The sequence below is a fragment of the Paroedura picta genome, chromosome 3 (assembly GCF_049243985.1).
Source record: "Paroedura picta isolate Pp20150507F chromosome 3, Ppicta_v3.0, whole genome shotgun sequence".
NCBI lineage: Eukaryota > Metazoa > Chordata > Lepidosauria > Squamata > Gekkonidae > Paroedura > Paroedura picta.
In genome coordinates this window covers 63,377,778-63,521,956 of record NC_135371.1, presented here as the reverse complement: position 1 = coordinate 63,521,956, position 144,179 = coordinate 63,377,778, and the positions used below count along the sequence as shown (strand labels likewise).

General features: G+C 46.0%; 2 long non-coding RNA genes across 4 annotated transcripts; one reads left to right on the top strand and one right to left on the bottom strand.

Annotated features, from left to right (window-relative positions):
* Positions 1–48,908: 48,908 nt before the first annotated feature.
* On the bottom strand, positions 48,909–140,649 carry LOC143832133 (uncharacterized). Of its 2 annotated transcripts, XR_013229108.1 has the most exons (4): positions 140,606–140,649; positions 72,243–72,404; positions 54,731–54,810; positions 48,909–51,499 (listed from the first exon to the last, which is right to left on the bottom strand). It is a non-coding gene; the product is annotated as an uncharacterized LOC143832133 (long non-coding RNA). The 2 variants fall into 2 exon arrangements; XR_013229109.1 differs by lacking the exon at positions 72,243–72,404 and having other exon boundaries at positions 140,606–140,640.
* Positions 54,919–96,936, top strand: LOC143832132 (uncharacterized). 2 transcript variants are annotated; one of them, XR_013229107.1, is made up of 6 exons: positions 54,919–55,561; positions 61,235–61,408; positions 70,434–70,567; positions 71,811–71,881; positions 95,747–95,897; positions 96,705–96,936. It is a non-coding gene; the product is annotated as an uncharacterized LOC143832132 (long non-coding RNA). The 2 variants fall into 2 exon arrangements; XR_013229106.1 differs by having other exon boundaries at positions 70,431–70,567.
* Positions 140,650–144,179: the final 3,530 nt, after the last annotated feature.

The window sequence follows — 144,179 nt, the reverse complement described above, 5'->3', positions numbered from 1 at the left end:
ACTTCAAGGGGATAATATTCCTAGCTGATGATAGACAGTGATCTGAAAACAACCTATTTGGTCACCACATTTTGGAGTGTGTTTCCCTTTAGTAAATAATGTCTTATTCTTTTAGTCATTGCTCAAGATCACTGATCACGGGAGCTCTGGAAAGGAAAATAAGTAAGTAAGAAGGGTTTGTCTCTGTCTAGGGTAACAGTGCTGATCTTGTCAGTACTTTGCTCCCATATGGTTTCAAAACGTGCTTTTCTCTGCGATGGTGTCCAGGGCCACAGATGCAAGAAGAATACCGGTGAAATGGGAAGTGGCAGAACTCAGAGGGAATTCACACTCAAAGTTGGACTGGATTAAAAGCGCTAAATACAGAGCCCCTGTCCCTTGATATGGCAGCACATGACAGTGGTGAGTATTTTAACTTCTTGTGTATATAATTCTGTGGTTGAATCCATGATTTCTCCCCCCTCCCACAGACATCATTTCTTGCAGAAGTATAGATGTCAAAGCTGTCTGAAGACCTGCAAAAAAAAATCTATTACTCTCCACTCTATAGGGCCAGGGTTCACATGGCACTGGCAGTTCAAAACAAGTAATATTGATGCTGTTGGAGGTGGAGTGGGGAGGGGGGTTGCCAAAGGGGCTGGAGTGGAGAGCTTTGATGGACCTGGAAGTTCTTCTCACTTGCCCTTTTGTACTTGCTTTTTCACATTGTGAGATTGCAAGAAGACAATCAATGCAGATCTAAAAGACATTTCTGGCCTTTCCTTAGCAAAGTGATTTTGCAGTAATTGAACTGAACAGATATTGTGGTTTGTAGAAATTGATGCCGTGGTTCTTCGGAAGGTGGATTCCACCCCATTAAACTTTCCCATGGAGCGGGCTGCAACTGCCTCAGCCTGCACAATGTAATGGCCACATTACCAGCAGCCCCTTGGCCCTGAATCATTAATTGAGCATGTATATACAATGAGGAATGTGGAGGAGATGAACCAGAAATGGCTACTTATAATTGTGCAGGGAAGTTCAGAGGCAAGGCTGCCGCCCGTCCCAGATTCCGCGCTAATGAGCTGGCCCTGTTGTCACCAGGGTCCTTTGTCACTGTGCAGGGGGAGGGCAAGGAAGAGGCCGCGCTCCCTTGGTTAGCATCCAGATCTTAATTGGTTCATTGTCTGTCAAAGGAGAGAACTTTAAAAGGATGGGTTGAATGTGCAGGTCGCTTATCAGGGCCATCAGAATTGGAATTATAATGAACCATGCCACAGATAAGCAAGTGGTTCTACTGTTGATGTCAGAAGTGACAGAAAGCAGCTTGGAGAGAGAATTGTCTCGAGAGGGTATTATGAAATCTGTTAAAAGCCCACATTGTCTTCTATGAAACCTTTCGAGAAGGCCCCAGACTAACCTCAGACTGTTAACAGAGTTTAAATATGCAAAGTGGAGTAAAGGACCAAAATACTTAAAAGAATAAAATACTTTAACTTAGAAGAGAAACAACTTTGTATAAAAAGAGAGGAGAGAGAGAGAGTCCTAGTAATCCTAACTGCTATGTTCTGTTGTTCATTGAATCTATTCTGCTAAGAGGCAAGCTGGGAGGAAGGTGTTCAAAGGAGCAGGAAGTCTCCCATGAGCCAATAAAAGCACAGGAGTAGACTGAAAAATATCAGGAAGTTCCTAATCTAACGATGCTAAATACATGTCTCCTTCAATGCCCCTATAGTAGCGGTCCCCAACCTTTCTCAGGTCAGGGACCGCCTCCGGGGTGAGGGGAGAGCCGATGGCCCGGGTGCTGCACAAACGCGCATGCGCAATTGCGCACATGCATGTTTTTGCCACCAGGGGGCACTAACGCGCATGTACGTTTGCGTCACCGGCGTGCCGGCGGCTGCGCCTGCCTCTTCCCTTCTTCTCACTATGGGCAGGGGGGAGGCAGGCACGGCTGCCGGCGGCCCGGCACCGGGCCAGAGCCCGGGGGTTGGTGACCCCTGCCCTATAGGATATTCCTCATATACTCTTGAATCATGAACACTACAGATCTTGCATATTACAAGACCATTTCTGCACAAAGAATCTGGACATCTTTTCAACGATGGTGAGTTTTAGAGTCCCCTCCACATAACATCGCCTGCATCCGATCTTCAAAAAAGGGAGGAAGGATGACCTGGGAAACTACTGAACAGTGAGTCTGACCTCTGTTGTGGGTAAGATAATGGAGCAGATATTAAAGGGAGTGATCTGCAAACATCTGGAGGACAATTTGGAGTTGTTGTCAATGGTCAGTTGTGTTTCATCAGACTGGAGGGAGGTGAGTAGCGGGGTAGCTCAGGGCTCAGGGCTCGGTCCAGTACTTTTTAACATATTTATTAATGATCTAGATGAGGGGATGGAAGGACTACTCATCAAGTTTGCAGATGACACCAAATTGGGAGGACTGGCAAATACTAGAGAAGATAGAGACGGAGTTCAGTGAGATCTGAACACAATGGAAAAATGGGCAAGATGCAATTTAATAAAGATAAGTGTAAAGTTCTGCATCTGGGTCAGAAAAATGAAAAGCATGCCTACTGGGTGGGGGATATGCTTCTAGGTAACACTGTGTGTGAACGAGACCTTGCGGTACTTGTGGATTGTAAACTAAACATGAGCAGGCAGTGTGATGCAGCGGTAAAAAAGGGGAATGCCATTTTGGGCTGTATCAACAGGGGCATCACATCAAAATCACTAGATGTCATAGTCCCATTGTATACGGCACTGGTCAGACCTCACCTGGAGTACTGTGTGCAGTTCTGGAGGCCTCACTTCAAGAAGGACGTAGATAAAATTGAAAGGATACAGAGGAGAGCGACGAGGATGATCTGGGGCCAAGGGACCAAGCCCTATGTAGGTTGAGGGACTTGGGAATGTTCAGCCTGGAGAAAAGGAGGCTGAGAGGGGACATGGTAGCCCTCTTTAAGTATTTGAAAGGTTGTCATTTGGAGGACGGCAGGATGCTGTTTCTGTTGGCTGCAGAGGAAAGGACACGCAGTAATGGGTTTAAACTACAAGTATAATGATACAGGTTAGATATCAGGAAAAAATATTTCACAGTCAGAGTAGTTCAGCAGTGGAATAGGCTGCCTAAGGAGGTGGTGAGCTCCCCCTCACTGGCAGTCTTCAAGCAAAGGTTGGATGCACACTTTTCTTGGATGCTTTAGGATGCTTAGGACTGATCCTGCGTTGAGCAGGGGGTTGGACTAGATGGCCTGTATGGCCCCTTCCAACTCTATGATTTCTATGATTCTATGATTCTATCCTGAGGCTGTCAAGGAGCTGGGTTGAGTTTTGGCCATTTTTAACTCGCAGTTTCGAGAATCACTAAAACGGAATTTACTTCCCTAAAGTGTGCATCCCATTGGTGAGCAACCTGGGATGAGCCCATATGGAGGGAGAAATGCACGATTGTCTTGGCAGCTTTGTCCCACCCTCACACCTGCCCTCCCTTCTCCATTTCCTGCTCTGAGTTTTTTTTTTTTAATGGCACGGGTCGCAAAGCTATATTGTCAAAGGTGAAATAAGCACCATGTTTTTAAGCCAGCCATTAACACAACATGTCTTTTTGGGTTTCAGTTACCATGTGCAACAGTCTCACAACTTGGGCAGGCATAAGCAGCCTGGGTTCTGTTTTCTGGAGCTGGGAAATGAGCTGGGAAAGGGGAGTGGGTGGGTGATCCAGCAGCCTTCTCCCAGTCATACAGAGCAGCTTGTTTTAAAGCCAACCATTAACACAAAATGTATTTTTGGGCTCCAGGGACCATGTTCAGCATCTCAGAAATCCACCAGACAGAAATAAAGTCCAAAAAATACGAATCCCCAAAAGGGAGGAGGGATGCTCTATCATTCTGGTGTTTTTCCATAGCAACATGGCAGTGCTAATTTTTATTTAGAAATGCATCTGTGTTGTGGCATTACCACATAGCAATGTAGAAGTGCCTTAAAAAAAAAGATTTGAGGCTGGGGTGGGGGGAGAGAAAGTTTCAGTCCATGAGAGAACTGCTGTGCTATGATTGGTGGCTTGCTGTGATTGACAAGCCAAGGAATGGAGGGAGATTGGTTTGTTTTCCCTTGCAGCCTTGTCTGGAGACAAACAGCTGCTGTGGGGCAGAGGGAAAACTTGGGAGGAGGGCTGCAAATGCGAGACCACCCTGTATTTGCAAGCAGGAAGCCACTCACATTTTGCCCCTCCATGCGGAAATAGTCCAACACAGACTCACTCTCTAATGACTGGCTTAATGTTGTCATTCTGAATTCCAAAGGGAATTTTATGCAGTCATTCCTGAAAATTCTTAATAATGGACCAGGGTCTTTTAGCCCTAATGGGTCTTTTAGCCCTAGGTTCCTAGTCTCCAATACAGGATTATACTAAACCAACCTTTCAGGATTGTTGTAAGGAATATCATGATAATGGGTCAAATGGCTCTGGTTGATAGGATGCCTGCCTGCTGGAGAGAGATCTTTTTCTTCTTATGCAACACAGTGTGGAGGTTTGCTTCGCAGACTGATGGAGAAGACAGGGTGGCACAGATACTGAAAGAGAAGTTCCTTCAAGCAGCTGCAATCAAAGTGGTGGATATATCAGGTGGCTGTGGAGCAATGTATGAAATTCATATAGACTCTGAAGAGTAAGGAAAAGAGAACAATTCAACAGCACCAGATGGTGAATCAGGCTTTAAATGAAGAGTTTAAAGCAATACATGGGCTACGGATATTCAGGGGCTTTTTGCACGGCTTCAAAATCGCACAATGGTTGCCAATTGGAAACGCTATTGATTTGCCATAACGCACGACGTCGTAGACAATCTGCAACACTCCTGAAACCGATCAGCAAAAAGTGCTTCGTTGTAGCGCTTTCAGGGGAATCCCAAAAAGTGGATTCACCCTCCGGAAAGCGCTACACTCTTGCAAACAATCTGCAACACTAGCGATAAAGACCTGTGCGTTAACATTGTTGCGGTTTCTTCAAAGTCCCTCCTCCTGAGCCTGTCCTCCAAACTTCCGGCGAAGCGATCGCCATTTTTTTTTCTCCGAGCGAGCGGGGATAAACGCACCAGCGAGCCTCTTTCTGTTTAGAGGCTTCCCTGGCTTCAGTCCTTCACCTTTAGTCACTAAGCACAAATCACATAAAAGCCCGTTTGCTGAAATAAAGTCCCTTTATTTTTTACACATTAATTCAGCCGAAAATCGGGCCCGTGAGAGGGGGGGGATTTTTTTTTTATCACTCGAGGCAGCGTGGCAACGATCATACGATCAAACGACAGCTCACATTAGGCAGCTGGATGGGTCTCTCCGTTGCAACGAATCTACCCAGATTCGTTGCTATGGGTCTGGTTTTTTTTTTAAAAAAACCTTTCTTAAAGGGAAAGGGGCTGTTTGGAAGCATGCTAACGGCTGCCCATTGGCTGCTTGACGGCCAGGGGCGGGACAAGCTTGGCAATAGCGCTTCCTTTTCTGCCGAGACCGGAAGCTGTGGGAAACGCTACAAAACGCAACTGGATTCCACTACAAAGGCAGGTATGCATAACGACGAATTCCACTATTTTAAATGGCGATTTTTTATTCAGTGACCAATTTGCAACAAAGATCCCGGTGCGTAAAGCCCCTCACTTCTGTTCCCCAGCGCAGAGACTAAAGCAGGAAAATGGTGAGGTTCTGGCCTCAGTTCATCACAATGTTTAACCCAGGGGTTTCCTCTCTAATTTGTAAATGTTTATGACATTGCCCAACCAATCTGGAAAATGTTCATGTACATTCTGTGTCCATTAGTTACAATTTCAGACAATAACCCAGATCATCCACTAGTATCTATTGTAGGTATCCTTTAATTACATGGAGCGCTATCAAATTACAGTAGTTAATTACTGTCTTTCCAGTATGGAAAAAGTATAGTAGAGTTGGGAAACCTGGGTGTAAACTGCACTGAGCTTTTATTCCAATCCCAGATCGATTCAGTCCCTGCCCTCTGCACAGAATGTGATTTCCGTTTGGATTTGGGGCAATTTAAAATTTCCTTCTGCAGCAAGAAGGATCGATCCAGAGTGACCCTACCTTTATTGTGCGATATCTCAGAGTGCTGTTAATCCTGAATAAAGAAAGCTCCGTGGTAGAGAACCTCTGATAGGCTACAGCTGGTCATGTGACACACTTGCCTTAAAGGAGAAGCCCCTAATTTCTCTCAACTTCTGTCGGTCCTGGATTTTTCCTCCCTCCTCTGCCTTTTTCGATCCTCTCCCCCTCCCCTCCAAGAAAAGAAAGAGGCTCCCTGCTTGGCTTCTCCCCCCCCCCTTCAAGAAAAGAATGAAAAAAGCTTCAAGAAAAGAAAGAGCCCCTCCCCCACCTTCTGAGCCTCCCTAATCACGTGCTTTCCTGATTCAATGGGGAGGAGGGGGGAGAGGAAGACCCGAGTTCAAAGCGATCTGAATTCAACAGGATTGACAATGGAATAAACAAGGTAAGTGCAGACTCTGCCCAGGGTTCAAGTTCCCACAGAAGCCTTAAAACTCACTAGATGCCCTTGAACACTGTCAGGATTCACAAGTTTGGTTTTGTGATTTTGGACTTGTACCCAAATTACCATCACATGATGTATTGTCATCTCTCTAAGATGAATGTGGATGTTTATTTCTGGACAAGACTTGAAGGCTTTTTGAAGATATATATTATGATATTTTACATTTATTTGTTGTAATGAAGACCCCCCCCCGACCAAAAAAACAACAATTCTGAATAATTCTAGATATTTAGACCATTGTTTCACTTAAGAGCCAATGCCATCAGAACATTAAAAAAAAGCCATGTCAGACCACACCAATGACCCATCCAGTCCAATACTTTGTGTCACACAGTGACCAAAACCCAAGTGTCATCAAGTGGTCTATCACTAGGGCAAGAACTCCAGAAGGCCTCTCGGTGTGCCCCCCCCCAACACTGTTCCAGACATATTGTTCCATCTAGAATTCTGTGACATAGAGCATTCTTTCTGATCCTTCAGATACCAGTTGTAGATGCTGGGAATTTTGCACAGTGTTAATTTATAAGTGATCATTAATTGTGTTGAAAGGAAAATGTTTACATAAGGAAAATGTTTTAGTTTTTTCTAAATATTTCTGTTGGGCAGAAAAAAATAATTTAAATAAAATTTTAATGGTTATAAAGCACTTTTCTCCTGATTTCATTTTTGGCTTCTAATTGTGCTAAATAAGTTTTGGCTAATGTTTTTTAAAATTAATCCCTATTGACATAAGCCCACAGAAACAACAGTACTTTTCAGGGGGGGAAATATATATATGGGTATCATTTTGCAGGAAATTTGGACTGGATAAAATACTTGCCTTAGCTAAATTACAAAGATTACAAAATAATATCTTCATTTGTATTCAAAATTAAATGGAATGTATATTTGAAAAATGTGATTGTTAAATTGATCTAGGACAGAAATGAGGATTTTTTCTTCCTAGAATTAGAGACAGAACAAAAAAGAGAGTGTGTGGGAGGGAGTACAGGATAAGAATGGATGGAGGGGAATGGATTTCCTTACACGAAAGATGAGAGAATGGAGTTAGAACGATATAGGTAAATTTCACCCTAGTCATCCATCAACCCAAATTCTCAGAGCTGATAATTCATTCAGCTAAATTTATTATTACTATGATCTAGATGCCACCTTCTCAGACACTTGCTTGGGGTGGGGGGGATCAACCATAAAAACAATGAAAATTAACAACAATTTAAAAACAGCCATAAAATCCATAGAACCAAATAAAACCCCTGATTTCCAAGGATGCAAACTAGATTGAATGAATGGGCCAAGGAGTGAAATTGACTCAAATGGTATTAAGATAAGTTGGGGAAGGAGTGGCAGGGAAAGAAACCCCCCTCCGCAAACCAAGAGGAAAGGTGGGTACAAATGTTAAAATAAATGAATAAATATTGGGAAGTTCAATGGAACTGTCAGTCTTTACTGTGGTAGTTCACTTCAGAGGGATTTATAAAGGCATTGTAGAAGGTATCTAACACTGTACATATCCAGCAAGATGAAAGAGTTGAACTTTATACCCTACTTTTCACTATCTGAAGGAATCTCAAAGCAGCTTACAATTGTGTTCCCTTCCTCTTCCCACAACACACACCCTGTGAGATAGGTCAGGCTGAGAGAGATTTAAGAGAAACTGTTCTAACAGGACTGTGACTAGCTCAAGGTCACCCAGCTGGCTGCATGTGGAAGAATGGGGAATCAAACCCATCTGTCCAGAGTAGAAGCTGCTGTTACAGCAAGCTGGCTTAAGGAAGGTATGGTCATAGCATTGGAGGACTAGGATTGACTGGGGAATAGAGGGTATGGACTGATTGTTCTGCTGCAAAATATGAACAAATCAAGCTTGTCTTGGAAGATGCGTTGAAGTTCCCTATATATGGTGCAGCTAGCTTTTTAGAGGTGGATTACAATGTCAATAGCAACAGTCTTTCTATCTGAAATATCTATTCCCAGATATATGTCACATATATAAAAATCCCTATATATTTAATTACTTTGTACTAGCTTTGAACTCAGTTATATTATCTGTGATGTAAAAATCACACTATTGTCATTGTAGGATTATTACCTTCTAAAAGTGCTACATATCCCTGCCTTTGCTATTGTGGATCCCAAATGACTTTTTAGACTAACATTGACACAGTTTAGAGCAGCCAAAACCAATTTTCCTATAAAAGTTCCCTTAAAATTTTCTGAAAATTTTAATAGCAAATATTCTTTGGATTGGGGAAGGAACTGGCAAACCACACCATATTGAGTCTGCCATGAAAATGCCAGAGGGCGTCACCCCAAGGGTCAGACATGACTCGGTGCTTGCACAGGGGAAACCTTTACCTTTACCTTTATTCTTTGGAAGTGCAATTTTTCAGCAAACATTCAACATCAGCATTTTTGGACAGTGATCAATATTTGACAGTTTCTTACATGTAGCAATGAATATTTGACAGTATCTGTCAGTCGACATGCAGTAGAAGTCAAACTTTGTCATTCCTTAATCTATCAGGAAACATCGTCTTGAATAGATGAACACTGAGGTAACTACATCATCTGAAAGATCTCTATCAGGGCAAGTTATGGAGAAGCATGGCTGAGAGACAGACATTTATTGCACAGTTACCAAGTCAATTGACATAGGGTGGGGTTACGAAAGGTCAGTGACCGATCATATGACAGCTCTGAGAGATGGCGCTCTAGGGTGTCTGGTGATGTTCACGAGATAAGAAGGGGTGCTGTAGTGATATTTCCCATACCTTGTATGTACCTCTGAGCCCATGCCTCCCATCATCTCAGTACCAGAACCCAGAGATTCTGCTCCATCCGTTCCCCTGTAATCGAGAAGATCCATTCTTTCCTCAAAAGCACTTGTGGACAGGAGGAGCCCAGGAAGATTAATACAACCCAGCATTTGCCTTTGGTAATAAGAGGCTTAAATAAAAATGTACCCGCTGGTGCTGACCTCTGACCGCCAAGAGCGCTTTGCAGGAACTTTATTACCTTCTTATGAAATGAACACAAATGTGTCTTTAATTCCTTCCTGGAGCCCAGTGAACCACGCCGGCTCAGGCAAAGGTAGCCTGGGACTTGTTAGGGAAGAATTTATGTGACATCACATGGAGTTGGAAGGGGAGGATGGTTTAATCATTTTTAATTATGTCCCATTGGAGCTACGCTGGGCCTTTTGAACAGGATCCCTCCTCAGGCCTCCCCTGTCTCCCTGTCATTCATGCTCCTTCACTGGGGGCTCCGTTTGTGCTGGCCATGCAAAGGTGTCCATAAAGAAATTCATTACTGCCTCCTCTGTGCTAACGAGCTGAGGTGCAGGGGCAGAGCTGTGCTGATTTCTCTTTTATTGGCTCATGAAGCCTCATATCACTTAGTGAAGGTCTTAGAAAGCTCTGGATTTCTGTTTGCCAAGTTCTTTACCTAGTCAGTGTTTCCATGAGGCAATAGGGCTGCTGCTGTAGACTCCACCAGTAAAGTACAGCCTATCTGCCTGAGTTTGGGCCTACGCAAACTGTAGAACCAGCAGACTCTCTAGACAAAGAGCTAAACATGCAGAAAACTCTTTCTGGGTGGAACCACTGCAAGCTGGGATCTCATGAGTAGATTCTCCCACATATTCAAACAATTGTCCTGCAGGTTTAAAAAGTATACGTTAGGAATAACTCCTAAAGATTCCCAAAGCAGAGAGAATCTGTATATGCAGGGGTAAGGAACTGGAGTCCATCGGGCATGCCCTTTTCAGATGTTCACTTTATCTGGGAGTTTGCAATAAGATCATCGACCCCACAGATTCCCAGTGACTCTGAGAAAGTGACTCATTTCCAGAGGAAACAGCGAGGTTTCCAAACCAGTAGCCAAATATTGTGCCATAACTTTCAAATTACACCAAAAGCATGTTATTGGAAATCTGTCATGCCTTTGGTACAGTAGTAATCCTGACCTGTTTTTAGTGTGATTCTGTTTTAAATGTTTGATGTTAGGAAAAAGACTTTAGGATTTAGGATTAGAACAAAACAAAATCAGAGTCCAGTGGCACCTTTAAGACCAACAAAGATTTATTCAAGGCGTGAGCTTTCGAGTGCAAGCACTCTTCTTCAGACTAAGAACTACCATCATGACAGTGGGAATATAAAGTTAATTCTATTAAATTAATAAACTGTGTCACAACACGGCTACCCACTTGAATCTGAAGTAAGACAGTCCAGAAACAGTTTTGCACTATTACTAGTTAACCTGTCTCTCCCCCAGTGCTATCTGCATGGATATTGTTGGGTCATATACAATAATCAGGAAAACTTGTCAGCTACTTATGCCTGGAACATAGCTTGTGGCAACTGACACATTGCTCCTCTTTCTCATGTAATTTTTTTTTTTAATGGGTGGCTACAATGGTAAGCATTATTTTTACATGGAAAATTTCCAGACAGCCTGTAATAATACTGTATGTCCCCCTCCTTCATTTTTAAGCACATTTTTTTAAAAAGTTCACTTTAGTGGTAAAGCTGAGTAGGTCAGGAGGTACATGAGAATCGGCTCTAGTAATCAATTCACTACCTGTTTTGCTTTTATTGGTTTGAAGAAACTGCTGCAGGAAATAGGAAGAGCTGTAAACAGGATTCTCTCATTTCCATTCCCCTCTCCTGCCTCCATGTGATAGTTTTATGACTGTGTGAATGCTCATTCAGGTCTAGCGATATGGTAATGCAAAGGGAAAAACCACTCACCACTCTACAGAAAAGATAATCTGTGTCATCCTTGGATTATTTGGGAATATTATTCAATATTGTGCCTCAGTTTCAGTCTGCAAAAAGGGGCTAACAACATTGTGAGATTTATGAGGGTGGTCATTGTAGACTCACAAGTGGTGCTGTGAGGCAAGAGGTTGAAATAAGCAGAAAGTTTTAAAAATCTCCAGGATCCATTTGTTTTTTATGGTTGTCAGTTCCCTACGTAAAGAGATTTTTTAAAAAATCCAGTTAAAATAAAATAAGGAAACCCCCTCACTCAGATCTTTAAAGCATTGTTTATTCGGCTCTCTTAAAACAATTCTAGCAATGTGATCCTCATCCATTTAATGCTTATGATTTAAAGTGTGTTCATTTTGGTTTCTCTATAAAAGTCACATAAAATCATTCACTGCGGAGCAAGGTTTTCATGTGCCCATAAACATGAGGTTTATATTTTCTGGCAGTAAGGGAATGCCTGTTATCTCTTCAAATATCACTGTGTTTGAGAAAAAAACCTTTCTTTTGCACAGAAGAAACAAATGGATTGTAATTAATTTCATTCTCAAAATGCCTTTTAAAAAGTAACTGGTAATTTCCACCAGTTGTTTCAATTCAGGTTTTCAGAGCTGATATTCATGGGCTGGACCCTTTTGTTATTACTATCATGATGACTTGAGTATCGGTTAGGCCCCTTCTGGAAATTTATTATTCAGGATCTTTCAGTTCTTTGATGTCGTTTAGCTAAAAGCCTTCCCAGCAAATGGATGTCCTCAGTTGCCATGTCATGTCTACAGTACAAGTGTTAACATATTGTGTAGCCAGTTAAAGCATATTAGTCTGATTCCCTCTTACAGCACCAACCTCACATGGCCTTTAATGGCGATTTTTGATCTATTCAACTATTCCACCAGGCCACAATGATGGCAAAGGCATAATGCAGCACCAGCAGCTTACAGATGGTGCTGAAGGGCCACCACCATAATGATGTGCAGTCTCTACACTTTGCTTCAGAGGAACAACACACTGTGCTAATCACTTATTTTGGCAGGCAAAACAGAGAGAAGAGAATGTTCTCCCCAAGACAAGATCTCCCCAGAAAAACTTCTGAAGAGCCTGAACCTCCTTCAGATATTTGTATTGCCTCTGAATGCTGCCATGAGCCTGTGCAACGGCAGCACTGAGTGTCATGCAAAAGGCAGCCCCTTTGATTCCACTAGCCTCAGCACTCTTCTGAACACATGCGCAGCAGGGTTTATATACCAAGAACCATTGGAATTAGGATTACCAGGCTCCCTTTGGGTCACCCGTAAGCAATAAGGAGTGTAGTATTGCCATCTCCAAGGGAGAAGGGACCTCAGTGGGGTACATTGTCCTAGAGCCCACCCTCCAAAGCATCTATTTCCTCCAGGAGAACTCATCTCTGTAGTTGAACTGTAAATTCATGGGATCCCCAGGTCCCCCCTGGAGTATGACATCTCTAATAGGAACTGTATTTCTTGGAATTCCTCATGGGCACTGGTGCATCTTGACATGTTTGCAGCAGGATGTAGATATAATGAGGCACTACTACAAGCTTTCTGAATTGATATGCCCCTTACTGAAAAAGCCATCATTGGACCCGCGGAACCCCGCCAGTTACCGCCCAGTTTCGCACTTGGCGTTTCTGGGTAAGGTGATAGAGCGGGCCATGGCGGACCAACTCCTAGGTTTCTTGGATGAAACTTCGGCCCTCGACCCATACCAGTCTGGCTTCCGCCCAGGACCAGGAAGCACGCCTCCCATGCCTGAACAGGGTGCAATTAACACCTGCACCAGTTGCCAGGAATTTGGGAGTGACATTCGATGCCTCCCTCTCTATGGAGGCTCAGGTCACCAACGTAGCTTGGACGGCGTTTTTCCATCTTCGCCAAGCCCGGCTACTAGCGCTCTACCTGTCCTCGGAACACCTGGCCACAGTGATCCATGCAACGGTCACTTCCAGATTAGACTTCTGTAACTTGCTCTACGCGGGCCTTCCCTTGTCTTTGACTTGGAAGTTACAGCTGGTCCAAAATGCGGCTGCCAGGGTCCTCACTAGAACACGTTTGAGGGCCCACATTCAGCCGGTGCTTCGTCATCTGCACTGGTTACCAGTCTGTTTCCGAATCAGATTCAAGGTATTGGTATTGACATTTAAGGCTATACGCGGCCTGGGTCCCGTCTACCTGCGGGACTGCTTGGTTGCTTATGCCCCCCGCAGGGCACTCCACTCTGCGGGTATGAATTTACAGGTTGTCCCGGGCTCACGGGATTTTCGCCTGGCCTCGACCCGGGCCAGGGCCTTTTCAGTCCTGGCCCCAACCTGGTGGAATGAGCTCCCAGAAGAGCTAAGGGCCCTGCGGGATCTACCAGCTTTCTGCAGGGCCTGTAAGACGGAACTCTTCCACCAGGCATATGGTTGAGGCCAAGGCAGCTCTCCCACTAATCCATCAGAGGATCCCCTCCAATATTGAGATCTCTAACATCGAGATCATTGTTAGATCTATTGTATTGGTGCCACCCTCTTCTGAATATTATTCTCTCCACCAGGCTGAACTAAGATTAGAATTGTGACCACCACCGCTACATGTTATATGTAACTTTTGCTGATGTTAATTGGGGTTTTTATGGGGATTTTATTGTGTTTTAACTATTTATGTTGTAAACTGCCCTGAGACCTATTTGGAGAAGGGCGGTCTAAAAATTAAATAATTATAATTATAATTATAATAATAAGATATAAGAGGTTAATGGCATAATGGGGGTCACAGTATTATGGCAGGGTGCATATCTGTGTAGTAGGTGGGGAAAAATCTACTTTATGCCAAGCAAGGGGAAACAGGATATTTCAGTTTTTCTCAACCAGGGTTTCATGAAACCCTGGGTTTTTTTTGATGGCCCTGAAAGGGTTTCCTGAATGGATGGAAGTTAATTCATTGTAATATATTTTTAAAATTGGTTAAACATTTATTAGATGATATGACCATATATGGTCATGTTGACCTGCTCCCCCCTCCCCAAATGGCCAATGATAAGCCTAGAGGGGGTGTGGAGGGCAGGTGCCCTGGCTGGGCATGTATGCAGCTATGCTTCTCAACCATATTCTGCAAAATTGCACCATTTGTGGGGGTTATTAAAGTCTGAAGAATGTTTCAGTAAAAACGTTGAGAAAGGATGGAATACTGTCTGGATGTTTCAGTAGCATTTCCTAGGGGCATTTCCGCACCCTTTAAATGTAGTGTAATGCTTGCCTTATGTAATTATATTCCAGCCCCTCCATATGACATTGCTAACATCCAGCATCCAGGCAGCAAACTGCTCACTACATCCTCCATTTTAAAGCACTACTTGGAGAGTTGCATAAAGTGGATCTAGTGCTAGGTAAGGGAGATCAAGAGCCTCTTGTGGCGCAGAGTGGTAAGGCAGCCGTCTGGAAGCTTTGCCCATAAGGCTGGGAGTTCAATCCCAGCAGCCGGCTCAAGGTTGACTCAGCCTTCCATCCTTCCGAGGTCGGTAAAATGAGTACCCAGCTTGCTGGGGGGTAAACGGTCATGACTGGGGAAGGCCATGAAAACGCTAGAGGGCGTCACCCCAAGGGTCAGACATGACTCGGTGCTTGCACAGGGGATACCTTTACCTTTACCTTTAAGGGAGATCAAGCAGCAGACAACCAGCAGAAGGTATGGAGGTTCAAACGTGCTTAAGGCATCTCTGCCTTGTTCCGCCCTCGCACCTACCTCCTTCTCCCTTGTTCCCGGGGATGGGAATGTCTTTTTTAAAACGGCAAACATCCCAGAGCAACACATAGGTGAACAAGCATGCAGGTGATGCCCAAAATAAGTTTTTCCCAAAGTTGTGACACAATGCATGTCTCTCTAAATTCCCCCTCCCATCAGAAACGAGATTAATTTTTTTAAGTTTTTTTTTTTTTTTGGATTTATATACTGCCGCACTCCATTTGGACTCGCAGCAGTTTACAATAAAACAATAAAAAACAGTCCAATCCCCTAAAACCCCTTAAAATATAAAAATAAACATTAAACATTAAAAGATGGTGATACAGCGTTCTAACCCCCCAACCTCTCCCCCATCTGACTGGGGCCAAGAACTCTCTTTCATTGGGAGCGCAGGTCTTCATCTAACTGATGTTAAGGGATCCACTAATAGTAATTCCGGAACCCCACCATGGCCTCAACCATATGCCTGGTGGAAGAGCTCCAGCCCTGCAGGAAGCTGACAAGTCTGACAGGGCCCATAGCTGTTCGGGGAGTTCATTCCACCAGGTTGAGTTCAGGGCCGAAAAAACCCTGGCCCTGGTCAAGGCCAGGTGAACATCCCGGAGGGGGGTGGGCGTGGAACAACCAGCAAATTCATACCCACAAAACAAAATGCCCTATGGGGGGCATAAGGAGATAGGCGATCCTGCAGATAAGCAGGGCCCAAGCTGCATACAGCCTTAGAGGTTAAAACCAATACCTTGAATTTGGTCCAGAAACAGACTGGTAACCAATGAAGATGACAAAGCTGAATATGGGCCCTCCAAGATGTCCCAGTGAGGACGCTTGCACCCGTATCTTGTACCAGCTGTAATTTCTGGGCCAATGCCAAGGGTAGGCCTATGTAGAGTGAGTTAAAGAAGTCTAACCTGGAAGTGACCATTGCATGGATCATTGTGGCCAAGTGTTCGGAGGACAGGTAGGGTGCTAGTAGCCGTGCTTGGCATAGATGGGGAAAAAAAACCACTCAGGCTATCTTTGTGACCTGAGCCTCCATTGAAAGGGAGACATCAAAGGTCACACCCAAATTCCTAGCAGTCAGTGCAGGTGTTAGTTGCACCCCATTTAGGCATGGGAGGCATGATTCCTGATCCTGCCCTCATCTGTCCAGTCACAGGACCTCCATCTTGGAGGGGCTGAGTTTCAGGTGGTTCTGCCTGAGCCATCCAGCTACTGCTTCCAAACAACCAGAAAATGTATCCGGGGGGGGGGGGCGGGGAGTCCGTATGTCTGTCCATCAGGAGAAAGAGCTGGGTGTCATCCACTTATTGATAGATGCTTTGGAGGAGCTGGGAGGAGAGCATTTCTCAGGAGCTGAATCTGGAGCTGACTTCTAGCTCCGCCCTCTGCTGAGTAGGCCTTTGTGCTATAAAAGGCTCTTGCTTGCCAGAGGCGTGCACCTTTGCCAGAGGTGTGCACCCAAAAGACTCTGGGGGTCTGAATTAAACCATAATACTCTGTAAGAAGCCAAGAGCTAAAGGACTCTTGGCTGTTGGCTTTTTGCCTGAGGAGCAAGCCGAAGGTTTCAGTGAAGTGTAGGACTGTTTGTGGAGCAGTTCAGATGGATCAAAGTGGCATGAAGACTGAAGAAGGTTGCGTAGTGACATGTACCATCTGCGGAATGTTTGTCTTTTTACCTCAGGGGGACAATTTTTACAAATGCAGCAAGTGCAAATTAGTGGCTCTGCTGCAGGAGAAGGTCCGGAGATTAGAGAAATTATTACACTATCTATCTTTTTAAAATCTATCAATATATAACCAGGAACACCTTATACAGGAGGGTAATAATTGGAAGAATGTTACACATAGGAGTAGAAGAATAAGGAGAAGGTCTGACCCACTGATGCTCAGCAATCGGTTCCAAGGGCTGCCTGAAGAGGTTGATTCAGGAACCCACAAGCATGTGCAATTCCCCATCATCATCATCATCATCATCATCATCATCATCATCATCATCATCATCATCATCATCTGTTTGTTTGTTTGTTTGTTTGTTTGTTTGTTTGTTTGTTTGTTTGTTTATTTATTTATTCCGATCTTCAAAAAAGGGAGGAAGGATGACCTGGGAAACTACAGACCAGTGAGTCTGAAGGACAATTTGGTGATCCAAGGAAGTCAGCATGGATTTGTCTCCAACAGGTCCTGTCAGACCAACCTGGTTTCCTTTTTTGACCAAGTGACAGGTTTGCTGGATCGTGGAAATTCGGTTGATGTCGTTTACTTGGATTTTAGTAAAGCTTTTGATAAGGTTCCCCATGATGTTCTGATGGATAAATTGAAGGACTGCAATCTGGATTTTCAGATAGTTAGGTGGATAGGGAATTGGTTAGAGAACCACACTCAAAGAGTTGTTGTCAATGGTGTTTCATCAGACTGGAGGGAGGTGAGTAGCGGGGTACCTCAGGGCTTGGTTCTCGGTCTGGTACTTTTTAACATATTTATTAATGATCTAGATGAGGGGGTGGAAGGACTGCTCATCAAGTTTGCAGATGACACCAAATTGGGAGGACTGGCAAATACTCCAGAAGATAGAGACAGAATTCAACGAGATCTGAACACAATGGAAAAATGGGCAAGATGCAATTTAATAAAGATAAGTGTAAAGTTCTGCATCTGGGTCAGAAAAATGAAAAGCATGCCTACTGGATGGGGGATACGCTTCTAGGTAACACTGTGTGTGAACGAGACCTTGGGGTACTTGTGGATTGTAAACTAAACATGAGCAGGCAGTGTGATGCAGCGGTAAAAAAAGCGAATGCCATTTTGGGCTGTATCAACAGGGGCGTCACATCATAATCACAAGATGTCATAGTCCCGTTGTATACGGCACTGGTCAGACCTCACCTGGAGTACTGTGTGCAGTTCTGGAGGCCTCACTTCAAGAAGGACGTAGATAAAATTGAAAGGGTATAGAGGAGAGCGACGATGATGAGCTGGGGCCAAGGGACCAAGCACTATGTAGATAGGTTGAGGGACTTGGGAATGTTCAGCCTGGAGAAAAGGAGGTTGAGAGGGGACATGATAGCCCTCTTTAAGTATTTGAAAGGTTGTCATTTGGAGGAGGGCAGGATGCTGTTTCTGTTGGCTGCAGAGGAAAGGACACGCAATAATGGGTTTAAACTACAAGTACAACGATATAGGCTAGATATCAGGAAAAAAAATTCACAGTTAGAGTAGTTCAGCAGTGGAATAGGCTGCCTAAGGAGGTGGTGAGCTCCCCCTCACTGGCAGTCTTCAAGCAAAGGTTGGATACACACTTTTCTTGGGTGCTTTAGGATGCTTTGGGCTGATCCTGCATTGAGCAGGGGGTTGGACTAGATGGCCTGTGTGGCCCCTTCCAACTCTATGATTCTATGATTCTATTTAATTTATATCCCGCCTCCCCCCGGAGGCTCTAGGTGGGTCACATAAAAACCAATCCCCTAAAATAATAAAAGCACAATAAAACATAATACAATTAATATAAAAGTTAAGACAATTATGGCTGCAAAATCAATATAACTAACCCAATTCCACACCCACTAAGAATGGAAAGGGAGAGGGCAGATGACAGACGCAACCATCACATTTGTGAGGAGGGCTAGATCTTCTCGCTGCCCGGCCTCAACCAAAAGCCTGGCAGAAGAGCTCCATCTTGCAGGCCCTGCGGAATGATGACAATTCCCGCAGGGCCCGCAGCTCTTCCGGGAGCTCATTCCACCAGCTAGGGGCCACGGCTGAAAATGCCCTGGCCCTGGCCGAGGCCAGACAAGCTTCCTGGGGACCTGGAATGACCAATGGGTTAGCCCCCACAGAGCGTAAGGCCCTGCGGGGGGCATAGGGTGATAGGCAGTCCCTCATATACACTGGGCCCAGACCATGGATGGCCTTGAAGGTCAAAACCAAAACCTTGAACCTGATCCGGTAGATAACCGCTAGCCAATGCAGCTGCCTCAGCACTGGCTGGATATGGGCCCTCTAAGGTGTAGCTGTGAGGACCCTAGCAGCCGCATTTTGGACCAATTGCAGTTTCCGGATCAAGCCCAAAGGCAGGCCAGTGTAGAGTGAGTTACAGAAATCTAATCTGGAGGTGACTGTCGCATGGATCACTGTGGCCAAGTGGTCAGAGGACAGATAGGGCGCTAGTAGCCGAGCCTGGCGGAGATGGAAAAATGTTTGGCCAGCTACCTGTTTGACCTGTGCCTCGAGTGTTAGTGAGGCATCCATAGTCACCTCCAGGTTTCTGGCCTGAGACATGATCTTAAGTATACACCTCACAAGGGATGGGAAAAGTATTTTTGGGAGAACCCTTGCACACCTGATGAAGAGGGCTTTAAACTAGACACAAAGGGGGAGTGAGACGTAAATTCAGAACTTGGTGTGATGGCAAGATCTGAACATGAGAAGATCTCAAATCTACATGGAATGTTACATAAGCAGGGAACTACTATCTTACAAGGAAGTTCCAAAACCAAAACCATGAGGCACACAAAGGATGGATTACAATGTCTCTACACCAATGCACAGAGTATGGGAAACAAGCAGGAGGAACTAGTAGTCATAATAGAGGAAGAGGGCTATGACCTAACAGGAATCACAGAAACTTGGTGGGATAATACTCACAATTGGAATACTAAAATTGAGGGGTACAATCTATTCAGAAGGGACAGACAAGAAAAGAAGGGGGAAGGTGTAGCAATATATGTTAAGAATCTTTATACTTGTGAAGAAATACAGGTACCCGAGCATGAAAGTTCAGTTAAGTGTATTGGGGTAAATATAAAAGGACTAGGAAATGAGAGTGGTATTATTGTGGGTGTCTGCTATAGACCACCAAGCCAGTCAGAGGACTTCAATGAGATACTGCTAGACCAAATTACACAATTTTCAAAAAAGGGGGAAACAGTGGTCATGGGTGACTTCAATTACCCAGATATCTGTTGGAAGACCAACTCTGCTAAAAATGCAAACTCCGTTAAATTCTTAACTTGTCTTGCCGACAGCTTCATTTCCCAGAAAGTAGAGAGGGGAACCAGAGGCTCTGCTATTTTAGACTTGATTCTCATCAGTAGGGAAGAACTGGTAGAGGAAGTAGAAGTAGTGGGCACACTTGGTAGCAGTGACCATGTGCTTTTGCAGTTTTCAATTGTGGGAAAGAGAAAACCTTTACGTAGGATGGAGGATGGAGCAGAATTGTTCTCTCTTGTCCCAGAGGGACAGACCAGAATGAATGGGATGAAATTAATTCAAAAGAAATTCCATCTATACATCCGGAAGAAGTTCCTGACAGTTAGAGCGGTTTCTCAGTGGAACAGGCTTCCTCAGGAGGTGGTGGGTTCTCCATCTTTGGAAATTTTTAAACAGAGGATAGATAGCCATCTGATGGAGAGACTGATTCTGTGAAGGCAAAGGGGTGGCAAGTTACAGTAGATGAGCGATTGGGATGTGCAGGGGGTTGGACTAGATGACCCATGAGGTCATCATTCTATGATTCTATGATGACATCCCAGCCTATAACTCTGGATCATTTGGGCTTGAGGGTGCACATACATGTTAAACAATGTGGGGGAGAGAATCGCCCCCTGAGGTACTTCACACGAGAGCCCAAGAGGGTCTGAAAACTCATCCCCCACAGCGGCCCTCTGCATCCAGTTCCAGAGAAAGGAGACCAGTCTTTGTAGCACAGTCCCCCTAATCCCGGCTCCAGCAAGACAGTAAGTCAACAACATGTGGTCAACCACATCAAATGCGGCCAACAGGTCTAAAAGCATGAGGATTCATGATTCCATCAGGGGTGGTGTTCAAATGCACTATGCATCTATGATTAGATGCATATGCATTTAATTGTAGAAGTATTAATGTAAAAAAAATTAGCAGGCATCATAGGACCTTTAAAAAATGGAGATAGGGGACTAGCTGCCTGGATTGATTGACAGGCAGAAGAAAGTCGTGTGTAAAGCGCGTTGCTCTCTTCCGCCATCTCCAGAAGCAGTTGTGGAGAGTGAGAAGTGCGAAAAGGCGGCAGACAAGAGCAAGACAGCAAAAATGTGAGAAGGGGCTGGGAGGTACGATAATATTTAGTGCTACACCATTCAGCTGGCATAGATATTTTTAGTCATGTATGGAAATGTCCCAGTTGTATTCTCTTGATTTCATTCGACTCATATGCATGCTATGGCACAAGGCACAGAGTCTCACTCAGATGCAGAGCCATACAGGTGAATGAAAAGGAGGAAAAGGTGTGGGGGGGAGGCACCTCCCTGAGACAAAACATTTGTTCTAACAGAACTGGCTGTGCTCTTTGTTCCAGCTGCTCCTGCTGCTCCCATAGACTTTGGGTTGCTTCAGAGAATGCACTGTGCCCTCCCTGTTAGAAGCTGTATCCGTGCATCAAGGGATATTGCACTGTTGTTGCATTATACACCAACCCGTCAAAACTGAGGGCCATTCTGCACAACTTAAATGTAGCAGAAGTCTGACCTTTGGTAAATGCTACAAATTCAACGTTCCGCATGACGTCGCACACAATCTGCAACACTGCTGCAGCACTCCCACAAAAAGCGCTTCATTGTAGTGCTTTTCGGGAAATCGGGAATAGTGGATTCCCCCTGAAAAAGCTGTTACACTTCTGCGCACAAGCTGCAACAAACCAGCGAAAGACATGTGCGTTCTCAATGTAGCGGTAGAAAGAAAGTCCCTCCCCAGCTCTTGCCCCGAACTTCCGGAGAAGCGATCGCCATTTTTTCCCCTTAGACCTGCGAAAGCAACGAACGAGTGAGGCTTCTCTGGCTAAAGTCCCTCCACAGAAGTGATTTAAAGTAAAACAAAGCTCCCTAAGTTCCCAAGTACAACACAGCCCCCTGTTCGGCACTGCCCATAATTTCGACCACAAATCGCGGGGGGGGGGATTTTTGAGGAGCGGGTAAACGATTAATTGCCAGCTCCTACGCCAGCAAAAAGGTCTTTCTGATGCAACGATTGAACACAGATTCGTTGCAACGGGTGTGTTTGTTTTTTTAAAAAACAGTTCTTAAAGGGAAAGGGGCTTTCCCCCCTTTTTTGAACACAATAGCCCATTGGCTGTTCCATTTGATTGACGGCCAGGGGCAGGAAGAAGCGCAGAAAAAAATTGCTTCCTTTGTTGCGATTCCAGAGAGACCGGAAACCTGTGGGGAATGAATGAAACGCTACTGGGACTTCTATATTCCACTAAAAATAAAGGTTTGCGGAATGACGAAATTCCACTATTTAATATAACGTTTCTACATTCTGTGAACATTTGGCAACATTGGTCCTTGTGCGGAATGCCCCCCTATGTTCCTGTGTGGATAATCCAATTCTACATGAAACTTTTGGCAACTCTAGTTATGCACCTGTTTTTGTTTCCAGGTGATGTTATCATCCATTCCTGCATAATTTGTGAACAGCCTAGGTTTTTTAAACTCCCTTTTAAACAAAAAACCGGAGGGTGGGGGGAGGTCTTTCCCTGAGTATTGTTGCTGGGACAGTCTTTGTCTTGGATCCAAAAGCAAGGTCCTCCTTGTGCTTCAGATAAAGGAAATGCTCTGTCCTCAGCCCATTCTCAATAAACTTCCTGGGTATCTTTGCTAACATTGGGTGAGGGCAGGGTAATTAATACTGTTAATACTGTTACTACAGAAAACATAAAGAGCAAGTGTTGTCTTCTGATATCTTGATTAACATTTGAGAAGTACTTGAAGTGTGCTCTCCCATATCTGAAGAAGTGACTCACAAAGCTCTGCCACAATTTTGTTTGACTGCTGGACTTTTGCTCTTTTCTGCTGCTACATTGTCTGGAAACTACTTTAGGCAGTATAAAAATGTTTTAAATAACTACATTAAAATGTTCTGCCACCTACATAAATGGCATTTAGTTTGATAAATCAAACTAATTCATGAGACCCAATTTTGTTTCCATGGAACATGCTAGTGGAGGCTTTCTCAACCTGGGTCTTGTGAAATCCTGGGGTTTCTTGACAGCCCTGGAAGGACCAGTGGCCCCTGCACAGCCTCCCAGTAGTGTTGCTTCTTCATGATGTCGGCAGCAACCCGCAGCTCTCCAGTGGGTTTGCATCCAGTTTTCTCTGCGATGAGGGCATTTGTAAAATCCTGCTTCCCCTTCCTTGTTGCACTGCAAATCAGGGCGCAAACAGGGGCAAGCAAGTCTGAAGGGAGAAATGTGCAACAGTCTCGGTAGCATTGTGCTTGCCCTTGCATTTGCCTTCCCCTCCCTGTTTCCAAATAAAAAAAAATTTAAAGAAAAAAAATGTTGCGGTCCATGTAGCTACAGTACCACAAACGACCTGCCCTCAGTTTTAAAAAAATGTTCTCTTCAATGTGCACAGTAATATTGGGATTGGGCAGCAATCTAATCTAAAACACATTGTGTTGTGTTTTCTTGCCAGAGGGTAGGAATAGGGAAGGGGTGTGTGTGTGATGCAGCAGCCCTCTCCCTATTAGCTTGGCATCCATGCTATTTGTTTTAAACCTTTATTGTGAACACACAATCATTGGGGTCCAGTTACCATGGCCAGCCTATCACAAATCTACCCAAACATAAAGACAGGCCATTATACAAAGAATCCCAAAAAGAGATGTAAATGAATGTTTTTTTTTTTGTTGTGATGTGATCTTGTAACAACGTGGAAATGTAAGGGTTTTTTTTTTAAGTGTTGCTGTTGTGGCGTGTCTCCAGGGCAATGTGGAAGTGTTTTTTGTTTTTTTAAGTTAGCTTCAGGACTCAAGGGGGATGGAAGTTTGAGTCCCCCAAACCACTACTGTGAATAGATTGGTGGCTTGCATTGACTGACAACCTAGGGAGCTGGGGGGAAACTTCAGGTTGTCCACGCTTCCAGATTCTCCGCCACTTCATCAGGAGGCAAGAATCTGCGATGAGAGGATAATGTGAGAGGGGTCTTCTGGCGGTTTACTATCGCACGTTTGGAAACAGGACGCAGCGCATGTTTTACACCTCAGAATCAGTCTTGGCTAATCATCCTGATTTGTTATCTCCCTAAGCATAGGAGGGCAATTCATCTCACTGTAGATTACAATAATGGGACATCTGGTGGCTTCCAGCAATTACCACTACTAAAAGATTTAGTACTGAAGTTGCATTATTCTTAAGCAGCACTAAGAATGCAACAAATTTTGTTACAACTAGGAGTCTACCTCATGGAGCACATTATGCCTTTCTGCTCCCTAGTTTTTGGCCCTGGGCTAGTTTCCCGGATTCTTCCCACCACCACATTAGAAAACCTCTTCCCCGTTTGCCCCCATGAGTTGTGTATACGTGGGAGAGCCAAAGAATGGGAAGCCAAAACTTCCCGCTGTTTGTTTTACATGTCAATTATTGTGGTGAAAACTACCAATCACCTTCCAGCATCATTTTTTCACATTTGAGCACCTCCCCTTCCCCCACTCCAAGGCTGAAATCATTGTGTTTTTTTAAAGGCTGGAATTGTGTAACAACGTGATTGCAGTGTTACGAAATTTTACCCCCTTCAGAGATTTGTATTTTTAAACCCAAAGTTCCCCCCATCCCATTCTCACAGGTGTGTGTGTTTGTGTGTGACTGGAATCTTGTGCCAACGGGACTTCTCTGACTGGGGCTACAACCTTGAAGCCCTCCCTGCTGGGAGTCACCCCCCCCCCCAACCCAGCTGCGGATTTCCCTAGCTGTCTTTAGCACCATGGGCCTCCTCACTGACCCAAGGCTGCACTGTGTACCTTCACAGCCTTGCCTCATGCTGGGCCTTCCTGGCACTTCCTGCCTGTCCTCCAGGCCCCAGTCAGTGTCACCTTTCTCCTCATGAGGCAGCTTTCCCGGCCAGGCCAGTCTGCTCCTGTCTTCACCCGCTGTAAAATAAGTGGGAAGGCAGCCTTCGGTGGACTTACTTGGGAGTAAGGCTATCTGAGAAGTCTATGAGGAATCAGCCCTAATTCTGAACATTTGCTATAGTGCAATGATAGCACAATATCCTTTTTTGTCCTGAAATTTCAGCCTTGGCTTTCATTAATGTAAAATTGTACTGAATTCTTGAAATTGGACTTGTGCACCCATATTTCCATAGAACCTCCTACAAATTAGGCACACTATACCTAAAGAAAGGAGGAACCCTAAGGATACATGGTTGATTTCCAAAGTTGCTTAGTAGCCAGTTAGAGAAATTGTTATTGTTGTCAACCTTTCAGTCATGTTCAACTCTTGGTGATCCCATGGCACAGCTGTCACCATGATCCCCAACCCCGCACCACCTCCCTCAGCCATGCAATGTTCTGGACGGAGTCCACCCCAGTCGCATTCAACCACTGTGGTCTGTCAGCCTGTTTTCCTTTTTTTCACTGACCAATCCTAGTATAATTGCTTTCTCCATTGAGTTGGATCACATGATATGGCGATATCATCTTTAAACCGCCCGTGGCGCCGCGGGCGCCACGGACTAAATAAATGGTTAAGGGGCCTTGAGGTGGGATTTGTCCGTGATGAGGAAGGGTCCGGATTGGACCCTTCCTCACGACAGACAATCGGAGGGACCAATCGGCAGGCGCTTTGCGCCTGCCGATTGGTCCCTCCGATTCCCAGCCCCAGCAACTGCGAGCCGCGCGCAGCGCGGCTCGCAGTTGCTCCCGGCCTGACGCGGCGAGAGGCGTAAAGCGCCTCTCGCCGCGTCAGGCCGCTGCCCAAGGGAGCCCCTGGCAGTCACGCGAAGCGCGGCTGCCGGGGGTTCCCTGCCTGGCGGCCTGACGCGGCCGAGAGAACGCGACCAAGCCAGCCACAGCCCATCGGACCGCCGACGCAGAAACACAGACACCGAAGAAACAGCCACCCACAGTAAGTGCCTAGCGCCCGCTGCATTTAGCTGCAGCGGGCTTGATTACTAGTATGATATGAAATTAGAACTTAGCAATGTACATTTCCCCTGACCTGGATGGCCTAGGCTACTCCCAAGATCTCAGAAGCAAAGCAGTTGGTAGCTGGGCCCTGACAAAGCCTGTAAAATGGCACTCTGCCCCCAAATCTGCTTGTGGGGAGAAGCAGTATAAAAGCCAAAATATAAATTAAAAAATAAAATAACATAGCTTTGAAGAGGGACCCCAAATCCACTTTTGTTAGGACTTAAGAAAAGACTCTGCTCAGAGCAATGATTAGAAGATGTGTAGCGCGTGGATGAGAAACAAGCTTCCACAGTCAAAGGAAGAAATGAGGCATTCAACTGGATCCATGGGAGTGGACAGATCATGGGATGTGCCAAGTTGTTGCAGGATAATTGGTAGCAGATTGCAAACAAAAATGCTAGTCCAGAAGGATGGAGAAGAGGGGCTATATGCAATTTTTTTCTGAGAGAACAACAGAAACCTAGTGTGTTTTCAAGGTGTGGTGATTCTGGAAGCATCCCCCCCCCCCAAGGGGTGTTTGTGGAATAGATTAAATGCAGTCACACAACAATCAATATAAAGAGTAAGAAAACTTTACTTGTGACTATTACATGAACTGAGACGTTAGGCAAGCAAAAAAGGGAAGGGAGCGGAAGGTGGGCTCATACGCCTTCATACTTTTTCTTACCATTTCCCCTGCTTGGTTCTTTAGAAAGCCTTATGAGGATGACCCCCTTTGGAGTTTCACTAAATAACAAAGCTAAGATTTCATTCTTTCCTGACAACAAATTTCCACCCTAACAAAGAAAGCCAGCAAGAAAAAAAACCTTGTCATTTCAGATGACTAAGCTCTCTTTTTATTGGCAAGTGATGTGCACCATAATGTTACAGTGATTAATAGCTTCTCAGTCTTGTCTTCTATGATGGTACTGGACAATCTGAAAGCCAGATAAGGGAGAGGTCCCAAATTGGGTGGCCAGTTCCTTTTCTGCATGAACAGAAGCAATAAAGGCCTTTATGTCAGTGGTCCCCAACCTTTTTTAGGCTGGGGACCGGCAGGGCATTGGGCCGCGCCCGCAGGGACCGCGCCCGCGCGGGCCGCGCCCACGCTTTGGGCCGCGCCCGCGGATCGGGCCGCGCCCGGCCGCGCCCGCCGGCCTCACCCGCGAGCCGCGCCCGCCGGCCGCGCCCGCCGGCCGCACCCGCGAGCCGCGCCCGGCCGCGCCCGCCGGCCGCACCCGCGAGCCGCGCCCGGCCGCGCCCGCCGGCCGCACCCGCGGGCCGCGCCCGTGTCTCGGGCCGCGCCGGCGCGGCCTGCACAGGCGCGGCCCGGCCCTGTTTCCTTCTCCCCGCCCTCCCGCAGTAAGTAGCTTCCCGGGCCGCAAACTTGCGGCCTGGGAAGTTTTTTACTGCGGGGGTGGGGGGGGGCGGGGAGAGGGAGCCGCGGCCCGGCACCATGGCCTTCGCGGCCCGGCGCCGGGCCGCGGCCCGCAGGTTGGGGACCACTGCTTTATGTGGAGGGCACCTGGGACAAAACAGAAGGCTATCCCTGATTCAGCCAAACAAATGTGAGTCTGGAAAAACACAGTAATAGAATGCCTTGGATGGATAAACTCAGAGGCTGAGAACAGAATCTATTGCCAAAGATGGTGAAACTGGATGGAGTGATGGTTTTTTTTCTTTCATTCACTGGAATGTGATTTTTTTTTCCTGAGAAGGATAGATTCCTAAACTGCCCTCTTAAACTTCCCACCAGCAAGGCAAACAGACTGATAGAGTAGCATAGATTCTGTATAGACTCATTGATACCTAGCCAGTTAAAAGCTGGACAAAGAAAGAAAGAGAAATAGTCCATTGGAAAGAATCATATTTCAATTTGGATGAAGTTCCCAATGACTGTTGTCTGTAGAAAGCGACCTACCACACTCCTTTCCTTCACTTGCCCCAGTAGCAGAATTCATGGGTATGCAAAACAAAAAAAATCTTTACAAGAATAATTGCAAAACAGAACTTACCTGCATGTCTGACTGGCTGGATAAGATTGGAGAATTGTGTAAGGTGGCAAAATTTACTAATTGGGTAAACCAAATATCTGCTGAAGAATTTCAAGAAGATTGGCATCTTTACATGGATTACATAAATATGCAGTGCTCTTTGACATGTATTAGATAAAAGAAAATTCTGGATTGCAAAAGGGTGAAGTCTATTAAGACTGTTTGTATGTTTATTTATTCTCTTTCTTCTTTTCTTTTCTCTCCTCCTTTTCTTTGTCCCTTGCAATAGAAATAACAATAATAAATAAAAATGAATAATTGCAGAAATATTTTTATTCTTTCACACAATTTTCACATACTTTTAAATATTGTTATCTATGTTTATTTGTATGTTTCCAAAAATTATATCCCTTGCTCTTTGTTTAAAAGACCCAAAGCAGCTTTAGGCTACAGAATATTTACCATTTGCAATGGGTCCATCCAAAATGCATAGTTTGGCTTATGGAGTGATGTCCATAGAAAAGCTCTATTTTTGGTGGAAACTTGCCTAAAAACTGATAGTGGTGGCCCTACAGTAGTATTGCAGTGTTGGTAAGTGTGGAAATATTATCTCTGGTATCCCTGATCCAGGCTGTTTAAGGGTTTCAGGGTCAAATCCTGCCCCTTGAATTTATACTGAAAACAAACCGACAATCAGTCTTGATCATAAAGAATTGGTGTCATATATGATGTCTCCATGTAATATGTCTCCAAGTTAATAAAGTCGGCAAAAAGAGCACATAGCGCCAGCCCCTCTAGGTCACTTCAGGCAGTGGGTAAAAGATTGCATGTTTAATTGCATGCACACAGAACTTCAACTTCCTGCTTTCCATTGGATGCTGAGGCTGGAAAACATTGCCATGCTCAGCTCTCTGAAAGTCCTAAACAACAGCAACATGGAGAATACGTTTAACTTGACGATTTCATCGCTCAGTGTATTTGTATTTCCACTGCTCAGAGAGTTGTACCATCCCACCTGCTCCTTGCCTTATCCTAGTTTCCTCGAGCCAGCAAAGTAATGAATCTGTTTTGTGGCCTTTTTTCACTTTGTGGGTTTAGCAAGTCAAGCACTTTCCCCCTGTGGTTGGGCAGAGTTCTCAGGGAACAAAGCCACCCTGGGGTCCCTTGTTGGGGCACAGCTGGGACTCCCACGTGATTGGCAGGGGAAATTTACAGCTGAAAGTTATCAACATAGAGGTTCAGGTCTCTCCTCCTGTAAGAAAGAAGAAATTCAAAGAAACTGATGATGGCAAACAGTTTATTTCCTACTATCTCCTACTATCCTGTAAGAAAGGAAGAAGCTTTCTGGAGCTACATTGAAACATGCAGACTAAAGCAATGCAGAAGAATAGCATTCCCTACTGTATCACAGGCTGATTTCAGTGGATACCATCAGGTTTGACAACATGTTTAAAAGACCCAAGGCAGATGCTGTCCCCATCTTCAAGTAAGGGAAAAAAGAGGATCCGGGTAACTATCAACCCATCAGTCTAACATCTGTAGCTGGCAATATTTTGGAACAAATCATCAAACAGTCAGTCCTTGAGCAACTGGAACTGAGAGCTGTGATTCTAAGACTGAGCATGGGTTTCGCAAGAACAAATCACGTCAGGCCAACCTTCTCTCTTTTTTTGAGAAAGTGACTACCATGCTGGATCAGGGGAATGCTGTGGACATACTTTATCTGGATTTCAGTAAAGCGTTTGATAAGGTTCCACATGATATTCTTATTCACAAGTTGGTAAAATGCAGTGTGGGTCCTAATTCTGTCAGGTGGATTGATAACTGGTTGACAGATCGTACTCAAAGGGTACTTGTTAATGGTTCAGCATCCTCTTGGAGAACAGTGACAAGTGGAGTTCCCCAAGGATCTGTCACCCAGCAGGCTTCACAGCAAGAGTGGGAATTTGAACCTGGGTTTCCCAGAGCCTACTCTGACCACTACCACCCTGCTGGCTCTCATGATGGAATAGTCTGTTGGGAACTGATTCTTTTTCGCTGTCATTTTTATAGATAGAAAGTCGTAATTTTTAAAAACTTTCTGTGGCTCACTCTGCACATATTGGATAATGCACTTTCAATGTGCTTTTGCAGGAAACAGAAACATCTACTTGTAAAGTGCATTGCAAGTGCATTATCCAAAGTGTGCAGAAAGAGACTTTCTTTTCTTATTCTTTTTATTTCATGATTATTATGGAAAATAATTTTGTTGTATTGAGGAGGGGTCCTGACCTAGGCAGAGTGTGCACTTCCTTTTTTATTCCATTGTCAATCCTGTTGAATTCAGATCGCTTTGAACTCGGATCTTCCTCTCCCCCCCCCCCATTGAAACAGGAAAGTCTTCTGCACGTGGTTAGGGTAGTTTAGAAGGGGGTGGGGGCAAGCCTCTTTCTTTCTTTTCTTGAAGGGTGGGAGGAGAGGAGCCAGGCAGGGAGCCTCTTTCTTTTCTTGGAGGGGAGGGGGAGAAGATCAAAAAAGGCAGAGAAGGGAGAAAAAATCCAGGACCAACAGAAGTTGAGAGAAATTAGGGGCTTCTCCTTTAAGGCAAATTTATCAGATGACCACCTGTGGCCAATCACGGGTCCTCTACCATGGAGGAGAGCCCAGATTCAAAACAATGCAATTTTTATAATATATTCAGGATTAATAGCTAAGATATCACACAACAAAGGTAGGGTCACTCCGGATCAATCCTTCTTCCTGCAGAAGGAAAATTTAAATCGCCCCAAATCCAAACGGAAATCGCATTCTGTGTAGAGGGCAGGGACTGAATCGATCTGGGGTTGGAATAAAAGCTCCGTGCAGTTTACACCCTAGATAGCCGCAGCCTAGCCTGATCAGATCTTAGAAGCCAAGCAGGGCCAACATGGAGGCAGGCAATGATAAACCACCTCAGAATTTATCTTGCCTTGAAAACCCTATGGCAGGAGTGGCCAAACTGAGGCTCTCCATCAATTACAATTCCCATGAGCCCCTGCCAGCAGCATGGAAATTGTAATCCATGGACATCTGGAGAGCCACAGATGGGGTAAGCTGTGACTTGATGGCAAAAGAAAATAAAAGAATAAATAGTCAAGGGTGTGCTATATCCACCCGAGGTGCTAAATAGTCTAGGTATGCCACAGATTCCCCCACTGCCAAAGTAGCAGTTAATCAAGGGAACAATTAAGGGACAAATAAATTCCAGTGAGAGTCTGACTAAACAGGTTATGTGGAATACATACCTGCTCTGGGGCTCCTTGGTCCTGGCCCCCTCCCTCTGTGACAGAAACACACAGACTCCATTCCCCAATTCCCTCGGACCCTCCCCCTTACCTCACACTTCCTTGATGTCTTTTCAGGTCCCTCCCCCTCCCCTCCCTCAGCCAGAGGGACCCCTCCCCTCCTTCCCTTCCCCCCCCCTCCTTAGCTCTCGCAGCAGGAGAGCTGCCATGTCCCGCAGTCCTCTGCCGCCTCAGAAAGCCAGCCCATGGCTAGCAGCTTCGGGGTTCTCTGGAGGCAGAGCTCAGTGATGGGCCTCTCTGCTCCGGTGGTGCAGCTGCCATCTACTGATGCGCTACCTGAGGCAGGACAACGGATGTCACATCTGTTATCATTTCCGTTACAGGGGGCGCAGCTGTTCTACATCAAAAGGGCACAGAAAATTACAAGATCCAGGGATTACCATTCTCACACATATCCCAGCAGCAATTTACACAATGAAAATTGCACTTCACATAAATGTATCACATTAAGTCTTATGCTTAAAACATGTGCCCTGACCTGGATGGCCCAGACTAGCCCATTTATTTATTTTATTTATGTTTCTATTTACATATTGCCACTCATGACTGACCCATCGCATCAGATCTCAGAAATGAAGCAGAATTGAATCTGGTTATGGGAGATCTCCAAGGGTCATGATGCGAAAGCAAGCAACAGCAAACAAATTCTGAACAACTCTTGCCTAGAAAACTCTATAGGGTCACCATAAATTAGTTGTGACTTGACAGCACTTTGCACACAGAAAAAAAAACATAATTTGCCCATACCCACAAGCATCCACAAAGGCATTCATAGTTGAATGCAGGGATATGTATAATATTTAGGATGCTTTAGGATGCTTTAGGACAGTGGTCCCCAACCCCCGGTCCGGGGATCGATGCCGGTCCGTGGATCAATCGGTACTGGGCCTCGGCTTCTCCCCAGCTGCTGCTTCAGGGGCTGCCCTGTCACTCTGCCACCGGCTCACCTTTGGTGCTCTCCAGCAGTCACCATGGCTGGGGCTCCCCCTCGGTGTGACACTGAGCAGCAGCTGCTGGCTGTGCCCCCCAGTGGGCGGTGGGAAGTCAGGGGCACCGGCGGAAAAGCAAGTGGAGCAGGGGATCAGGCGGCAGCGGCAGAGTCCCTCAGCAAAAGACTACTCCCCCCCCCCCCGGGGCCTCAGTAAAATTGTCAAGCGTTGACCGGTCCCCGGTGATAAAAAGGTTGGGGACCACTGCTTTAGGATACTTTGGGCTGATCCTGCATTGAGCAGGGGGTTGGACTAGATGGCCTGTATGGCCCCTTCCAACTCTTACGATTCTATGATTCTATATTACTTTATGTTGTATTTTGCCCTTAGGCTTGTTCCTTTTGTACATGTTTGCACATTCAAACCATCCATTCTGCATAGCAAGCATTTATTTCATATTGTATCTTGCCCATGTAAGTAATTTAGATTATTTACTAACTGCTTCCCTTAATCTAACCTTTAAAGAGCTTTCTTGAGTTGCAGGAATGGGCACTAACATCTGCAAAAACATGTCTGACCAAAAGGGTCTTTGGTAAAGCTGGTCCCGAGGCTATGCTCTGTTCCTCCAGCTGCAGGATCCTAGAACGAGGTAACACTCTTTACTATCTGGATTAGCTTCTGATGGAAAGCCTTTGTTTGTTTGTTTGTTTATATATTGCCCTCTCAGTCCAGGGCTGAATCTGCACTTACTTTGCTTATTCTGGTGTGGATCCTGCTTAATCCAGATCGGTTTGATCTTGGGTCTTCCTATCCCCCCTCCCCATTGAAACAGAAAAGTGTTCTGCACATGGTTAGGGAAAATCAGAAGGGGAGGGGGAGGCAAGCACAGCAGGAGCCTCTTTCTTTCTTTTCTTGAAGGGGGGGGGGGTTGGAGACAGCAGAGGAGGGAGAAAAAAACCAAGAGGCAAATCTCTACTGAAAGAAGTTTAGGCTTCTGTAGCTACTTCTGAGAAAAGTTAGGGCTTCCCCTTTAAATCCTGGAAACCAGGAACTGGTGCCCTGGCCCATCAGGGTTTCTGTACCACGGAGTTCAGGAACAAATTCAAAACAGGCAGAGCTCTGCATGCTTTCTCAATCAAATTCTTCAAATATTTAGGGTTATATCCACTCCAGGATATTGCAGGATAAGGGTAGGGTCACTCCAGATCAATCATGCTTGTTGCAGAGGGACAAGACAAAATCAAAATGGAAAGTGCATTCAGTGGAAATGGCAGGGACTGAATCGACCTGGGATTGGAATAAAAGCTCTGTGCAGACTATACCCAGCTCAGGGTGGTGTACAATAATAATGGTAACAATAATAGCAGATTAATTAAACATTAATAAAACATTACTTAAACATTAAAAAACCTTTAAAACACCTCAATGTAAACATTGCAATTTCTTTCTGGTGTAGTCCTTTTAGGTATTCTCTGTGAGGATTTTCCCTTGGGGGGGGACTGTTTGATTTTATTGGATCATAGGCCCCAACTAAAAGAACCCTTGCACCTATCACAGTAAGAAAGCCATAACTTTCAGCTTCTAATGCTCCTGTGACATGGATAATCAAGTCCAGATTTTTTACATAAGAAGATGAATGAAAATTTGCTAGGAAAATTCCTGTGTGGTATGGCAGATCTTAGGCTATGCAAGAGACAGGTTGAAAGCTCTTAACCTCTAATTTTCTTGGGAAGGAGGCCAAGGATATTGTCGCCCCATGTGATTCTTGCAGAGGAAATAAACACTAGAGAGCATTGTAATCATATCAGGCTTTGTAGTGTGTACAATTTCTCCTAAGAGACTGAAAGGCAGGATTTTTCATTATACTTGTCTTTTGCTAGGTCAATTGTTATTTAGTCAGCAGCAACGGGAACAGAGGCTGTGGCTTATGTGGGCCACTTCATATGTTATTATTTTCCTACATGCAGATAATCTTTGTATAGAAAAGTACAAGTTTTACTTAATGTGTGAAATAGAATGATTTCCCCACACACACACACCATGTTGCAAATAAATAGATCAGGCTGCCATATAACTGTATGAAAAATCATTGCACTTAACTTTACACATTGCAATGTCCTCCAATAAAAAAGGCCTCCATAAAAGTAAACAGTAACTTGTGATGTAGTCCTAATATGCCTGACAGCTGCATATTAGGTCATACAAGTGGGGACCCACAAGGAAGTTCTTTCATTCTCTCTTGGTCTTTCTCTCCCCCATCCCCTTCTCTTGCTTTCTGTCTCTCTCTTTCTCCCTCTCACCATGCGTAATGTCACTCCTTGTCTCTCTTCATCTCGCTCCCCTTCTGCTTATTGTCATTTCTTCTCTCTCTGTCTTTCTTTCTCCATTCTCTTCATGCCTACTGTCACCCCTCCCTCCCTCCCTCTCCCTCCCTCCCTCCCTCCCTCTCCCTCTCCCTTGCTCCCATGCTTACTACCACCCCTTCTCTCTTTTTCTCTCCCTTTCTCACTTCTCTACATCTATCACACTCTTTCCCCCTCACTTACTAGGAGCTTTTTCTTCTTCTGGTGGAATGTTTCTTCCCCTGTGCCGTGCCACTGGCTGCTCCTCCCATGGTTACAGCATTGCCGTCTCAGAGGCAGGTAATGACAGGTGCTGATGGTGGGGCTCGCACCATCACTGTTCACTTCTCTGCCCATACTGCCACTTCTTCACTGGTTGCTAAGGAGAGGAGGGGCTGGTGGCAGCAGTTCTGCACAGGGGCAGAAAGATTAGTCAACCCCCCCCCCCCTGCAAACCATGTGTGTGTGTGTGTGTGTATGTGTGGGGTATTCCTCTAAGTTTATGTGGAAATCTTTCTTCTTTCCACTTGGCTCCAATTCGTGAATTTAAGTACTCACAGATGGAGGCAGGTTAAGAACCAGACATTGATTCTGGTCAGTTTCACCCATTCCCGCCCAATCCTCCTTCATTTCTCCATTCCATAGCACAGCATTCACCAACACATTGCCTTCAGCCACCTTTCCTGGTGTCCACCAAGAGTTCTTAGAAAATGGAAGTGGCCCTGGCAGCAGCCACAACACTAGGATCCATGACATTGTATCTAAGGGAGTGTGCGTGCACATGAAAGCTCATACATTGAATAAAACTTAATTGGCCTTAAAGTTGCTGGACTGAAAATTTGTTCAGCACTAGGATCTGTGCGGAATGATTAGGTAAACTGCTGCTAACCTTAGACAATGTCTCCCAGACAACTCCCTCTGTCTGTGCAAGCCAACTAGGTTGCTGTTGCTTGGCGATGGGCTCATTGCTGGCGATAGGACAAAATCCTCTCTCTCCCTCAGACTGCTCTGGTCCAGGGTGCAGCTTCTATGCAAAGTGACAGGAGAAAAACCCTCACACTGTGCAAGCCCACTGGCTTGTCTTGCCCCACAAACCATTTCTGTGTGTCCTCTCCTCTGCAGCCAACAGAAACAGCATCCTGCCCTCCTCCAAGTGACAACCTTTCAAATACTTAAAGAGTATTTGTCCCCTTATTTGTCCCCTTAAAGAGGGCTATCATGTCCCCTCTCAACCTCCTTTTCTCCAGGCTGAACATTCCCAAGTCCCTCAACCTATCTTCATAGGGCTTGGTCCCTTGGCCCCAGATCAACTTCGTCGCTCTCCTCTGTACCCTTTCAATTTTATCTACGTCCTTCTTGAAGTGAGGCCTCCAGAACTGCACACAGTACTCCAGGTGTGGTCTGACCAGTGCCGTATACAATGGGACTATGACATCTTGTGATTTTGATGTGATGCCCCTGTTGATACAGCCCAAAATCGCATTTGCCTTTTTTACTGCTGCATCACACTGCCTGCTCATGTTTAGTTTACAGTCCACAAGTACCCCAATGTCTCGTTCACACACAGTGTTACCTAGAAGTGTATCCCCCATCCAATATGGATGCTTTTCATTTTTCTGACCCAGATGCAGAACTTTACACTTATCTTTATTAAATTGCATCTTGTTCTCATTTGCCCATTTTTCCATTGTGTTCAGATCTCATTGAACTCTGTCTCTATCTTCTCTAGTATTTGCCAGTCCTCCCAATTTGGTGTCATCTGTAAACTTGATGAGTAGTTCCCCCCACCCCCTCATCTAGATCATTAATAAATATGTTTAAAAGTACCAGACCGAGCACCGAGCCCTGAGGTACCCTGCTACTCACCTCCCTCCAATCTGATATAACACCATTGACAACAACTCTTTGAGTGCGGTTCTCTAACCAATTCCCTATCCACCTAACTATCTGAAAATCCAGATTGCGGTCCTTCAATTGATCCATCAGAACAACATGGGGAACCTTATCAAAAGCTTTACTGAAATCCAAGTAAACGACATCGACCGAATTTCCATGATCCAGCAAACTTGTTACTTGGTCAAAAAAGGAAATCAGGTTGGTCTGACAGGACCTGTTGGAGACAAATCCATGCTGACTTCCTTGGATCACCAAATTGTCCTCCAGATGTTTGCAGATCGCTCCCTTTAATATCTGCTCCATTATCTTCCCCACAACAGAGGTCAGACTCACTGGTCTGTAGTTTCCCGGGTCATCCTTCCTCCCTTTTTTGAAGATCGGAATAACGTTTGCTCTCTTCCAATCCTTAGGGACATCACCAGTCCTTAAAGAGGTCCCAAAGCTGATGGACAAGGTTTGTGCAAATTATCCGGAAAGTTCCTTGAGCACTCTCGGGTGCATTTCATCCGGCCCAGGGGATTTGCACTCATCCAGTGCAGCTAAATGCCTCTCGACAACCTCTCTGTCCACCCAGACACTATCTCTTGGCTACTGCCATCTCTAGATGTGCTTAAACGCTTTGACCTGTGGGGAAAAACAGATGTAAAATAGGCGCTGAGTCTTTCTGCTTTCTCTGCATCCTCTATTAGAGTTTGTCCATCCGCACCCAACAGTGGGCCTATTGCCTCCTTTACTTTACGTTTGCTCCTCACATAACTGAAAAATATTTTCTTGTTACAGTGGGCTTCCCTGGCCAATCTTAGCTCACTCTCAGCTTTGGCCTTTCTGATGATTGATCCTCCAATGTTCCTATTTTTAATTTTATGTACATCATAACTCAAAATTCTTTAGTGGGGAAACTGAGGTTTCCGAGTTGTTTTAGATGCTGCCTGTCATGCTGCCAAGTGCTCTGTAACCCTGTTCAGAGCCCTCCCTGTTCTTTCTCTGCATTTACCAGTTTAAAAAAATGCTGTTGAAAGCGTTGCAATGCAATTAAGTGGCCACGTTGTAATCAGCATGTTTCTATTGTATTACAGCTTCATAACTCCAGTATCATTGTATAGGGCTGTTAGAAAATAAAATATTTGTGTGGGGCTATTGCTTGCCATTTGAAAATGCATTAAGCTCATTAAACAAAGCAGCAAAACAGCTGCTTGCAAATTTTAAATGACCACCATTTTGATGCTGTGTCGTGTGAATTATTCTGGTAAGCAACACTCTTAAAGGACCATACTTTTGCTCATTGGAGAGGGGATACTGGTCATCACACTTCCCTGCTGCAATTTCACACTTATTTTTCAAAAGAAATGTATCACATAACTTAGTGCAACACACTTGCTGTTCAGTTTGTCTGTCTTAGTGGGGCATTGCTGTACCTTGACTTTTTAACCACATCGATTTTCATGATGCCCTTTGGCACTGAACAAACCTACACACACAGATAACTCACCCCGCAAACTAGCCTGGCTGCTCACTCTGCAGATGCTGCTGCTGGTGATGAATGAAAACCCCTTCCCTCACCCATGCAGTCTGGCTGGGATGTTGTCCCCACCATGGGGGAGTGGGAAAAAAGCCTTTCATACAAACAGGACTGCCCTCTCCTCAGCCACTGCTGGGGATGAGAGAAGAGCTCTTCTGTCAAGTTGCTAAAGGAGGAAAGCAAGCTGGTGGCAGGGATGGTGGGCAAGGAAGGGAGCTAGGGGCTGGCAGAGGAAGCTGAACAGGCAGAGAAAACCTTTCTTTCCTCTTTTTTCCTTCTTCTTCCTTCACCATAGGAATTCCATCTCCCCCAGCCTTGGATTTCTATATGGGTTTACTCTCTCTTTCTCTCCTTTTAACATTCATTTTTGTCCCACCCATGTTTCTTCTGTGTATGAGAGTGAGAGAGATTCACTCAGTCTTCCCCTCAGTGTATTTTTAGATCCCTCAATTTCACATACCCAAGGCCTCCCCCCCCCTTCTGTGTGTGTCTATGTGTGTAGATTCAGCAGGTGAGTAGCCATGTTGGTCTGAAGTAGCAGAACAAAATTTGAGACCAGTGACACCTTTAAGACCAACAAAATTTTATTTAATGTATAAGCTTCTCTCTTTCTGTGAGTGAGTGAGTGAGATGGAGAGAGAGAGAGAGAGAGAGAGAGAGAGAGAGAGAGAGAGAATTCCCCTCTTGGGCTTCCCCTTTTATATGCCAATGTAAACTGCTGTGTGGAATATTACTGTAATATCTTCAATATATTATATTATGATGCTGATCTGGTTTGAGTTTTTTTAATGTTTCGGTATTATACTCATGAAATTCTTATATAATATATATAGTTTACTTGGCAAAACTGAAATGAGATACCAAAAAACCCACAGTGTGACTTGCTTTGACTAAACAGAATTGATCTACAGAACTGAAACCCTCAAAACACCTAACTGGAACTTCTGTTAAAATCATCATTTTGGAAAGCCTGTTGTACACAGGAAGGGCCTATAACTCACTAGGAATCCACTGGCTTGTCATCCTGTTAAAAACAGCACTTCACAAGACCTTTGTAGTATTTATTTACAAACTTCATTGATACCCCACTTTTCGCTCCTATCAGGACCCAGATTAGCTTACTACCTTATACCCTTCTCCAGGCTTTTCTGCATTTTTTTGGGGGGGGGGGAGTCTGGTCCCATGACGTAGCCTCAGGTTACAGTGGTACTCCAACTCTGGAAAGATTGAAGACCACTGTAGACAAGCATCTAGTCCACAGTTCTACTCAGTGAATTATTTTCAGCCCTGTGCATTTCCTGTAGGGATGCCAGTCCCCAGGAAGGACTTGGGGATCTCCTGCAATTATAGTTCATCTCCAGACTAAAGAGATCAGTTCCCCTGGAAAAAATGGCTGCTTTGGAGGGTGGACTCCATAGCATCCCATCTACTTCTAGCTCCACCCCCAAAATCTCCAGGTATTTCTCAACCCAGAACTGGCAGCCCTAATCTCCTGCTTTTGACCTATCAGTCAATTTTTAGGGCCATGTGTTCATTTGCTGCAGCTTTCTCTCTCACACTGTAGGCAGTGTTAGTATCTTTGCTTGTGTATCTATATAGAATCTACATATTTGTGTGTATATTGGGTTGCCAATCAAACTCTGGCAACCAGCAGGAATATTGTTGGGGGTGGGAACTTGGGAAGCCATATCACATGAAGTCACACAACATCACTTCTGGATGGAAGCAACATCATGAAACTGTAGGGATTTCTTAATTTCTATTGTAAAACCATAGATAATTGGGGAATTCTTAGGGCCGTTCCGCATTCGTCCAAAATAGCACAATAGTTACTAATTGAAATCGCTACAGTTTTGCCATTATGCACAATGTCGTTGACAATCTGCAACACTCCTGAAACCGATCTGCAAAAAGCGCTTCATTGTAGCGCTTTCAGGGAAATCCCCAAAAGTGGATTCACCCTCCGGAAAGCGCTACACTCCTGCAACCAATCTGCAACACTAGCGGGAAAGTTCTGTGCGTTACCATTGTTGCGGTTTCTGCAAAGTCCCTCCCCCTGGCTCTCTCCCCTGATCTTCCGGCGAAGCGATCGCCATTTTTTTTTTCTGAGCGAGCGGAGATCAACGCACCAGCGAGCCTTTGTTTACCCAGTGAGGCTTCCCTGGCTGCAGCCCCTCTGTTTAAAGTCACCAAGCACAAGCCCGTTTGCTGGTTTATTTTCACTTTATTTTCACACTGTTTTCAGCCGAAAATCGCGCCCGTGAGGGGGGGGATTTTTTTTTCCACTCGGGGGGAGCGTGGCAACGATGAAATGGCAGCTCAAACACCACCTGCTAGCTGGATGGGTCTCTCCGTTGCAACGAATCAATGCATATTCGTTGCAACAGGTGTGTGTTTTTTTAAAAAATAAAAAACCTTCCTTAAAGGGAAAGGGGCTGTTTGGGAGCATGATAACGGCCGCTCATTGGCTGCTTGACGGCCAGGGGCGGGACACAGCTTAGCAATAGCGCTTCCTGGCTAGCGATTTTTGCAGAGACCGGAATCCTGTGGGAAACGATAGAAACGCAACCGGATTCCACTACAAAGGCAGGTATGCGTTATGCTGAATTCCACTATTTAAAATGGCGATTTTTCGTTCAGCAAACAATTTGCTACATGGATCCCGGTGCGGAATGGCCCTTAGAGTGCTGTGGCATCATTTCTGTGTAAAACTGGAAGTAATATTGCAAAAATGTGAAATGTTGCTTCTTGACCCAATTTGGGCTATCACTGGAATGAAAAGTCCCAGGTTGGAGCCCAGGGGCAAGAGATTACCCACTGCCCTTATTAGGATGCCTAAAGCAATTAGGAGTCATGAAATTAAGTAGGCCCCATTCATGTTATGTCATTTCTATAGGCTGCTGTCTACATAAATATCTGGCTGTGGACTGGTAGAGGACCCTTTGGGTTCTGAGAGGCAACAAAAACAGAAGTAAAAATGTGGGTCACCCCGATGTCTGCAGAGTCTAAAAGGTGTGAGCCCATGATAAAAAGGAGAGGTTGGGGGAAAGTGGAGCATAAGAGTTCAATCATGTAAAGCTACCATTTTCTCCGGGGGGGGGGGATCTTTGTAATCTGGGGACCAGCTGTAATTCCAGGAGATCTCCAAGTGTCACCTAAGTAACCTAGTCTCATGCCCTGCAAATGAAATGTGACACTGAGCATTTTTACACTCTGAAAAAATATTGTGTGATGGTGCTTCAAAGTAATCCAAAGCTATCTTTAAATGTTAAGAAATGTGCCACTTTGTCATGGGGGGGGGGGGTTATGGTAAAGCCTTTATATGATACTGGATATTCCCAAAAAGAAGATAACCATGGCTTCTTAAATGGATAAGTTCTTTAGCACATAATTGTGTTGACAGTCTCTTCATTGTCTCTGTATTGATACCACACTCTATGCTTACTATGAGTTGTGTGAGACACAAAGATTTATTCATGTGGGCAAACAGGGGTGCACTTTGGAGTGATTCATGTTCTTGTATGAACTTACTAATGAGACCAGAACCCAGCAGTATCTGTCCACAGTATGTCAAGCAAACTTGTAAAGGTTATTCCTGAATAGCCTTCAGTTGAAAGGAGTCAAATGTTCTCAATTTCTCTGCTGGAGCATTAGCATTTATCATCCAGAAATAAACGGAACCCATGTTTTCAAGCAATGGACAATGTCTGTTTTTTTCTCTTGTGGCGTCAGGCCTCTGTTTCTTTCCTCCTCCATTATCTCCTTATCTGTTTTGTATACAGACAAACATACTCCAGAATTTACACAACGGGACTTCAATCAGGATCACATAACTATGCTGTCTGATACCCATCTGAACTCATGCTTTAACTCAGATCAGAGAGAAGTTAGGAGGACAGAGCTGCTGTATTGGAGCAGTTCATATCACTTTGGGCATGTTGACATTTTATGTGATAATTAGGGGCAAAGCTGAATGCAACGGGCACTGGATGTGTGTGGGGCCGGGAGAATTCTGTGGTGGCCTCTCCCTCCCCACAGGACCTGGAAAGGCTGCAGGCAGCTGTGAGGGGCAGCTCTCACACTCACCAGCAGGGGCAGCTCTCACACAGAAGGGACCTGCAGCCTCCAAGCATCAGAGAGAAGAGGTAGGAGGAGGGGTGGTCAGGCTTGGGGGATGGAAGGTGATTGGCTGGCTGCTGGACAGACAGGCAAGCTGGTTGGAGGAGGAGGCACTTGGGGCGGGACAGCTACCCTGAGTGGGTGTTGTGCTCCTCCTTGCAAGCTCTTACCAGAAATATATTATGTGGAACAGATAATTGGGATTCAAAATCAGAATCACACAGAGCTGGAAGATAACACAAATACCATCCAGTCCTGTCCCCAACTTCTTGGGGACTTAAAAATCACATAGTCCTGATAAGTGCTCATTGAATCTCCCCCTAAAAACTTCCAATGAAGGGAGACTCCAAGGCAGCCTATTCTGTCTATGAACAGCCTTCACTGTCAGAAAATGTTTTTGAATATTTAACTGAAACCTCCTTTCCCAAAATTTGAATCCATTGCTCCTAGTTCTTGTCTCTAAAGCTGCAGTAAACAAGTTAGTCCCCCTCTTCAATGTGTCTACTTTTTACATAAACACAGCTATCATATCACCCCCTTGCCCTCCTCTTCATGCTCTCTCAGCCTTTCCTCATAAGGCCTGGATTCCAACCCCTCAACCATCCTAGTCACCCTTCTCTGAACATGTTCCAACTTGTCAATATCCTTCTTGAACTGCAGCACCCAGACCTGGACACAGTATTCCAAATGAGGTCTAACCAAGGCAGAATAGAGTGGTCGTATAACTTCCCTTGCTCTAGGTTCTATGCTCCTAGCAATGCAGCCTAATATTGCATTAGCCTTCTTAGCTACCATAATGCACTACTGGCTCATATTCAACTTATTGTCTACTCGAACTCTCAAGCCCCTTTCACATTCTACTACGGTCAAGCCAGGTATCCCCCATCTTATATTTAGGAATCACATTATTATTACCCAGATGTAATACTTTACACTTCTCCTTATTAAAATTCAGGATTGTATCCTGTCATTACATTCAACTCTGGATGAAGCCTTCCTCCAGCTTGGGGAGCCTTCACTGCTCTTCGCTTAGTGGAGTGGCAGGATCTAAGCCAGGGGACAGGAAAGGCTCAAATCCAAAACATCTATTATCTAGATAATCAGTGATTGTCAAACTTTTCACTCTTTTTCTGTTTCTATTCTCCTGAGAAATCCCTGCATGCCACTTTTCCACATTAAATTTCCCCCACCTTATATGTATTTGGCTTGCAGGTTTGGCACTTTTGGGCTCAAGACTGACACAGAGATGTATATGGCTTCAAAACCGGCCACAGCTTTATTAGCATAACATGGGAGTGTTGCCCTAGCAACGAGAGGAAGCCAACCTGACCCGTGGTCAGCCGACCACTCTACCTTTACTCATCAGCTCAGGAAGCTGCATTGCCTCATGCATCTCCTGTTTTGTGTGATGGACATCTTTTCCCAGGGGTTTGTTCCACCCAGGTGCTGATGAAGGCATTCACCTTCTTCGGCCCACCCCGAGCGATCCGGCTCAGTAAGTCTCCATGCCATTCCCAGCCAAGTCTGGCCTATCTTTACTGCTTAGCCACCTCAATGGAGGTCCTTATGCCTTTGAGTCTGATTCTTGTGACCTGACTCCATCCACCAACTTTGGCTCCTCTCCTTGTCCCAATCTGCCAGCTGTGACAATAACAGGGAAAAAGTTAACAATTCACAATAAACAAAACGTCAAAAATACAATCATAATGGGAGGGTGGGTGGGATGCGCTTGTCTCTGCTGCAGGGAGAAAGAGCGGGCTCTGAGCATGAGGCTCCTTAAGTAGCCTGTACTCGGCGCTCTTCCCGCCGCTACGCTGTGTGTGCCCATGTGCACACCCACGTGCACCGTGCTCCCTTTTGCTCACCGCCTCGCTGCGCCAACAATGGCTCGGGTAAGTCCCGGCCGTATTTTGGTGGCAGCCTATGTTTTATGTCATTTCATGCTGAACAATGTGTGTTTTTATATTAAGCCCTACCTTGTTTTAATGGCACTAGCTTGTTAATGCTTGTGTTTTACTGTTTTAGTTGTTACTCATTGTGTATGGAGAGACACACTATGTAACCAGACCCTTAATCAGGAAGGATCCTCCATGCATGAAGTGGTTATGCATTAGCTCTGTCTTCCCCCACTTCATTTGGAGAAGACCTGCCAATGATCATTGCATAAAGATAAGAATAGTGTGGATGGGGGAGGGAGAGATGAAAGGCAGGGCTTTTAGCTGAGAACCATAATGGTTAAGGTGCTGAACAAGGATCTGAGAGACCTGGATTCAAATGCCTACTCTACCAAGAAGCTGGAGGGGTGACCTTGGGCCAGTCACCCTTCCTTAGCCTAACCTGCCTCATGGGACTGTTGTGGGTTACAATAAAAAAAATATTGAAAGTTTTTGGTTACATAAAAAGAACAAAAGTAATAAAGAAGAGAAATAAGAAATAACAAGAAGCAAGAAAAAGATAAACAAGAAGATAAAGGTAAAGGTAAGAGCCTCTTGTGGCGCAGAGTGGTAAGGCAGCAGAAATGCTGTCTGAAGCTGTCTGCCCATGAGGCTGGGAATTCAATCTCAGCAGCCGGCTCAAGGTTGACTCAGCCTTCCATCCTTCCGAGCTCAGTAAAATGAGTACCCAGCTTGCTGGGGGGGTAAACGGTAATGACTGGGGAAGGCACTGGCAAACCACCCTGTATTGAGTCTGCCATGAAAACGCTGGAGGGCGTCACCCCAAGGGTCAGACATGACCCGGTTCTTGCACAGGGGATACCTTTACCTTTATCCCCTGTGCAAGCACCGGGTCATGTCTGACCCTTGGAGTAAAAATAATGAACTGGGGGGGGGGATTGCAGTGAAGAAAAAAATATAGAAAACTACAATGCACTGGGAAACCAATATGGCAATAAAATATCCAAATTGGACTTATATAGATTCGAGTCATAAGAACACGCCTAAGTGAGCATAAATCCCAATTAAATAATGGTGTCCTTTCTGCCCCTATTGTGGAACTTGGTATAACAAAATCATAAATGGGAAGAATTGCGTTGTTATATTTAAAATTTTTTTTAAGAATGCTTTAAGTAACTAGATTATTAGAACAAGAGGAAACTCGTGCCATTTTTAAAATTGGAACATTAGAACCTAAAGGATTGAATAATTTGTTAGACTTTCATTGCTTTCTATAATCACTACAATTATTTGGCTCAGGATTCTGCAGTGTCCCAGCTGTTGATAATCAGAGAGGGTATTTAGCATTCTCCTCTCCCAGATTGAGGTGCGTCTGAAGCGCCACAAGCTAAGTTTAGCTATTGTATGACCTTGTAAGTCTTTGTTTCATCTTTTTTACAAGTTTAATGTTATAGAATAACAATATTAGCTTGTTATATTGTTTTTCAATCATTGTAAAATATCTTTACTCCTGTTTTCAGAATAATTTGAATATTGTATTTCTATTTTGGATACTCTATCAAGAGATTCCTTAATAAGTCGAAGTTGGTCCTGAAATATAAAGTATGTATTCATGACCATTGCTTGTTAATTTGTTAATATGTTGAACAACCACTAATTTTACCTTTGTATTTTCCAAGAACCGTCCCTTGAAAAAGCTGTAAGGCGAAATGTGTCGGGATTTGTGTGAAAGTCTGGGACCATGGGATAGGCTTTCTTGAGGAAGGCCTACTAGCACCTGATGGACTGCACTTATCGAAGCTGGGGAAGAATGTGTTTGGCAGGAACCTGGGGAGATTCATCAGGAAAGCTTTAAGCTGAAGCCACCAGGGGAAGGAGACGATCAACATAGGGAGTGTAAGGAAGGAGATCGATCGGGGGCAGCCCAACCAGCAAGACCAGCTCATAGGGAACCAAAAGTAAAAGGATTCAGATGCCTTTATACTAACGCCCGAAGCATGGGCAATAAAAAGGAAGAGCTGGAACTTCTCATGCTGATGAAAAGGTATGATCTAGTAGGCATCACAGAAACTTGGTGGAATGATTCTCATGACTGGAATGTAATGGTGGATGGATATGAACTGTTCAGAAAAAACAGAATAGATCGAAGAGGTGGAGGAGTCGCACTGTTTGTGAGGAAAGAGCTTACCTGTCAGGAAATTCTAGTGAAGGAAAGCATATCTACAGTGGAAAGCATCTGGGTGAAAATAAGCGAGGGGAAAACAAACAGTGTGGTGTTTGGTGTCTGCTACTGACCGCCTGACCAATGAGTGGATGTGGATGCTGCACTTTGTGAGCAGCTTGAGAAAATATCCAAGCGGCAGGACCTTGTCATCATGGGTGACTTCAATTTCCCAGATGTGTTCTGGGAAACAAACTCTGCGAAGCGTCCCCAGTCATGCAAGTTTCTGACCTGCCTGGCTGACAATTTCATTTATCAAATGGTAGATGAACCCACAAGAGGTTCAGCCATACTGGACTTAATACTGACCAACAGGGAAGAGTTGGTGGATGAAGTGAAGGAGGTGGGGACCCTAGGGAGAAGTGACCATGTCCTCATAGAATTCCTTTTGAGATGGGGAGCCAAGGAAGCTTGTAGCCAGACGTGGATGTTGGATTTTCGTAGGGCAAACTTTAATAAACTCAGAGACATGATGAGTGTCATACCATGGACGAGAATGCTGGAAGGGAAGGGAGCATGTGAAGGGTAGGCGCTACTCAAACAGGAGCTATTGCATGCTCAATCAATGACTATCCCAGAAAGATGAAAACACTGCAGGAACTCTAAGAAGCCTATTTGGATGAACAGAGAACTTCAAGAGGAAGTAAGAAAGAAAAGGAAAATGTTCAGGAAATGGAAGGAAGGATAGAGCTCTAAAGAAGAGTACCTACAGGTTACTAGGCACTGTAGATCAATCATCAGAAAGGCCAAAGCTGAGAGTGAGCTAAGATTGGCCAGGGAAGCCCATTGTAACAAGAAAAGATTTTTCAGTTATGTGAGGAGCAAACGTAAAGTAAAGGAGGCAATAGGCCCACTGTTGGGTGCGGAAGGACAAACTCTAACGGAAGATGCAGAGAAAGCAGAAAGGCTTAGTGCCTATTTTACATCTGTTTTTTCCCACAGGTCAAAGGATTTAGGCACATCTAGAGATGGCAGTAGCCAATGGATAGTGTCTGGGTGGCAGGTTAACATGGATAGAGAGGTTGTTGAGAGGCATTTAGCTGCACTGGATGAGTTCAAATCCCCTGGGCCGGATGAAATGCACCCGAGAGTGCTCAAAGAACTTTCCAGAGAACTTGCACAGCCCTTGTCCATCATCTTCGGGACCTCTTTAAGGACTGGAGATGTCCTGGAGGACTGGAAGAGAGCAAACGTTATTCCAATCTTCAAAAAAGGGAGGAAGGATGACCCGGGAAACTACAGACCAGTGAGTCTGACTTCTGTTTATCTGAGAAGATAATGGAGCAGATATTAAAGGGAGCGATCTGCAAACATCAGGAGGACAATTTGGTGATCCACGGAAGTCTGCATGGATTTGTCCCCAGCAGGTCCTGCCAGACCCACCTGGTTTCCTTTTTTGAGCAAGTAACAGGTTTGCTGGATCGTGGAAATTCGGTTGATGTCGTTTACTTGGATTTTAGTAAAGCTTTTGACAAGGTTCCCCATGATGTTCTGATGGATAAATTGAAGGACTGCAATCTGGATTTTCAGATAGTTAGGTGGATAGGGAATTGGTTAGAGAACCGCACTCAAAGAGTTGTTCTCAATGGTGTTTCATCAGACTGGAGAGAGGTGAGTACCTCAGGGTTCGGGGCTTGGTCCGGTACTTTTTAACATATTTATTAATGATCTAGATGAGGGGGTGGAGGAACTACTCATCAGGTTTGCAGATGACACCAAATTGGGAGGACTGGCAAATACTCCGGAAGATAGAGACAGAGTTCAACGAGATGTGAACACAATGGAAAAATGGGCAAATGAGAACAAGATGCAATTTAATAAAGATAAGTGTAAAGTTTTGCATCTGGGTCAGAAAAATGAAAAGCATGCCTACTGGATGGGGTATACGCTTCTAGGTAACACTGTGTGTGAACGAGACCTTGGGGTACTTGTGGATTGTAAACTAAACATGAGCAGGCAGTGTGATGCAGCGGTAAAAAAGGCGAATGCCATTTTGGGCTGTATCAACAGGGGCATCACATCAAAATCACAAGATGTCATAGTCCCATTGTATACGGCACTGACCACCCATGGAGTACTGTGTGCAGTTCTGGAGGCCTCATTTCAAGAAGGACGTAGATAAAATTGAAAGGGTACAGAGGAGAGCGACGAGGATGATCTGGGGCCAAGGGACCAAGTCCTGTGAAGATAGGTTGAGGGACTTGGGAATGTTCAACCTGGAGAAAAGGAGGTTGAGAGGGGACATGATAGCCCTCTTTTAAGTATTTGAAAGGTTGTCACTTGGAGGAGGGCAGGATGCTGTTTCTGTTGGCTGCAGAGGAGAGGACACGCAGTCATGGGTTTAAACTTCAAGTACAACGATATAGGCTAGATATCAGGGAAAAAAATTTCACAGTCAGAGTAGTTCAGCAGTGGAATAGGCTGCCTAAGGAGGTGGTGAGCTCCCCCTCACTGGCAGTCTTCAAGCAAAGGTTGGATACACACTTTTCTTGGATGCTTTAGGATGCTTAGGGCTGATCCTGCGTTGAGCAGGGAGTTGGACTAGATGGCATGTATGGATCCTTCCAACTCTATGATGACTCTATATAAGTCCAATTTGGATATTTTATTGCCATATTGGTTTCCCAGTGCGTTGACCCTTGGGGTGACACCCTCCATCGTTTTCATGGCAGACTCAATACAGGGTGGCCTTGCCAGTGCCTTCCCCAGATACAGACATACAAAAGTCATATAAAATATAATTAATCGGTTTCTCATTTATCATACCTAATAAAATGCATTGCAATACCTTACCTTACTTAAAAATCCAATCTGTATTCCAACATTTCTTTATGACATTTAATAGTGTGAGTATAATAACAAAGAAACAACTGTGTATGTTGCTGTGAGTTCGTTGAAGGAATGACAGGATGAGAAAAGGATTCAATAGGTAGACTATGACAGGCCAAAAGCTTTGGAAACATACCTTGAAGTGTGTAAGGGCATTTCAACACATTGAAAAAAATAGTTATGCCAGCATAATGGCATAGTGCTAAAAATTATTGCACCTCCGGCCATTCCTCTCCTTCTGGCTCTCTTGCTTTCGTCTGCCACCTTCTAGCACTTTTTACACTCTGCAAACTGTGCATGAAATGGTGGAAGAGAGCAACACACTTTATACGCGACTCTTTCCCCCCTTTCAATCAAGCCAGGCAACCAATCTCCTTTTGCAATGTTTTAAGGGCCTGCGATGCCCGCTATTTTTTTGATTGGCAGGTAGCATATTGGCAAGTACGATGCAACTGTGTTCTTGGCGTTAACAAGGCCACTGCTTTTATTTGAGTACCACCCCCCAGCCGGAGGGTTGGCATGACACAAGACGTTGAGCCTACCTCAGCCGTCCGGCTGTTCCTTTTATTGGCCCTGAAGGTTCCTGGATCCTTTCCCTCCAGCCGGGAGGATAAGTTCTGCCCTCCAGGGTCCAAACCCTTGGAAAGCAACTTGATGGGTGACCAACGGGCGCCCACCTCATTCAGTCCCCCAGCCGCCTGGCGTGGAGCCCTAACCTACCCAGCCGGGTAAACTGGGCCCCCTAAAGCCGTTCTCTTACAGAGACCCCCTGCTTCTGGGCTCCAGTTGCAAACTGGGCCCTAACAACCCCTGGCTTTTGTCTCGTGCCCCTTTTAAACTGCCACTGGGCAGGGGCCAGCCAGCCCCGCCCCTGCCAACTCTCCCTTGCTCTGCAGCCAAGCTGCCAGAGCCGCCCGGACCCCGTGCAACCAGTGGTCTCAACCCCATTCGGATAAGTGAACCCCGTCCTCCCGAAAAAGCGAGGGCAAACAATGGGTAATGTCAGGGTGGTCCACTACGCCACCTCCCATACCCAAAATAAACTTCCAAATGAACTTATTCACTTTGTTTTTTGCACAGTTCACTCTTTGAGGGCACACTGCACCTCTCCTGCTTCTCCTGTCCAGCAGCTCTGACCAGATCAAATGAGTCCGTGGCAGGCGACAGTGGAGAACCTCTAAGTCGTCCCTGATCATTTTGCCCAACATCAGCCCTGAAACGCCAGGCAGGCCGTTTTCTCTGAGGTGCAAGATGACCACTTCAAGCATTCCGTGCTGGTACACGTCTGAAGCCATGACCTCCAGTAATGCTGGCCATCGCATCCCGCGGTGTCTGGACCATCTGATGCTCAATCGGTCGCCCAGCCTCAGGTGCTTGTCCCAGCCGGAAGCCTCCGCAGACCGACCCGCCCAGTAGACAATACTGTGCCCAATGATCAGCACCAATGGCAAGGCGAAAGACGGGCCTGAAACAAGGAAAAACTTTAGCAAGGCAAATCAGGGCGTACATACAGTCGGAAGGCTCCACATTTCCACCTTCCCAGTCTCATGATGTCCTGTTCCACCACCCCATCTTGAAACGCCTGGGTGGCCACCCCTATGCGGAATGAGTGGGTTCCATAACACTCAGGGCGCAACCCGAAGCAGCGCAGGCCAACCCTTAACACAGCCGCAAATTGAAAACAGGAAAGACACTTGCCATTCCGGTGCACTAACAGGGGGCCCTGGCCTGGAGGAGGAACGATGAAGAACCGTGCCATGCTGTACACCGGGCAAATTGAGTGTGGTCTGACTCTGTGAGTACCATGGCGGCTCCCCACCCCATCTAGTCGGTCTTCGACCAGCGGACCCACAGAAAGAGTCCCTCTTCGGTAATCTCCATGTCCTCCTACCCCAGGCCCCTGTGCCTGATCCTGGCCGTGGTTGGGGATGCCAACTCATTGCATTGGAATGCACCGTGAAATGCCAATGTAAAGGCTGCATGAAATAAGATGGCCTCATACCCCGTGGTGCAAACCAGTCGCAGCTGGGCCACCAACTCCCCCAATAGTGATGCTGTGATGGGTTTTCTGGTGTCGGTCCTAGGCCCGGCCTGGTGACCCCATCCTTTAACCGCCCTCCTGGCAAGGAAGGAAGTGCCGGGATCCCAAGAACCCCGAGCTTTACTGAAAAATGAAAGGCCCGACATGACCACCCGTAAAGTCTTGTGTGAAGCTCCCTGTCCTTTGAGGAGGGCCAGGTAATTTAAGATCAAAGCCTCTCCCATCGGCCATGGCTGCCGATGTCCCATGCACCTAGCAAATGCCAGGAAGCCCTTGGCCGCCCTTTTGTAGCTCTTCTGTGTTGATGCCGCCACCAAGCCGATGATGCCATCACAGATCAGCCTGCTCCAAGGTCCCACATGTGCACGAGAAAGTCCTCCGGAAATGCCCTGGCCGAGGGGGCGAGCTGGCGAAACCTCTCTACCTGCTGGCAAGAGAGAGCGTCAGCGATTTCGTTCCACACCCCCGCCACATGCCGGGCCCAGAAAGAGACGTTGGCTTCCGAGCACGGCAGGACCATGCGCTGGGCCAGGCGCATGACCCACACGCTCCGTGCCGACTGGCTGTTCAAGATCTGCACCACAGCCTGGTTGTCAAACTAGAATGAGACCCGTGAGTTGCGGAACAGATCCTGCCAAAGGATGACTGCTTCCAAAATTGGAAACAGCTCCAAAAAAGTGAGGTCTCTGCGGACTGTAACCGGCCAGGTGTCTGGCCACTTGCCCGCACACCACCTGTCATTGTAAACTATCCCAAAACCACATCCACCGGCCGCATCCATGTGCACCTGCAACTCCCTGCCTTGGTCAAGGGGGGGCTTGCCAGCTGGCTACTGTCAGACGTTGCAAGGACTCACAACAAGCTTCTTTGAATAGAAAGCATTTATTGAGAGATACTTCATACACCTAGACTGGAGAAGTCAAATCTGCCTGAAGACAGATTTGCTTCTCCTTATCAATACAACTCTCCCGCCCAAAACTTGAATGTTCCCAAGGGAGGGGAGGAAGGAAGAGGAGACAGGTACCATAAAATACAGTGTTACTTTTCACATGTCCTTGGCTGTCTCCGGGCCCAGATAAGATGTTATGGTTACAAAATGCAGGCCCAACCCAAGGGCTTCAAAGGAAAGAACATTCACAGCTTCTAGAGATAATAGCTACATCAACATAGTTTCGGTTTCAAGCAAGCATGCATAATATATGGGCCTGGGGCCCCTAGGCACAGAGCTACAAAGATCAATCTTACTGTCATGGAGAAACTCAGGCTAATTCATGGCAGGGTTTTCTAGCAATCCTGACAGCTACCCGATTGAAACTTCGCAGGAATGTGGCCCAAACCATGAGGTCAGACTTGATGCCCTGTGATACCCGTGTCCTGTGGTGTGGGCATTTGCCATTTTTTTTGGGGGGGGGGGATCAGAAGAAGAAGAAGAAGAAGAAGAAGAAGAAGAAGAAGAAGAAGAAGAAGAAGAAGAAGAAGAAGAAGAGTTGGTTCTTATATGCCACTTTTATCTACCCAAAGGAGGCTCAAAGCGGCTTACAGTCGCCTTCCCTTTCCTCTGACCACAACAGACACCCTGTGAGGTGGGTGAGGGTGAGGCTGAGACAGCCCTGATATCACTGCTCGGAAAGGCTGTCTTGTTCCAACAGGTCCTTCTGTAACTGGTAGACTTGCCTGAATTTTTATTGCTGTTGTCATTTACTTTTTAAATTCTGTCCTTAGATTTTGTGATATGAGATTTTGGCATCTGAGGATTGTAATTTAATTGTTTAATTGTTTTGGAAGCTGTGATTTAGGGCAAGATGCAGGACCTGCAAGATCAATAGGCAGTAAGATTTCCACACTTTTGCCTGTCAAAGTCTTTGTGCCTTTAATAGTTGCGTACTAAGGCTAGCAACTGAAGCTTTACGCACCATGGAACCTTCACAGATGAAAAGTGCCATTTGCTGGTGGTGCCAGTTATGTACCTTTAAAAGGTACAAGAACTCCACCAAACAAGCTAACTGGCAGCTTTAGCTATTCTTGGGGGGAGGGGGGGGTCCTACCTCATCTCAAATAAGGCAATCACCTGATGAGCATATACTTGAAAATTGAGTCACCAATTGTTTGAGGTGAAATGGTGTGCAAACAAAAACCTTTCCATACCAACTCGTGGTACTAGTTCTGGGTTGGGAAATACCTGGAGATTTGGGGGGTGGAGCCGGGAGGGGTGGGATTTAGGGAAGGGAGGGACCTCAGCAGGCTGTAATATCATAGAGTCTACTCTCCAAAGCAGCCATTTTGTCTGGGGAATCTGATCTTGTCCATCTGCAAATCAATTGTCATAACAGGAGATTGTCAGATGCTCCCTATAAGCTGGCAAGTAACTCCTTCCAATGAGGTCAGCCCCCTGATGCCCTAGAAGAGCTCCATTTAAACCAAGAACTTTTTCTGGCTTTCAGGAGTCAAAAGGATCTTCAAAATGATGAGGCAATGTCCCTAATACAAGACCTAAACCTGACTTTCAGTGCTGAAAATGTCATTTAAAATGCTGGTATGAGTTTACAGACCACTCTGAGAATTCATGTATCTACTATACATGGTATAAATATGGTCTGGAGCCAATGGCATACCAAAAAGCCTGGACCAGCTAATCTCAGTTTACTAAATCTTCTTTCTAAGCAGACAATATAGTTTGCATCGTTAGAAAATCTTTTCTCGAACTTTCTAGGCCTAAATTTCCCCAAGCCCAAAATTAAACCTGAGGGAGAGAAGTGCACGGGATGAAAGAACAGAATAGGGATGAAAGGAGGAAACCGCTCAGTTGCTTGCATTACAGATTCAAATCTACCTTTCAAGCACTGTTGCTAGTCCTGAGGGGAAGGAAGGTGAAATGAAAGTGAGACTGCCTGGCTATGGATGAAAGAGAATGGCTGATTTAAGGCATCTCAGATCCCCCTGCTCTGCCCTTTAAGATGCTAGGTCAGAGGGATACAATCCAGAGGTATAAGTGACAATCCTCTGCTAGAGACAGTGGGAATGGCAGGGAATCCCCTCCTCTGTGTTAGTACATTGTAACCCAATGATTGGCAGGTGGGATGGATGCAGGGTACAAGGGACAGGTTGATTAAGATTAGGGATGAAACCTTTCTTCTTTTTGCACCCATCTCCTGTGCAGTACCCTCCTCTGGTGCTCAGTGATGTTTGGCTGATGAAATATGTTAATCTTGCATGAGTGGAAGCTTCTAGCACCAGAATAATGAATTCTTCAGAGCAGGACTACCCAGGAAGTGGGTAACAGTACCTCCTGAGCAAAGCAAGGCTTAGTATTGAAGGCCAGGTATTTCTAAATTTTACATTGCTTGGCTTCCTCATGCAAATATTTCCTGTCAAATGTACACAATTTTAAATGTTATTTTGCTTTGACTAAGTAAAAATGGTGTATAATGGATAAATGAAAGGACATAGAAGGAATAAATTGGCAACAATGTCAGCAACAAACACATGAGAAGTACAAAAGGATCACAGCAACAATGTGGTGGTGGAAAGTGTAGTCGAGTCACACCAGACTCATGCAACTCTGCAGGATGTTCAAGGCAAGAGACACTGAGAAGTGGTTTGCCTCTACATGCCAGCCCTGGACTTTCTTGGTGATGTGGCCTCCCACTCAAGTACTAACCATGGCTGACCCAATTTAGCTTCTGAGACCTGATAGGATCAGGCTGGCTTGAGCCATCCAGGTTAGGGCAATGAGAACATCTGAAAACAGAAAAAGAAACAAAAAAGACTGATTGGTATATTCCTAATGAAGAACAATTCTACAAGAAATATGCTACAGAATATCGGAGTGAATAAGAATTTCAGGGTTACTACATCGCCATACAGCACTGCCACAGGTGGCAATGATTTGGGGGGAGAACAGCAATGTCTATTCTACAAGTCATCTAAAAGAGCTGCCTTGAAAATTGTGCAATGTTATTTACATCTCATGAATATTCTAACTGGAATGTTGACTACATCAAGCTTGGAAACTGAATTTTACAACAAAAAGAAAAATTCCCATTCTCATTTCACTCTTTTAAAAATGTGATGAAGTTTTAATATTCCAAAGTTACTCTGAAATTGTTTTTGAAATGTGGAAAAAAGAATTAGTGATTAAGTGGAATATGCCTTGTGATTGTGATCCTGTGATTCAGAACTCACGGGGGGGGGGGGTGGACTTTGCTCCAACTTGAATCATTGTCCAACATCTTCCCTGGCAGTAGCTTTAACAAACTGTCAGGCACACAAGCTGGACTCCTGCCTCCTGTGGAGTAGGAAAGGCAGATGATCTGTTTATCGGCTTGCGTGAACAAGCCAGCTGGAAGCTGCTGCAAAGGAAGGTTCTTTAAGAAGTCCTGAGGGACCATGTGGATGCACCTCAGCCCATATCTTTAAAGCAGATCAGAGGAAACTTTGAAGTGCCTGAGGGATGGAAGCAGCCAACAGTTGGCCTCAATTAAACTAGAAGGTAAGGCCTCAGAAACAAACTCAAAGTGAAAAACTGCCTAGGACTGTCAACTGACTAGGAGGAAGAGAAAACGAACCTGGCCTTGTCCCATGCCATTTGCAACAGCTTGAACTGTAAAAACCAGAAGGTTGAGAAATATTTCATGGCTTAGTGTTGAGTATATATGTATTATTTGAATAGATGTATCTATATATCTATATCAGGTTTTCTTAATCAGGGTTTTGTGAAACCCTGGGGTTTCTTGATGGCCCTGGAAGGGTTTCCCAAATGGGTGAGAATTAATTAAATATATATTTTAAATTTGTTAAACATTTGTCAGGTGATATGACCATATACTGATCCCCCCCCCCAAAAAAAAATGGCAAATGATGGGCCTGATAGGAGTAGGAAGGGGAGGGAACCGGGTGGGCGTTTACACAGCTATGATTCCCAACCATATTCTGAACTATTGTACCTCTTCTGGAGTTTCTCAAAGCCTGAAGAATGTTTTAGGGGTTTCTCTGTTGTAAAAATGTTGAGAAAGGGTGATCTCTATCTATCTAATATCCTATTTCTTGGTCCTGAGGGACTCTGTAACCCAACCTACAAGCATAAAAGTAAATAGATCACACAAAATAACACATTTAAAATTTTAAAATGCTCAGAAGAAAGCAAGTAACAAGGCACATATTATACAGAAAGCCAGCAGCAAATAAACAGAAGCTGTAGGTCAGCAACATAATCTAAATTAAAAGGTCAGTTCAATAACACAGTCTTGATGGTCTCACAAAAATAGTAAATAAGGATGTTGTGCAGTTTTGAGAGAACCTAAGAAGAGACCTGTCGAATCAGATGAGTGGACCATCTAGTCCGGCATCCTGTCTCATACAGTGGCCAACCAGTTAATTTGGAGAGCTAAAAAAAGGACATAGATGCTGAGGAGTGCTCCCAATGTTGCCTCCTGTCCCTGGTAGGTTCTTTTTGCTCACCATGGCTAGTAGCAAGTTATATACCTATACTTCATGAATCTGTCTCATCTCCTTTTAAAGTTGTTTATATGCCTATGGCCATCACTACTAGGTATGTGCATTCAGTTCACCCCCCCCCAAAAAAAAAAAACTTATTTCTAAACTGAATGTAGATTCTCTAATCTGTTTAGGCTACCAGTATGGCTGATCTGAATAAAAGCCAAATTACTTCAGCTTTTATTTGGGTATATTCAGCAGCTATACAATACCACTAAACTTAACAGCTTTACTAGTCTGCCAATCTGCAGCAATTTAAACCCTCCCTTTCACTTCCCCTCCCATCCTAAGGGAAGGAAGCAAAAGGGGCTGCTGGAATGGCTGCCAGCCAGTGGGCTCTGTGGGGAGGCCCACTTCAAGCTGGGACTCCTAGCACAGTCCAACCCAATGCTGTGGAGAGACTTCTCTCTGCAGGATCACTGTTTGAACCGTGCCCCCCCGCAGACTCCAAGCCTATCCTGTGGCAAGATTCCTTTGCCAAGTGCAGAACCTAGTCTGATACTTTAATTGCAACACTTCTCAGCACAGAATCATCTATAGCCATCAAACATTAACCTTCAGTTTGTCTTCGCCCAGCCTGTCATTGACTCTAACGCTGGCCTGACAAATTCACAGCAAATGTCAAATTGGTTGCAAAGGAGAGGTGAAGCCATTTGTTATCATCTTATTTATTTCGTTCAATTTGTAGGCCACCACTTCTGGCTAGTGAGCTTGCGGAGGGTAACATCAAAAATGCAATAGAAAGGTCTCCTCTAAACTCACCCCAGAGGTTACATAACCTGAAAATCATAGAAGACAGGGTAGAACTCTGGAGAACTTCATTGTCCAAAGGCCCTGAGGCAGAACAACATTCCCCTTAGTCCATCCTTCTTTACTCTACCTTCCAGGGACCACCACAAAATGGTGCCACCCAATCTTGCCTCTTCTTGTTAATTTATTAATGACTAATACCCTGGATGATAGCATAGTATTTAGATCTAAATAAATCTAAATAAATCTAATAAATAAATAGTGGAGAATAACCAATAGAGATATATGCCCCTTAGCCAGCCTCTACTAAAAATCATCCCCTAAGGCAACCAAGGCATTTTCAGTGCCAAAGTCGGGTCAGAAGTCAATCAGACACTCTTCCGTTGCTTTTGTTAGACACAGGAGCTAGAACTGGTAAATAGTTGTAACCATGTTCTACCTCCTTATAAATGGAGCATGTCTTTCATCGCCAAGTCTCTCTAATGTCTGGATGTGTACATCCTGGCCTGTCTTCAAGCATGGATTATGACTACCAGTTATGACCATTCTCCATCAGCTGAGGTTGATGAGGCTACTGGGTTTGGGATTTGGAAGACCAAACTCCTATTCAAATGAGTGATTTATCTTGCAGTTTTATGGCTCTGTTTGCAGCCCAGAGGACAATCTTTTTGTTGCATAGTCCCAATACCAAAGAGAGGAGTGTTAATATGGTATGCTGCAGTCCCAAGTTTTAGATGAGAAAGACAGCCTATTAAAGGGAACTTACACAACTCTTCGGCCTTTGCATTAACATGAGATTTTCCATAGCCCTAAATATGAACAGCTGACACACTTCTGGATCCTGATGGAAGCTGGATCTTGGCAGCCAATCAAACTTCATCCTTCACATGCCCCTGGATTAGCTGAGTGAAAGGAGCTAGTCTTGTAAAGCTGTCATTTAGAAGGTTACTGTTGATTTAGGGCCACTGAGTCTTGAACCCTTGACCTTGTCTAAGCCCATCCATAACAGTTCCACAGCACCCTTTTGACACAGCTGAAGAAAGGGGGATGGAAGCCTATCTTGGCAGCTTAAACACATACATGTGTGCTTGCAGATCAGAGATTCATGCTCTATTTTTGGTGCAAGCTCACTGTGTGATCTTGGCATTTTTTCACAAATGATTTTGGGAGAGTCATTTTTAAATCGACAGGTAACAAACCCTAAGCAAAGGGGTGGACATCCATGAAATAAATGGCTAAGAGACAAGTGGAATGGTTTAGGTTGTGCAAAATAATAATCTCTTCCAGGTGAGAATATGCCTGAAACCAAATTGATACTGAAACCTTTTAATTTTCATTCTAGAAATCTAGAGAGTTCAGATAAAAGAGTAGTTTGATGGGGTGTGTCTTTAGACAGGTGCATTACTGGATTTCAGTAAAGTAGAATAAAAAGAACTGTATAAAAATATAAAATTTAAGACCAAAGAACTCAAATAGCATACATGAGTACAAGGTGCAAGAGTATTAAGAGCCTGCCTTAACAATGTTGGCCCTTATTTTCCTTGCAGCCAAAGCAAAAAGAGCGGTTTTATATGTTACTTTATCAGCCTGGTCAGATAAAAGATAGATTGTCTTTTCAGCGACAGAGGGAAGGTTAGAGCCCCTTAAGATCTCATTGAGGAATTTGGCCCTGGGTTGAGTGTAAAGTAAGCAGTCAAATATGTAATGGGGTAAATTGAAAATTGCTTCCTTACTAAGTGCCCCCTCATTTTTTTTTTAAAGCTCAAACCTCAGAATTATAGACAATGAAAAATCCAGTAAATATCGATAATTCTAATTCTGTCATTAATCCTATGTTCCTGTTGATCCCCCTCCAGGGGGAGGAGTTTCCATTGTTCTAAACTTGTGAATGAACTCAAATGCAGCAATCTTCCCTTGAAGTTTCTCTTTGAGGACTCTTGGACCAGCAATAGAATAACCTGGAAGATTAAAGTATTCCCCCACTGAATTTGGGGATGTTATGGTTTTCAATATCAGATTCTTGTCCATTTATTCTTTTATGTAAAGACTGACCTGAATCCTGCATTCCTTCCCTGCAACACCTCTCTTACCTTCTGACTGAGCTATAAGGACTCAGTCTCCATTCCAACTCATATCTGATGAAAGGAGCTTTGACTCTCAAAAGTTTATGCCCTGAAAATCTTGTTGGTCCATACAGGTGCTACTGTATTTGAGCGTAGCTGTTTTATTGCTCACCAACACTGCTACCCGCTGAAACTAAAATTACATGGAAAATACCATTCCATTAATGGGGCAGGAGGTTTTTCCAGGCAGTTGATAACTCCGGTATTAATTGAGTGATAAATGGCTAATAGTTATCAAGACAGGGATATGATAGCTTACGCACACCCTTGGTTATGCAAAAGAAAGGAGTAGAATGCCCCAACAAGGTCTGAGGGTGATACTGAAGAGATTTCAAAAGATGAGAAAGATTTTAACAGGATTTTAACACTACATATGTTTGCAGGCCTTTGGCTGCCGGGTGGAGCCAGAGGGCAATATTCAGCACTGGATTCTAGTAATTGGGCCTTGAATTCTGTTTTATTAGCTTTTTTCTCCAGGCAGTAAAAGCAACATGGAGCCAAACACAGCTCTCTCTTCTACCTAGGGACCTATGAAGCAAAACGCCTTTATTGCAATTTGGGTCCCACAGAGTGTGTATAAAACAGTTCTGTACACACTCATATAAATAGGACGATTATTATTAGGGAGGCAAAATCCTGAAACTGCACGTGTTCTCTCTGGGTCTCTGGCCCTGCATAATCAATCATGGCTCAGACCAGGCCCCTCCACCTGCTTCCTTCCCCCCTCTCTGCAGTGCAAGGAAAGTGTCATAGGTCAGAACAGATCCAAAAGGATGCCTCCCTGGAGGGGGGGGGGGGTTCAAGGCAGCAACCGAAGGAAGCACAACATAGGCTGTCCTTTCTAGCTTGGCCTCCATTCACACAATGTCTGAACCCATCACAAACTCTTAACTTGTTCCTACAGCTGCTTGAGAAACTGTTTTCATAGTCAGTGTGGCATCATGAGACGTGTGACTCCTTCTTCCCAACACAGAAGGAAAATGGAAATGTCTCAGAAAGGAACGGTATTCAGTATTAATTTTTGTAAAGGCAATTATTCATTACTATTAAAGTTTTTGTTTCTTTGCAAAAGAGATTGCTGGGCAAGTCTGGACAGAAATGAGCATACCTGGTCTCTGTATGGGGGTAGGAGGGGAGAGCTGGGAGTTTCTCTTGGCCTGGACTCTGAGAGCAGAATGTGGAGGGGATGTCATGCAAGTGCTCTCCTGGGACTTATAACTGGCATCTGCTGCTCTAACTGCCTGTTCCTAGAGTGGAATAATAAGTATTAAAAGGCTTTTAATCCATTTTATTCTTCATCTATTATGAGAAATCCGAAGCTCAGTCGGTGCCAGTCCTCCTCTTCTCCACAGGCCATTCTGAGAGAGAAGGCAACTCGCTAGCAAGGGCTTCTCTGGCACGAGAACCCCAATCCTGAGGCATGGGGCAGCCTTCTTTTATCATCAAGGAGTTTGTTTTTCTTTTAAAAACCACAAAGTTAACATGTGAGCTTGGATTCTTTAAAGCAAAGCCCTGAAGAATGGAAGGAGACAGCTACCTGTTGCATGTCACTTCGCTGTAGATGTAATAATTAAAATAACAGCTGAATTGACATTTTACATGCAAATCAAATTTAAAATGGCATGGGATTAAGTTCTGGCTCAAGTGGGCTTCTTTAAGGTAGCTCCTTCCCGGGGAGATACAGAAAACCGTCTTCTGAAGTGACACTCCCCATGGCGAACTACGGTTGGGACCAAACTGCACTTGTCAGTTGGAAACTTTCTGCATGAAAATGCCTTTCTCTCTTCTCTTTCCAGGTCAATGATTTCTTTTGATGGCATCTGTCTCAGGCTATGCACAGCATGACAGTAGTGCCCTCAAGCCCTGTCTGTGCTACTGACACATCCACTAGCCTCCCAGAATGCCCCAGGCTCAATGTCATTCTGGCCATTACTGTCAGTAAGAATGACAAAAATTGACTTGTCTAACAGGTAAGCAGGCAGCCACCGCCAGTCTTTGCTTTTCCTGATGGAGAGAAGGAATGGGACCTCCACAGTGGGATCTCCTAATGTATATATTGGGGCTACAGTTTGAAGTGCTGCAGTGGAACAAGAGAATGTACCCCCCCCCTCAAATATTGTTCAAGTACAAATTGGTTTACCTGAGCCATGGTAAGGAAGTAAAACAGGGACTCATATTGTACCTGCCTTTTCCCCTTACTGGGCCTAATAATCACTCAAGGAGGAAGATATCTATCAGAAAAGTGGAACAGGGAAAGGGTTAAGCCTTCTCCATTGCTGGGTCCCCAATTCTAATCAGTCTCTCCATGTTAAGAATGCAGAAGTAGATCTGATCATGGATCTTCAATGCATTGTATGGTTTGACCCCCACATACACACGCCTAATGAACAGCTATTCAGAGTCTGTACTTACTTTCTTTATTCCATTTTCAATCCTGTTGAATTCAGATCACTTTGAACTCGGATCTTCTTATCCCCCCCCCATTAAAACAGGAAAGTCTTCTGCAGGTGGTTAGGGAGGCTCAGAAGGTGGGGGGGGGGGAGCCAAGCCTCTTTCTTTCTTTTCTGGAAGGGGGGGGGGGGAGAGGAGCCAGGCAGGGAGCCTCTTTCTTTTCTTGGAGGGGTGGGGGAGAGGATCGAAAAAGGCAGAGGAGGGAGGAAAAATCCAGGACCCAGAGAAATTGAGAGTAATTAGGGGCTTCTCCTTTAAGGTAAGCGTGTCATATGACCAGGTGTAGCCTATCAGAGGTTCTCTACCACAGAGCTTTCTTTCCCATCTGGATATTGAGGATTAACAGCACTCTGAGATATCGCACAATAAAGGTAGGGTCACTCCGGATCAATCCTTCTTGCTGCAGAAGGAAAATTTAAATCACCCAAAATCCAAACGGAAATCGCATTCTGTGTATAGGGCAGGGACTGAATCTATCTGGGGTTGGAATAGAAGCTCCGTGCAGTTTACACCCTAGCTAAAACAGGAGTATTTCTTCAGTGTGGAGTTTTTGGAGCACAATTATGGATGGATCAAAACCACATATGCAGAAAATTCCAGGTTCACTATCCAGCCTCACAATGTAAAGAAATAGACAAAAACAATCTGAAAGAAACCTGAGATCTTGAAGAGCTTCTGAGGCATTAAACAGCCAAGCTAGTAGCATGGGTGCCTTTACAGTGAGACAGGGCGAGGCAACTATAACCTCAGGCAGCAAATTTGGAGGGATGATCTACAGAGACTGCTGCCACCATCACTGCCTCCTCTCACGCATTATTGCCTTCATTGTGGTCATACTTGTTGTCCGCCTGTCCCCCTGCCACAAAGCCAGAGTAGCTATTAGTTCTTCCTTGGGACTTCCATGTTCAGAGGCAGTAAACCAGGAGGAAACATCAGGGACAGATCTCAGCCTTTATCCCCTATTCTTGGACCTACAGAAGAACTAGGTTGGCCACTATATGAAACAGGAAATTGGACTAAATGGACCACTAGTCTGATCCAGCAGGGCTCTTCTTAATTCCCCAAGTGCCTTTAGGGATGTATAACAGTCATATGTAATCAAAAGAACTTCCTGGCTCTCACAACATGCAAGGATTTGGGAAGCCCCAATGGGCATGAGCAGCTAGTTCTGCTGACTTTAAAAGATGCCTGGGGAATGAGGTGAAAGCATAGTCAGTTGTCTCAGCTACTAGGTGGCTGTAGGAATGATGAGAGGCAATTGGCATGCGGCAGAAGAGCAGCAAGAGGCAATGGTTTGGGTGACAAAAGGCAGGGAGTAACAGCACTAGAAAAAGGTGGCTGAGGACAGCACATGGATAGTATAACTCGGTGAAAGAAAGCTTCATGTGTTCATTTGCTGCCCTGTGTTGGGCGTGTTTCAAAACAAGTGGGAGAAGTCCTGGGCAAGGAGGGTAACAGGGGAATACATCCACGATTGAATTCTTAAAAAAAAAATCTGCAAGTATGCAGCAGGTTCTACCTTTGCTTGTTGCCATTTGGGTGCCTGTCCCAATGGCGTCAGTAAGACATCTCATTCAACCCTCAAAATAATTTTGCACTTCCATGATGTTTTTTTTAAAGGCAGATAACCAATCTGAAGCATGGAAGAGTGTAGGGAGTATAAACACCAAGCTAGCATATAATATGACACTTTAGTTGTACAATAAAATCAGAGTCCAATAGCACCTTTAAGACCAACAAACGAGATCTGAACACAATGGAAAAATGGGCAAATGAGAACAAGATGCAATTTAATAAAAATAAGTGTAAAGTTCTGCATCTGGGTCAGAAAAATGAAAAGCATACCTACTGGATGGGGGATACACTTCTAGGTAACACTGTCGGTGAATGAGACCTTGGGGTACTTGTGGATTGTAAACTAAACATGAGCACGCAGTGTGATGCAGCGGTAAAAAAGGCAAATGCCATTTTGGGCTGTATCAACAGGGGCATCACATCAAAATCACAAGATGTCATAGTCCCATTGTATATGGCACTGATCAGACCACACCTGGAGTACTGTGTGCAGTTCTGGAGGCCTCACTTCAAGAAGGACGTAGATAAAATTGAAAGGGTACAGACGAGAGCGACGAGGATGATCTGGGGCCAAGGGACCAAGCCCTATGAAGATAGGTTGAGGGACTTGGGAATGTTCAGCGTGGAGAAAAGGAGGTTGAGAGGGGACTTGATAGCCCCCTTTAAGTATTTGAAAGGTTGTCATTTGGAGGAGGGCAGGATGCTGTTCCCACTGGCTGCAAAGGAAAGGACACACAGTAATGGGTTTAAACTACAAGTACAATGATATAGGCTAGATATCAGGAAAAACTTTTTCACAGTCAGAGTAGTTCAGCAGTGGAATAGGCTGCCTAAGAAGGTGGTGAGCTCCCCCTCACTGTCAGTCTTCAAGCAAAGGTTGGATACACACGTTTCTTGGATGCTTTAGGATGCTTTGTGCTGATCCTGCGTAGAGCAGGGGGTTGGACTAGATGGCCTGTATGGCCCCTTCCGGCTCTATGATTCTATGATTCTAACAAAGATTTATTCAAGGCATCAGCTTTTGAGTGCAAGCACTCTTCCTCAGACTATGAACTCCCTTCCTCATAGTCTGAGGACGAGTGCTTGCACTCGAAAGCTCACACCTTGAATAAATCTTTGTTGGTCTTGAAGGTGCTACTGGACTCTGATTGTATTGTGCTACTTCAGATGAACACGGCTACCCACTTGAATCTTTAGTTGTACAGAGACTTATCCCAAGAGTAGAATGTGGGAACTTTCATTTTCTCTTCACTAGAGATTGCACAATCAGGTCAAAGGGAATTATTATTTTTAAAAACCTAAAGATCTTAAGAAATCTTATTGGACTACTACGAAAGGGAAGTTATTGAAGATACTATCTTAGGTATCATAAAGCATCAAGAACTAGAGAAGCAATAGAGCTGTGCAGACATCCAAATCATCATCTTCTGTCCCTCTTAATAAAACAGTAAGGAGGGTTGGGGTGGGCTGAGTCCGTGATCAAAACTCCTGGATTGGCCCCTTGGCCCCGGACTGACAAGTGGAGGGGCCAATTGGAAGGCGCACAGCGCCTTCCAATTGGGCCCTCAGCAGGACAGACCACAGTTCCAGGGCAATCTGGAGACATGGTTGCCAGTCTGCTCCTGACCACCGCAGGGCTGCCAAGGGGAATGAGAACGGAAGCTTGGACAGGCTGTGCCAGCCCTTTTCGCCCCAAGGCTGTCCTAACTGTCATGTCTAACTGCAAATTGCCTCAGAACCCTGACAGAGCTGGCAGGAGGCTGCAGGCTGCTCTCCCTCCCCCCTCCCTTCAGGCTTTCTGCAAAGGAGCCTCTGACAGGCCCTGAGTGAGGGGAGGGAGGCCTTTCCGAGTGCAACGCAGGGGAGCCTGAGGGCATTCCTTTTGAGGGCGGGGAACTTTCCCATTCTGTCAAACAGCTGGCTGACAGGGAGGCCACAGAAAAGCCCCTTCTCACTTAAAATACTGCTCTGGCTGGGGGTTAGACACAGCCAAGCCATGTGTCTTTCTTCTTTGCAACTCTCTGCAGATTTGAGACCTACTGGTTCTTTGTCTCCTGTTTCATCTGCACAACAACCCTGTGCAGTAGGCCTCAAGTCTTTCAATTCAACAACAACCTGTGTGGGAAGCCTTAAATGTTTCTTCTCTACCACAACCCTGTCCAAAGTAGCCCTTTCTGCCTGGGGAGCTGATCTTTATACTCTGCAGATGAGCTGTAATTCCAGGAGCTCTCCAGGCCACACCTGTAGGTTGCCTACCCCTGGGTTGGAAATATTCCTGGAGGTTTGGAGGTGGGACTTCAAAATCGTACAAGGCCTCAGAGTCCAGCCTTCAAAGGAGCCATTTTTGCCTGGAGTTGGGAGGGAGTGGTGCAGGTATGTCCCTCCTGGGCTATGGGGTATGGCCAGCCCTTACCAGCAACTGTTTGTATTCTGGGGCACAGACAGGCAGACCAGCATCAGTCCTGTGAGTCTGGAAAGTGCAGGAAGATCTCAATAAATATTTACAGCCTTCGGGTAGTAAACAACAGGGTACAAAAATTTGTTCTTCTTCTAAGGAGCAACCATGAAAGAAGCATGTGGACACATAACATTTTATCAGTGAAAAAATGGAGAAGTAGGAACACGGTGGACACCTGTGTACTGTGACTACCCCATGTGTATTAGGGCAGAGGGGCATTTCGGTGAATGTGGCCTAATTCACACAAGAAGGGAAATGATGCAGAACTGGGGGAATTGGTTGCCATGTAATCTTCCCCTAAGAAGAGTCTCCAGTCTGATTTTCCCTTCACATATCTGAAGACATGGCTCTGGAAAGCTCATCTGTAAACACTATGCCACAATTCCCAAAAGTCAGTCCTCTCCCACACTCAACGAACATTCCAAACCACAGGTTCTTGACACCCATATCTCCACACCCATGGCCTCATTTGCCGCCACGCCACCACAACCTCCCACACAACACACACATTCAACCCCATGCCCTTACAGACTGGACAACTCCTCCCCTTCCTCTTCCCACTGCCAAGCTCTAGTGCCCGTTGTATTCTTGGATACAACGGGCTTTGACCCTAGTTCCATTCTATTTGCACAAACTGGGAATCCACCAACTGTATATTTCAGGAGCACAATTAATCCAATCCACTTGGTCACATGAGAATTAGGCAAAGTGTGAATTTTCTATGTGGATACAGTTTTCATTCACTTGAACTAGAACCTTGATTTTCCAGGATTCTGGTTTATGGAAGCTGTACTCCCCTGGAATACCCACATGTTGCCCAATTCACACAAAACAGTGCCTACGCCTATCAAGTGCATCATGGGAACCTTCATAGTTCCTGTATGAGTAGCTGGTAGACTTCACAAAATGATCCATTGGCTCTTGGGTCAGTTTTTCTCCGTCCCCATAAAGGAGAGGAAGGCTGAAATGCAACTGGGACCCAGCCTTCCTACAAGGTCACCATCAGTTCTTTGTGAGGTGGAAAGTACCTCCAGGTCACAGGTGACTTATGACAACCCCCTGGAGCTTTCAAGGCAAGAGACATTCAGAAGTGGTTTGCCATTGCCTGCCTCTGTGTTATGATATTCCTTGGAGTTCTCCCATCCAAACACTGACCAGGGCTAACCCTTCTTAGCTTCCAAGATTTGGTGAAATTGGGCTATCCAGGGCTATCCAGAAACCTTATATGTACTCTTAAAACACCTTTCAGTTTTTCACATATGCACAACAAAAGCAGGAGAAGGCCTTAGGGGGAAAAAAGACATTTTTAATGTGGCACATGTGCTTCAGCCTTTGATACTTAATTTTGCCCTGATGCACTGTATTTAAATGCTCCAGCCCATACCTTTCAATTGCATTTAACAATTCAACTTCATGTGGCCATCTGCAAACCATAACCATTGTAAATCTCTTTAAGTATTATAATGTTTGCCCCCAGTGCAGTCTTCATCAAAGGGTTCCACAGCAAACATTTCTCTTTGTGTTTCTATTGTATGCACATTTTTCTTGAGTAATAAGCATGGGGAGGAGGACACCAGCCTATCCTGTATAACCCCATACAATATTAACCCATGTTTTCAAGTCCCCTCTTAATGTTTTTCATAACTTCCCACTTATAAATCCTACTGGGATGCCTCCTATCTGTCCCGACAGAGCATACCAATGACTGTGAAATATCACCCATTTCATTAGCAGAAGCATTCACAGGGAGTGCCAGAAAAACAAAAGCTTTTTAAAAAAAATGGTCCTGATAAAGCAAATGGTAGGGAAAACATTGTATTGTTGATCTTAAAGACTAATTTTTATTCTTTGAGCGCACCAGGAAAGTTCTGTGAGTTCTCTCCCAGGTGGCAAAAATAACACTCTCTCCCATCTCTTTGATGTTCTCCACCATTTTCATGGGTCTCTCTTTCTCCCTTGGGAGGTTTGGGCATGTTGTGTCCATCAACACAGGCCCAAGTGTCTTTTCTCTGTTCTCCAAATATTTTTTTTATTGATTCCCAAGCAGAGCTCCTAATCCTCCCATAATAAATCATTTGCCGACATTCATATTCACTTAGGCAGGCAATGTTAGTCCACGTGGGAAAGGATTTCTTTGCATTCCTATAAGCCAACATCAAGGGATGTCTGAGTTGGGGGTGGGGGTGGCGACTGATTTTACTATACTGGAAAGAATGCCTCTCCCTGTAGCATCAGGATCTCTTGAACTTCTCAGCAATCCCCACATGGTCATCTTACCCTTCAAGGACCCAGAGCCCCCACCCCCCTCATGCCTAGGATCCAAAAGGTTTCTTCCAGATGATCAGTCAATGTCTGTTCCAACAGCATTTTATCATTAGCATACCACTGTTGTATGTCCTCCATAGTACAATGTCCAGCTCCCACGTTTTAGGGAAGGGCAAATTGCTTTGCTACAAGGAGGTTTTTAAAAAATCTCTAGGGAACTCTGTTCCAATACGAGGTAGAGAAAACAGAGCAATGGATACTGAAGCATCTTTGTAAGCTTGTATTTGAGCAACTGTATGGAGCTTGGGATTTCATTTTTTAAATGTGTATTCCTCCCTTCAAGGTCAGTTGCAACCACTAAAATGCACAAAACACAATTATATCGAACTATAAACAACACAACTGTATCACATAATCAGCAGCAGATGGCAAAAAGCACAGTTTGGGCCAACATACCACCAAATGGCTGGTGGAACAAAAGAACTTAAAAAACAAAAACCTACCTGGAAGCATGCTTGGTTTTCTAAGGGGGGGGGGACAAGTTAGGTATGATTCCCAATCATGAGTTGTCGAAGGCTTTCTCAGCTGGAATCAACTGGCTTTTGTGGGCTTTGTGGCCATGGTCTGGTAATTAAAAGTCCCTGATGGTTACAAGCCACAGTTATTGGCAAAACATCTTCCCAACCATCTTCCCCAAATGCTGGGAATTTTATAATCCCTTTCATCTTCAAAATATCTGCTTATGTATTCTTTATATTTTATTATTTACTCATTCCAGCCTCTTAGTCTATTTCTCCTAGCAAATCATTATAAGATAATTCAGAATTATCCCCTGCTTTAAAGACAGGCATTGTGTGCATGCCATCAATTAATTCTAATGAAAAGTGGTATGAATCAAAGGGGGCATCCATCCAAGAAAATGCACTTTTTTATGAGCAAAGACTGTTTCATGCTCAAAAGAAGAAACAAACACATTTATAGGGATACATTGTGGGGGGAGGGATTCCATTTGGCACACTGCAACCCAGGAAAGTGAAAGCGTGGACAGATAATGGGGAGGGGGAGGAATCCTCATGCATTTACAAGACTCTGCTTCACATATATAAAGAATGGAAGGGTATAAACAAAAAAAATGAATTGCATAACCTTCTTTGTAGAATTATCACTTTTTGTTCTAAAGTAAATGATTATGTAAACTACAATTCAAATGTTTTTACCTGTAACACCCATTAGGTCAAAGTAGACATTTTAAAAAGTGTTGTGAGAAGGATGGCAAACTGGAAATATCATTTATTTTATGGTGTTTGTCAAAGAATACATTGCTTTTTAAGACATATTGTAATCTTTAAAGTCTATCCAATAATATAGCAATGTCAAATAAAATGGGTAGTAGACATTCCCCCTCCATTCTAATACATAACACTTGAGAACACCAGAGGAAGAATGTACCATCCTTCCAAAACATTGTGTACCCAAATATGGAGAAAGTTTCATAAGCAATTATGTTGGTCTGTAGAAAATTCCAAAAGCAACAGAGAAAGTTTCTAAGTTCCCAAGACATCTTCATCAGTCTGGATGATAAGAAGGCGGGGGGAGAAAGGTGTTTCAGGGCATGAGAAATAAATCTGCAGGCAGTCTTAACGTAAAATGCAAGGATGCATTATAGGCTTAAACGAATTACATGACACTGAATGTAAAATAGGTTTCAAGATATTCTAGCGGTATCTGCTGGGTACATTTATAAGAATGTGTGTCAGGGATCAGGGACTTGCAAGTATTACCTGCATAAATTATTGCTTATACCATCAGCAGTAGGCAAGGTGGGCCAGCTGATGGAGTTAGAGCCCAGTGGGTGTGTCATCATCTCTAACAGTGAACACTGTTGGCATGTTAAGTTTGTATGTTACAGACCAGGAAGAAGAGGAGTTGGTTTTTACACCACACTTTTTATAACCCAAAGGAGTCTCAAAGCAGTTTACAATGGCCTCCCAGTCCTCACCCTACAACAGACATCCTGTGAGGTAGTCTGGGCTGAGAGAGTGCTAAGAAAACTGACTTACTCAAGGTCAACCTTGGAGTACCTTTGCCTATCCATTTGGTAGGGGAAAGCTGACACAGACTTGATGTGTCTTGGTACTACTTGATGAAACTCCAAGATTTGTCTATAAAAAGGTGAACACTGTACTTCCTGGGAGTAGCATGACAAGGCTTGAAATTACATTCTGAGGAAATTTTTTTGCCAGCAGGCCTTTGCTGAAATACTTACAAAAGTAATTTTCAAATGAAATTCAAAAGCTACCTGAGACAGCACAGCTCCCTGAGACAGTCACTTGTAAAGATGCCTCCATGCTTGGATGAAGACGGATGGGCCTACTAACAGGTCCCTTTTAATTACTCTTTTTTACTACTGGGAATGCATCTGCCATTAATCACTAATCTTAACATTTTTATTATCTTTATGCTTTTTTGAACTGGAATTTAACCCAAAGGACTGATAAACTTAGCTTGTTATTCTAGCAAGGCACCTGATTCCACTATCAAATCACTAAACATCTCTATTATGCTGCAGATTTGTTAGATATTTCCATGATGCTGTTTACTAATTTACTTCTAACATACTCTCTCTTTATATATTATGTTGGTCTGTATATATGTGTAGTGTGTAGTCTGGTGATTTTTATTTAATTATCTAAGGAAGTGTGCATGCACATGAAACCTTGTTGGTCTTAAAGGTGCCATTGGTCTCAAACATTGTTCTGTTACTTCAGACCAACACAGCTACTGCCCTAAATCTACCTGGGACTTGGTTAGGTCAAGTAAATTGGTCATTTTTCTATTACTTTTGTTTGAGTCTATTTCTAATGAACTAGCATGATCTAGGAGATCTAATTTCCCCATTTTTATAAACCAAACAGCATGCAATCTCATTCTTCTCCATGCCATAGCAAAATGCCGTGCTATTCAGTAATCATCAGTCTTTGCCCTGGTTCATGTGTTACACTGGGATGGTAGAGTGATCAGAGAGTGCTCAAAATGGACCTCCAAGGTCAGGTTTTTAAAAATTCATCACTTGGCTTTGAGCTAAGGTGCAATTTATAATCTTGAGCAAGTCACTATAATTTTGCCTAGTTTACCTTTGAGGAGTCTTTAAAGATATTTATTTACTTCAGTTACACCCAGTCTTTTCTCCCAATGTTGGAAATCACACATGAGACCCTGGATCACAGGGAGGCCAGGCAGGCAAAGCTTATCATAATCAGTCACGTAGGCCAGGTGGCTAACAACAGACTGCCAAATGGCTTCCCTTCATGCTGATCCCTTTGTATGAGTATCTTTTGGCCTGTTGAGCTTCCAGTCTTATTGAGCTGTCTGTCTAACTTAAGGCTGTATCTAATCTTCCCCTTACCCTTTAGAAAACCTTGTCTAAGTTTTTCCTGGCCTTTCTTAGACACCGCAAATTACTAACCCATCTGTTTAACATAACTTGGTTTTTGATACCTTGAATGAAGCTACAGTACCTTTCACTTATAGTTTCTGCCCCTCCAACCTTCTTTCTTTGCTATTGCTTTCATTATTCCAAATGTGCTTTGTTTTTAATTGCTATTTGGTGGTTTCTTTTGCAGCTCATATCCATGTGGCTCTACAGGGACTGAATTTGGATCACTAGGCCATTCTTCATCCCAGAGTGATCTGAGTAGGTCAATATTTAGATCATACTTTTGGTGGTCTCATCCTCCACTATTCATCATTTATGCTGATATCGTTTCTAATCTACATCCTGTTTTACATTATTTTATACTGGCTAATGCACTTTGTCATTTCCTCCTGTTCCCTGCTGTTCCTATTTGGACAGGCATTGATTCACCATTGGATCACAAAACACCCATATTAAACAGACCTAGTCAGAGCTGAGGCATGTTACACTCAGCTCCAAAGTGGGTTAGGAAGAGAAAGACAAACTCAGTGTTTCCTGCCTCAAATCTCAATAGATCACGTGTGTGTACCACAGTACTAAGAACAGCTCATGTTATAGCAATCCCTTCAAGTAAGCTTACCATGTATGCTTTCTTCCTATTTCAGTAGAGTTTTCATCTCCACCAGCTTCCCCTTCAAAGGCGTCCTTAACAGGTTCCTTCTGATCTTCAAAGCCAATTGAAGGGCACCTAGCTTGTCCCTTTTGTTCTTAGCTTTGAAGATTCCCTTCCTTCTCCCCTTTCCTGCAGCATCATTTACATGCCAAAACACACAAAAAGGAGAATTTTCTTTTTGTTTCCTTTTTACTTTTCATTTAGCAGCTACAAATATCGGATCAGTGATAGCACATTTGAGAAGGGGCAGGAGCAGAGAAGAACAGAAATTGTTTGTGTTAAAGCCAAACATGAATGACACTGACTTTTTAAAAGACCTGTAAGTACCCAGTGACTGGACAAAGAAAATTATCTAGGTGGGCAGGAAGCTGTAGACAAAGAGATCATAATCTTACAAAACGAATGGTGGGAACAAATCTTCGGGTAACTAATTCTCTCCCGTTATACATTTGCAAGCAGAACCATTATCCACATGCATAAGACCACGATTATGTCATTCCACGTAGTCCTGAAATCTCAGCACAAATTACACTGCAGTAGAGGAGCCTATAGAACTCGAGGCTTACTCATGTCCCCATCCCATAAACCACACATAAAAGTTAAGTGGAATGTGAGGCCCATTAACCAAGGCAGTGAGTGTCTTACAAATGAAGACAGACACTGTCTTTGCGACTGTGGACTGACATGGGAGTCTCTTATTTTCATCCAGCACTGTAACATGAATTTACAGACCCTCCACACTCCCTAAACCTCCATGTCAATGTGACTAATATGTACCATCCTCTTGTGGCGCAGAGTGGTAAGTGGCAGAAATGCTGTCTAAAGCTGTCTGTCCATGAGGTTGGGAATTCGATCCCAGCAGCCGGCTCAAGGTTGACTCAGCCTTCCATCCTTCCGAGGTCGGTAAAATGAGTACCCAGCTTGTTGCTGTGGGGTAAAACGGTAATGACTGGGGAAGGCACTGGCAAACCACCCCGTATTGAGTCTGCCAAGAAAACGCTAGAGGGCGTCACCCCAAAGGTCAGACATGACCCGGTGCTTGCACAGGGGATACCTTTACCTTTATACTATACACCCGTACTATTTAACATCGTTATAAATGATATGGTTGAGCATTTCCGGAATAGTGAATTACATCCTCCCAGATTAGCTAACAAACATATCTCGTTACTGCAGACGACGCTGTCCTATCATCAAGAATGCCATAAGGAATGAGGAGGGCCTTGGTTCTGCTGGCTACTTATTGCCAAATGAACCAACTACTCAAAAACAAAGATTATGGTCTTTGCTAACAATCCCAAGACATATATATGGCGTCTCAATTCATCACCTATAGAACAGGTCCGATATTATAAATACCTGGGAGTACTATTCCAATCAAACGGACGTAGAAACTCTCATATTTCATATATTTCCTCAAATGCCCAGAGAAGTTCAGGTGCCATTCAGAAATTCTTTTGGCACAAAGGTGGGCGTAATGTTCCCGCAGCCCTTAGGCTGTTTAAGGCAAAACCTCTAACACAGATGATGTATGGGGCCCCATTGTGTATAAACGCCAATATTTCCAGCCTAGAAAAGACACAGGCTAAATTTTTAAGATCCCTGCTCAAGGCACCAAACAGCATTTCCAATGCTGCAATCCAGGTAGAAACAGGAATGTATACTGTCCAGACCAGAATGTGGATATGTACGTCCATGTACTGGTTAAAACTGCTTTTTTCCACAAAGGGTTTGCTCCATCTAATGATGTCTGATTCATTGATTGCACCCTCGTTATCCATTCTTGAGAAAAGACTCTGCTCATATGTCTATTGAAACAGTTAATACTGTCTCTTGGTTGCAATTGAACAAAGGTGATAATAAAACAAAGGATCTTGGATCTCCACCGCCAACAAGACTTCCATAAAGTAAAAAATCCACTTTTCCTAATGCCTCCACTTAATAATTTGAGGCCATTACCTTATTTATCTAATCTAGTTATCCCAGACCATAGGAGATAATTTACAGTTCTCCGATATAACATGCTTCCATCCGCTTTTAGGGAAGGCTTATTAAAAAAAAACACCTATCTTTAATCATGTATGCAGGTTTGGGAGTATTGAGACATCAGAACACGTATTACTCCAATGTAGGTTATACGAGCAAATCAGGAGATAACTTTCTTTGCCATCCCCACAGAATAGGTCCAACTCGGAGGCGATTAAAGACATCCTATACTAGCATAATATATTTGCCACAAGTAAATTTACATATTTGCTTCTTCAGATGAGAAGTCAAAGAAGTGAGGCTTGAAGAAAAATGAAAATTGCCTGGTGAGCCTTTCGCTACATACAGACGGAATAGTATTACAATCTGAAAGTGCCATCATGTTTGGCTTTCCTTTAAGCTAGTTTCACAGATCATCGTTCACAAATCAGTGGGGATGGGCAGATTATACATGGTAAACTACATCTCAGGCGAAGGAGTGTCAACAAAGTGTCTTTTGCCACTAGCCTGTCTGCAGGCAAATCAGTATTAAGGCAATTAATCTGCATCTCTGTTCCCCCTCCCATGCCTTTCAGCTCATCCTGCCTCTCTAATTTAGAGAAAGCAAACTAATGAGCTGGCACATGAACAACCCAGCATTATCTGGAATCTCCAGCTCAAATATTTTTATTACTGTCCAGCTGTAGCTATTTATCTGTTTAAGGAAAGATTCCATGTCTTAGTATCCCCCATATTTCTGTCCGTACACAGAGGTAGATGTTCAGAAATCATAGATAATTCCTACAGAGAACTCAGACAGAACTGCTCTGTGAGAACAGCTGTAAGGATGTGGAGAAGTGAAGAATCAAACCAGCTCTCCAGAGCTGCTGCTCTTAAGCATGACACCAAGTAATAACAAATAATTAATCTCTTGAACCCAGAAAGCTGGATCTCTAGAATGAAAATCTTAACGACATCATGTTTGCATCAAAGTTCAGTGTCAGAGAACAACTGAGTTAAACTAATAAATACCAAAAATAAGGTGTATTTATTAGCCACAACAAAAACTAGGGTTAATGGCAATTTCTACAAAAAGCATTCAATTTTAAATTGGAACCAGAGTTGCCACTTTTTTTCTGAGAAAAAAAAAGTTAGTAGAAAATACAATGGCAATATTCATTCATTCATTCATTCGACTTATTTATGCAATTTATATTCCTCCATACAATGGTTTGTGGTGGGTAACACGGTCCTCATTAAAAGTCCCATTAACTCCCCCCATTAAAAGGGCATACTGATAAAATATAAAAATATACCATGAACAGGTGATAAATAACACATAGTTAATTTTTTTATCTTTTGAGAAGTGTGACAGCATATTTAAAAATAATAACACAATCTGAGGTTAATCCAGACTAGGAGTTGTTTTCTAAAAATTCAACAAAATAAAATATATTATTAGCTATAATATTTATATTTACTATAAGAATAATGCTTTTTTTCTTTTCTGGAAATCGTGTTTCTTGAAATAGTATTCATTATAATTATTATTTACTAGCCAAAAAGCCCATTGCATTCAGGAATGCAATGGGCACTAGCAGGCAGCGGCAGGTAGAGCGGGCTAAGGGGGGGACGTACTGGAGGTGACGTTGGCATCAACGGCGAGGAGATCGTTGGCGGCCAGGCCGCCGAGAATGCAGCTGAGCAGCGGTGGGCGTGCGGAGGGCTGACGGCTGGTGGAGAGGGCATTGGCTGGGCAGTCGCGAGGGTTGCGGTGCATCCTTGCCATGCAGCGAGCGGCCAGGGAGCACGGCGCTGGCAGCAAGGGCCATCGGGAGGGCCTGGTCTGCCAGCGGGCGGGCAGAGGGCTGCACAGCTCTGCAGGCGGAAAGGGCTCTGTCGAGCCGGAGGCCCTGTGGCGTGCGGGTGCCAGGCTGTGGGGCGTCGCCAGTGAGAAGATGTGTGTGGAGCGGGTGGCTCCCTGGCGGGGGGTGGAGGACTGTGCAGTGCCCCGCAGCCTGGAAGGAGGCGAGTCGGCCAAGTGTTACCCTCGGCGGCCAGGTGTGTGGCGGTGAGGCTTGGCGAGCGGTGCCACACAGTTGCGGGAGGTGGGCACTGTAGGGGCATTCCCAATCCGGAGGCGCCTCCGGATTGGCCCACTGCCTTAGGCTACCTGTGGATTCTGAGGGCCAGACAGACCCGGACAGCAGAGTGTAGACCCAGACTCTTTATTTAAGAGCCAGTGGTAAAGATTATAGTTGTTATTATTGACCACTGAGGAAGGCCTTGTTGATCTTGTTGGTCATTGGATATATTCATCAATTTTACATGATGAATCATCAGTTTTGTATATGAATTTACTACAGCCTATATAAAGCTCATTTGATATTCTATGTGGTCTGACATTCAGACCTTATGTTTTTAATCTTTGTCATCTTTGAAGTTACTTGACCCTTGCAACAAGATTGATATACATTTGGATGAGTCTTTCCCCCCTTTTCCCTTGTGGGTTTCTATTCATGAACCAGCATAAACCATTGCCTCCTTGGCCACCATAGACTACACATCGCTGCGGGGAAAGGAGCAGGGATGCCACGTCTTTGACGCGGCAGCCCTGCTCCTTTCCAGCCGCACAACCTCCCAACTTGCGGCGAAAGGGCCTGGGACGCCGCGCCCCTTCGATGACGCCCCTCACGGCTGCTGGCCACAGCTTCCCCATCCCCAACGCCGATTCCCGGCCGATGCCGCTCCCAGACGCGGCTCCCCCGGCATCGGCGTCCTTCCCTGACAAACCTCCGCCGCCAACGCCCTGTCTGCACCGCCACTGGCTGTCCGAAGAATGGCCCGCCGCGGCCTGCGCCGCCGCCGCCCTCGCCACGCCTGGAACAACGCTGCCCTCGCCACCCCTCCAATGCCGAGCAGCCACACTTTGACGGCCCCGCCACCGCCGCAGCTGGCCTGCCACCCCCACGGCACACCACGTGCCCGCCCGCCGAAGGACTGCCCACCAAAATGGATCCCCGCAGCTCCTGGCCGCTGAGGAGCCGCCACCTCCGAAGGCAGGTAGGCCGCTTCCAGCCCTGGCCCCGCTGACGCCATCCGCGATCCGGGCAGGGGAGGGGACCCTTCTGCCGCCCCAACGCCCCTGTAGCCTTTGGGAGTCGCCGGGAAGGGGGGGAACCGCGCCCATCTAGCGCCCATTTTATTTCGAAATAAAATGGGCTTTAGATCTAGTCAGAGTATAAGCTTTTAAATTATTATTATTATATTTTTATTTCTAAGCCGCCCCTCTCCAGCCACAGTCGCAAAATGGCTAACAACGGTTAAAAATCCACACAGTTAAAACAAGCAAAAAGAAAAAAATTGCTCCATCACTAAAACCTGCAAGCAGATGGATCAGAATTCCTACCCAGGCCTAGATGGATAGGAGAGATGGTGGCAGGGGAACCCATTCAGTTGTCAATAAGTGTTAGCCTTTACCTCAACCATATGCTTGGTGAAAGAGTGCTGTTTTACAGAACTTTCCACTAAGCTGGAGCCAGGACCAAAAAGGCCCTGTCTCTGTTCGAATTCAGGTGCACTTCTCTGGCACTAGCAGAGCAGAGTACTCTTTGGGAGGCAGTCCCTAAGATATGCAGGTTGCAGACCATGTAAAGCCTTCAAGGCTAAAACCAACACCTTAAACCTGATCCAGAACTTCACCGGTACCTAGTTCAGCTGCTGGATAATAGGTTTAATGTGGTCTATCCATGTGGTCCTTTAAGGACCCTGGCAGCCACATTCTGGACCAGTTTTAATTTCCAGGTCAGGGATAAGGATAGGCCTGTGTAAAGTGAGTTACAGTAATCTAACCTGGAAATGACTACTATGGCTACGTATTCTGGGCCCATATAGAGCACTAGTAGTTTTGCTTGGCAAAGGTGGAAAACCACCTGCTTGGCTAGTTTTGTGACCTGTGCCTCCATGTTAAGGGAGGTGTTGAAGGTCACCCCAAAATTCCCAGTGCTCTGTGTAGCTTGTAACTACACTCCATCAAGACAGGGGCTGCACACTTCCTCCCTTCTCTGGTCCCTTCCTTCCCAGTCATAGGATCTCCATCTTCTGTGACTTTGCTGGAGCCATTCTGGCATGGCTCCGAGACACCTGTCCAAGGAATCTGGTGGACTCTACAGCTGGCTGCTCATTAACAGATAGGGTCAGGTGTAATCTGCATATTGATGACACCTGAGTCCAAACCCCTGGACAAGTTGGGCAAGAGGAGGCATAAAGAAGTTAAATAGTCCTGGGGAGAGAATCACGCACTGTGGACTCTGCACTGAAGTAGGCAGTGGTGTGATGGGTCTCCCCTGACAGCAACCCTTTGTCCCCAACTTTTGAAAGACCAGCCACTGCAAGGCTTACCCCTGTATACCCACATGGGTGAGGCAGTGAGCTGGAAGCTGGAAGCTCATGATCTCCATGGTGGAATGCTGCCGTGAGATCTAGAAGCACCAGCAGTGCTGATCTGCCTCGATCCAGCTGTCTTCAGAGGTTAGAGTGACGAGAGCTGTGTCCACCAGCCAGGTTGGAAACCGGACTGGAATAGGTCCAGAGTCATCCACCCTTAGGAACTTAAATTCTCATTCTTGTCTTCTTACACTGTTTCCCCTTTTTGTCATTAGTTTCACAGTAACAGTTTCATAAAACATTTGGTAGCCTCAAAAAAGGGGAACAATAGGCACAAGTCATGTTTATAAAATAATCTAGATACAGCAGCTACTGTACCACTGGACAAAAACTTCTGAGCAGAAGCCTTTCCTGGGTGCTTAAAATAATCCCCATCAAACACTTTTAAAAAGTGTCAACAAAATACAAGCAACTAGTAACCCAGTCAGCTCTTGGTAGCCTAAACAAATGTGACTTAAAGATACAGGGGAGCAGTTTCTCTCTCCCTCTCCCAGAGCTATCCTAATAATATATGAGCTGAGAAGAGATGAAGTTTGATGAACAAACCCCATGGGAGTGCCCTGAGGCCCAGTGCAATCATAAGCCTTAGGTATGGAGTGATTTTTGCCAGCCAGCCTTGAGGGGAACAATCAGTGGGGAGGGCACACTCTACCCAGAAGCACTAGTCAAAAGAACAATGAGTAGAACTAAATCAAATCATCATGTTTTAACCTACTTAATAGAGCACTGTGAGAAGAAAGCCTTTCAACTTCAGGTTAAAGCATATGGTAGAAGCCAGAAAGCCCCACAAGGAACTTGGCCACTATGGAATTCTTTTATAAGAGGGTATCTGCCCTCTTTCCGCACAATTTCAGATCCCACAGAAGGATGGGGTGGAAAGCTGGATAGAAATAAACACCTCAAGTGTTTCTTTGGCCTTGTGCAGAGCAGAATATATTGCTTGAAACTGCTCCTGGTACCCTCACAACCCCACCCACCCACAATGCAGCCTGGCTAGGATTACCTAGACTGCCAGCCTAAAGTTACACTAATGGATGTGAATTCATTGACACTTGTCCTTTTGCCTTGAGCACTCTCCTCTTGTTACTGCTGTTGCTGGCCCCAGTTGCTACGGTGACACACCTCTTTGGGGAGTGTAATTTAGACCTGTCAGTTAAACAGGAAAAGCTGAGACTGAGCCACAGGGAACCTTCAAGGTGGAGGGGAATTGGGAAAAACTGAAGGCACAGCAGAAATTACCCTAATCACTTGTCTTCTTGTCGAACAGCTAGGTTACCAAGTCTCAGAATAAAAAATTATAGGGCGTAAGGAGAGCCTAGGTGAGGAGATGTCACACAGAAACTAGGATTGGTCTGGTGGTAGAGCCTTTGGGAGTGGGTTGGCCTGATGGTTGAACCCAGAGCTTTTTGGAAAGCCCAAAGGCTGTGTTTAGGACGATTTGATGGCTGTTGGGAGACAGCTCAGTGCAAAAGTGGACTGCTATTGATTTCCAGGCTGGCACTAATGCCAAATAAGATGCTACTCTCCAGGATGGTATAAATATGGCCACAGCCTTTATTGCATCCAACCCATAACAGATGGTTGGCCCAAATTTTGGAGCACCTGGGAGGAGGCCCAAACCCCCACAGCCATCCGGCTGCACATAAGTCGGAGCCCAGTGGTGCCCTGGGACTTCCTTTCCCAGCTGGGAAGGTTGGTCCTTTGCCTCTGGGTCTCTCTACCTGGGAAGCAACCTTACCAGAACCCAATGGATGCCCATCTCATTTGGGCCCCTCGGTTGGTTGGCCTCGAGCCCATGGCCACCCAGCAGGATCAGCCGTGCTCCTACCAGCCAGTCTCTTAATGAGACACCCAACACCTCAGGGAGTCCAGTGAACATGCTGGCTCCCTGCCAAACGGGCTCCTCCTTGTGCTCCCTAATTGTCAGGATTGTAGAATCTCTGTCATAAATTAGCCTGAGTTCCTCCATGTCAGTTATATTGCTTGATTGGGCCTGGCGCCTCTTTGCCCTGGCCTTGTAGTTTGTAAGCTATAAAGTAGAGTAGTGATGTTATGTTAACTTTTATCTTGTTGTGGGCTCACAGGGTTGTTGTCACCTCTCTCAAGGCTGGGAGAATGGAATCCTGTTGTTTTAACACACATGTCTTTTCTCTCCTACCCCCCCCCTTGGGAACTGTCAAGTTTTGGGCGGGAGAAATGTATTGATAAGCTGGGGCAAATCTGGCCTCTGGTCAGATTTGACTTTCAGTCCAATGCGTATAGTGCTAATCAATAAAACTCTTTTCTTTTGAATAAGTTTTGTTGTGAGTTTCCTGTGCGTCTGACATCAAGTCAAATCTCACCACTCCTTTCACCTGCGAAAATGCAGGGCGAGGGACATACTTTTTCTGAGCAGGGAGAGGGCCTGGATTGGGACCTTTCCCAGGGCGACGGCGCCAGTGCAGGGCCGTACAGCTCGGGCATGCTGAGAGCAATCTCGGGGGCAACCCCGGGGCCCGAGGAATTTTTGGAACGACACGTCACCCAGCGTAGGCGATTGTCGAGGTACGACCACCCTACTGGGGACGAAGTGTGGCCGGAGCACCTGGCACTGCCTAGCTACGGACTGGAGCCTGTGGGTGAGACGCAGGACTTGCAGTACAAGCTGGACAGGGTGACCAACTGGCTGCAGGACCTTTCGGGTCGGTTGGATCCGGAGGAGAAACGCCGGACACAACGCCTGTTGAAGGAAGTGCTCGGTGGCGGTGCACACGATACCAGCGGGCGCAGAGCGAGCGGTGGGCTTGCCCTGCGGGAGCACGGCATGGCGGACACACAAGCAGCAGCGGATGCTGAAGCGGTGGCCAGAGCCAGAGCGCAGCTGGAGATCGAGGCGGAGGCTGCGGCGCGGGCGAGAGCGCAGAGGGAAAGGGAAAACGAAGACGAGGAGCGAGAGGACGCGGGTGGCGCTGGCGGCGACGGAGCCGGAGGCGACGGAGCTGGAGGCGACGGCGCGGACGGAGACGCTGAGGCAGCGGCGGCGGCGGCGGCGGCAGCAGCGGCGGCGGCGGCGGCGGACGTGGTGGGAGCCGAGGCGGCAGCAGCTGCAGCGGCGCGAGAAGCAGCGGCGGCGGCCGCGCGGGCAGCGGAGGCGGCGAGGGTGGCAGATCGAGCGAGAGTGGCGGCGGGACGAGGACGGGGCATCGGCCGGGGTGCAAGGCCCCTGGTCCCAGCTCCGGCGCCAGCGGAATGGGGCCCAGTGCGTCTACCCCCCCACCACCGTGGAGTGGAGATGCGGAGCACCTATAAATTCAAGGCTAAGTTTTCGGGGAACCCCGCAGAATTTCCTACGTTCCTGGTACATCTCCAGGCCTACATGATGGACATGGGCTTTACGTTCCATGACGACGCCGAGCGGGTGCGTTTTGTGGGGCAGGCCCTAGAAGGCAAGGCTGCCAAATGGTTCCTGGACTTGTACCGTTATCATCCCCAAGCCATCCGTAATTACAACCACTTCCTACGAGCCATGCGCCAGATGTATGTGGAGCCGTTCGAACGGGAGACGGCAGAGAAGAAACTCAGGGCTCACCGGCAAGGAAAATTGTCAGTGGTTGAGTATGCCCGTGAATTTAAGGAGCTGGCGTCTTCGGTGCCTGATTGGACCAAACCCCAACGCGTCCTGGCGTTTGTGGGGGGCCTCGATCCCACTCTGGCTGACAAATGCCTCCTTTTGGAAGACCCGCTTACCGTCGACGGGTGGGTCCAATTGGCTGGAGAGATGGAAAATCGATTGGAGCGGGCCTCGATGATTCAGGTCTTAGCGGGTAAAACTGTGGCGAAGACTTCCACCCCGGCGAAAGTCAAGCCCCGTGCGAAGCTGGAGCCGACGGAGCGCACCCGGCGCATGGCGAAAGGGCTGTGCTTGGGTTGCGGCCAGGCGGGGCATTTTCTCGCACAATGTCCGTCAAAAGCGGGATCGACACCGAGAGCCGCGAATAGCCCCCCAACGAAAGCTCAGCCCACCAAGAAAGCCGCCCCGAAGAAAAGTGCCAAGTCCCTGCTGGTGCCTGTGGCTGCCGTACCGGCAGTGGACGACTCGGAGGAAAGTAGCGAGCCGGAGGAGGAGGACCAAGCCGAAGCGCAGTCGGGAAACGAGGACGGTCTGCTGTAAAGGCGCCCCGCCAGCAGGCCGCCAACAGGGGCAAACACGCGGTGAGTGATTCCCCCTTGCTGCTCTTACCTGCCAATCTCTCCAACCCCAAGTCGGGGAAAACAGTGGGTGTCCGATGTATCGTGGACTCGGGGTGCACTCAATCATTAGTGAGCCCGGCGCTGGCCGAGACTTTGGGGGTGGGAAAGGTGCCGCTGAAAGAACCCTTGCCAATCACCCAATTAGATGGGAAATGTGCCCCCGGAGGGGAAGCCACGGCAAAAACGCGCCCAATGGACTTGGACATAAAAAAACATTGGGAGCAAATCCAACCTTTGGTAGCCCCTCACTCTGCTTTCCCTTGCGTGTTGGGGTTGGATTGGCTGAAGGAACATGACCCCCTAGTGAAATGGAAAGAAGGGACTGTGGAGTTCACCTCGCCCGCTTGCGAGCAGCATGCGCGGGTGCGGAGTCCCCCGAGCTCGGGGGTTGTGGCCGCATTGGGATCCGGGGGGGCAGCACTTCCTCCCGAGTATCGGGACTTTGCTGATGTGTTCGCGGAGGTGGAGTGCAACCAACTTCCTCCCCATCGTAAAACTGACTGTGCAATTGAATTGAAGAAGGGGGAACCCCTCCCCAAAGCCAAGCTTTACTCCATGAGCCTGCGGGAAATGGCGGAGCTCAGGGAATTTTTGGATAAAAACTTGGCGAGAGGCTTTATTAGACCAGCCACATCGTCCTTGGCGGCCCCGGTCCTCTTTGTGAAAAAGAAAGACGGTTCACTGCGCTTGTGCACCGACTACCGGGGTTTGAACGCAGTCTCCACATGCAACGCCTACCCGCTCCCCCTGATAAAGGACTTATTAGGCCACTTGGGGAAGGCGCGAATCTTCACGAAACTGGATTTAAGGGAGGCCTATTACCGGGTCCGCATAAAGAAGGGACACGAATATTTGACAGCCTTTAACACTCCCCTGGGGCAGTTTGAGTACACCGTAATGCCGTTCGGCCTCGCCGGCGCTCCGGGCGTGTTCATGAATATGATTAATGAAATTATGCATGATTTATTGTACCAAGGGGTGTTGGTTTATATTGATGATATTCTTGTGTATTCTGAAAATGTTGAGAGTCATGCTAACCTGGTCCGTGAGGTGCTCCGCCGCTTGCGGGAGCACCAGTTATTTGCCAAACTGTCAAAATGCGAGTTCCACCAAGATGCGGTGGAGTTTCTGGGCTTCCGGGTCTCCCAGGCCGGGATTGAAATGGACCCGGGCAAAGTGCGGGACCTGTTGGCGTGGGAACCCCCTCGTACTAGGAGGCAATTACAAAGTTTCTTGGGGTTCGCTAATTTTTATAGAACTTTTATCCCCAATTTTGCCAAAGTGGCATTGCCTCTTACTGATTTGTTGAAAACCAAACAAGGGGGAAAGACAGCTAACCGTCCGGGGGCGCCTCTCCATTGGACTCCCCCATGCCAGGACGCGTTTGACAAACTGAAATTGTTGTTTACGTCCGAACCGGTGCTGGCCCATGCTGACCCAACTAGGCAATTCACCGTGCAAGTAGATTCCTCGGACGTGGCAATGGGGGCCGTGATCCTCCAAGAGGGGGAGGATGGGAAATTACACCCGCTGGCCTATCTTTCAAAGAAATTTTCTGGGGCGGAACGGAACTGGGCCATTTGGGAGAAAGAAGCGGCTGCAGTCAAATTGGCTCTTTCCACTTGGAGGCATTGGTTAGAGGGGTCCGCAGTGCCATTTGTGGTCTGGACGGATCATAAAAACCTCCAGGCGCTCAAGCAGCCCCGCTCGCTTTCGGCAAAACAGATGAGATGGGCGGAGTTTTTCGCTCGTTTTAACTTCTCCCTTAAACATCTACCCGGCAAAATGAACTTTCTGGCAGACGCCCTGTCGCGCCTGCCCCAGTACAACAGCAAACGAGACCCATTGGTGGATACAGTTTTTACCCCCGCCCAACTGGGGATGGCCGCGGTGACGCGCAGCCACGCGAAGTCTGTAACGCCCATTCCAGGGGGTTGGGTCCAGAAGGAGTTGTCACAGGACTCGGAATTTTACTCCCTCCGCCCCGATCTGACTGAGAAGGGGGGGCTCTTTTTCAAAGGCGAGAGGCTTTTTGTCCCGGCTGCGGCCAGGGGAGAGGTTTTAAAACTTTGTCATGATGCGAAAACAGCTGGACATTTTGGGTTTGTGAAAACTCTGCACCTGGTCAGGAGACAGTATTGGTGGCCCTCTCTGCGCAAGGATGTGGAAAAGTATGTGCAGGGGTGCCCCATTTGTGTCACCTCAAAACCTGCTGGTGGAAAGAAAAAAGGGCTGCTGCAGCCCCAGCCCACCCCCTCTCGGCCTTGGACGGATGTCACTATGGATTTTATCACGGACTTACCTCCCAGTCAAGGGAAAACCGTCATTTGGGTGGTAGTGGACGCTTTCTCAAAGCAGGCTCATTTTATCCCGTGCACGGCCTTGCCTACTGCAGCCAAATTGGCTTCAATGTTTATAAACCACGTGGTACGTCTGCACGGGATCCCGACACGTGTTCTGACGGATCGGGGCCCCCAGTTCGTTGCCAAGTTCTGGCGGGAGCTCCTGAAGTTGTTAGGCATAGAACAAGCCCTCACCTCAGGCTATCACCCCGAGTCTAATGGCCAGACCGAGAGAGTCAACCAGATCTTGGAGCAATATTTGCGCTGCTTTATCAATCATCAGCAAGATGACTGGGTTTCCTTATTGCCACTCGCTGAATTTGCCTATAATAATGGGGCCCACGCCTCCACGGGGGTATCCCCCTTCAAGGTGGTGTATGGGACTGATTTAGTGGCAGCACCCACCTGGGAACTTAGCTCTACCGAAGCCCCTGACATTCATAAGTGGGCTGCAACCATCAGTGCAGGATGGCCGGAGATAGTTGCCAGCCTCAAAGGGGCGAAACAGGCCTATAAAGCCCAGGCAGATAAAAAACGGGTACCTGCACCAGAATGGAAAGTGGGAGATCTGGCCTATTTGTCCACAAAGAATTTGCGGTGTCAACAAAAATCCAAGAAGCTTGGCCCAAAATATGTGGGTCCATTTAAGGTGGTTAAACTAATAAATGCTGTAACTGTGGAACTTGCTTTACCAAAGACTTATAGGAATGTGCATCCGGTTTTTCATTCCAGCCTGCTGCGGAGAGCTCCCGTCCCGGATGAATGGCACCCTCCTCCAGCTACGCCTGTGCCGATATACATCGACAAAGACACCCACTATGAAGTTAACCAAATTTTAGACTCTCGTATGCATAAGGGTCGCCTCCAGTATTTGGTCGATTGGAAAGATTTCCCCTCTGGGGACAAGGAGTGGGTTGAGGCTGGGAATGTGAAGGCGTCCCGCCTTCTCCGGGCTTTCCATCGAGCATTCCCTGATTGTCCTCGCCCGGTGGATGCCGGCTAGGTGGGGGAGTGAGTTAGTTTTAATGCGGAGGGATGTCAGGATTGTAGAATCTCTGTCATAAATTAGCCTGAGTTCCTCCATGTCAGTTATATTGCTTGATTGGGCCTGGCGCCTCTTTGCCCTGGCCTTGTAGTTTGTAAGCTATAAAGTAGAGTAGTGATGTTATGTTAACTTTTATCTTGTTGTGGGCTCACAGGGTTGTTGTCACCTCTCTCAAGGCTGGGAGAATGGAATCCTGTTGTTTTAACACACATGTCTTTTCTCTCCTACCCCCCCCCCTTGGGAACTGTCAAGTTTTGGGCGGGAGAAATGTATTGATAAGCTGGGGCAAATCTGGCCTCTGGTCAGATTTGACTTTCAGTCCAATGCGTATAGTGCTAATCAATAAAACTCTTTTCTTTTGAATAAATTTTGTTGTGAGTTTCCTGTGCGTCTGACACTAATCCGCCATTGAACGGGCTCTATTGGTCTTGTTCCTGCCAACCCACAGCAGCCCTTTAGCCATCCGAGCAGAGCATCCCATATCCCGTGACCATGTCACAACCCCAACTTGTCAAATGAACTCCATCCTGCCGAAACAAGGGCGGCAAACGAAAGGTTATGTCCGGGTGCAAAACCACCAAACCTCCGATCAGTCATCAACTTGCAGACTACTTTGTTCACTTTGGTTTTTGCCCAGTTTACACAATCTGGGCACACGGCATCCCGCCTAACCCGACTGTCCAACAAATCTGATCAGATCAACTGCGTTCTCAGCAAGCGCTGAGCCAGCACCCGCATATCGGCTGTAATCAGGTTGATCAATTGCAGGCCAGGGAGAGATCATTCTCTCCCAGGTGGATCAGTAGTAATGTTGGAGTGCCACTTTGGAAAACTGCCTCCGGCACAATGCTCAGCAACGGTTGCCAGGGAAGCCCATGGTGCCCCATCCACTGGATCTGGAGACGGTCTTCTAAACCCAAGTCCTGCCCCCATCCGGATCCTGCTGCCAACACGCCTGCCCAGTAGGGGATACTATGCCCCACAGTGAGAACGGTGGGGATGGCGACTCTCGACCCTGAAATGCGTCACATGTTAGGCCCCTACCTCAGGGTGGATTTAAGTTCTGTATGCCCAAGACTGCCACCTCCCAATCCCCTTGATCCCTTCCGGAGACACCCCATACAGATGTGCTTGTGTCACAGCCCCAATACGGAAGGAGTGAGTGCCGTAACAAAGAATATGGAGCCTCAGCCCCAGTATACATTGCCTCAGTATGGCGGGGAACTGGATATGGGACAGGCTTGTCCCATTTGCATGCATAAATAGAATGCCCAGTACTGGAGGTCGGCATCGCAAGAACTCCTTTAGCCCTTCAAGACCTGGGGGATGATAACATGGACCCTCCTTCCAGTCTGATCCGATTTTGACCGTCGGACTGTGAGCACCACCCCCTCCTCAAGAAACTCAATGTCTTCCACGTGAAGGGCAGATGACCCAGTGGCAACTCGAGAATGAGAAACCAACTCACTACAAAACAAGTCCCCATAATAGGCCAGTAAAAATGCTGCACGCAACAGAGAGGTCTCGTACCGGAAAAAACAGACCCTGCCCAGCTCAGCCAGTAAGTGGTGTAGCAACGACAGTGTGATCGGCCGCCTGGCACCGTGTGGCTGAGGAGTCTGCCATCCCCAACCTTATTTATACAGTATTTTGGCCAGGTGAGAGGCGGCGGGGTCCCACTCCTCGTAGACCTTGCTATAAAATGACAGGCCCACTAGAGTGACCCACATTGTCCTGTGTGATGCACCCTGTTCCTAGAGGTGTGCTAAATAGTGCAAAAGCCACTCCTACATCAACGGCCATGGCTGTTCCGCTCCCGCCTTGCATGCAAAGTCCAAAAACCCAGAGGCGGCCCCTTTGTATGATTGTTGTGTGGCTGACATGGAACCCAGGACCCCTTCCAGAATCAGTTGCTCCCAAGCGTCCACAGTTCGTTCAGGAATTCCTCTGGGTCCATGCGAGCCCCTCAGGCCAACTGGTGGAACCGCTCAAGCTGTAGGCAAGAAAGGAGCAGGACATGGCGTTTGCGCCACGCACGTCAGCAAATGTGCATGCAACGCCAGGTTGTGCATGTGCATTTGCACCATGCACGACCACAAACGCACATGTGCGACCGGGTCACGCATGTGTGCATCCTCGGGAGTGCCCCGCATGCGTGTTTGCGGCTGCACATGGCACGAACGTGCATGCACGATCCGGTCACGCATGCATGGCATGCGCGGCCGGGTGATCGCCCTCCCCGCTGCCGCCGGTCTGCAGCCTGCACTATATCATTAACCCCAGGAATGTGCCGAGCCTTGAAAGAAGCATTATGCATCAAACACGTGAGGACCATGCGCCACACAAGCCACGTGACCCTCTCTGTTCTGGCAGTCTGTTTACTACGTGGACCACTGCCTAGTTGTCACACCAGGACCCTCTTATTTTCAAACAGGCCCCTCCAGAGCTCCATGGCAACCATAATGGGAAACAGCTCCAAAAAGGTCAAATCCCTCTTGACTTCTGGACCCCAACTGTCAGACCACCGTTGGGCGCAACAACTCATTCCTTGCCGTGACGAGGGGGCGAACTAGCCTATTGCAGAGGTACGACGTTGGGCGCACTATCGGCCCTCATAGTAGAGGCCAAACCCTAAGCTGCCGGCAGCATTTGTATGGACTTCCAAAGCCTCCCCAGGTCCCAGCGGGGTCTGCCAAATGGACACCCCATTGTAAGCTTGGAGGAATCGCAACCAACTTTTCATCTTCTTCTTCTTCTTCTTCTTCTTCTTCATCTATGTACCAGGACTCCTGGAACTGGAACCCTACAGGCAGAAATCCTCGGGGTGGGCAGGCAGAAGCCAGAACGCTGACTGCACGTCGCACTTTGCAAGGGGGGCACCCGGCCCACAGCTCCGAACGATGTCCACCACCACATCAAAGAGGCGTTCCTGACAGTAGTCAGCTGAATTTCCACCCTTTGAACAAGTGGATATGGCATGTCCTGCTCCACAAGTCTCACACTTGTGTTCAAAGCGGCAGTTCTGCCTCTTGCACCCTGTCCTGTTGAAATCCCAACAGACCAAGCCAAAAGGCTTTTTGGCTGTGGGCAGGACCTTTATCTGCTCCTTCTGTTGCTTTACAAATGACCCCACCTGCATGATCCATGAATCATGGTGTTTGAGGTCCCACCTCACCAGAGCATTATGCGAGGCCAACTCCCAGAACTCCCGATCATACTCGAAAGCAGCCTCTTCCCCGGCTTCCAGGATATGCGAAAGGTGGCGACTCAAATGCCACCCCTACTCCGGGTACACTGCGGCTATCTATGCCATATATTCAGTGAATCCCCACAGCCAGTTAGAAAACGTTCTCTCACATTGGGGCTGGTCCGTCTTCTTTGAATCCCTCTTGTGCCCAGTATCGTCCCCTTTGCTTTGTCCCCTTACAAAGGCAAAGACATCCATGAAATACCTATCAAGGGCCGTTTCTCGCAACTTCGCTGGCAGGTGGAGCCACCGCCCTGGCATAGCCTTGCCAGTATGCCGACTCCTCCCCCACAGTGGCAGTGGGTGGCACCCAAACACTGCGCCCAGTCACAGTGCCCTGCAGGGCCACCAGAGAAAGCACTCTGCCAGCCCCCTTCTCCTTGCCCCTTGTTCTCCTGCTAGAGCAGTTGAGACCCCTGGAGCCACCTGCAGTTGTCCTGAGGCCCCTGTGGCTTGAGCTCCCCCTGTGCCATCCAGGGGGAACTGGCCCAGAATGAATTCGGGGTTGCCCCTTGTAGTGCTCCCTCCCTTCACTAAGCTGGGAGCCAGCATGTCCAGACTCCCTGGTGGACCCTTTCTCTGACACAGGGTCTACCATGGTTTGCCTTGTCCATGGGGCTCAAGCCCTGGGGCAGGTCCCCAAATGGGCCCTCTCTGACACAATCTGCACTCCACAAGGCACCTGGAGCAGCAACGAGGTGGGGAAAATATTCCCCCGCTGGTCCTGAGGCCAGTTCCTGCTCATCCCGGGCGAATCTGCTGGGCTCTACGCTGGCACCAGCCTCCCTGACCCGCGTCAGCCTTCTCTAACGCCACGGAACAGCAAAGCTGTCCTGACGGCGTCCCGGGCAGGGAGGATGGTGCGGCTCCACATGGTGCCTTAAACAGATGCTTTCCGGCTCCTGCCTACCCCACTGTGCCATGCGTGCCTGTGGCATGCATACTCCCAGGGCCATCGCGTCCTGCTTCAGTGGCCTGGGCTGCATCATCAATCGCAGCTTTGTATATTGTACAGCTCTCTGACTGTCCTAATATCGCAGCTCTCAGATATCTTCTTCCTGGTTTCCAGGTTGTGAATAACCAAGACCTTTCCCACAGTTATTATTTGCCATGGTATTTTCACCACATTGGATTCTAAATGTAAACTCTGAATGTTGCGCCTGCCATTCTGCATCTGTGGTTTTCTCCCATCAGTGATCTGGACTTCAATAGCGGCATGTGTTTTGCATTTTTGTCAGTAGAGTGGGCTGTCCTGCCTTCCATCATGCCTCCCCCTTTTGGGGGGGGGGGTTCAGCACATTTGCAATAACGGACTTGCCATAGCAATTTAGCTCAGAAGTTGTGAGCCCCATGCTTGAAGCACAATTTTGTGCTTTGTTTGCTTTTTTCCCCTTCCTGCACAAGGCAACATTTAACACACACCATTCTTCAATTTCCTTGACACTTAAATCACCCAAGTGTGGGAGGCAGGGTCTTGTGTTAATGCACATTCAATCACTATGTATGCTTGAAGACAAAGCATGTCGGCTGGCATTACACAAGTGTGAAGAAGAAGAAGAAGAAGAAGAAGAAGAAGAAGAAGAAGAAGAAGAAGAAGAAGAAGAAGAAGAAGAAGAAGAAGAAGAAGAAGAAGAAGAAGAATTGGTTCTTATATGACACTTTTCTCTACCAGGGTCTCAAAGTGGCTTACAATCACCTTCCCTTTCCTCTCCGCGCAAGAAACACCCTGTGAGGTGGGTGAGGCTGAGAGAGCCCTGATATCACTGCTCGGTCAGAACAGCTCTGTCAGTGCTGTGGCGAGCCCAAGGTCACCCAGCTGGCTGCATATGAAGGAGCAGGGAACCAAACCCAGCTCACCAGATTAGAAATCCGTGTTCCTAGCCACTACACCAAGTTATGAAAGTTACAAAATGCCCCATTGTGCCTTAAATCATGAAAGTGTATCTAGATACTGTAGGGGGAGACAGGGAAGGTAGGGAGACGGATGTGGAGTTCCACTTCTTGACAGCCTTACAACTCCAGACAACTGCTAACAGGTTCCCTTTTGAAGGAACCTTCTCATATTAATAGTGGAGAAAGATCAGGCAGAAAACAATACTATCAAGGTTATTTTCTGGAGCTTTCCCAGAATGTAGGCATTACTGTTATTGCAAATCTGCATTGTAACACGATCATGTTCAAAAAGATTTTTGAAATAAAGAGAGGAGTGCATGTGGGAGAAGAGGTTACTAGTAGGTGGAGTTGATATATATATCTATGATGACATCACAGGAGGCAGTTAAGGAGGTAGAAGTACAGCTCTCTGGACCTATTCCAGTCCGGTTTCCAACCTGGCCAAGGAGTAGACACAGCTGTGGTCACTCTGACCTCTGAAGACAGCTGGATCAAGGCAGATAAGCAGGGGAAGAACCCTTATCAACTCCATTGTGGGGTCCCTCAGGGTTCGGCCCTCTCCCCCTTGCTGTTCAACATCTTTATGTGCCCTCTGTTCCAGCTTGTGCGGAATTTAGGCTTGGGTTGCCAACAATATGCAAATGATACCCAGCTGTATCTCCTCATGGACAGTCACCCGAACTCTCCCCAGAACCATTTGCCAGATGTTTGGAAGCCATGGCAGTATGGCTCGAGCAGAGTTGCCTGAAACTCAACCTCTCCAAGACAGTGGTCCTGTGATTGGGTGGTAGGGGGCGGATCAGGAAGCGCATTTACCTACCTTGGCAGGAATGCAACTGGCCATCACATCCCAGGCCAGGAATTTGGGGGTGATCTTCAATGCTTCATTAACTCTGGAGGCTCAGGTCAAGAGGGTAGCTGGCCAGGCATTTTTCCATCTTCACCAGGCTCTGCTACTAGCACCCTACCTGTCCTCCAAACATCTGGTCACAGTGATCCATGCAACGATCACCTCCAGAATAGATTTCCGTAACCCAATGTATGCAAGCCTGCCTTTGGGCTTGATCCGGAAATTGCAGCTGGTGCAAAATGTGTCTGCTAGGGTCCTTACAGGAACACCTTGGATGGCCCATTTCCAGGCGGTGCTGAGGCAGCTGCATTGGTTACCAGTTGCCTCCCGGATCCGGTTTAAGGTTTTGGTATTAACGTTTAAGGCCCTTCGTGGTCTGGGACCCACATACTTGAGGGATCAGCTTTTGCCCTATGTTCCCCGCAGGGCTTTACGCTCGGTAGCACTGATTTGTTGGGGATTTCCGGCCTGAGAGAGGCATGCCTGGCCTCAACCAGGGCTAGGGGCTTCGGTTCTGGCCCCCACCTGGTGGTATGAGCTCCCAGAAGAACTACAGGCCCTGTGGGAGCTTCCAGAATTCCGCAGGGCCTGCAAGACAGAGCTCTTCCACCAGGTCTATCGTTGAGGCCAGAGTGCTAAGGTAGAGCCAAGGGCCAATTGGCCCTTTTCCTCATCCCAGACTGGGCCCACCCCAACCCCCCTTACTGCTTTATTTATACCGCTCCGAGAGCGGTTTACAGATTGTAATTTCTGTTTGTGTTTTGAGGGGAAGTTTTATCGAGGGGTTTATGCACATTTTATAACTTGCCACAAGCCTTATAGGGAGTGACGGGTAAGAAATTTAATAATAATAATAATAATAATAATAATAATAATAATAATAATAATAATAATAATAATAATAATAATAATACTTGAATCATTGGATAACTGTAAATGGCCTTCCAGGGGGAGGGGAAGATTTTCAAACCATGGGGCAAACAGAAATTGCATTCAGATCTGCTCATTAAGAACACATTTTTGTGTAAAAGGTTTGTTATTCTGCAGGACTTTAGGAAGGTTAAAGTGGCATTTTTCATGACAGTAGAAATAGGTTCAGAATTACTATCTTTACGGTGGAGCTTGGTGAATCAAGCCCTTTAAGGAGTTTGCCAAGGCACTCTCATCACTGCAATTGTCTGAACAATTCAGGGGAAGACGGCTACCTTTCTGGAGTTGGCCCAGAATGTGCAGGCATTCTTGCAGCAGTGCATACACAGCAGTGCATAGACTGCAAAGGAGCATCAAGTCCCCCCTGGAGCCTCTCACCAAGAAGAAGGTGTACATGTTGGTGGCCATATGTGACCTGCACGTTCACTGGAGACATGCAGCACTTGCAGGTTAAGAGGGACACACTCTGCCTCAAAGGAGAGAAAAGTAGCCCTTCTGCCCCCCCCCCCCGTTAACCCATCTGGGGATGTTCCTGATATGGTCTTGGTGATGGAACATGTCAGAGAGGAGTTGGCACCAGTGAAAACATGAGATGCATGAGACAGGTTTCAGTGGCTGGAATGCAAAGAAGAAGAGTTGGGTTTTTTAATACCCCACTTTCCACTACCCAAAGGAGTCCCAAAGCAACTTAAAAACATCTTTCCCTTCCTCTTCCCACAACAGACACCCTGTCAGATAGGTGGGTCTGAGAGAGCTCTGACAGAACTGCTCTGTAGGCACAGGTCTAAGAAAACTATGACTAGCCTACGGTTCCCCAGAAGGCTTCATGTAGAGGAGTGGGGAATCATACCTGGTTCTCCAGAGTCTGCCATTCAGGCTACCTATCTGTCTAACAAGTCTTGTGTCACCATTCCACTGAGCTACTGAGCCAGGAAAGAGACAGTTTGTCCAGAGCTCTCTCTTGTGAATCAGAGATTCCTAGAGAATCAGAGAATCAGTTGCCTCCTTCCTCTTCCCACCACCAGAAATAAGATTTTATCTCTGTTTATCTTTCCCTTTACTGAATGAGCCTCCTTAATAATAATTTTTTTTCTTTGCTAAAGAACTCTGGCTGTTCCATCCTGTCACAGTAGGAAATTTTGGCTGTTGGCTTAGTCCAGAAACTTGAGGGAAGGATCAGGAATTCCCTTTAACTTAAACTACATAAAGGGCACTCCACCCTTTTGAAAATAAAAGAAATATCAGGTCATATCTGCTCTTCTGGAGAGTTGAGCAACTGATCTTTCTGAAGGCCAATTTGCAACTCTTCAACTAACGAGCCTTGGCCTTTGAGAGTGTGTGAAGAGAGCCTAGGCTTGTGCCTGCATTCTCTCAGTCTCCGGCAAACATTGCCTTCTAAAACTTAAAAATCAAAACTAGAAGCAGTAAGTAGGGTTGTGTGTGGTGGCATCTGAACCGGCCGTTCCAGGCTGACGCAGCCAGCGCCGCACCATGGGGGGGCAGGGGAGGGGAGGTGCAGGCACCGGTGCACCATGCCTGAGTGTGTGTGCCGAGTTACGCACCGGCACCCATGCCTCCCCCCTCCGCCTGCGGCATGGAACAGCCGATTTGGACGCCATGCACAACCCTAGTAGTAAGGTCATTGTCTTATTCAATTTGCACTAAATAGAATCCACATTTCATATTGTGGCAGTTGACCCATAGTTGCTGCGAGGCAGAGGGCTTAGCACCTCTCAGCACAATTCTATGCAGAAAATAAATGAATATTGTGCCAATAATCTTGGTTTTGCCACTCTCTTAAATAGTGATGGACACAGACTGCATTTTTGCACCAATCCGTGAACTGATAGGCCAGTTTGCAAGCCATTTAAAGATCAAACCATTGCTTTGTAGTCTCCCCTAAAAGCCTTGGGTAGCAGAAAGTAGGTGTTTAAAAGACTCAGAGCCATTTAGACCAAACAAATGAGTCTTGTGGGGTGGGGGATCCTCACCTCTCAGCTGTTGTGCTCTATGCCAGTGGTCTCCAACCTTTTTATCACCAGGGACCGGTCAACGCTTGACAATTTTACTGAAGCCTGGGGGGGGGTAGTCTTTTGCCAAGGGACATTGTTGCGGCCTGACCCCTGCTCCACTTGCTTTCCCGCTGGCGCCCCTGACTTCCCACCACCCACTGGGGGGCGCTGCCAGCAGCAGCTGCGCCGTGCCACACTGAGGGGGAGCCCCAGCCATGGCAGCCACCGGAGAGCACCAAAAGTGAGCTGGCGGCAGAGTGGCAGGGCAGCCCCAGAGGCAGCAGCCAGGGAGGAAGACGAGGAGGAGCCCGGTACTGACTGATCCATGGACCGGTACCAGTCCCCGGACCGGGGGTTGGGGACCACTGCTCTATGCAACATGTGACAGAAAAAAACCAAAACAAAACTTGGGGGTGAAATAGCTTGGAGGAGTTTCATCCCTTGCTTCCTGCTTGTTGAGAAAAAACGAAGCCAATCTGAGAGACCGTTTGTCTGCTTATGCCCCTCGCAGGGTTCTTCGCTCTACAGGTGTAAATCTGCTTGAGGGGTAGAAAACCTGTAGAAAGAGGGAGAATCTAAATAAGGCATACTTGAAAATTTTCTACCATTCAGAAAGCACAGAGCAGACCAGCATGTAATCTACAGTACAGCATCTCATGTATGTAAGTATGTAAAAGCCCCAGGCTAATCTGACTTGGTTGTACCATTAAGTGTATGTAGAATTTGTTTTAAGATAAATTTTGCAAGGCAGTACCCTGAATAGTTTGAGTGTTGATTCTTAAAAGTTCTTGGCAAGGAGTTGTGATTAAGCACATCTTCAGGATCACTCAGGGTCATTCAGTATTTTTATCTAAAAGCGAGCCATCAGGCCCCAAATGGGCATTTAGGTTCTCTGCTATCATAATTCTTGATTCAGTGTGCTCTATAGATAAAAAGGATATATATAATTTGAATTCAGCCCAAATATTCTCTACCTCTGCATTCTTTTTCTTGGGGCCTCCTTTCTAAAAAAAAAAATGACACTAAAGCATCAATATATTGCCATAGTGTTGTTAAGATAGTGCAAGTAGATTATCTGGATTCCCAGTTTTCTTTTATTTTTAAAAAGTAAAGCTCTATTATCTTCCATTCTGAAGACTGATGTTAGAATGAGGGGAGAGGGAGTAGGTTAACAATGATAACAATCCAATCACTGAAAAGTGGGCTGGAGGTAGATAGGACAAAGAAAACCAACAGAAACATTACACACTAGGAAAAAGCCAACTCAAAAACAGCTTCCAGAAAAACTTTGGCATAAAAATGGGGTCAACAAAGTTGGACCTCTGCCCCAAGGAGACCAAAGGGAAAACTAAAGGCAGAAATCAGAGGATAAATAAAACCAGTATGGGGCCAGAACCGATGAAAAAAGCCCATGCAGAAAAGTCTAGTCTCAACTTGCTAACAGCAGTTTTTTTTTTTTGTCTTTGTAGGATCCATGATATGCTTCCATGCTGCAGTATTGTTACAAGAATTCTTTTAGAGAGACTGAAAACACTGCAATTTTCTAATAAGAATGCTTTTGGAATTTCCCTCTTACCCAACTCTAGTTGAAATCAGTTACTGGAAGTCTAATTGAGAAATTACATTATCCCTTCCTCAAAAAGGTCCCTTATGTACAAGTGCATATTAAATAACTTATTTTTCTTACTATTAAATGCTCTCAGACCTCAATTGTAATGTGTGCTTGACTGATTATGCCTCTGAGAGTTTCCCCAAAGCTATCAGTCGGGTGTTCAAATATACCTGGATTGTGTCCCACACACATGCATCAGTCAGTTAAGGAAGTACCAGCTCAGAGTGTTTCACTGATGAAAATAGCAGGCAAGAAGACAGAACGGTGGGAAACAGAACTTGCTGAATATACACAGGCCAGGGCAGCGTGCTCTTCCGTTTAAATAGAAGTCATAGCCTTTATAAGTTCTATTGCTTTTTCAGTTTATTTTGTTCATGAAACCAGAGCCTTTCTAGCTACACTGATGCACAAGAATTCAGTTATAGACCTCTGGTCTTTCTTGTATTTCACAGCAGTGCTGTGACAGTTCAAATAGCACAACCTTCTATTCTCCCTACATTATTAAACCAGATGAATCACAATATGGCAGAAATGTATATATATATGGTTGGACTCTGCCAGACATATAAGTTACAGAGTTGCAAGGTGCCTGCTCTGGGCAGGGAAATCCCATTCCGTCCTGCATGGCCTGTCTTTGCTCTGGTGAATACAGGAAGAAAATGTGGAAGATGGCATTGCTGATATTTTGATACCACATTCAGGCAAAGAACCAGAAGTGACATCACTGCTCTCCCCAGAATCTCGAGGAACTGATGAATTCTCTGTGGTATTTGCCATAGAGTTTGGGGGGGGGGGTCTCTAGAGTCATGGGGAGAAGTTAATCATGTCTGGGTTTTCACCTGAAGTGAAATGTAAGCAATTGAATTGTCAATTTCTCTTCCCAGTCTCCACTCCCAGACAGGTCACAGGGGCCATGGGTCTGACATAGAATCATAGAATCATAGAGTTGGAAGGGGCCATATAGGACATCTAGTCCAACCCCCTGCTCAACGCAGGATCAGCCCAAAGCATCCTAAAGCATCCAAGAAAAGTGTGTATCCAACCTTTGCTTGAAAACTGCCAGTGAGGGGGAGCTCACTGCCTCCTTAAGCAGCCTATTCCACTGCTGAACTACTCTGACTGTGAAAATTTTTTTCCTGATATCTAGCCTATATCGTTGTACTTGTAGTTTAAACCCATTACTGTGTGTACTTTCCTCTGCAGCCAATGGGAACAGCATCCTGCCCTCCTCCAAATGACAGCCTTTCAAATACTTAAAAAGGGCTATCATGTCCCCTCTCAACCTCCTTTTCTCCAGGCTGAACATTCCCAAGTCCCTCAACCTATCTTCATAGGGCTTGGTCCCATGGCCCCAGATCATCCTTGTCGCTCTCCTCTGTACCCTTTCGATATTATCTACGTCCTTCTTGAAGTGAGGCCTCCAGAAATGCACACAGTACTCCAGGTGTGGTCTGACCAGTGCCGTATACAATGGGACTATGACATCTTGTGATTTTGACGTGATGCCCCTGTTGATACAGGGCATTTGCCTTTTTTACCGCTGCATCACACTGCCTGCTCATGTTTAGTTTACAATCCAGAAGTACCCCAAGGTCTCATTCACACACAGTGTTACCTAGAAGTGTATCCCCCATCCAGTAGGTATGCTTTTCATTTTTCTGACCCAGATGCAGAACTTTACACTTATTTTTATTAAATTGCATCTTGCTCTCATTTGCCCATTTTTTCATTGTGTTCAGATCTCGTTGAACTCTGTCTCTATTTTCTGGAGTATTTCCCAGTCCTCCTAATTTTGTGTCATCTGCAAACTTGATGAGTAGTCCTTTCACCCCCTCATCTAGATCATTAATAATTATTTTAAAAAGTACCCGACTGAGCACCAAGCCCTGAGGTACCCTGCTACTCACCTCCCTCCAGTCTGATGAAACACCATTGACAACAACTGTCTGAGTGCGGTTCTCTAACCAATTCCCTATCCACCTAACTATCTGAAAATCCAGATTGCAGTCCTTCAATTTATCCATCAGAACATCATGGGGAACCTTATCAAAAGCTTTACTAAAATCCAAGTAAACAACATCAACCGAATTTCCACGATCCAGCAAACCTGTCTTCTTAGTCAAAAAAGGAAACCAGGTTGGTCTGACAGGACCTGTTGGAGACGAATCCATGCTGACTTCCTTGGATCACCAAATTGTCCTCCAGATGTTTGCAGATCGCTCCCTTTAATATCTGCTCCATTATCTTAGCCACAACAGAGGTCAGACTCACTGGTTTGTAGTTTCCTGGGTCATCCTTCCTCCCTTTTTTGAAGATCGGAATAACGTTTGCTCTCTTCCAGTCCTCCGGGACATCTCCAGTCCTTAAAGAGGTCCCAAAGATGATGGACAAGGGCTGTGCAAGTTCTCTGGAAAGTTCTTTGAGCACTCTCGGGTGCATTTCATCTGGCCCAGGGGATTTGAACTCATCCAATGCAGCTAAATGCCTCTCAACAACCTCTCTGTCCATGTCAACCTGCCACCCACACACTATCTCTTGGCTACTGCCATCTCTAGATGTGCCTAAACCCTTTGACCTGTGGGGAAAAACAGATGTAAAATAGGCGCTGAGCCTTTCTGCTTTCTCTGCATCCTCCATTAGAGTTTGTCCATCCGCACCAAACAGTGGGCCTATTGCCTCCTTTACTTTACGTTTGCTCCTCACATAACTGAAAAATCTTTTCTTGCTACAGTGGACTTCCCTGGCCAATTTTAGCTCACTCTCAGCTTTGGCCTTTCTGATGATTGATCTACAGTGCCTAGTAACCTGTAGCTACTCTTCTTTAGAGCTCTGTCCTTCCCTACATTTCCTGAACATTTCCCTTTTCTTTCTTAGTTCCTCTTGAAGTTCTCTGTTCATCCAAATAGGCTTCTTAGAGCTCCTGCAGTGTTACATCCCTAGTTACAAAAAGGGAACCCTCTACGACTTGTGAGGGTCATTCCATTTTCCCTTGTATCCCCTTCCACACACTATTTTCTCATTTTCCCTTGTCCCCATTTCCTTCTCTTTTCCTCTTACCAATGAATCTTTACTTTATCTGCCTCAATCTTTATTATTTTAATCTATTTATAACTAGGGGTGAAGTCAGCTTTAAAAGTAGGTGGGAAGGAGGCAACAGCCCCCCCCCCCCCAGCTCTTGCTGTGGGAGGCTGGCAGTTAGCAGCAGCCCCTTCCATCCACCCAGCTCTTAGCATGTGGGGCAGGGAGTTTACAGAAGCACCCCCTCTACCATGCCAGCTCTCACCACATGGGCACAGAGGTGGTGGGAGCCACTTATCCCATGAGCTCTCACTGTTTGGGGAATTTAGCCATCTTTTGGCCCAGGTGAGTTGTATGGTATGAAGCTGTGGCCACTACCACATCTGGGTGGGTTGCACACATGGAATGGTAGCAAGCTGACTCATAGTTGCTCCCAGGCCTGGCCCGAATGAGTCCTCCTTTCACAGCAGGAGAGAGAGGAGCAGGGCTTGACTTTGAGGTCAAAAGAGACTTCAACCATGGCTTGAAGGTTTATAGTATTTTCCCCCACAATGACTTCTGAAGTCTCAGAGGGCATTCATTTCTTCAAAGTGCAAATGCTTCTCTTATTTTGAAAGTTGTTAACCTGGCATTTGTCAGATCCCCCCCCCCTGGACACACGCACGCACACACACACACACACACACACACACACACATATTTCAGGTGTTTTTGTTTGTTTGTTTTGCAATCTGTTGTTTTCCCCTCAGGTTTTCCCCTCATCTGTCTTGTATATTTATGTCTCCATTCTCCAGATTCAAATATTCATAGATACATGATGTTGATGATGTATGATTAGTGAACGTATTCTTTTGTGACAATGAAAGGACAAGAAGCCATCATACTAGTAGAGGTTTGGCCTCCTCATTCTGCAGTCAGAAAAATCATAAGTGTCATCCAAGACAGAATTTCTTTTGCTACACCATAAACAATTGACCACTAGATCATTCTAAGATCTATCCAATCAAATATTCTGTCTCCAGTACTGACTATGAAATAGCTTCTGGGAAGCTCACAAGCATATTGGTTATAGTTATTTCCTGGCTTGTAACTGGCATGCAATGATAAAGTACTTGAGAACACAGAGGTTCTAGTTAGATGACCTGTCATATCCTGCATCCTTCACGAACTTGTCTCAATTCATCCAAATAAGCTTATCCATGTGGATTTTCCTATACAAAACCACTATAAAATAGAGGGGAGGAAAATGATGTAAACTGCTTCAGGTCCCTATTGGAAGAAAGGTATGGTATTAAAAAGTAATTTTTAAAAAGTTACCAACATCCCTTATGGCAATGAATTCCAGGTTGTATATTATTGTATAATGAAGTACCATACTCCCTTGTTCTATATTGAACATAGGACTTGTGCTGATCCTGCACTTACTTTGTTTATTCAGTTGTAGATCCTGCTGAATTCAGATCGATTTGAACTTGGGTCTTCCTCTATTCCCCCCCCCCATTGAAACCAAAAACTGTTCTGCACATGATTTGGGAAGCTCAGAAGGGGGAGCCAAGTGCAGCAGGAGCCTCTTTCTTTCTTTTCTTGAAGGGGGGGGAAGAGGATTGGAGACAGCAGAGGAGGGGGAATAAATCCAAGAGGCAAATATCTGCCAAGAGAAGTTCGGGCTTCTCCTTTAAGAGAAACCTTGCAGACTGGGAATGAGGAAGCCTTTGAATTGATGTCCTGGCCAATCAGGGCTTTTCTACAGCATTGCAGGCTCAAAGCAGCAAGTTAGTTCGGAACAAGCAGAGAGCTGCACCTTTACTCATGCTGATTTTTCAAATATTGAGGATTATATCCACTCCAGAGATTGTGGGGGAAAGGTAGGGTCACTCCGGATCAATCCTGCTTGTTGCAGAGAGAAAATTTAAATCTGCCAAAATCAAAATGGAAATTGCATTCAGTGTAGACGGCAGGGACTGAATCGACCTAGGATTGGAATAAAAGCTCTGTGCAGATTCAGCCATAGTATTGTTGTGATTTAGAGACACAGCCTTACAAGGAATATAGTTTCCAGATAGTCTTTTGCAGTTAGAGAGGAGCAGCTGCAGGCAGGAAGAGCTACATAGCATTCAAGGATGCTAGAATGAGAATATTTGGTCAGTAAACTATTCCTTTTACTTCGGGGAACCCTAACTTATTACAGCATGAGCTTCATATTTACCAAGCTGCCTTGAAAGCAGAAGGAAGTCTGAGCAATCTTAATGTGAGAAGACACCACTACTAACTGGCTGAAATGAACTACAAAGTTTTAATGTGGGTTAACCCAATTTCTCTGTTTCCCAACACCTGTCTGGCTTGACAGCCCTGATCTTCTTGAAAGCTAAAGCATATCTCTCATTACCAGGATGTCTTCCCAGTCCCAGAAACCTGGACCTTTCTGAATTAATATGTCTGCTAGCACTTCCATCTTTGTGGACAATGTGCACAGCACTTAAGCAATGTGCACTTAGTGGGGACAGGAGCTCAGCACCCTCCCTTAGGCTGTTTTTCCAACAGAAATATCTCCAGAGATGGGAGCAAGGATAGATCTTTCACTCACTCACTCACTCACTCACTCACTCACTCACTCACTCACTCACTCACTCACTCACTTGCACGTGCACACACACACACACACACACACAAACTGCTCCAGTAGGGGGAAATATAGTTACAATTTGAGTGACAGTTTTTCCCCTACAGGTCAATAGCAGTTTTGTTTCAACTGAAATCTTTACCACCCCCCCCCCCAAAAAAAAAAACTGTTTCTAACATCAAAAATGTGTCCAAAATAAAATCACAGATTTCCCACATAATTTGCAATTCTGCTTCAGGAATCCTGTGTCCCCCCCGCCCCATGCAGTCCTAAAGAGAGTCATACATTTGTATGCCCACTGAAATCAATTGACATAGAAAGGAACAATTCTGTGTTAGGACTATCCTATGTGTATTTTAGTGTTATGTGCATATTGACTTTTGTTGAAATCATTTAGTCCTACTTCATAAGTTATATTATGCTGGACTTATTCATAGCTATGCGGGGGCGGGGGGAAGGATCCTGCCCTAGCTAGCCCAGAGATAAAGGCACTAAATATGTGAGAGATTCTGGCATAGATCCATGGAAAATAGTCATTGCAAAGGGAAATCACTTCTTAAGGTTTGGGGAACTGCAGATCCCAGCAAGCTTAGGAAAGTCCAGTAAAGGAAATATAAGCCTAATTACACAGCAAGGGGTGTGTGTGTAATATTTATTTAAGTGATTCATGATAATAAATGATAATTTCCGGAGATTCTGGCCTAGTGACAACATAGAGTTTAAAATGTAAAGTAGACTTTTTAAAACCCAGCATTTATTTACAGTGGTAAAATGTGACTGTTTGCCCAAAAGAAAATATCTTTACGTTTAGAAAATACTTGCAAGTTTATTCTGCTTATTTAGACAGATTAAATTGAAGTCTGTCTTTAACTTTGTTTGTTTTATTATGATAGGTGCTACTCTGCCCTTAGCCAGGCCAGTTATTTGTAGAGATCCTTCATGGGATCACACTGTCAGGAACCAGTTCCATGTAGTTAACACAGTCCACCTACATCCCAACAGACCCTTTAAAATCTATTAACAATATGATTACTTGTTGACTGTCACACCAGCATCCCTTGTGCCTCAAAACATTCCACACTGAGTATACCCAGAAAGACTAAAGATGTGTGCCTTGCATTCTATACAGGTCTACCTGGCTACTTCTAGTGCAGCTCAGGGTTGCGTATCAGGGGTGAGAATTCCAAGCATGGGCTAACTGCTGTCCTCTGTGAATTTGCCCTTAAGAACTACTGCAAGTCATAGCCTAGTCAAAGATATCTACTCAGCTATCCATTCAGCACTGAATCAAACACCATGAACTTTTTATAAAAAGCATTGAAATTCTAAGGCTGTCAACTTCTATAATATTAGTTAATAATGGTTTGTTTAATGTTGGCAGAACATCACTGAATAACATTTCAGTTATTCTTAACACTGAAACACGTCGATGAGTTTAGAGGAAATCAATATGCTATTATTTGCTTTTCATATGGCATGACAAATACAGATTTACAGATGCCCAGCATGCAAATGTATTGTCTTATATAATCGGAATAAATTCTGCATGAAGACAGTTCATCAAAAGCATGAAAACAGTCCTTGCTGGGGCAGTGTTTGGTCTACAATGATATAATTTCAGAAGGGCAGCCATTTTAATTTATGGTTTCACAAATGACCACAAGGTTTACGTGTAAAAAATCCCAAATTCCAGTTAATTCCACATCACAAAATGGTCTCTAATCCACAAACACTTATGCAGGAATACATTTCTGTTTGTATTTAAGGAGCTGCAAGGCTGTTTATTGCTTGAACTGAATGTTGGGATGCCTTAGGCCAGTGGTCCCCAACCTTTTTATTACTGGGGACCGGTCAACGCTTGACAATTTTACTGAGGCCCGGGGGGAGGGGGAGTCTTTTGCCGAAGGACGTCGCTGCCACTGCCTGAGCCCCTGCTCCACTTGCTTTCCCGCCGGCGCCCCTGGAGAGCACCAAAGGTGAGCCAGCAGCAGAGTGGCAGGGCAGCCCCTAAGGCAGCAGCCGGGGAGGAGGACGAGGAGGAGCCGCAACTCGGTACTGACTGATCCATGGACCAGGATCAGTCCCCGGACTGGGGGTTGGGGACCACGGCCTTAGGCCATAGGTATGAGCTATCCTAGATTTATTCATTTTCAGATTTATGTGCCGCCTTTATCTGAGGCCTTAGGAAGCTTACAATAGATGTTAACTAGTTCAGCAGAATATATCTGAACATATCATGAATATATCTGAGTTCTAAATAGTAACCTTTCACCCTGTGCCTCCTATATCTCATAACCTCTTAAACCCTGCTATTTTTGTTCATGTCTGAGGCTCCACAAGATGCTTACTTGGTTTTGGGCTGGCTCTAGTGCAGTCAACCGCCACTAGAAAAGCCTCTTGAATAATCCCCCAGCATAAATTTACCAATAAGATTATGCACTTCTTCCTGTAACTAGAAGCAAGCAACTTGTTTGATTATACTCTGCATGGAAAATGGCACTGGTTCCCAATGACAAGTGCAATGAACATTTTTAGGTGCTTCTATGATTTCAGGAAAGAAAGAGTGTTAATTGCTGATGGTTCATTCTGCTCTAAGACTGGATTTGTGAGTCCATATAGGGAATTTTTCTGTCTTTAGATACCAGGAGATCTGCAATAAGATCTCAGTATTTTAAAATAGCAATAATAAAGGGCCCTGATTTGGACTGGAATTGCAGCTTGGGAGAGAAAAGGATTTAAATCCTTTCATGACGCAATTTCAAGAAGCTTCCCTCTGCCTGTTATTAGTCATTCTAGGGCTAAAACATGCAGGGGGCAATTTCAACTGGCAAAACCTTCGCTGGATGAAACAATTATATCATTCTATCTATGCCTGTGTGGCTACAATTTTGATTCTTTTTTTTAGAAAGCTGTGAAGATCTGATCCCATAACTTTGAGTCTTCTCAGTTAGACACTCCGTTTCAGTCTTTGGGTAAACTCTGACATCTGACTGCCAATATTTAGCAAACGTTGTTTATAATAGAATCCTATGCCAATATTGCATGCCGGTTTATAGCAAGCACCTAAACTTGGATGTAGTCATTACATTCTTCACTGTCCTTTCTAGCCCCCAGGCCCAAATCTTCAGGTGTTTCCCAACCTGGAGCTGGCAGTTCCTGATAACAATACAAACAATTCCTGCTGTCATAAAAAGGTGCTTCACTTCCTTCCCAAAACCAGCCAGGTATATAGAAATAAAATGCTTGACACAGTTGCTTTTTCCTTGGAAAATTATTCCAAGTAATTCCTTGATCTGAGTTAATTATCTATAAAGCCAGCATGCCATTTGTTTTATGTCTGTAAATTCTTCTACTACAAGCCAAATGTAACTCAGGTGGAAGAAGCCCATGCAAGCCTCTGATCTTCAGGTTTGCTCTTGCCCTGTTTCTTAAACTCATTAAGTATTTGGCAGGTCCAAGACACAAGACATGGATCAACTTCCATACAGGGAGATATGACCAAATCAGCCCAATGGGCCAGACCCAAGTCGTGCATAGCTTGTAAACAGATTATAATCTGCCCAGGTCAATAATTTGAGGCTCTTCAGGATATGAGGTTGTTACTACTTCAGGATAGGGGAAGCTCAGTCATGTCTGTCAATTTACATGTGATGGGAGTGAGAGAACGGTAATCCCAGGTCTGGTTTTCGTTATTACTACTACTTCATTGTTACTATAGCAACATGCTAGGCCACACTGCAGAATTTTCTTTCATTATGGTATGGTTTTTATGTGACTGCATGCGTCTGTATGGATCAGAGGCACAAATCCAAATTTAAAGTGGGAATATGAGGTTCCCTTCCTGCCCTACTTTTCATTCTGGATTAGCTTCCAATTTTACAAAAACCAGAACACTACCTAGAGAGCTCATGAGTCACTATTGTTACTTGGGAATTCAAAGAACAGAGGTATGTTTTTATTCCTTAAGAAAATATAATTCATATCTCAGAATCCTGTGATCTCAGTCCAGCAACCCATACTAAATATTTGAAATTCAGACCCACAGAGGAGACTTTGAGAGACCCCTGTAATATGATCAGTCACAAACCTTTGAAATCAAGAATGACTGAAATTTAACAACCATATGAATACAGCGAAGTGGGAAAAGTTAACTCTTTCATCCCCAAATGTCAGAAATGCACTCACGTGATCGATAGACCCCAAAATTGGGATTATTGGCAATAATATGGGGGTAGTGACAGATTTTATTTTCCTGGGCTCCAAGATCACTGCAGATGGGGACTGCAGCAAAGAAATTAAAAGACACTTGCTTCTGGGAGGAAAGCTATGGCAAATCTAGTCGGCATCCTAAAAAGCAGAGACATCACCCTGCCAACAAAAGTGTGTCTAGTCAAGGCTATGGTCTTCCCAGTTGCAATGTATGGCTGTGAAAGTTGGACCATAAGGAAGGCCGAGCATCAAAGAATTGAGGCTTTTGAACTCTGGTGCTAGAGAAGACTCTTGAGAGTCCCTTGGACTGCAAGGCAAACAAACCGGTCAGTCCTAGAGGAGATCAGCCCTGACTGCTCTTTAGAAGGCCAGATCCTGAAGATGAAACTCAAATACTTTGGCCACCTCATGAGAAGGAAAGACTCCCTGGAGAAGAGCCTAATGCTGGGAGCGGTTGAGGGCAAAAGAAGAAGGGGACGACAGAGAATGAGGTGGCTGGATGGAGTCACTGAAGCAGTAGGTGCAAACTTAAATGGACTCCAGGGAATGGTAGAAGACAGGAAGGCCTGGAGGATCATTGTCCATGGGGTCATGATGGGTCGGACACGACTTCGCAGCTAACAACAACAAATAATAATTTGAATGAAATGGGATTAGGAATTGATTGTTGTTTATTAGCATGAAGACGTTCTTTACTCATTGGGCTCAGAAACATAAAAATATGTTTTATGAAAGGAAAGCTGAAATCACAATTGTGCTTGACTACAGCTCTTTTTTGGGATGGCCTGTTGGTGACAAATCTGGGCTTCCCTCTGTAGAGGGACACCGTGATAAGCTGGATGACTGAAAAGGGCAGCTGTCCGATTCAAGAGGATCTGATACAGGTAGTCTGTAAAGGATAAAAGGTGGTTGCCCAAATATTTTGCATTATGTGCCAAGATACTGAAAGTGTCCTGTAAAGTGGAGAGCCAGTTTGGTGTAGTGGTTAAGAGTGGCGGCTTCTAATATTTTGAGCCAGGTCTGATTCCTTGCTCCCCCACATGCAGCCAGCTGGGTGACCTTGGGCTTGCCACAGCACTGGTAAAGCTGTTCTGACTGAGCAGTAATGTCAGGGCTCTCTCAGACTCACCTTCCTCACAGGGTGTCTTTTTTGGGGAGAGGAAAGGGAAGGTGAATGTAAGAGAGTCCTTCGGGGAGAGAAAAGTGACATATAAGAACCAACTCTTCTTCTCCAGATTAAACATTTCCAAGTCCCTTACTCTTTCCTCATTAGGGCTTGGTCTTCAGGCCTCTGATCATCTTTATCACTCTCCTCTACACCTGCTCTATTCTGTCCACATCCTTTTTGCAGCACTGGAATATTTAGGCAACATTCCCTAAAATTAGCAGAGTACACTAGACTTACAGCAGCAGCAAAAGCTGATGATGTGGTCTGAATGCATGCAACAACAAACCACACAGAGACTTTTTTAGGCTTTTCAAAGTAATATATGTAGTTTGTTAAGGAGCTACATTTCTATATAGTGCAGGAGAGAGATAGAGTCCTCATCTATTCTATCTACCTAGGATGGGTGCAGATGCAGAGACCATGCCTTCCTTCATGTTGGATTCAGGAAGAACTTATTTATATGTTCGTTTGTTTATGCTTACATTTATATACTGCCGCTCCCAGCAAGCTGGCTCACGGCCATTCACAGAAAAGAAAATACAACAATATCCAATAAAAACATACAATATTAATAACACCTTAAAAACAATCCCCAACTTCAGACAAAATGGCGGTATCCAGTGTGACCTAAAGCGAAGTCTCTCCCCGCACTCCGGGGCATCAGTCTTGGTGCAGATGGAGTTGTAGCTGGCAGAAAAGAATGACATACGGTCCCGGTGCAGTCTAGCACCACACAGGAGCCGGGGGTGTCAGAATCCCAAGGTTTCTGCCATGATTGATTGCTGTACTTTGAACCTATGTGTAACCACTTTGGAATATATTCTGTACTCCTGTATCGCTCTTAGAATTAGGCGCTGTTCTCCAAGGTCACTGCTTCTGCTTGTTATCTTGTCTGGCTGGCCTCCTAGGTCTTGCACCTGCATTTCTAACTATTGTGTCTGGATGAAATGTGAATCTAAACGGGTCTGGGTAAGGCGTGAAACTGGGGGGATAAGAGCTGGGGTTTGACCTGTGCTTGTTAGATTTGTCTATGTGTGTCCAGAGAGTTCTGTTTGAATAAACTATCATCTTGTACATAGTGGAGTTTTCCTTTCAAATCTGCATTCCCAACAGGGGGAGGACCCAATCACACACCCTGGGAGCCCCGCCTGGCCTCAACCAAATTCCTGGTAGAAGAGCTCCATTTTGCAGGCCCTGCAGAACTCAGAGATTCCTGACAGGGCCCACAGCTCATACGGGAGCTCATTCTACCAGGTAGGAGCCAGGACTGAAAAGGCCCTGGCAGAGGCCAGGCATGCCTCCCGAGGCCCCAGGACCCTCAGCAGATTCATACCTGCAGAGCAAAGTGCCCTGTGGAGGCCTAAGGAGGTAGGTGTCCCATAGGTAAGTAGGGCTCAAGCTGTGTATAGCTTGAAAGGTCAAAAACAATACCTTGAACCTGATCTGGAAGCAAATTGGTAGCCAATGAAGTTATTTCAATGGCGGCTGAACATGAGCCCTCCAGGAAGATCTGGTAAGGACCTATGCAGCCGCATTTTGCACCAATTGCAATTTCCAGGTCAAGGATAAGGGTAGGCCCACATACAGCGAGTTACAGAAGTCTAACCTGGAAGATTCAGATTCAGAGTACCTTGGCATAAAATTGCAAAGCATAAAATGAAATTTTCAAACAGTTCCAGATGTAAAATCTATCGTAAAAGATTTTCATTTAAAATTGCCAGTAAAAACTTTGCTACTTTTATAATAGTTGCTGTGTCCCTCACATTTAGTATTGTTTTAATCCACATTTAGTATTGTTTTAACGCTGTTATTAGAGGAGCTCAGAATCTGTGTATCCTGATCTCCTAGTCTCTGTGATATTAGCTTTAGTATCATCCTTTCATCTTGCATGCTAAGAAATGAGATGTCCAGACCCATAATTTGAAGTTTTTTTGACATTTTGCCCAGCCAGCTGAAAGAATAAGGGTCACTAGAATAATTAACAAACTACCCGTTTGAGCATGGAAATGAATTTTTAACCAGTATTTAAAGGACTGAAACCAAGCCCGGGCTTCTAGACTCTGTTGGCCAAGTTCTGCGACAAGTGTATGATTGGCCACACAGTTTGGGACTCCTAGCAAATTTCTGAAAAAGAAAGATTGGATGTTCTCTAATTTATTATTAAATGCATCCATCCATATTGGGATTCCATAAAGAATCTGAGGAATTATTTTGGCATTGTAGATTTTAATGGCTGCTTGAAGGTTTTTGTTGCCTTTTTGATGATAAAACTTGGCTAAAAGGGACAACTGGCCTTTTGCAGATTTGATTGTTTTTTCTCTATGGTTGGCCCAACTGTTATTATTTATTTATTTATTTATTTATTTATTTGATTTGTATGACCGCCGCTCTCGGAAACCGGCTCGCGGCGGTTCACAATGTTTTAATACAAATACAATATATTAACCATTAAGATTCCCCATTAAAACCCCATTAAAATAATGACTGAGTCACAATGATGGCGATTAAAAAACTATTCCCGTACAGGCCCACTGGATGAGCAGAAGGGAACGGATGGATAATTGGGCATAGGGTGGAACAATCTGGGGAACCAGGTCAGTCTAGTACTGGCCTCCCCCCTCCGGGGAGAGGGGTCCGATCTTAGCCCCGGGCCATCACCCGGCCTTAGACAAAGAAAAGTTTATGCCTAAATACTTGTAGTGATTTACCTGTTCTATATGTTTACCATTTATTATCCAGGGAAACTTATATTGGGTCTTTGCAAATACCATGATCTTCATTTTTTCAAAGTTTATTTTTAGTTGATTGTCACTACAGTAATCTCCAAATGACTGGAGATAGTGTATTAGGCCAACTCGAGTTCTAGATAAGATAACTGTGTCATCTGCGTATAAAAGAAGTGGAGTGGGCCTTTTGCCAAGAATGGGGGGATGACCATTAACTTTGTTAAAATAGAAGGGTAAGTCACTTAAGAAAAGGTTAAATAACTGAGGGGCAAGGATGCAAACTTGTTTCACTCCTATGTTTATTTGGATTTTTGGTGTTAAATTTCCCTCAGCAGAATATTTGACTTAGCAATGGTTGTTATGATGGAGCTGTTTTAATAGAAAGAGTAGACGCTGGTCTATGTCTAGATTGTTTAATTTTATCCAGAGTTTCTCTCTGGAAACTGAGTCAAAGGCTGCTTTTAAATCAATAAAGGCAACAAATAATTTGCCCCTCTTAGGTTTGGTGTATTTCTGGCTTTAAAAAGCTAAAACAGTACAATGATCTAAGGTAGTGTATGCCTTCCTAAACCCTATTTGCTCTGGCCCTATGATGTAATTGTTGGATGTCCAGCTTATAGGTTTAGTGGCCAGATATTTTGCAAAGAGCTTACCTACGGCTGACAATAAACTGATGGGGAGATAGTTACTCCGAAGGTCAATTTTTCCTTTTTTATATATTGGGGTTATGATGGAATTTAGCCATGAATCTTGGATTAGTCCTGTTTGGTTGATTTTTGTAAACAGATGTGCTAGAGGCACAGCCCACCAGTCAGCATAATGAATAATCAGGTCTGGAGGGAAGTGACCATTGCATGGATCACAGTGGCCAGGTATTCCATGGACAAATAGGCGGGTTTGCCACAGATGGAAAAATGCCATCCAAGCTACCTTAGTGATTTGAGCCTCCTTGAAAAAGGAGGTATCAAAAATCACTCCCAAATTCCTGGCTTGTGGTACAGATGTCAGTTGTACACCATCCAGGCAGGGAGGGTGTGCTTCCTGATCTTACTCCTTCCTACCCAGCCACAGGACCTCCATTTTGGGGGAGATGAGTTTCAGGCAACTCTTCCTGATCCATCCAGTTACTGCTTCCAAACAGCTGGCAATTGTTTCTGGGGGGACATCCAGCCAGGAGATAGAGCTGGGTGTCAACCGCATATTGATGACAACCCAGCCCATAACTCCAGACCAACTGGGCAAGAGGGTGCATATAGATGTTGAAAAAGGTGGGAGAGAAGGCCTTGTGGCACCCCGCATGGTAGTGCAAAGGGGTCGGACAACTCATCTCCCACTGCAACTCTCTGTAACCTGTTCTCCAAAAAGGAGGTCAGCCACTTAATAGCTGTTCCCCATATCCCTGTGTCAGCAAGACATGGTTGTCAGAACTCATGGTTGACCACATCAAATGCGGCCGAAAGATCTAACAATATGAGAATGGCTGATCCACCTCAATCCAGTTGGCACCAGAGACCATCCATCATTTACTGTGTTCCTGGAATCCTCTGTCTTAGGTAGTTTATATTGGGAAAAATCTATTCCCTTAGCAGAGTTACTGTAGTAAAAATTAGTAGAGTGACTGTATAAATAATGAGACTAGACAAAGCAGATTTACTATACATAAAAAGACAAACTACTAGTTAAACAGGGTAAGGGATCTGGAAGTTAAAACAAAAAAAAAATACATTGCTACCTACAGCTCATTCAGGAGCCCTCTACCTTAGTTGTTACATGGTGGAAATTCAAGATGGATTTGCTTCTCTGCCTAAAGCAGAAAGCTTCTCAGACAATGGGAGGAAGTAGAATTCTTTCTCTTCCTACCAAACTTGTGTACATGACAAACCAGAGTCAGGCCATGGCCGGGCAGCTAGGAAATTTACATTTGAAAACTGACCATTTGACCCACTCTGCCTGTCCCACTAGTAACAAGTGTAAACGAACAGTTTAACCCTTTGACTGACAGTCTGTGGCTGGCTCTTGCTAAACGACAAAGTCCAACAGTTTAGAGGAACATCCTCTGCATCCTTTGTTGGGCCACCCAGGGCAGCCTGATGGAAGTTACATCCCTTAACTGCTGCCACTCACCAGAAGTCTTCTATGGCTGTGAAAGAAAGAAGTATTAATCATGTATGCTACAAAGTGAAATTTATTTGTAGCATGTGTTTGACATGAAAGGCTTGACCTTGCTCTGGGGCCCCTCCCCCTGATGCTGATCAGCTGGCTGGCATGGGGACTTAACCAGCAGCCTAGGCCTCTTTCACCAGCAACGTGACTTCACTTCCAGAATGCATCAGAAGTGATCAAAGTGCCAGTGACAAGAGGAACACTCTGATATTTGGACAAACAGTCTATGGTCAGAACAACTTCAAACATGCTGTTTTTGCCCAAATTCCAGACCATCTGACATCACCCACTACATGATGGCATCATTTGTGTGAGTGCCAGAAGTGCTGTCACTGCATTGCTTGCAATAGTGGTCTGGGCTACAGTTTGTTGCTGGTAAGTTCCCTCCCTGACCCCCACTCGAGTTGCCAGTGGTACCTGGCACCCTGAGCTTGATTGCATCTTGTTTATAAAATTGTTCAGGTATCTTGTCAGCTACTCTTCCTTTCTTCATCCTTGAACTGAAGAAAGGCAAACCAAAATAGTTATACCATTATTTATTAGAATGAATTATAAAAGGGTGATTATATGCCAAAGTAGCTCTGAACAAAAAGAGGAATGCCACACAGTTGTTTCAGTGCCCAGAAAAAATCCCCAGTGAAAATAGTGTCTATCAGCAAATGCTCAGAAAAACATCATTTCACACATTTAGAAAGCACAAATCAGAAAGATTAGTGATATGTTAGCCTATGTAATGGTTAGGTCCTAGGGGTTGCCAGCCCAGCCTCCAGCCTCTCTCCTCTGCCAGTGCTCCTGCCTGCAGCTTTTTCCAAACTGTGTCAGCTTCCTCCATGCTCTGCTGAGGCTCAGGGAAGGCAGGGCATGCTAGCCTTATTTCCACATTGAGTGATGGATACCCTGGCAAAGTTGGCAACCACCCCCTGTTCACCAGAGTTTTGCTGCCTGTGTCCTCCTCTGGCAGTTGACTGGTCTCCATCTCTGCTGCCCCCAGACAGTGATCAATATAGTTACTTAAATACAGAGACTGGGTTCATGGACAGAAAAAGAAAGGTCTTTCCACAAATATCTTTCCAGGGCTGAATCCGCACCCATATGTTTCTTTCGCTCTCAGTCCTGCTGTTTTCTGTTCAATTCAGACTCAGATGTTGCCAGAGATCTACAACAGTCATTTCCCCCTGAGTGGAAAGAGTGTTAACCCAGGTGCTGTAATCTGCACCCTGAAAACCAGAAAAAAACAGTTTTCACAGGGGCTGATCACAGAGACTTTTTTCTTCCCCCTCCCTTTGTTTGATTGATCAGTTGATTGGTCTCTGCTGATTGGTTGGTTTCCAGCAGAAGCAGCCCCCTTAATTTCTTGTGGTTCCATTGTATTGCTTCCCTGTCAAGTGATCTGATAAGCATTAATATCAGTAGTTAAGAGGAGCTGTCCTTACCTCAAGCTGTTTATTCTTTCACGGCTTCACCGGTGAGGGGGAGAAATTCTCCTCAGTGCGGCCCTCATTCTGGTCTTTTTTAAAAAAGCAAATGGGGCATTTTACCCTGGGATTTCTTTGTTTAAATACAACTATATGGAGGGACTTTATTTTTGTTTCTTTATTTTATTACTAGATTTAAAGCCCGTTGTATGTTTAAATACAGAAGCCAGGAAAACGTTGGAGCTGGGGCATGCGCCCGGGCCCGGCAGAAGCCGGGAGAATGTTGGGCTGGGGGGTGGGGGTTGGGGCTGGGGGGTGCGGCTTCTGCCAGGGCTGGGGGGTGCGGCTTCTGCCAGGGTAGGGGGTGCGGCTTCTGCCAGGGCTGGGGGGTGCGGCTTCTGCCAGGGCTGGGGGGTGCAGCTTCTGCCAGGGCTGGGGGGTGCGGCTTCTGCCGGGAGAACGTTGGGGCTGGGGGGTGCGGCTTCTGCCGAGAGAACGTTGGGGCTGGGGGGTGCGGCTTCTGCCCGGAGAACGTTGGGGCTGGGGGGTGCGGCTTCTGCCGGGAGAACGTTGGGGCTGGGGGGTGCGGCTTCTGCCGCGGCCGGGCGCTCCTTCGCTGGCGCATAGGAGCGCCCGGGCCCGGCAGAAGGCGGGAGCGAGTGGCAGGGCCAGAGGACTTAGCCCGCGGGCTGCGAGGGCGATCTGCGAGGTGAGTCTGTGGCCGGCCTGGCGAGGCCGGGCCAAGCCGCCAATGGGGAGCCACGTTTTACGCAGCTCCCCATTGGCGGCTTGGCCCTGGATGGACACTCGGAGGGACAAATCAGGAGCCGCTTCATGGCTCCTGATTGGTCCCTCCAAGTTTTTATCCCAGACCGGGCCCGCCCTAACTCCTCCCCGACAGGGCTTACTCTTTTATTTAGGGCCAGCAGATGTTGTTTGGCCTGTCTGTCTCAACCAAATGCTTGGTGGAGGAGCTCCCTTTTACAAGCCCTATGAAATTGTGGGAGTTCGGGAAGGTCCCTGATCTCTTCAGAGAGCTCATTCCAGGGATCATCAGCCAGTTGGTGGTGGCAGAGTGTAGCGCTCTTTTGGGGGTATAGGCAGGGAGGCAGTCTCTCAGGTACACTGAACGCAGACCACAGATGGCCTTGAAGGGGATTACCAAAACCTTAAGCCTGATCTGGAATTCAACTGGGAACCAGTGGAGTTGTTGGGGTGCTAGCCGGATGTGTGCCCTCCATGGTGTATTTGTGAGGATCCTAGCTGCAGCATTCTGGACCAGTTCAGTTTCCAGATCAAGGTTAAGGGTAGGCCTGCATAGAGCAAGTTGCAGAAGTCTCTTTTAGTGGTGACCGTTACATGGATCACTGTGACTAAGTGTTTTGGAGCCAAGTAGGGTGCTAGTAGCTTGGCTTGGTATTGATAGTAGATAGCCTACTGTGCTACTGTGCCTCCATGGAGAGGGAAGCATCAAGGATCACACCCAGGTTTCTAGTGGAGTGAACTATTGTTAGCTGCACTCCATCCAGGTTGGGTAGGAGCATTTCCTCATTTGGACCCTTCCTGCCTAGCCACAGGACCTCTGTCTTTGAAGGGTTGAGTTTCAGATTACTCTGAGCTACCTTGTCACTACTTCCAGGCATCTGGCTAAGGATTTGTGGGGAGAATCAGCGCAGCCACCCATCAGGAGGAAGAGCCATGTGTCATCTGCGTATTGATGACATACCAGCTTAAACCTCCGCACTAGCTGAGCAAGAGGTCACATGAAAATATTAAATAGGATTGGACAGAGGACTGCTCCCTGAGAGACTCCACATGTGAGCTGGTGACAGTTAGATACTCTCTTCGCCTCACAGGGTGGTTGTGGGACTAAAATGGCAGTAAATAGAATGATGTAAGCTGCTGGGGGTCCCCATTGTGGAGAAAGGATATAAATGATGGGCAGTAGATTCAGGATGAACAAAAGGAAATATTTATTTACACAATGAATGATTCAAATGTGGAATTTTCTGCCAGAGTATGCACTGTCAGCCACAGGTAAAGATGGATTGAAAAGGAGTTTAGACATATTCATGGAGGATAGTTGCATCAGTGGCTACTAGCCCTGGTGATCCCTGGTCCACATGAGTTATACCTGGCCTCAACCAGGGCCAGGGCTTTTTCAGTCCTGGCCCCTACCTGGTGAAACAAGCTCCCAGAAGAGCTACAGGCCCTGATGGAGCTATCATGGTTCTGCAGGGCCCGCAAGATAGAGCTTTTCCACCAGGCTGAGGTAAGGTTAAGGAAGATCTGTGTGACCCCTTCTCCGACCAGTTTCTACTAGCTGTAACCATCTAATCATCCACCTGGGGATCAGGATGGGATCATGGAGTTGGGTTGGGCAGGGTGGGAGGGATTCATCTAAGGTGAAATGGGGTTGTATTTTACTATGTTTTATTGTTTTTAACTGTTGTAAACCACTGTAAGCCAACCAGTTCGATAGTGGTTAATAAATAAAATGAATAAATAAATAATAAAATGGTGACTGAAGGAAACTGCCACACTCAGAACCAGCAAACCTTTGAATATCAGTGCCAAGCCATGTCCATGGAAGATTCAGCCTGTATGACTTCTAGAAGAACTGTTTTGCCACTGAATGAAACTGGATGCTGGAGTAGATGGACCACTGTTCTAATACAGCAAGGTTCGTCCTATGTTATTAAGGAACGGCAGATAAAGGCAGGTTGACTGGCAGGAAGCAAGAAAGAAGAAGCAGGGGAAAGGGAATGGGGGGGGGTTGCTGCTAGGGAAGGGGAAGAGGAAATAGTGGAGGAGGGGGAAATGAGATGCCTTCTGCAAGTCCTTGCAGGTCCCCATTTCAAGCAACCCTCACATATTTATTTATTGGATTTATAGGTCACCATGAGTTGGCTGGTCTAGAAGCAGCAACCTATAAATCAAATCAAATCAATCAATATCCTATAACCCCTGCTTTTCCCTTTCTTGACAAAACTTTGAGTGAGAAGCTTTGAAATTTAATCTTTTTTCTAAAAGTTAATTTAGGTAGAGTGGGAATAACATATGTGCTTAAAGGTAAAGGTAAAGGTATCCCCTGTGCAAGCACCGGGTCATGTCTGACCCTTGGGGTGACACCCTCCAGTGTTTTCATGGCAGACTCAATATGGGGTGGTTTGCCATTTTACCGACCTCGGAAGGATGGAAGGCTGAGTCAACCTTGAGCCGGCTGCTGGGATCAAACTCCCAACCTCATGGGCAGACACCATGTCACTGCCTTACTACTCTGCACCAAAAGAGGCTCATAACATATATGCTTATATAGGATTAATTCCTATGAGGTATGCAACTGTCTATATTGCTTCATGATAAAGCCTTGGTTAATCAATCTAGAGTTATCAGATTATCTTAAAAGAAAGGTTTAATTAATACATTCACTATTTATTAGCAGGAAAATTAAGAGATTGATTCCCTGCAAAGATTACATGTTTTACGAGAGCATTCAGTTATCAAAAAGCTCTGGGATTCAGTGATTAATGCATTCAGTAGCAAATGTGTGGGATAGAAAATAAATAAATAAATCCAAAGAGGGTGTAATCACCATGTGACTGAGTAATGCCCATCACAGGTATGTCCAAGCAACTACCACAAGACAAGCTGTGAAGCTAGTTTGTCTTCGGCCGTATCCCAAGTGAGTGGCAGAAGATGTAGAGAGAGAAAAATGCAACCTAGTCTTGTGCCACCAAACCAGGGCCCAAGGCAGCATGCAGAGGAAGCTCCTCTGCCAAACACATAAATAAATTTAATGTAAAATCTGGATAGTATACAAGATTAGTGCTTTGGACACCTATCGGCAATGGCACTAATGCAGGGTGTGACAACGGGTGTGTTATTTCTGTTATCTCCCCCCACTTTTGATTGGTGCCTTGAGCGGTTGCTTGAGTTGTTTGTATAGCTATCCAGCTCTGTAATCCCATGACTCTGAAAACTACTACATGTTCACAGGGGCAACAATCACAGTCTCCAACCAGGGTCAGGCTTTTATTATAATTTAGGTCACAATGCCTATACAAATCAAAAGCCATAAAAAGCAAGCAACTTTAACAAGGAACTTTCTATCCAATGGTTTAAAAAGTTTATTCATATCTCTTCAGGTAGAGCAGAGAGCTCTCTATATGCCATACTCTGCTGGCAAGCATCTGGTAGGGCTTATCTGTAACTCTAACGCTCTTGGAGTGGCCAAAATACAGAAACAGATTAAAACTTTGGAGGAGAAACCTTGATAAAGAATATAGGGCAGATACCAGAACACTGGGATGGTTCACTGCAAAATTCTTCAGCAAGAATCATCCAGCCCAGTAATAGTCTCCCCACTGTTTTTATCTTGGTGGATTTACACACTGAAAGATGAGCCCCTACAGGGCTGGCCAAACTTATGTTGGAGGAAGATGTAATTTAAATGAAGTCACTCTTGTCTCTGTTTTGAAGCTCCCCTAGCATCTTCCCCTTCTGCTGGTATGTTACCTGAACAAACCAATGCTACTCAGGTCATGTTCTTCCTTACTATTTTTCCTACAAAATGTCATTGTAGATTTGTTGAGTCTTAGAATTTTGTGTGAACATGGCAATATATATGATATGCAGACATAACATTTTTAAAAACCTAAATTGTGTGAAATCACCATCTTGCAATCCTGATATACCTCCATTAAGTAACCTTAGACAAATTTTGATCAATTATAGGTCAGCTTTCCAGTTAACAGAGCATGAATGTCAGTAACATCAGATTTTTCTATCTATTTTCTAAGATACTCCTAGAAACCCTCTTAGTTTTCCCTCACACAGTGTCTTTTCATGCTATCATTATTCTGATCTCTCCTTTTTCACTCCATTTCCCCCGATTCTATTGACAGAAACCAGCATGATGATGCACCCCTAATTTCTGCTTCCAGGCTTCCAGGCTTTCAGTCTCATTCTGTTTTTCGATTATTCAAGGCTTGCTTAACATCTGGAATGCTCTTTTCTTGTAAATATACAAGGAGCAGTAATAACTCACCATTTGACATTCTCTGACATGAATGAATAAACTGAGGTACTTCTAAATCCAGAATCCAAATACTTTTTGCTTATTCAAAAGAGTTCTCAACTTTTTAAATAACCAGAAATGATTACATGGTGTCAACAATAGTTACACCCCACCAATAATGTATACAGTGAGAACAGCACATTCCCCTTCTGATCTGGCATACTCTTGCACATATCTTCAATATACATCCTCTGTCAGCTGAGGGCTGGAATGAACTTCAAGTCTGCATGGTGTACTGGTTAAGAATGGAGAACTCTAATATGGAGAACCAGGTTATTTATTTGTTTGCTTGTTTATTAATTATAGGATTTATATTCTGCCCTGTATTCGGATTCCTCTACATTGACCTTGGGCCAGTCAAGTCCTCTCAGAACTCTCTCAGCCCCACCTACCACGCAAGGGGACTGTTGTGGGGAGAGGGAAAGAAAAGCAATTGTAAGCTGCTTTGGAACTCGTTAGGAGCATGGTATTAAAACCAGTTCTTCTGAGCAAAGAAGGTTGAAGACAAATTGTAGAATTCTTAGCAAGAAAATTCTACACCAAACAGAAGCTCAGGGGGAAAAGAGTTCCCTGCATTAATTTCTGTTCTCCAGTGAAGAAGTTTGTAATATTTCACAGAACTGGTTGCGAATGTTGGTCCTCTGACTTTATTGCTTTCAGTTACCCTGAAGAATTCATGCTGCATATTTATTTCATATTCTCTGGGCATCCAGCAGCAGGGCATCCAATCCTTCTTACTTCAGAATGTTAAATACCTGGTTACACCATCTCAAAGGGCAAGTTACAGAGTTGGGAGTGGACAATTTTGTTACTCCTGGGGCTGCCTTTAAACACGGAGTGTTTTTCAGCACAACAACCTCCCATCCCTTTGACAGCATGCCATATGAAAGAACACCTTCCCTGCCTGCCCAAGCCAGGGCCTGGATCATTAAGAGCTCATTAGACCCTTTCTTGCCCATTCCACTGCTCCTCCTCCTCCTCCACAAAAAGCACCAAAATGAAGCTAATGCATCCAGACAAGCGAACAAAGAGAGGCGATGAGCTCTCCCTGGGCAGCATCAGACTGCAGGCAATGGTGGATTTGGAGAGGTTGGAGGGGGGTCAGAAAAAGACTCCACAGTTTTTCACAGCTTTTTAAAGGGCCAGTGTAAAAGGCACTGAAATTAAAAAGTGGTAACTAGCCCACAGAAGGGGAAGGAGTGAAAGGAGGTAAATATAGTCAGGCTCTTTGAACATGAGGTGAGAGGATATTTTATATAGGTGAGGATTTGAAAGAAGCTATTGAAAACCAAAATAGGAACATTATCACCTGAAGCACGGGGGGGGGGGGGGGTGGAGGGTGGACAGTGTGAGCAAGCCATTAATTGCTAGCTATTCACACCACACTCCTGTGTCCCCATTCTTGAACCAATTTGCTTTTGCACATAGGCCTGAATGACTCATGATCAAATGAATGCTCATTTGCTGTAGGGTCTATTGCCATAGATCAATAGGACACTGCCTGACTGGCTATAGATATCACAGAATGACTGGGTGACATAGTTGTAACAGAAAATGGGGAAGGGAACTGATTAACTATCAGCTTTTATATTTTCAAAGGGAGAGTATAGCAATGTATGGCAATTTCCTTTTCCAGTAGCCTCTCCTGCACCCTGAAATCTGTTCTGCACCCAACACCATCTAATGTAATTAGTTCTGAAATACTTCCAGGCCTCCATTTCTGAGATAGTACAGCCTGCATATCCCCACTTGCATATGCTGCTGCCACGTTCTTTCAGTAATTGCCTGTGGGCCTGTGGCTGAGATGGATTCTTATGGCTGCTGTCAGCTGTTCGATGGGACCTCCTGAGTTTGCCACATGCATCTACTTTGTACATAAGATAATTCCTTTGGAATATACCTTGTTTAAAGGCATAAAGAAGCAGCAGCAAGTGATCCTGTCACAGCACCACTATTCTACCTTTGTGTTTACTGCAAAACTTCAACTGAACTTCAGCACCTAGGGATTCTTCCAATTTTACAATTCTTGCTAGGTCATCTCTCTCCAACTCTGTTTCCAACCCCCTTCCGTTTTCTGTTTTTATTTATTTATTTATTTATCATACTTATATACCGCCCTCCCCGGAGGCTCAGGGCGGTTTACATCATAACAGAGAACAATACATAAAACAGTCTGTAACATGTATAACTGATAACTAATAATTGTAACCAAAATAACAGCACAATATAACGGTATAACAATATAGTACTACAAACAGGTCCAGGGCTTATTGATGGGATTCTGAGGGGGGTGGTTTATTTATTGAATTCTGAGGGGGGGTGGGGGGGAGCAGGGGCCCTTGGTCGCTGTTGATTACGTCTGGTCTCAGCCAAATGCCTGGTGGAGGAGCTCCTTTTTGCAGGCCCTGCGGAACTGTTTAAGCTCCGTCAGGGCCCTGATCTCTTCTGGGAGCTCGTTCCACCAGGTAGGGGCCAGAACAGAGAATGCTCTGGCCCTGGTCGAGACCAGACGGACTTCTTTAGGGCCAGGGATCCTTAGCTGGTTGGTGGTAGTAGAGCGCAGAGCTCTTTTGGGGGCATAGGCGGGGAGGCGGTCCCTCAGGTACACTGGGCCCTGACCGCGTATGGCCTTGAAGGTAATAACCAGAACCTTTAGTCTGATCCGGAATTCAACTGGTAACCATTGCAGCTGGTGGAGAATAGGCCGGATATGAGACCTCCACGGTGTTGCTGTGAGGATCCTGGCTGCTGCATTTTGAACCAGTTGTAGTTTCCGGGTCAGGGCTGAGGGCAGGCCTGCGTAGAGCGAGTTACAAAAGTCCAGTCTAGAGGTGACCGTCGCATGGATCACTGTGGCTAGATGTTCCGGGGCCAGGTAGGGCGCTAGTAGTTTGGCTTGGCGGAGATGGTAAAATGCCAGCCGCGCTACCTTTGTGATCTGGGCCTCCATTGTGAGGGAGGCATCCAGAATCACGCCTAGGTTCCTGGCGGAGTGAGCCGTAGAGAGCTGCACGCCATCCAGGGTAGGCAGGCGCGCTTCCTCACCTGGCCCCTTCCTACCCAGCCACAGGACCTCCGTCTTTGAAGGATTGAGCTTCAGACGACTCTGCTTGAGCCATCTCGTCACTGCTTCCAGGCAGCTGGCTAATGCTTCTGGGGGAGAGTCAGGGCGGCCATCCATCAGGAGGAAGAGCTGGGTGTCATCTGCATATTGGTGGCAACCCAGCCCAAACTTCCGTACCAGTTGTGCGAGAGGGCGCATGAAGATGTTAAATAGGATAGGAGAGAGGAGCGCTCCTTGTGGGACTCCACAAGTAAGTTGCCGGCGGTCTGATGTTTTCTCTCCTATTGCAACCCTCTGTCCACGATCCTGAAGGAAGGAGATCAGCCATTGAAGGGCTGTCCCTTGTATTCCAGCATCGATGAGGCGGCGAGCTAGAAGCTCGTGATCGACTGTGTCGAACGCCGCTGAGAGGTCTAATAATATCAGCAGTGCCGACCCGCCTCGGTCCAACTGGCGACGGAGGTCGTCCGTCAGGGCGACTAGCGTTGTCTCTACCCCATGGCCAGGCCGGAAGCCAGACTGGGATGGGTCTAGGACCGAAGCTTCTTCCAGGTACTCCGTCAGTTGGTTTGCGACTGCCCTTTCTATCGTCTTGCCCAGAAATGCTAGGTGCGAGACGGGCCTGTAGTTGTTAGGCTCTTGTGGATTTAGAGATGTTTTTTTCAACAGTGGACGTACCACGGCCTCTTTCAAACCCTCCGGGAATTCTCCTGTTGTGAGAGATAGGTTGATTATCTCCCGGAGGGGGCCCTTTATTCTTATGCCGGCTGTTTTTAAGAGCCAGGATGGGCAAGGGTCTAGTGGGCATGTAGTTGGTCTTGTTGTCGCTAGTATCCTGTCCACTTCGGCCAGCGTGAGCCGTCTGAAGTTACTCATAGTTTTCTCCAAAGACGGCCAAGGGGCCTCTAGTTCACTTTTTGTATCTAAGGTTGGAGGGAGGTCGTGGCGGAGTGTCGAGATTTTGTCTGCAAAATGGCTCGCAAATGCCTCACAGCTGATGTCCAATTGGCTACTGTTTTGTTGCCCTTCAATCAGGGCAGTGAGGGATCGAACTACCTTAAACAATTGAGCTGGGCGTGAGTCTGCAGATGCAATGGTAGCCGAGTAAAAATTGCGTTTTACTGACTTCACCGCCATCTCATAGGCTTTCATCTGCATTCTATAAGATGTTCTCGAGGCTTCGTCACGAGTCTTCCTCCAAACTCGCTCTAGCCGTCTCAGTTCCCGTTTCTTGTTGCGAAGCTCCTCGGTGTACCAGGGGGCCCGCTTGAGACGGGGCCGGAGAGGGCGTCGGGGGGCTATCTCATCAATGGCAGTCAGCAGTCTGTTATGCCAGTCATTGACCAGGCCATTGAGAGAAGTGCCGGGAGGCATTGGTTCCCGCAGAGCGTTCAGGAATCCTATTGGATCCATAAGTCTCCGCGGGCGAGCTAAAATTTGCTCGGCGCCCAACTGAGGAGGTGGTGGAAGCCTTAGCCGAGCCTTTAGAGCATAGTGGTCTGACCATGGCACGGCTGTTGTTGTGACCAGATCCACATCCAAACCTACGCCGAAAATAAGGTCCAGGGTGTGGCCTGCTTGATGGGTGGGGCCAACAACAAATTGCGAGAGCCCCAGTGTTGCCATGGTTGACACTAGGTCCTGTCCAGTTCTAGAGGACAGTAGCTCAGCATGGACGTTAAAGTCCCCCAGGACTAGTAGACTGGAGAACTGTAGCGTCCAGGCCGCCACCGCCTCTAGCAGGGCAGGCAGGGCATCTGGTGGTGCATTGGGTCCGCGGTACACTAACCAGATGGCCACGCTCTCGGTTGATCCCCATCCGAGGCCAACACATTCAATGCCTGGTATTGACGGCGCAGGGAGGGCTCTAAAGGAGAAAGCCTCTCGGGTTAGGATTGCCACCCCTCCTCCCCGCCCCGCTGTCCGGGACTGGTGGAGGACAGAGAACCCAGCAGGGGCTAGGTCTTTGAGGGCAACTGTCTCCCCTTCCCTGGTCCAGGTTTCTGTCAAGCACGCCAGGTCCGCTCTTTGCTCTGCAAAGTAGTTTTGCAGCGTAGAGGTTTTGTTGTTTATTGACCTGGCGTTGCACAGCACCAGTGTCAGAGGCGGGTTGTTTACCTTTGCCTCTACCCTAGTGTCACGAGGGATGGGGCGGAGTCTGGAGGGGGCCTGAGTATGTTTGGTTTTCGGCCCCCTTGGTTTGATGTACCTCCGCCATCCGCTGTCCCTGCCTTTGCCCCTTATTATTGGGATCCCTGACCCTATCAAGGCCCCTGCTTTTCCTCCTTCTTCAGATTTGTTAGGCATTGTGAGCTCTATGGACACTGTTGGTTCAATTCTTGGTTCAGTGGTTTGGCTGGGGTTGATTGTTAAACCCCGGTTCTGTCTTTGTGTGTGTGAGTTTGTGTATCTGTGGGAGGTTGGCCCTGATCGCTAATTACAGCCTCTCAGGGCTTCCCAGTTCCACTTGTGTAGTTATGTGTTGGGTGTAGGATGTGTATCGTTGTGGGAGCCTGGAGGGGTAGTCCCGATCGCCTATTGTGGCACCTCAGGGTTGCCCAATCCAGGGGTGTGTGGTGTATGAGTGATCTGTGTGTTATTTCATGTTGGGTTGGGACTGAGGTTTATGAATTGGGTGTGGTTCAGTTGGATGGTAGGGTTGTTTGGTAAGTGGGGGGCAAGTTATTGGGTTGGTTGGTAAGTTGGGCTAATTGGTTGATTGAGCTAATTTCCTCAGGCTGGGTTGGGTGTTCAATTGATGGTGATTGATTGTTTAATTGGTAGGATTGATTATTTGGGTGGTTTTGGGGTAGAATCAGTTGTTTGGGGTGGGGATTAGTTATTTAATTGGTAGAATTAATTGTTTTGGGTGGGTTTGGGGTAGGTCAGTTGATGGTGTTTAATTGTGTTGGGTTTATTGTTTTGGCTGATTGGTGGGTGGATATGTTGATTTAATTTGGTTTGGCTGGGTAGGGGGGTGGGGATAAGTCAGGTGTGGGTTGGTAGCTAGTGAAGGTTGGGCTATCTTTGACTCCCTCTTGATTCCTCCTCTTTTTTGATTTTGGAGTATTTCCTTTCTCCCTCTCCCCTTTCCTTTTCTTTATTTCAGTCCTTTCTCCTCTCACTTTCTCCTTCCCTTCCCGTTTTTCTCTTCTTTCCCCCTCCCCCCTCCCCTTTTCTTTATTTCAGTCCTTTCTCCTCTCACTTTCTCCTTCCCTTCCTGTTTTTTTCCTTCTTTCCCCCCTCCCCTTCTCCCCTCCCCCCTCCCCCCTCCCCTTTTTTTTGAGCAAAATTTTTGAGCAGAAATACTTGTATGGGGTTGTCTGACTAAACTTTGTGCCTCCATACTGGTGACTGGTGAAGGTCATTGTTCCCATGGGGGATAATATAACCAAAATGTGTGGTTATATACGGAGGTGATTACATGGATATGACAGTAGACATTAGACAATTTTTAAATATACATTGTCTCTGAAAAAGAACGTGTGCGTACAGTAAATTAATTTTATTTGTACTAAGGGAAGGTGATGAGTTCTGCATTTTTTATTTTTTGAAAAACAGAAGAGGTACACAGGATGAAAATGTAAAACATGGCTCAAGTTTTGTTGTTGTTGTTGTTCAGAGTTTATGCATTAATAACATTTCATTTCTGGATATGAAAAGGAATGAAGAGAGATTGGCGTTGTTGAATGAGGTATGGGAGTTGGTGAAACACAAACAGGGGATTTTCAGAGGATTAGAAGCTGCAGAGGGGGGAAGATTAAAATATTGAGTTGCAGAAGACTATAGTAAGCTTTAATATTCACAACCCTCCCCCCTTCCTTTTTTTTAAAGAAAGGGACAAGACTGATAAATTATTGAAAAAATGCAAGGGGAAAAAAATCAAACTACGTACCTCCCTCACCCACCAAAACAAGATATCTCAAATTCAAGTGACACACACTGACCATGAATGTTTTAGGAGCTTTAAAAATTCTTTTCACGAAATGTTGGAAATTATACAGGTTGTGTGTTCTTAATGAGTAGTAGAATTATGTGCTTTATGTCAGCGGTCCGCAAGCTTCCGCTTGCCGCGGACCGCTGTGAAGTAGTGGGTGGAGAGGGTGGCCCGGGGGCGCGCGCGTGCGCGGCAGCCCCAGCGCAAACGCGCATGCGCGGACTGCTGCACATGCGCAGACTGCCGCACATGCGCAGACCGCGCATGCGCAGACTGCCGCGCATGCGCGGACTGCAGCGCATGCGCGTTTGTGCCCAGCAGGGGCGCAAACGCGCGTGCGCGGCAGTCCGCGCATGAGCGTTTGCGCCGCTGCCATGCCAGCAGCCGCGGCTTCCCTTCCCGGCCCCTCCAGGCCGCAAATTTAGGACACACCAGAAGTATATGGTGCAATGTGTTAGGGACACGACATCCATGTAAACAGTATCTCTCCTGAGGAGGGATCTTCAAAAATCTACCTCGGTTAACATTTGAGGGAAATGGAGCAGATATTAAAGAGAGCGATATACAAACATCTGGAGGACAATTTGGTGATCCAAGGAAGTCAGCATGGATTTGTCTCCAACAGGTCCTGTCAGACCAACCTGGTTTCCTTTTTTGACCAAGTAACAGGTTTGCTGAATCGTGGAAATTTGGTTGATGTCATTTGCTTGGATTTTAGTAAAGCTTTTATAAGACTCCCCATGATGTTCTGATGGATAAATTGAAGGACTGCAACCTGGATTTTCAGATAGTTAGGTGGATAGGGAATTGGTTAGAGAACCGCACTCAAAGAGTTGTCAATGGTTCTATTGAACGTTTTTATTTTTATTTTCCAAAGTTAAAGACAGTGAGATACATGCAATCTATATTGTCAATACAGAAATAGGAGGGCTATGCTCTTCATTTAATACATTTGGTTCCCTGTTTCAATCCCCTTTGTATTATTTTCTTAAATAGTTCAGGTAAGGGCCCCATTGTTCTTGAAAGGCCTCTTCTGTTTTTCCGTTAATTATCAGTGTCAGTTTAGCCATCTTGGCAAAGTCAGCTAGTTTATTCAGCCAGTCTTCTGTCGAGGGTAGTTCTTGCGTTTTCCATTTCTTGGCCAATTCTAGTCTTGCTGCCATCGTCGCGTATTCAATGGTGTTTCATGAGATTGGAGGGTGGTGAGTAGTGGGGTACCTCAGGCCTCAGGGCTCGATCCGGTACTTTTTAACATATTTATTAATGATCTAGATGAGGGTGTGGAGGGACTACTCATCAAGTTTGCAGATGAAACCAAATTGGGAGGACTGGCAAATACTTTGGAAGACAGAGACAGAGTTCAATGAGATCTGAACACAGTGAAAAAATGGGCAAATGAGAGCAAGATGCAATTTAATAAAAATAAGTGTAAATTTCTGCATCTGGGTCAGAAAAATGAAAATCATACCTACTGGATGGGGGATACGCTTCTAGGTAACACTGTGTATGAACGAGACCTTGGGGTACTTGTGGATTGTAAACTAAACATAAGCAGGCAGTGTGATGCAGCGGTAAAAAAGGCGAATGCCATTTTGGGCTGTATCAACAGGGGCACCATAGCAAAATCACAATATGTCATAGTCCCATTGTATACGGCACTGGTCAGACCACACCTGGAGTACTGTGTGCAGTTCTGAAGGCCTCACTTCAAGAAGGACATAGATAAAATTGAAAGGGTACAAAGGAGAGTGACGAGGATGATCTGGGGCCAAGGGACCAAGCCCTATGAAGATAGGTTGAGGGACTTGGGAATGTTCAGCCTGGAGAAAAGGAGGTTAAGAGGGGACATGATAGCCCTCTTTAAGTATTTGAAAGGTTGTCATTTGGAGGAGGGCAGGATGCTGTTCCCGTTGGCTGCAGAGGAAAGGGCACGCAGTAATGGGTTTAAACTACAAGTACAATGATATAGGCTAGATATTAGGAAAAAATTTTCACAGTCAGAGTATTTCAGCAGTGGAATAGGTTGCCTAAGGAGGTGGTGAGCTCCCCCTCACTCGCAGGCTTCAAGCAAAGGTTGGATACACACTTTTCTTGGATGCTTTAGGATGCTTTGGGCTGATCCTGTGTTGAGCAGGGGGTTGGACTGGATGGCCTGTATGGCCCCTTCCAACTCTATGATTGTATGATTCTATGAAAGATGTTTAAGCAAGCTACTAAAAATGCTCTTTTTAATTGGTGTGACTCCAAAATTTGGAGATACATGGACATGGATTTGTAAGTTAAGGGAATATCCTGGAAGTGTGGAAAACATACACTGTTGTTAGAGAAGCCCAGGATCTGGCTATCCTGATCTTCTAGTCTCTGTGATATTAGTTTGTATCGTCATTTCGTCTTCCATGCTAATGGTTGAGATGTCCATACCCATAATTTGAAGTTTCTTTGACATTTTGCCCAGCCAGCTGAAAGAATAAAAGTCACTCAAAAGGTTAATTAACAAACTACCCGTTTGGGCATGGAAATGAATTTTTAAGCAGTATTTAAAGGACTGAAACCAAGCCCAGGCTTCTAGACTCTGTTGGCCAAGTTTTGCGACAAGTGTATGATTGGCCACACAGTTTGGGACTCCTAGCAAATTTCTGAAAAAGAAAGATTGGATGTTCTCTAATTTATTATTAAATGCATCCATCCATATTGAGATTCCATAAAGAATCTGAGGAATTATTTTGGCATTGTAGATTTGAATGGCTGCTTGAAGGTTTTTGTTGCCTTTTTGATGATAAAACTTGGCTAAAAGGGACAACTGGCCTTTTGCAGATTTGATTGTTTTTTCTCTATGGTTGGCCCAACTGTTATTATAAGAAAAGTTTATGCCTAAATACTTGTAGTGATTGACCTGTTCTATATGTTTACCATTTATTATCCAGGGAAACTTATATCGGGTCTTTGCAAATACCATGATCTTGATTTTTTCAAAGTTTATTTTTAGTTGATTGTAACTATAGTTTTCTCTGAATGACCGGAGATAGCGTATAAGGCCAACTCGAGTTCTAGATAAGATAACTGTGTCATCGACATATAAAAGAAGTGGAGTGAGTCTCTTGCCAAGAATGGGGGGATGACCATTAACTTTGTCAAAGTAGAAGGGTAAGTCACTTAAGAAAAGGTTAAATAGCTGAGGGGCAAGGATGCAACCTTGTTTCACTCCTATGTTTATTTGGATTTTTGGTGTTAAATTTCCCTTGGCAGTGGTTGTTATGATGGAGCTGTTTTAATAGAAAGAGTAGATGCTGGTCTAGATTGTTTAATTTTATCCAGAGTTTCTCTCTGGAAACTGAGTCAAAGGCTGCTTTTAAATCAATAAAGGCAACAAATAATTTGCCCCTCTCAGGTTTGGTGTATTTCTGGCTTTAAAAAGCTAAAACAGTACAATGATCTAAGGCAGTGTATCCCTTCCTAAACCCTATTTGCTCTGGCCCTATGATGTAATTGTTGGATGTCCAGTTTATAAGTTTAGCGGCCAGATATTTTACAAAGAGCTTACCTATGGCTGACAATAAACTGATGGGGCGGTAGTTACTCGGAAGGTCAATTTTTCCTTTTTTATATATTGGGGTTATGATAGAATTTAGCCATGAATCTGGGATTAGTCCTGTTTGGTTGATTTTTGTAAACAGATGTGCTAGAGGCACATTTTTGTGTGGGGAAAATAACATGGGAACATAGTACTGCTAATTTAAGTTCCCAAGCAGAAAAGGATCCTTTAAAACTCTTGCCTTTCCAGCCTCATTACCCAGGCACAAAATCTTCCAGGACCCATGACTATGCTATTAACTGTTGCTAGCAAGGGGGGGGGGTTTGATTCTGGGAACCATGTTGTCTCTAAAGCAGCCACTGCTGACAATTTTTCTTGTTTTCTTCATTTCCTGTTGTTGTTATCATCTGCCCACACTTTGGAGGAGCTGGGAGGAGAACATTTTCTCAGGAGTTGACTCAAGAGCTGACTGCTAGCTCCGCCCTCTGCTGAGTAGGCCTTGTGCTATAAAAGGCTCTTGCTTGCCAGAGGAAGCCAGTGCTTTGGAGGAGCTGGGAGGAGAACATTCTCTCAGGAGCTGACTGCTAGCTTCACCCTCTGCTGAGTAGGCCTTTGTGCTATAAAAGGCTCTTACTTGCCAGATTCAATGGGCTCGGCTAGTGATGACCAGTCACTCTCTCTACCCATGCGACGCCCTGCCAGACAAGCTAGATGCCCAGTCTGCTACCAGGTGGATTTTCCCAGTGGCAGAAGGGCAGGCAGATGGAGGTAGTATTCAATTTTTCTAAACGCCAACTATTTGAGGAGGAAGAATGTGTACTTACCAAAGGTCTGTCATTCGCAAGTACAATGCCTTTAGAACTAGAGTAGACTTACTTAAACTTACTAGGTTGTTGACACTTAAAAATTTATTTACTAATTCCATGACTAACAGTGCCCTAGACAGGTTTACAGGTAAATCCCGGTTTGTACCACCACAGGAAATTCCAGAGATTATCAGTTTTGAAAAGGTTGTTCTTAAGGATGTGTCAAAAATGGAACAGAAACATAAATACTACAAAAGCAATTTATCCAGAAATAAATTTACAGTGCTGAGAATACTTCAATCAGACAATACCATTGTTATTAGAACTGCTGATAAAGGTGTGGGAGTAGTAATTTTAGATAAGGAGGATTATGATAAGGAGGTCATGAGACAACTACAAAATAAGGATTATTACATGAACAGTAACTGGACCAAGGCCAATTCAGTTGGTAGAATAAATAAAATAGTGGTCCAGGAAGGACTGGGACTTAATTATATCTCTAAAAATGAGGTTCAGTTTTTGATAAGACCCTATTAGAAAATGCCTAACTTTTATATTTTGCCTAAAATACATAAGAAGGTTGTCCCAATACCTGACAGACCGATTGTAGCCCAATGTGGCTCTGCCACAGAAACCACTATCTCAATACCTTGATTTCCATTTACAAAAGTTGCTACCCTCCAACAATTTAGGGCAGAGTCTGCACTTACTTTGTTTATTCCATTGTCAATCCTGTTGAATTCGGATCGCTTTGAACTCGGGTCTTCCTTTCCCCCCTCCCCCCCCCCATTGAAACAGGAAAGTCTTCTGCACGTGGTTAGGGAGGCTCAGAAGGTGGGGGGGAGCCAAGCCTCTTTCTTTTCTTGAAGGGGGGGGGGAGAGGAGCCAGGCAGGGAGCCTCTTTCTTTTCTTGGAGGGGAGGGGGAGAGGATCAAAAAAGGCAGAGGAGGGAGGAAAAATCCAGGACCGACAGAAGTTGAGAGAAATTAGGGGCTTCTCCTTTAAGGCAAGTGTGTCACATGACCAGGTGTAGCCTATCAGAGGTTCTCTACCACGGAGCTTTCTTTCCCAGTCTGGATATTGAGGATTAAAAGCAGTCTGAGATATCGCACAATAAAGGTAGGGTCACTCCGGATCAATCCTTCTTGCTGCAGAAGGAAAATTTAAATCGCCCAAAATCCAAACGGAAATCGCATTCTGTGTAGAGGGCAGGGACTGAATTGATCTGGGGTTGGAATAAAAGCTCTGTGCAGTTTACACCCAGGACTATCGAGGGACACTACCCACTTTATAAATAGTATTAAAGATGTAAATGTTCCTAGTGAAGCCACCTTAGTCACCATTGATGTAAATTCATTATACACCAATATTCCTCATGAGGAATGTTCGCTATTCATTCCTCTGCTCACTGTTAATGTTGAACAACTTGGGATTGCAGTATCCATATTCCTGCGGATTTGAGGTAGAAGGAGGATCTGCTGCCCCAAGCTAGGTCCAGACTGTTGTAACTTCTGTTATTTTCTTGTACATTTTTACATAGAGAAAATATTCCAAAATTGGTATGTACAGCATTCCTACAAAGGGAATCAAGCTAGGTGACTGCTGCTCCTTGGACATCTGGTTAGAGGCAGGAACCACTTAATGGTATGTGACATCATGTGGAATGCAGTCCTCTCAGCCACTCCCTAACTGGTAACTGACACTATCAGAGCTAATTAGGTGATATCTGTGTTGACCTAAAATCAGGAATGCTTACAATGCTGCCAGTCCTGTGTACAGGAGGTAGTTTTCAGAACTCCGTATAACACCCTTTGGTATGTGGAAGGTGGGATGATATCTGCTTATTTCAATGTTTTTTCTAACTGTGTTATTAGGTGTGGCAGAATAGTCCTGCTCTGGCCTGCAGGACCTGTTCCACCCTGCCCTGCAAGGTTCTCTCAACAGCTGAAAAGGTTTTTCTCTCTCTCTGGTTACCCACAACCACCACTGGACCTCTGTATCCAATTGCCTGTTGGGAAGGGCAGGACTTCCAGCTAACTTCCGAGGCCTTGCCTCCGTGTCTCCTACTGCCCTGTGTGTGGTTTACTGCCTTGTGCACCCCTGGAAGAATAGCTGTTTACCACAGGTCTGCTCTCCCTCCCCCAGTGCTCTTTTTAAAATAGCATGTCCAGGATGGTGGAAGTCTAGGTAGGTCAAAAATTATAAAGTATTTATTTAAAAGAAAATGTTTCAAAACATACTTTTAGCGCAGCACCAAATTGAGAAAGGATTCACAAGAAAGGTTTAAGTGGCAGATATCATCCCATATTGTCATACCAAAGGGTATTGTATGGCGTTTTAAAAACTACCTCCTGGACCCAGGACTGACTGCATTGTAATCATACATGCCCTATCTGTTATTTAATATAGGGCAGGCTCTTTAGTTTAGAATGTTATAGATCTCTACAGAGTTTCCATTACTTTGCAGTTTCCTTCAGCTGTTCAGGCTAGCACATGGCAATAGCTGCCTCCTGCATACCTCAGTTAAGAGTTCTATTTACTCTGATATACTCATCACAAAAGAAACCTTTCTTCCAGTTTTATCTTCTTACCAGGTCAGGCTGGGTCAAAAAAGCTCTTTCTGAAGACTCCAAAAAATTCTTCCTAAAGGCTTTCTAATCTAATGCCTCTTTGACCACTGCCCATCATGGCCAATAAAAGCTAGCTGAGGAGCATGGCAGCATGGGTCCAGGGAGTGGTAAATGTCTTTTTGAGGGATGGGAAGTTGCTAGCAATGTTAAAGTATGCTGTGATACACTCCATCTTCAAGAGGGCATCCTTAGACCCAATGATATTAAATAACAACTGCTCAGTGGCTAACATTCCCTTTTTGGGCAAGGTGTTAGTGAAGATGGTAGCTACCCAACTCCAGGCATGCTTGAATGAAACAGAAGAAAAAATTTAGAGTCAAGTGGCACCTTTAAGACCAACACAGTTTTATTCAAGGTGCTAGGGGCAAAGCCCGTTGTATCCAAGAATACAACGGGCGCTAGAGCTGGGCAGTGGGGAGAGGAAGGGGAGGAGTTGTCCAGTCTGTAAGGGCATGGGGTTGAATGTGTGTGTTGTGTGGGAGGTTGTGGTGGCAAATGAGGGTATGGGTGTGGAGATATGGGTGTCAAGAACCTGTGGTGTGGAATGTTTGTTGAGTGTGGAAGAGGACTGACCTTTGGGAATTGTGGCATAGTGGCTACAGATGAGCTTTCCAGAGCCATGTCCTCAGATATGTGAAGGGAAAATCAGACTGGAGACTCTTCTTAGGGGAAGATTACATGGCAACCAATTCCCCCCAGTTCTGTGTCATTTCCCTTCCTGTGTGAATTAGGTCACAGACACCGAAATGCCCCTCTGCCCTAATACACATGGGGTAGTCATAGTACACAGGTGTCCACCCTATTCCTTCCCCATTTTTTCACTGTTGATAAAATGTTATGTGCCCAAATGCTTCTTTCATGGTTGCTCCTTAGAAGAAGAACGGATTTTTGTACCCTATTGCTTACTACCCAAAGGAGTCTCAAAGCAGTTTACAAACACCTTTTCCATTCGTCTCCCCACAATAGTCAACCTGTAAGGTATGTGGGGCTGTGAGAGGTCTGAGAGAACTGGGAATGGGCCACATGACCCAGCAGGCCTAAGGTGTCTCAAAGCATTTTCCAATCATCTTCCCTTGCTCTCCCTCTCACTATTTACAGTTTCAGGCTGTAAGTATTTATTTAGATATTCTTGCACTTTCCAAACTCACAGGACTGATGCTGGTCTGCCTGTCTGCGCCCCAGAATACAAACAGTTGCTGGTAAGGGCTGGCCATAGCCCATAGGCCAGGAGGGACACACCTGCACCACTCCCTCCCAACTGCAGGCAAAAATGGCTCCTTTGAAGGCTGGACTCTGAGGCATTGTACGATTTTGAAGTCCCACCTCCAAACCTCCAGGAATATTTCCAACCCAGGGGTAGCTAAACAGCTCCTGGAATTACAGCTCACCTGCAGAGTATAAAGATCAGCTCCCAAGGCAGAAAGGGCTACTTTGGACAGGGTTGTGGTAGAGAAGAAACATTTAAGGCCTCCCACACAGGTTGTTGTTGTTGAATTGAAAGACTTAAGGCCTACTGCACAGGGTTGTTGTGCAGATGAAACAGGAAACAAAAAAAAAACAGTTTCATCTGCAGAATAATGCTGTGCAGTGGCCTCAAATCTGCTCCTTCGCAGCAGGCCTGAAGGGGGGGGGGGGGAGCACTCTGCAGCTTCCTGCCAGCTCTGTCAGGGTTCTGAGGCAATTTGCAGTTGGACATGACAGTGAGGACAGCCTTGGGGCGAAAAGGGCTGGCACAGCCTGTCCAAGCCTCTGTTCTCATCCTCCTTGGCAGCCCTACTGACCTCCTCTCCCTTTGGTGGTCAGGAGCAGACTGGCAGCCATTTCTCCAGATCGCCCCTGGCTGGATGGAATTTTGGTCTGTCCTGGTAAGGGGCCAATCAAAAGGCACTTTGCGCCTTCCAACTGGCCCCTCCGCTTGTCAGTCCAGGGCCATGGGACCAATTGTTGCCCTTCCCCATCACGGACTGAGCCCACCCCAACACCCCTTACTGCTTTATTGAAAGGGAAAAGATAAGAGGGAAAAGATGAGCTTTCATATGGTAGGGGGTTGGCATGGAAACTGTCTTGGGCACTTTGATGGATGATCTGTGTCAAGAGATGGGCAATGTGATCTAGTTAGTTCTTCTTGATCTTTCAGCAGCTTTCAATACCATGGTCTCCTGCTGGAGTGACTTCAGGGACTGGGACTGGGAGGCACTGTTCTACAGTGGCTCGTGTCCTATCTCCAGGGTGGACTCCAGAAACTACCTATGAGGTACTTTTGCTCAATCCCCTGGGAGCTTTCATGCAGGGGTTGATTCTGTCTCCTGTGCTGTTTGGATAAGTAAGAGTTTTGGAGTGGGGTGCTATCAGTATGCTGATGACACCCAAATCTATCTCTCCATTCCTTCTGTCAGATGAGGTAATTGCTTAATCACTGCCATGGAGGCAGTAATAGGTTGGATGAGGCTGAAATTGAGGCTGAATCCAGAAAACATGTTCTGTATGCCAAGGGGTCCCGAGTCCAGAAAATTAAGAGGCGCCCAGTTCTGGGTGTGGTTGTTATTTGCAGGAGTGCCTTCTCCCATACAGACCTGCCTGAGCACTGAGATCTCAAGGAGAGAACCTTCTTACAGCCCCATCTCTCTCACAGGTGCAGGGGGCAATGACAAGCAGGAGAACATTCTGTTGGGTGGCCCCCAGATTTTGGAACAGCCTCCCTCTGGTGATTCACCAGGCACCTACCTTATATTGTTTTCAGTGCCTTGTAAAAACACACCTCTTCTCCCAGACTTTTTATATTTAGTTTCATATATGTGTTGTCTTGCCAGGGTTGGGGGGAGGGTAGGAGAGAGGGGTTATGTCTTAAATGTTTTTATGTATTTTAAATTTAAATGCATTTTTAAAAATTCTGAACCATTGTAAGCCATCTTGGGACCTTTGGGTTTAGGTGTGGGATTTAAATCCACATATAAATAAATAGACCTCTGCTGTCTGCTCTGGAAAGCTCCTCTGTAACCACTATGCCACAGTTCCCAGAGGTCAGCCTTCTCCCACATTCAACGAACATTCCACACCACAGGTTCTTGACACCCATATCTCCAAGCCCATGCCCTCATTTATCATCATCATCATCATCATCATCAGATTTATTTCCCGCCACTCCCTTGCGGCTCGTGGCGGGTAACAGCATCCCAGAATCCCCATTAAAACCCCATAAAAACAATAATAACATTACCAATATTACCGGCATGGCAAATAACGGCAGCTCAACTTCCCCCCCCTCCCACTCGCAGGGCCCGCAGCTCTCCAGGGAGCTCATTCCACCAGGTCGGGGCCAGGACCGAAAAGGCCCTGGCCCTGGTTGAGGCCAGGTGTGCTTCCCTAGGGCCGGGAACGACCAGCAGATTTTCACCCGCAGAGCACAAGGTCCTGCGAGGGGCATAGGGCGATAGGCGGTCCCTCAGGTATGTGGGTCCCAACTCGCGTAAAGCCTTGAAGGTTAAAACCAGAACCTTGAACCGGATCCGGGCAGCAATTGGCAACCAGTGCAGCAGTTGACAACCAGTGCAGCTGCCTCAGCACTGGCTGGATGTAGGCCCTCCAAGGTGTGCCAGTGAGGACCCTAGCAACTGAGTTTTGCACTAGCTGAAGTTTCCGGATCAAGGACAAGGGAAGGCCTGTGTAGAGCGAGTTACAGAAATCTATTCTGGAGGTGACCGTTGCATGGATCACTGTGGCTAAGTGTTCAGGGGACAGGTAGAGCGCTAGTAATCGGGCCTGGTGAAGGTGGAAAAACGCCTGGCCTGCTACTTTTTTGACCTGCGTCTCCAAAATCAGGGAGGCGTCAATGGTCACACCCAAATTCCTGGCCTGGGATGTGATGGTGAGTTGTGTCCCTGCTAGGGTGGGTAAGCGCGCTTCCTGATCCCGCCCCCTACGTCCCAGCCACAGGACTTCCCTCTTGGAGGGGTTGAGTCTCAGGCGACTCTGCTCAAACCATTCCATCATTGCTTCCAAACATCTGGCAAATGGTTCTGGGGGGGAGTCTGGGTGGCCGTCCATGAGGAGATAGAGCTGGGTGTCATCAGCGTACTGGTGGCAACCCAGTCCGAAACTCCGTACCAGCTGGGCCAGAGGGCGCATAAAGATGTTGAATAATGTGGGGGAGAGGACTGCGCCCTGGGGGACCCCGCAAGGGAGTCTATAGGAGTGCAAGAACTCATCCCCCACTGCAACCCTCTGGTTCCAGTCCTGGAGAAAGGAGCGTATCCAGCGTAACGCTGTGTCCTGTATCCCCGTGCTGGCAAGGCGGTGGACCAACAGCTCATGGTCCACGATGTCGAAAGCAGCCGACAGGTCCAGAAGAACCAGCACTGCCGACCTGCCCCTATCCAGCTGGCGACGGAGATCATCCAACAGGGCGACCAACACCGTCTCCACCCCATGGCCAGGTCGAAAGCCAGACTGATATGGATCGAGTGCCGAAGTTTCTTCCAAAAATGCCAGGAGCTGGTCTGCTGCGGCCCTTTCAACCACCTTGCCCAGGAACGCCAAATGCAACACTGGGCAGTAGCTGGCGGGGTCCTGCGGATCCAGCGTGGATCTCTTCAGGAGAGGGTGAACCACTGCCCCCTTCAGCTGCTCAGGGAACTGCCCGGACTCCAGGGAGAGGTTGCTCAGAAGCCTGGGGTACTGCAACGCCTAGGTGGCCGCGGCCTCCAGCAGGTGGGGCAGGACATCTGGCTGCGTGTTGGGCGGACGATATACCAACCAGATAGGCACACTCTCAACTGAGTCCCATCCAATACCGACACACTCCACTCCACTGATTTCCAGCGCCGGGAGAGCCCTGCAGGTGAGGACCTCCCGGACCACAATTGCCACCCCCCTCTCCTCTTATGGGTCCGAGATTGGTGAAGGACCGAGTAACCTGGTGGGGCTAGTTCTTTCAGGGCCACTGACTCGCCTTCCCTCATCCAGGTCTCGGTCTCGCAAGCAAGGTCCACCTTCGACTCCACGATGAAATGTTGCAGGGTCGAGGCCTTGTTCTTAATCGACCTTGCATTGCACAAGACCAATGTTGGACCCTTTACCCTAGCCTCCACCCTCACTTTCCTGGGGATCGAGCACACGCAGGGCGCTGCCCGTGTCTCCACGCCGGGTCCTATATGGAACACCAGTGCTCCCACCCCTTCTCTTGTCCAATGCCACCATGCCACCACAACCTCGCACACAACACACACATTCAACCCCATGCCCTTACAGACTGAACAACCCTTCCTCTTCCCACCACCAAGCTCTACCACACATTGTATTCCTGGATACGATGGGCTTTGTCCCTAGTAAATATATAAGCCTTCATATATTGTATATGCATGTCATTTCTATGCAGATACAGCCCTTCAATGAGAAGATGGTGTCTCAGAAAGCCGAGATTTAACCCCTTGCTGCCTTCCTTTCTACATAGATGCAGATGTGAACAGGACCAATGAGATTGAATCAACTTCCAGGGTGCCTGTGACAAGTGAGTGCAAACAAGGTGTGACAACAGAGGAGTTTTGAATGGGACTGCTGCAAAACTCAGAGATCGTGTATGTCTTTGGTTTGAGGCCATTTGGTTCTTGAGCTATTTAGGAAGACCTGTCTGTTTCCTGAAGCTTTCTGTGTGTTCCGGCACACAGCCCTGGTAGGAGGGTCTTCTCTGTTATCTATCCTGTGCTAATGAAATCTGTGAAATGGGTGAATTGTTTTAAATCCTCACATATTAATAATGATATGCTTATGTCACCACTTAGTTACCATTTGTCCTATTATAGGAGGTTGCTTTGTGTCCCTCTTTAGACCTACCAGTCAGAGGAATCAAAGAGCAGATACTGAAATAAACATATACCATAATTTGATTTGCATATCCTTGCACGGCACACTTCAGAATGAAGCAACTGTTCATTTAAGCAAAACATTTTCTCACCCCCACACCTTTCAGATGCAAAAGCAAATGACCCTGAACTAACAGGAGAATCCAGCTGGGCTGACTGAAAGCAGCTTTCCAGCATGAAGGAAGCTTGACATAAGCTTTCCATGCCTGTGGCCAATCTCTCAGCATAGCCTCTTTTAAGGAAAGTTATATTGTCTGTGCATTAGAAACCTCAGAAAGGGGTAAACAGAGCAGTGGCTCAAAGAGCTCAGGCTGATCATTGTAGGCTTGGCTCCTATGAAGTGATTCATTCCAGGAGGACAAAATTGTTTTGTAGGCTGATCAGAGCTGCCTTACTTCACTGTAGTAATCAAGAATCCAAACCAGCCTTTATCAACTTTTTTACCAGTGAGAACCCCCTGAAACAATATTCAGGCTGCAAGAAACCCCCAAAGTGGTGTGATCATGCAGAATATGGTTGGGAAGCATAGCTGTATACATGCCCACCCAGTGCCCTTCCCCTTCCTACCTCCCCCAGGCCCATCATTGGAGATACACACACACACACACAGAGACAAGCAAACAAGCCCATTGTACTTTTAAATACAATGGACACTAGCCTTCCACCCCCCCTCCTCCCCGGCAGGGCCACCAAGTGCTGGAGAGGCCAGAGTGTGCCTTTTTATGCAGGGAGGGAACAACACTGGTGGGGATTTCCCTGCCAGTGCTCCCCCCTGCCCCCAAAAGGGCCTCTACAGGGCAGGGGGAAGCCCTGGCAGGGAACTCCCCTCACCACCCCCCCTCGGGCAGCCCTCCTGCCCGCTCTGACTTCTGCCCCAAAAAGGCCAGCCGCAGACTCTCCAGGGCTCTGCAGTCCTGCCTGTCGTGGGGGGGAAGGCATGGATTTCCGGCAGTCCCTGCGTCCCGAAAAGGCCTGCCGAGGCTTGGAGAGGCCCCAGCAGGCCTGTTGGGGGCAGGGAGGAGAGCTTGTGGAAACTTCTTTCTTCCTCCCCAGGCAGCCCTCCCGGCAACACTGGCCCCTGCCCCGGCCTCTTCAGGGCTCAGAAGGCCTGCCTGGGGTGGGGGGCAGGTATAGAGTTTTGTCTCCAACCAAGCCCAGAAACAGCCTGCTGAGGCTTGGAGAGGCCACGGTAGGCATTTTCAGGGCTGTGAGGAGTGCTGCCGAGAACTCTGTTCCTCCCTCCCCCTCCAGGCAGCCCTCCTGCCACCCCCCCCCCCACACACACACCACAAAAAGGCCTGCCATGGCCTCTCCAAGCCTCAGTGGGCCTTTTGGGGGCTGGGGGAAGCACTGGCAGAGAACTCCCTTCTTCCCCTGGGCAGCCTCGCTGACCTCCCAGTGGTGGTCAGGGACAGACTGGTGGCGATTGGGGGTGGGTGGGTGGGTGGGTAGAAGAACTCTGTGGATGGCCTCTCCCTCCCCCCAGGACCTGAAAAGGCTGCAGGCTGGAGGCTCCCAAGAACGGAACTCACCGGCAGGAGCAGTTCTCACGCAGCAGGGATCTGCAGCCTCTGAGGCTTGGAGGGAAGTGGAAGGAGGAGGGGGTGCTCAGAGGTGGAGGACAGAAGGCGATTGGCTGGCTGCTAGGTGGTGTGGGGTCTTGGGGGGGGGCTTTGAGAAATTTGTTCCAGTTATTATTGTGTTTGGTGTTTTAAATTTTAAATTTTGTTCTTGGTGTTTTTAATTTACTGTTTAAAAGTTTGTGGGTTAAAAGTTTGTGGAGTTATATTATTTAAAAGTTTGTGGGGTTTAAAAATTTGGTTTAAAAGTTTGGTGTCATGCACGCGCTGATTCGTCTTTTTGCTGCCAGGGCTGTTCTCCCAGAGCAGCTCTGTCAGGGCTCTCTCAGGATGTTGCCTGAGTAGAACAGGTGAAGTTGTGGTGGTTGAAGGCAGTGGCCTGTGGCAGGTAGGTTGTTTGATTCCCCACCAGTGTTCACTGCGCCATGTGTGGACATCTGGGGGGGAGGGATTTGTCTTTTTGCTGCCAGGACTGTTCTCCCAGAACAGCTCTGTCAGGGCTCTCTCATGATGTGGCCTGAGTAAAGCAGTTGAATTTGTGGTGGTTGAAAGCAGTGGCCTGAGTGGAGGAAGGGAAAGGTGACTGAAAGCTGCTTTGAGACACCTTTGGGTTGTGAAAAGCAAGTCTTCCTCTTGTTCTGTATTTGTAAGGGGGGGGAGGCTGGATGGGAGAGCCAGTGATGAGTCTACAGCATGGATGGAGCATACAGATTATCCTGAGCTCCTCCATTTGCTTTCTGAGGCTCTCCTGGGGTTAGTGTGTCGGCGCCATGAAGTTTTCCAACTTCACAGGGGTTTTTGGGGGCATCTCCGGGTCTCCCCTGGAGAATGGTATCCCTGCACCACTAGTGTTCCTAGTGATGCAGGTATATTCCCCCACAGACCAGTGCAGGGCCCCCCTCTTCTCTCCAGGAGAACCCAGGTGAGCTCTGAGTGGACCTCAGTGGTTCTCCAGTTCTCACCTGGAGGCTGACACCAAGCACTGCTTAGGCTGCCAGCCACAGGTTTCCCCTGCAGCTCTGGCGTGCAGTGTCCCTTTCCCCCAGGGGAGATGATGGGACTGGGGGAACTGTTCTCACAGCATTTTCCATCTATTCCCGTCATCTCCTGCCTGCAGGGTGGCATCTGCATGCCAGACGGAGGAGAGAGAGTCCCTTCCTGGCCTGCTATTCGGAGCCAATGCAAGTCTATTGCGCCATTGACTTGCATTGGAAATCCTTCCCCGGCTTTCTTGGGGGCTGGGGGGGAAGGGGTGTAAGTTGCACCCTGAAACTTCTTGGGGAGCTCAGGGAGGGTCTTCCCTGACTCCCCTGCAAGTTTCAAGAAGATTGGACCAAGGGGTCCAATCCCAGGGGCTCCCAAAGAGGGTACCCCTATCCGCTCCATTGGATAGAATGGAGAGTCAGGTTCTTTGGTGTGAACCAAAGGGTGACACCATTTCTCATAGACTTTAAAGGTGGAAAAAAACGATTTAAGTAGGAATTGAACCAGGAAATTGGCAATTAACCTGCTGAAATCATTTTTTCCACCTTTTAAGTCTATGGGAAATGGTGTCAGCCTCTTTGGGAGCCCCTAGGATGGGCCCCCTTGGTGCAATCTTCTTGAAACTTGCAGAGGAGCTCAGGGGGGATCTTCCCTGAGTCCCCTGCAAGTTTCAGGAAGATTTCACCAGGGGGTCCTGCTCCCAAAGAGGGTCCCACAATTCCCTCTTTGGGAGCCCCTAGGATGGGACCCCTATGTCCAATCTTCTTGAAACCTGCAGGGGAGCTCAGGGAGGGTCTCAGAAATGGTGACACCTGGGGAATGGTGTCACCCTCTTTGGGAGCCCCTAGGATGGGACCACTTGGGTCTTCTCTGAGTCCCCTGCAAGTTTCAGGAAGATTGCACCAGGTGTGAACATGTTTCCCCATAGACTTCTATGTGAAAAGGTCTTTGGGAGCCCCTAGGATGGGACCCCCTGGTGAATCTTCCTGAAACAGTCCGATTCAGGGGCCCCTTGCACAACCTTAGACAGGACAGCCACCCTGAGTGGGTGCTAAATGCTGAGTGGCACTTAAGCCATGGGACATGCTCCTCCTCCAAGGCCTTACCAGAAATATATTATGTGGAATAGATATGTTAATTCACAGGGCCATCAAGCAACCCCAAGGTTCATGAAACCCTGGTTGAGAAAGCCTGATCTAAGCAATATAACTGGAGAGAGGGGACTCAGAAGTAGGATTTTCAGTCCAGTATTTCCCCCCCGATACAGTTTTGGTGGTGGTCAATGCATAAACGTATCAGTAGCTGAACCTTTTCAATCTGGTAAGAAGTCATCCGTTGAATTTCTTCCAGTCCTTTAACTGTTAAGGGCACATAAATCCTGCCAGAAAATAAGTTGACAGTCCTACTGCTAGACCACTCTGCAGTTAGAGATCAGTGTGAAAACAGCTGCTTGGTTGGCTTCCTGTGATAAAAGATACCCGCCTTTTCCCTGGGTCCACATTCAGCAGTGATGAATGGCTCTCCTCTTACTTGATTAATATTTACCTTTCTGGGGAAGGTGATGGAATGTGCAGTAGTGGAACATGTATAAGAGTTCCTGGAGGACATGTCTGTTCTTCACCCATTTCAAACCTGGATATAGAACCTGTTTTCAGACCTGGATATGGAACTGAAATGGTTTTAGTTCATTTACAGCTGGACAGGGGGCAGTGTTCCACCAGCAGCCTTGATACAGCTGACCACCCCTCCTTATTCATTGGTTGTGGAGCTGGTGCTAAGGGAAATATCTCTTGGTGGTTTCTGACTATCTTGTCTGATCAGATGCAAAGAAATTTCACTGAGGAGCAGAATCAACAGGGTCCGACTAGTCTTGTGGAGTGCCACAGGATTCTGTTTTCCCACATATTCTCTTCAGTATTCACATGAGGCTGCCGAATGAGATTGTCTGGAACTTTGGGGTTGGGTATCATCAATATGTAGATGGCAACTGGCTTTGTCATTTATTTCCTAAATCTACAGAGGTGTCTGCCTGGGTTCTGACCCACTGCTTTGTGACTGTGTTGAAATGGCTAAGGCAGAACCAATGACTCCAGACAAGACAGAATTAAAACTGGTCAGGAAGGCCAATGCATTGGAAAGGCTATAGCCACCTGTGCTGGATGAATGGAAGTTGGGTTCCAGAGAGCAGGTTAAGCCCCAGCTGTGACCATTTGGCTCATGGGCCCAACTATGCCGTTTGAAAACCAAGTTGCTCTACTGATTAGGGATGTAGGCTTTTCAGTTTTGAGGAGGTCTGGGGCCGGTGCAGAGTCCCAGTGGCATCACAGGGCGGGATCTGTGGAGGTAGGGCCATGGAAGATTTAGGGAGGGAAAATGTACAGAGTTCAGAGTACTAGTAGCTATCATCTCACTTTAAACTTATATCTTGCACGTGAGTACAAGCACATTTTGAGGCTATTCAGAACAGTGACTCTAAATAAAGCCCACAGTTATGCCATCTAGGAGATGATACCTTGCTTTCTTAGCACACTGCTTTAAAAGT